Source organism: Urocitellus parryii, chromosome 4 (genome assembly GCF_045843805.1).
Source record: "Urocitellus parryii isolate mUroPar1 chromosome 4, mUroPar1.hap1, whole genome shotgun sequence".
Classification (NCBI taxonomy): domain Eukaryota; kingdom Metazoa; phylum Chordata; class Mammalia; order Rodentia; family Sciuridae; genus Urocitellus; species Urocitellus parryii.
Window position 1 is genome coordinate 204640153 of NC_135534.1, and position 139006 is coordinate 204779158.

At 44.6% G+C, this 139006-nt stretch overlaps 4 protein-coding genes and 1 pseudogene across 16 annotated transcripts in view; 4 read left to right on the top strand and 1 right to left on the bottom strand.

The window, feature by feature from the left end:
* The window catches only part of LOC144254627 (mRNA export factor GLE1), an 18584-nt gene extending 6470 nt beyond the window's left edge, over nucleotides 1-12114 (top strand). The window contains exons 7-13 of the mRNA XM_077798013.1: nucleotides 4196-4338; nucleotides 4427-4617; nucleotides 5122-5251; nucleotides 7122-7226; nucleotides 8631-8713; nucleotides 9858-9921; nucleotides 11190-12114. Of these exons, the coding sequence (XP_077654139.1) occupies nucleotides 4196-4338; nucleotides 4427-4617; nucleotides 5122-5251; nucleotides 7122-7226; nucleotides 8631-8713; nucleotides 9858-9921; nucleotides 11190-11258 (785 nt within the window). The 3' untranslated portion in view covers nucleotides 11259-12114. The remainder of the gene's footprint in view (nucleotides 1-4195; nucleotides 4339-4426; nucleotides 4618-5121; nucleotides 5252-7121; nucleotides 7227-8630; nucleotides 8714-9857; nucleotides 9922-11189) is intronic.
* A 7696-nt stretch (nucleotides 12115-19810) lies between these two features.
* Nucleotides 19811-90165, top strand: LOC144248998 (spectrin alpha chain, non-erythrocytic 1). 12 transcript variants are annotated; one of them, XM_077797143.1, is made up of 58 exons: nucleotides 19811-19894; nucleotides 32705-32944; nucleotides 34277-34402; nucleotides 38882-39022; nucleotides 39287-39433; nucleotides 41787-41920; nucleotides 42091-42235; nucleotides 42311-42465; nucleotides 43153-43288; nucleotides 46264-46365; nucleotides 47082-47219; nucleotides 48300-48410; nucleotides 48975-49052; nucleotides 49180-49335; nucleotides 49517-49721; nucleotides 50186-50367; nucleotides 50711-50954; nucleotides 51142-51264; nucleotides 51805-52022; nucleotides 53712-53804; nucleotides 53977-54111; nucleotides 56524-56672; nucleotides 57725-57784; nucleotides 58903-59101; nucleotides 61017-61121; nucleotides 61533-61556; nucleotides 62105-62140; nucleotides 64982-65029; nucleotides 65529-65620; nucleotides 66241-66385; nucleotides 66474-66655; nucleotides 68554-68653; nucleotides 68769-68966; nucleotides 69047-69193; nucleotides 70224-70327; nucleotides 70459-70621; nucleotides 70975-70989; nucleotides 72948-73079; nucleotides 73282-73419; nucleotides 74358-74462; nucleotides 76698-76906; nucleotides 77664-77784; nucleotides 77969-78090; nucleotides 78396-78528; nucleotides 80526-80624; nucleotides 82588-82747; nucleotides 83147-83223; nucleotides 83754-83963; nucleotides 84386-84682; nucleotides 84856-84968; nucleotides 86320-86337; nucleotides 87405-87467; nucleotides 88521-88575; nucleotides 88954-89150; nucleotides 89282-89335; nucleotides 89413-89559; nucleotides 89659-89806; nucleotides 89989-90165. In XM_077797143.1, exons 2-58 carry the CDS (start codon nucleotides 32708-32710, stop codon nucleotides 90112-90114), a joined length of 7497 nt encoding a protein of 2498 aa, XP_077653269.1. In that variant the 5' UTR covers nucleotides 19811-19894; nucleotides 32705-32707; the 3' UTR covers nucleotides 90115-90165. The 12 variants fall into 12 exon arrangements, with proteins under 12 accessions (XP_077653269.1, XP_077653270.1, XP_077653259.1 ...); XM_077797144.1 differs by lacking the exon at nucleotides 87405-87467; XM_077797133.1 differs by lacking the exon at nucleotides 70975-70989 and having other exon boundaries at nucleotides 19813-19894.
* A 99-nt stretch (nucleotides 90166-90264) lies between these two features.
* Dync2i2 (dynein 2 intermediate chain 2) lies at nucleotides 90265-106072 on the bottom strand. 2 transcript variants are annotated; one of them, XM_077797145.1, is made up of 9 exons: nucleotides 105895-106072; nucleotides 98660-98905; nucleotides 93421-93530; nucleotides 92823-92980; nucleotides 92270-92379; nucleotides 91731-91898; nucleotides 91382-91614; nucleotides 90981-91138; nucleotides 90265-90774 (listed from the first exon to the last, which is right to left on the bottom strand). In XM_077797145.1, exons 2-9 carry the CDS (start codon nucleotides 98795-98797, stop codon nucleotides 90536-90538), a joined length of 1314 nt encoding a protein of 437 aa, XP_077653271.1. In that variant the 5' UTR covers nucleotides 98798-98905; nucleotides 105895-106072; the 3' UTR covers nucleotides 90265-90535. The 2 variants fall into 2 exon arrangements, with proteins under 2 accessions (XP_077653271.1, XP_026242246.2); XM_026386461.2 differs by having other exon boundaries at nucleotides 98660-98908.
* On the top strand, nucleotides 96913-97294 carry LOC113181017 (prefoldin subunit 4 pseudogene; annotated as a pseudogene).
* A 22847-nt stretch (nucleotides 106073-128919) lies between the features above and the next one.
* Set (SET nuclear proto-oncogene) lies at nucleotides 128920-136218 on the top strand. The gene is made up of 8 exons (XM_026386332.2): nucleotides 128920-129335; nucleotides 130832-130889; nucleotides 131561-131703; nucleotides 132301-132404; nucleotides 132495-132608; nucleotides 133135-133305; nucleotides 133400-133546; nucleotides 134394-136218. The coding sequence occupies exons 1-8, from the start codon at nucleotides 129263-129265 to the stop codon at nucleotides 134415-134417; spliced, it is 834 nt and encodes a 277-aa protein (XP_026242117.1). The 5' UTR covers nucleotides 128920-129262; the 3' UTR covers nucleotides 134418-136218.
* Nucleotides 136219-139006: the final 2788 nt, after the last annotated feature.

Sequence of the window (139006 nt, forward strand, 5' to 3'; positions counted from 1 at the left end):
TCAAACCCAGTGCCTCATGCATGCTAGGCGAGCACTCTACCTCTGAGCCACATCCTCAGCCCTCAACACCCTTCTTAAGAACAGAGATTATTTATTTTTCCACAGCTATAAACAAGGACACCTATAAATGAGACTGTGCCATCCCTGGGCAGAGGAGTATGCACAGGTAGAAAGTTGCTCTCACTTGTATTGGGCCCCAGTGCCCCATTAACTTGTCACCTAAAAAATAGGAATCGTGCATTTCCTGCCCTTGAAAGCCTTATGGCAAAACTCATTTAACATGTTGTTGCCTGAAATTCTTTCTGGAACAAGGCAAAGTATAAATAAACACATATCACTTGATAGAATTTAAAGTGTTCTTTCCCTTGATAGAAACAACGAGGGCTGGGGATGTGGCTCAAGCGGTAGCGCGCCCGCCTGGCATGCGTGCGGCCCGGGTTCGATCCTCAGGCCCGGGTTAGCTCGATCCTCAATACCACATACAAACAAAGACGTTGTGTCTGCCGGAAAAAGTAAAAAAAAAAAAAAAAAAAAAAAAAAAAATATATATATATATATATATATATATATATATATATATATATATATATATATATAAAAAGAAACAACGAGTGGGGAGAGGTGTCTGGACAACCACCCCACACCTTCACTGCTCTCCTCAACTTCTCTTGGTTCTTACCCCTCTCGCAGCCCTGACCTCCTAGTTGCCTATTTCAGGCTGAGGGCTACCTTCCTGTCTTAGCTTACCTTTCGCCTTTGCCCTTGTTCCCATTCCCTGCCTTTCTTTCCTGTTTTCTGCAATTATTCTCTTTTACAGGCTGCTTTTCCTCAGCTTTCAAATATATGTGAGTCTCACATTATAAGTTTCCCTTGATCCTCTGCTTTCTAATTTTTTTGCTTTATCACGTTTCCATATGACACTGTTGATTATTCTCTTCTCTAAAAATTTCAACTCTCCTTCAGCCTGCATGACAACATTTCTTTCCAGGTTCTGCTTCTCTCTCCCTCGTAATCCTTTGTGGGGTCCCAGTCTCCTGTCCCCACCTAATTGTAGGTGTTTCCTAGAGATCTGCTCATATCTCTGTTATTTTCCTCCTATGTCCCCCCTCTTGACCAAGACTCTTTCTCAAGTCTGTCCTGGTTTGTTTCTTTCCTCTGAGCTTCAGATTCTCTAGCTCAGCCTCCTGAGGGCCATCTCTGGTGGATTTCTCTTAGCTACCACCAGCTTAGTGTGGTCAAATCTGAATATGACATCTTGCTTATGCCTCTTTCTTCCTATTTCCTGAGTAATCAGTCACCCTGTTATCAGTTGCTATGGCCGAAGCCAAGAGTCATCTTCCTGACTACTTCCTGTTTCTTTCTCCACATCTAATTAGTTTCTAGTTTTGCTCTTTTTCGTTTTTTACATATGGCTTAATTTCTGTTTCTCTTTTAAGTCCTTGAGAATTTCCAGGGCAGCCAGACACAAGGCATACTCTAGAATTCATTTTCAATGAGTATTGAATTAGAGGAAATAAAAAAAAAAAAAAGACCTCCTTTCTATCTCTGAAAAAGAGGCAAATATGCATGAGTCTTTAGATTTGGAGGAAAATTTAAATGAGGACGTGGTTGCTTATGGATCTGGGAGGCCATGTCAGGCATATGGAAAGGCTGGGAGAGAGGGGTGGGTGGGGGACTCAGCCAGTGGGGATTTTTGAAACTGCCCTTAACGTAGCAATAGACTATGATGTAGCTGAGTGTGACCTAGGGAAATTTTTATGGAAATATATATTTTTAACATTTCAGTAAGGTTTGGGTCTCTATTTCTGTTTTTCTGGGATTATTCATTTTAGGGTTTCTGTGGTGTTTCATTATTTGATTCTTGGTTCCCTCCTGAATCTTTTTTTTTTTTTTTTTGAATAGGATTTTTCTGAGACTTGTTACATTTTTTTTTAAAAAAACAGGATGACTTTTATTTTTTTAAAGAGAGAGAGAGAGAGAGAGAGAGAGAATTTTAATATTTATTTTTTAGTTTTCGGCAGACACAACATCTTTATTTTATTTTTATGTGGTGCTGAGGATTGAACCCGGGCCGCACGCATTCCAGGTGAGCGCCCTACCACTTGAGCCACATCCCCAGCCCCGACTTGTTACATTTTTGAAGTGTTTAGAAACTTTGTTGGGTATTCTCAACTGGAGGTGATATGTTAATTAAAACTTTTTTTTTTTTTTTTAATCAGGGATTGAACCCAGGGGCTCACTACTGAGCCACATCCCCAATCCTTTATATTTTTTATTTAGAGACAGGTTCTCACTAAGTTGCTTAGGATCTTGCTAAGTTGCTAAAGCTGGGTTTGAATTTGTAATCCACCTGCCTCAGCCTCCCAAGCCACTGGAATTACAGATGTGTGCCACTGTACCTGGAAAAATTTGATTATAAATAATGGAAACAAATTCAGATCTGCTTAAGAAAAAAGAATAGTGTTTATCCTAAAATCAAGGGATATTTCCAATAGCAGGAATGGATAGGGTCTTAGGAGCTAGAAACTTTAGTTCTCTGTTCCTCTCGTCTCATTTTCTCTTTCTCCATCTCCATTCTTATTTTATGGATTCCTGGTCTTTGGTTCATGGGCAGGTGTCAGACCCCACTACTTCCAGAGTGCATATGTTGCAGGCCAGCACTTTAAGGAATTGACTTTCGTTGCTCAGTTTACTTAGCCTGACTGCCTAGTACCTACTTGTAGGGCTGGGTACTCAGGGTCTTCTATCAAACATAACGATTAGGAACTATCAGCTTTTCTTAACTATGACAAATAACTGAGATAATCAGCTTATAGAGAATAGATTTGTTTTCTCTCACATTTTTAGAGATTGCAGTCTAGATCAGTTGGCCCTGTTGCTCTTTGTATGTGGTAGCACATCATGACCCTAACGGTCAGAAGGTGAAAAAGAGAGAGAAGAAGAGACCATAGTCTCACAGTCTCCTTGAAGGGCATGTCCCCGGTGACCTGAAAACCTCCCAAGAAGCCCCATGTCTTTTTTGTTTTGTTTTGTTTTAATTTGTTACACATGACAGTACAATGATCTTGTCATATCATACATTTGTATCAGATAGGGTATAATTTCTCATTTTTCTGAGTGTACAGGTTGCAGAATCACATTGGTCATGCAGTCACGTATATACATACAACAATAATAATGTCTATTTTATTCTGCTTTCCCCCCAAGAAGCCCCATGTCTTGAAAAGTTCCTCCATCTCCCAGTAGTACTGAGCTGGGAAGTGAGCCTATACCACATGGATCTTTGGACTTAAAGTTCAAGCTCTCACAAGATCCCATTCCTTTGTCTTTGAGGATGTAGGAGGCCCAGAGAAAGGGAAAATCATCTCAAGTTGGGAAGATCCTTTAGCAGGTTCTTCCTAAAGGTGCAACTAATTCCTCTAGGGATAGCCACCACAGTCTGTGAGATCTGTAACACTTATTTTTTTAGTTGTTGATAGACCGTTGTTTGTTTGTTTCAATTTTTTTTTAATTTATATGAGGTTCTGAGATTTGAACCCAGTGCCTCACACATGCCAGGCAAGTGTGCTACCACTGAGCCCCCAGCCCCAGCCCCTGTAACACTATTTAACAACTGTTTTTCTTTTCTCTGTCGTGTGTCAGTTTCAGAATTAGTTCATTCCCATTGGGCACATTAGTACAGCCTGTAATCTCTCAGCTACTTGGGACATTGAGGCAAGAAGATTACAAGTTCAAGGCCAGCATCGGTAACTTAGTGAGATTCTGTCTCAAAAATTAAATAGAAAGGGCTGGGAATGTAGCTGAGTGGCAAAGTACCCCTGGGTTCAATTCCCAGTAACTAACACACACACACACACACACACACACACACACACACACACACACACACACCTGCCCCTGGGTTCAATTCCCAGTAACTAACACACACACACACACACACACACAACACACACACACAAATTCATTCTCAAGTAAGGAACTTCTTTGGAATAGTACCATGACTTGTATATTTTGCAGCCCCCGTAACATGAATTTGATTTTTATATAATTTTTTGCACCAGTGTTTTTGCTTTTGGCTCTGAACTTCTGTAGAGGATCACGGTTGGATTTCTATAGAGGCTTGGTGATCACTTGATGAAAATAGATTGACGCATTTGTTGTGCCTTTTCACTGACTTTTTCCCTGTCATGCACAGGTTCTAAGCTGAAGGAGGTCTTTGACAAGATCCATAGCTTGCTTTCTGGAAAGCCTGTTCAATCTGGTGGGCGCTCTGTATCCGTCACACTTAACCCACAGGGCTTGGACTTCGTTCAGTATAAACTGGCAGAGAAATTTGTGGTAAGAAACTCAGAGGTATGGGAAGAGGAGGCTGGTGTACACCTTTTTGGGTATTAATTAAAATTGTCCCCCATCTCTTTGTTCTCAGAAACAAGGGGAAGAGGAGGTGGCCTCTCATCATGAAGCAGCATTCCCCATCGCAGTTGTGGCGTCTGGGATCTGGGCGCTCCACCCCAGAGTGGGGGACCTCATCCTTGCTCATCTACACAAGAAGTGTCCTTACTCTGTTCCTTTCTATCCAGCTTTCAAGGAGGGGATGGCTTTGGAAGACTATCAGCGGTAAAGTTGTTTTTCTCCTTATTCACTCTCTCTAGGGTGATTAATAGAATATAAATAGAATTGGATTTTTTTTTTCCTCCTTCTCACAGTTCTGTGTACCTTGAAAATTCTGTCAGAAAGGTCTTTGATGTAACTTTTGGGATTTGTGGTGTTAGATATCAATAATAATAGTTTATTAGAAAGAATATTAGACCTAGAATCTAGTGGTCTTAGAAATTATCCCTGCTTTTCATCTTAAGGGCTTTGCAAAAATGGGTAGATTATTTAACGTCTTTGAGTATTAGTTTTCCTATTTGTAAATGGGGTATTGATAGCCATTACCTTCTGATTTTACCTGTGAGTTTACCCTGCAGGGCTTTTGTGAAACAAATTTGTTGGCGAATACCAGTGCTTTGTTATAATGTTAAACATAACAATATTATTACTTTTAGCCATGAAAAGTAATCTCTGGTTTGTTACCCTTATTGTGGCCTTGTCACATTGAGTTTTTCTCTTTCCATGTAGGATGCTCGGCTACCAAGTGAAGGATTCCAAGGTGGAACAGCAGGACAACTTTCTAAAACGCATGTCTGGGATGATTCGTCTCTATGCTGCCATCATCCAGCTCCGGTGGCCGTATGGAAACCAACAAGAAGTGGGTAGAAAAGGCTAACTGCCAGTAATGAGAGGTTGGATGAGGGTCCATGTTGGTGATTCCACCCACAGCAAACATTTCCCTTGGTGTCAGGTTTCTGTTATTGCAGCAAAATTCCTGAGAAACAGCTTACAAGGAGGAAGGGTTCATTTTGGCTCATGGTTTCGTAGGTTTCAGTCTGTTCAGCTGGCTCCATTGTTCTTGGACCTGTGGTGAGGCAATACTTCACAGCAGGAGTATGTGGTAGAGTAAAGCTGCCCATCCACAGCAGCTGGGAAGCAAGAGAGGGACAGGCAGGGGTGGGGTCCCAAAATCTCCCTCAAGGGCACATCCCAGTGGCTGACCTCCTCCAGCTAGGCTCTGTCTCTTTAAGGTTCCATCATCTTGCAATAGTGCCACAGGCTGGTGACCAAGCCTTTAACACATAGGCCTTTGGGAGACACTTCCAAACCATAGCAGCCTTCCTTCCGAATCACTCCAGTGAAACAATGAGGGAAAGTGTCTGGTAGCTTCACAGGTTTTTGTTGTTGTTTTGGTTTTTTTGCTTTACTAAGGATTGAACCCAGGGCCTTACACATACTAGGCAAGCACTGAGCGATATATTTTTCAACCATTTTTACTTTATCTTTTTGAGACAGTGTTCTGCTAAGTTGCTCAGGCTAGCCTAAAATGTGTGATCCTCCAGCATGTTTTCCAAGAGGTGCACCATTGCATCTGGCTTCATAGACCAGAAGAGAGGCTATTATAAGTCAATCATTAGATTTAGAAGGTATTCGGGATTGAACTCAGGGAATCGTGCATGCTAAGCAAGCACTGTACCACTGAGCCCTATGCTTTTTTATTAGAGGGATGAGCAAGAAGTTGTCATCTTATCCCTGGTTGGGGCCTTGGAATCTATCTAGGTCCCATTGCTTACCTCACAGATAGGCAATGGAAGCATACAAAGCTGGAGGGATTCATATCTGTCAGTGACAGAGCCATGGCGGGGTTCTGGGCTTTGACCTCTCAGCTCATTTTTTTCTCAAGGAGTACAGGTAGAGAGGTAGAGAAGTTAATAGACTTCGAAAAAATAGAAGTTGATTGAATCCAAGAAGTTTTTATTGCTGTGTCTAGGTTTTAAGCTAAAGGTACCAAGAAAAATAGAATGTCAATAAGAGCCATACATATTGGTGCATATCTATAATCCCAGTGATACGAAGGCTGAGGTAGGATTATGAGTGTAAAGCCAGCCTGGGCATCATAGCAAGATTCCATCTCAAAAAAAAAAAAAAAAAAGTTTTAAGCTGGGCCTGGTGGAGCATGCCTGTAATCCCAGTGGCTGGGAAGGTTGAGGTAGGAGGATCACGAGTTCAAAGCCAGCCTTAGCAACAGCGAGGCACTAAGCAACTCAGTGAGACCCTGTCTCTAAATAATATACAAAATAGGGCTAGGGATGTGGCTCAATGGTTGAGTGCCCTTGAGTTCAATCCCTGGTTATGCTCCCCGCTGCCCCAAAAAAAAGGTTAATACTGTAAGTATTGGCCTATGGAATCTCTGAAACTGAAGTTGTTGTATGTGTCAAAGGGATCCTGTAAAGAAGGTATGAGAATGTACACGTTGTTTAGAATATTTAAAACCAGAGTTTGAGGCTAGGGAAAAAGCTCAGGTGATAGAGTGCTTGCCTTGCAAGCACAAGGCCCTGAGTTCGATCCCCAGCACCAAAAAAAAAAAACAAGAGTCTGTTTAGCCTGTGTTATTTCCGCCTTGTGGCATTTTCCTGGGCGAAATGATCTTGGTGTTCATGTCTACTTGGTAGTAGCTGAATAACGTGGAGAGTTTAGATCTCTGAATAAAATGAGATCAAATCATGGTAAAACTTCTCTCCTCATAGATTCACCCTCATGGCTTAAATCATGGCTGGCGCTGGTTGGCCCAGATCTTAAACATGGAACCTCTGTCAGATGTGACAGCCACTCTCCTCTTTGACTTCTTGGAGGTATGTAATTTAGATATCACACAAGAGAAAGCCAGTGGTTGAGGTGGACTCAGGAAATTGAGTGACAAGGATGGGTAAGCAGTGTAGAAATGAGCCTGGAGGTGAGCAGTATTTATTACACCAGTGTTGCAGATGTTTTTTCCAAACCACAAGAAAGCTCTGGCTTTCACTTTTTCTAAGCATTGTACTTGCCTTCACTGTGTAGATGTTTTTTTTCCATTACCAAAATAAGAAAATGGTGCATCCTAGCTTAAGTTAAAAAATAGCATTAGTTTTAGTGATATAGAAGTGACTCCCACAACCAAGGTAGGACATGCAATTGAATCTCTTTAGAGCATGGAACCAAGGCACTGGAATATCACCAGGCACCAGGATAGTCTCTCTGTGGCACCATATGACTTTCATAACCACTGTCTCTGCAAGCTGCCTCACTCTTGCTCTGTTGGCTAACATTGCCAGTTTCTCTGCATGTAGTAGGGGAGGCGGCAGTCCTGGCTGTCACTCATCTCAGCATGATCACTCAATGTTTTGGGACCAATATTTCACTGTTCTGAGATTCCTTACTTCCAGGAGAGAAAATACCATACCCAGCTTGGGTCAGGTATCTTCCCTATCTAGAAGGCTATATACAGTTCTGTCTGCCTCTAAGGGACCACCACATTTAAAACTAGTTTGTTTAGCTTGTGTTATTTCTGCCTTGTGGCATGTCACCCCAGTAGGGTGACAGCAAGGGTTTCCACGGAAAGTAGATACTTCTTAAAGAATGCTTAAGGACCGGTCGTAGTGGCGCACGCCTGTAATCTCATGGCTTGGGAGGCTGAAGCAGGAAGATCGCGAGTTCAAAGCCTCAATAGTGGTGAGGCGCTAAGCAACTCAGTGATACCCTGTCTAAATAAAATATAAAATAGGGCTGGGGATGTGGCTTAGTGGTTGAGTGCCCCTGAGTTCAATTTCCAGTAACAACAACAAAAAAAGAATGCTTAGGGAACATGCCATAACAGGTCTGGGGCCATTTCACCAGTAATGCTAGTAGTTCCTAGTTGCCTTTTAGTTCCTGGAGTCATATACACTAACAGTGAGCCTGAATCTTTGAGAACACAAGTTGTATCCCCTATTTGCTTCTTACTAGGGTTGGGAGGGTGCCAGACCTTCAGAACGACTTGGGTTTGGTAGAGTAAAAGAAGAATTGTTCACTAAGACCTGACAGTCTGTGTATTGCTATATACAGAGAAATGCTTGTGGTAGAAGAGTGGTTTCTTTCCATTTATTCCCTCGTTAGCTAGCTCAGTAGTATGGCTGATATTTTTTGACAGGTGTGAAAGGCAAAGGCTGATCCCACTTTGTGGATCTGTCCTGGGAGTGGATTTTCCTCCCTGCCCTCATGGTTCTTGTCTTTTCTGTTAGGTGTGTGGGAATGCCCTCATGAAGCAGTACCAAGTCCAGTTCTGGAAGATGATACTACTCATCAAGGAGGATTATTTCCCAAGGTATCAGGCTTATTGAGCAGGCAACTGGGATTTAGTTAGTAACAGTAGTGAACCAGGTATAGAGACCCTGGAGTGCTATTACATGCTATTTTTCACTGAAATTAAAAATGCTAGGGGTGTAGCCAGTGGTAGAGCACTTGCCTAGCTTGCACAAGGCCCTAGATTCTAACCCAGCACTGAAAAAAATTTTTTTAAAGCCTGTGTTAAGGGCTGGGGTGGTGGTTCAGTGATAGAGCACTTGCTTAGCATGTGTGAGGCACTGGATTCAATTCTCAGCACCATATATAAATAAATAAAATAGGGGCTGGGGTTGTGGCTCAGTGGTAGAGCACTTGCCTTGCTTATGTGAAACACTGGGTTCAATTCTCAGTACCGAGTGTAAATAAATGAATAAAATAAAGGTCTGTCTACAACTGAAAAGTTAAATAAATAAACAAATAAATAAAAGTCCATGGATGACTGACTAAAAAAATATGAGAGGAAAAAAGCCTGTATTAAGGATCACATCTTTTTACTCCTGTACATCTCTGTTATTATTTTTTTTTGCTTAAATTTTTTAGTTATAGATGGATATAATACCTTTATTTTATTTATTTATTTTTATGTGATGCTGAGGATCCAATCCAGTGCCTCATGTGTGCTAGGCAAGTGCTCTGCCACTGAGCCACAACCCCAGTCCCCTATACTTCTCTTTTATATTTGAATAAGTACTTTTGAACTCTAAACGAGAGTCTTTTTAAAATATTGTTGATTAAATGAAACACAATTAGGAAAGTCTTAGAGTAAGATATCTGGCATTTTTAAAAATTGTTCTTTCCCAGGGTCCCCCAGATAATCTAGGATGGTGATTATATGTAGCCATGAGTTAAGCCAAGAGGTTAAGTCCCCTCATTAAATCAGATGAGGTAACTAATGGCAAAGCCCTGATCACAAAGACCCTGGAAAGGAGTGTGCTCTCTTCTCCTTTTTCTCTGGCTTGAAAAGGTTGAGATCATTTGGAAGAGCAGCAGTACCCTTAGCTTATTAGCCAGCCCTGTGAGTCAGTGGGTCACACTGTACTCCAGATCAGTAGTGTGCTGATACACACCCTCCCAAAGAGGTGTGTATCATGGGGGGTTCACAGATCTCCTTTGTCTCCCTGTAGAATTGAAGCCATCACAAGCTCAGGACAGATGGGTTCTTTCATACGCCTCAAGCAGTTCTTGGAGGTAAGATGCCCTCAGCCTAATATATCTCAAACTGTTGACCTGAGACTCACCTGAGCCTGACAAGTCCTGCACCTCCAAACCCTGATGGCAGCCTCCTCCTCTAGATCATCCCAGCCCTGCTGTTTGTTAATGATTCCCACTTGCCTCTCTCTGGACTGGGGCCACCATTTCATCTTCTTCCTGCATGTCATTCTTCACGCTGCCTGTGAAGCAGCCACCCTAAGAGATGATTAAAATATATAATGAATCTTCTCTCACTAATACTTTTTTTTTTTTTTTTTTTTTTTGCTGATACTGTGGATGGAACTCAGGGGTATTGTATCATTTAACTATATCCCCAGCCCTGTATTTTTTGTTTGGTGGAGGTTTTTTTTTGTTTGTTTTGTTTTGTTTTTTTACTTTTGTGGAACTGGGGGTCTAACCCAGGGCTTTGTAAATGCAAGGCAGATGCTTTGCCACTGAGCTTCATCCCAACCCCATATTTTTTTATTTGGAGACAAAGCTGGCCTTGAAAATTGCAATCCTCCTGCCTCATTTCCCAGGTAGCTGAAATTACAGGTGTGGCCACCATGCCTGGCTTCATCAATACAAGTTTTGCTTATTGACCAAATTTCCTTTCTCTATCTTGGGTTTGGGAAACTGGTAAATGTGGTCACTTTTCTCCACAAGAAGAGACTATACTTTCAGTTGGACTCTACCCCTATTTCCAACTGCCAAGAAGTTTTAAGAGGTAAATTTTCACAAATAATTTGAAACTCCATAGTAGGTGTACTAAAATAATCCACTGATTTTGAGCTTCTAGGAGCCCCGTTGGGAAAATAGTGATGGTGACAGATGAAGCCACGCTGTAGGGAAAAGGATGGAACAGGCGTAATAACAGCACTTCATTTATTCTAGTCTTACACAGAACCATCAGTCTTACTTGTGGGCTTTTTCCTTTGTCTACTCTTCCATAGGACTTAAACTTGCTGTTTGTCCCTCCAAATTTCTTCCAACTGTAAAGTATAAGATACAGTGTTATTAGAAACTCATTCTGAGCCAGGTATGGAAGCATACACCTGTAATTCCACTCAGGAGGCTGAGGCAGGAGGATCACAAGTTCAAAGATGGCCTCGGCAACCTGGCGAGACCTTGTCTCAAAGTGAAAATTAAAATATAAAGGGCTGGGGTGTAACTCAATGGTTGAGCACCCCTGGGTTCAATCCCCAGTAATGCACACTCATTCTCTTTTTGTCTTAACTCATTCTCTTTTTTCTTTCCCTGACCAGAAATGTTTGCAACGCAAGGAGATTCCTGTCCCCAAGGGCTTTCTGACTTCCTCCTTCTGGCGTTCCTGATGTTACTCCCATCACCCAACATCTCCACTATATTGTGAAGAGGCAAGAATAAAGCAACTGAAGATAGTTGTTTTTGGAAGAAGTCATGTTAAATTTAGAAATTTGTCAGTGTGTGTTTTTACATATTTGACCATGTGACTAGGAGAGAAGATTTTCACAAAATCTTGGTAATTCCTTTACAGGTTTGGTAACTCATTAAGGCATCCACATGCTGGATTAAATAGAGCTGGCTTTTCTGTTTTTTGTAAAATTTGTGAGCAGAGGTGTTTAGTACTTGGTCTCATCCTTTATTTCCTTTGTCTCTGAGTGTCTTTCAGAAAGTTGGTGATACATTAGCCATTTTACTGTGAACTAGTCTGAGCCCACCATTTCACCCCTTCCCCACCCCTGTTCAGACAAATTCCCAGAAAGAGATTCGTAAGATACCATTCAAAGTATCATTAAATGTTAAAGCCAAATCCTTACATGCATGTCTGGGTTATGATGGTTTTGCCTTTCTCAGCTTGTGAAGCATTTCTAAATGCAGAGGAGATGAGTGATGTGTAGTTAAATAAAGACATTTGGGAGGAATTATAATTTTTTTCATGTTCCAAGTAATGAATGATGATTAATTTGCCGACTGAAGCCACTGCAAAAATCCAGAATTTGAATGTTCAGATAAAAATTGCAAGTTGTTTTATGGAAAGACTCATTCTCTATTATACTGCAGAGGCAGCAGCCAAAGATCTGTCCCTCTACGCTGAGTGCTTTGTGGGCGTATGTATTCACTGGTACCCAAGTAGCTTGAAGTGACCCATTCTATAAATCCTGACTGCAGTGCCAAAAAATAAGTAATAAAGCTTGATTTTTTTTAATATCCATTGCTGATATATAGTTGACTTAATATAATCAATTTCCTGCACTTTGAGTTGTATAAATCATTAGAGGAATTGTGTTCCTGTAGTACACGAATCTACGTATGGAATGATATGTATTTCTTCCTCTTTTGCCTTTTTTTTGTGTGTGTGTGTGGTACTGAGGATTGAACCCAAGGGTGCTTAACCACTGAGGCATGTCCCAGCCCTTTTTATATTTTATTTTGATACAGGGTCTTGCTAAGTTGCTGAGGCTGGCCTTGAAATTTGGATCCTCCTGCCTCAGCCTCCTGAGTCACTAGGATCAGACATGTGCCACTGCTTCCAGCTGTTTCACCTTTTTTTTAAAAGAGATAGAGCTGGGCACGGTTGCACATACTTTTGAAATCCCAGTGATGCAGGAAGCTGAGGTAGGAGGATCACAAGTTTAAAGCCAGTCTCAGCAACTTAGTAAGACCCTGTCTAAAACAATAAGAAGGGCTAGGGATATGGCTCAGAGGTTAAGTTCCCCAGGATCATTCCCCAATACCAATAAATAAATAAGTAAAACATTTTTTAAAAAAGGGGAAAAAATTGAATATGAAAAATCACTGGGGACTGGGGATGTAGCTCAGTAGTAGAGTATATCGTGTGAAGTCCTAGGTTCAGTCCCTAGCACCAAAAAACAAACAGAGGCTGAGGTTGTGGCTCAGCAGTAGAGTGCTCCCCTGGCACATGTGAGGCCCTGGGTTCGAGCCTCACTGCCACATAAAAATAAATTAATTTTTTAAAAAGGTATTGTATCCAATTACAACAAAAAAATAAATGTTTAAAACAAACAAAAAACTCTCAATGGACAAGATGATATTAAGGTATCTCATAGTAACTTTTTTTTGAGGGGGGTACCAAGGATTGATCTCAGGGGCACTGAACCACTGAGCCACTTCCCCCGCCCTAGTTTGTATTTTATTAGAGAGAGGGTCTCATTGAGTTGCTTAGTGCCTTGCTTTTGCTGAGGCTGGCTTTGAACTTGGGATCCTCCTGCCTCAGCCTCCCCTGCTCCTGGGATTAGAGGTATGCACTACTGCACCTGGCTTCTCGTAGTGATTTTTTTTTTTTAATGTGTAGTCGTAGATGGACACAGTAGGTTTATTTTATTTATGTGGTGGCGAGGATCGATCCCAGTGCCCCACACATGTAAGGCAAGCACAACCCCAGCCCTCATAGTGTTTTAATATTCTTCCTCTAGACGTGGTTAGCAGTTTTGCATATGTCAGTCAGTACCAGTATTCCTGATATATTCTCAATGGTAAACCAAGAAAGGAGAGCATTGGGAGGCCAGGGTTTTGATGTCCACTGATAATGTCACCTCAGAGATCATGATCAACAGTGGACTGATACAGCTCCAAATAGGCGGAAGCATCCAGATTCCTTACCATAGAATGCCAGGAGCTGCATTTGCTTTTTAACTCAAGTACTTGTCTGCTGGCTTTTTTCCAACTTGACCTCGTTTCTCAGGCTGAGTGCCCACATTTTTGTCATATCATTGTCCTATATTATCTTTGAGCAAATGTGATGATGCATTAAAAATTCCAGTAAGACAGAAACTCTACACGTCCATTGTAGAGAAGAATGGAGTTGCTCTGAGGGTTTCCCACCCATGCATTTAGAGCTTTTCCCTCCGTCTCAAACTTGCTATGATGGTAGCAGTGATGCGATTAGTGACATCTCAGGCCCAGGATAACCAAAAATAAGAACTGTAGAGCTTCTTTTGGGGTGTGTGTATGTGTGTGTGTGGGGGGGGGGGCACTGGGTATTGAACCCCAGGGCCTTGAGCATGCTAGACAGGCATTCCACCACTGAGCAATATTTTAGCCCCCTTTTAAAAATTTTAAAGGCTGGGGTTGTGGCTCAGGAGTAGAGCACTAGCCTAGCACATGTGAGGCTCTGGGTTTGATCCTCAGCACCACATAAAAATCAATAAATAAAACAAAGGTATTGTGAAAAAAAATATATGTTGAGACAGGGTCCTGCTAAATCACTCAGACTGTCCTCAAATTTGTAATCCTCCTGCCTCAGCCTCCCATGTCACTGGGATTATAGTCCATAGAGCTTCTTACAGGTCCTTATCACACACAGCCATTCCCTTCCCTTTTCTTTGTTCTACCTAATGAATTCCGGATAGTGGATTTCCTGTGGATTTATAGCAAACAGATGAGAGCTGTAGTCTTCCAGCAGTGTGATGCATTTACAAAGACACTCATTATACAGAAGTTTATCTTCTAGCTTACAGCCACGCTCCATTTTTAAAAAATACCAGTTTATACAAGCTTATGTATTCTAGAAACATTTTTTGTTTGTTTTAGCTTTTTCAGGATGTACGCTAAATGCAGAATATGATCCTGTATTAGAACCTGGACCAGAGAAAAGGATTTTTCTGCACATTTGTTTTTTGGCTATAAAGAATATTAGAGCAGAACATGATGGCATACATCTGTTATTCCAGCAACTCGGGAAGCTGAGGCAGGAGAATCACAAGTTACTGCCCAGCCTGAACAAAATAAATAAATAAAAGAATAAAGAAAACCCATTGGGCAGTTTGCAAAACTTGCATAAGGTCTATGTATTAGATAGTAGTATTTTGTCAATATTGATTTCTTGACTTTGATAAACAAATACATATGGAAGTAAATGGGAGTGATGTCTACAACTTATTTGCAAATGATTTGGAGAGGGGATGAACCTATATGTATAGATATGTGTATATGTATTTTTTATTCTATATGTATATGTGCATGTACACATAGAATAATAAAGCAAATATGTTCAAAGGTTAACAACAGAGGAATCTGGATTTAGGGCATACGGGATAATTTCAACTTATAACATTTTGCAAAGTTGAAATTATTTCAAGGTTAAAAGGCGACCTTACCCCCCCCCCAAAAAAAAAAAAAAAAAAAACTTAAGACCCCTTCATGCACCAGGTACAATGGCACATACCTGTCATCCCACCTACTTGGGATGCTGAGGCAGGAAAATCATAAGTTTTAGGTCAATTTGGGCAACTTAGCAAGACCTTGTCTCAAAATTTTAAGGACTGGGGATGTAGTTCATGATAGTTCACATGCCTAATGTATGTGAGGCCCGAGGCTCTATCCTCAGTACTACCAAAAGAAAATCCCACAAAGCCAAAAAAACAAAAACCCTTCATGTTTACAGTTGTTCCAACAAGATGACAAAATCACATTGTAGAAGCTACAACCTTATAACTGGATCCTGGTGACTAAGGTAGTCTTGAAGCCATCAACTTGTAACAGGATGGAGAGCAGGTTTGTTTTTTGGAGAGGTGAGGGGGACAGATACCAGGGATTGAATTCAGGGGCACTTGACCACTGAGTCACACCTCCAGCTCTTTTTTTTTTTTTTTTTTTTTTTTTTTTAATTTAGAGACAGGGGCTGGGGACATAGCTCAGTTGGTAGAATGCTTGCCTTGCATGCACTAGGCCCTAGGTTCAATCCCCAGCACCATAAAAAAAAAAAAAGAAAAAGAAAAATTAGAGACAGGGTCTCTCACTGAATTGCTTAGGGGCTTGCTAAGTTGCTGAGGCTGGCAATCCTCCTGCCTCAGCCTCCCAAGCCACTGGGATTACAGGAATTCACCACTGTGTCCAGCTGTCCAGCTGTAACATGTTTTAGAAATGGCTAAACCCAGGCATGGAGGAAATGGTATAGTGGTGAGGTAAATTGGAACAAGATTGTGGAGGCTCTGGAAAAGTTCATTTAAATCGTTGGGCCATTCTGTAGGCAATGGGAAGTTATTAAAGTTTCCTGAGGGGCTGGGGATGTGGCTCAGGCGGTAGCGCGCTCGCCTGGCATGCGTGCGGCCCGGGTTCAATCCTCAGCATCACATACCAACGAAGATGTTGTGTCCGCCGAGAACTAAAAAATAAATATTAAAAAATTCTCTCTCTCTCTCTCTCTTTAAAAAATAAATAAATAAATAAATAAATTCTAAAAAAAAAAAAGTTTTCTGAGAAGGTTTGACATGGTTTGTGAAACTAATTCTAACAATATGCTTAAGATGAACAGGATGGGGCTGGGGTTGTAGCTCAGTGGTAGAGCACTTGCCTCACACACGTGAGGGCCTGGGTTCGCTCCTCAGCACCACATAAAAATAAATACGTAAAGATATTGTGTCCATCTACAACTAAAAAAAAAAGATGAACAGGAGGAATGGAGACTGTTCCAGCTTAATATGCAGTCTTACCAGGATCCAGAGGTGACAACGGGGACTGGGCTAGGACAGTAGTTAGGCAGGGGGAAGGGGAGCTCACCCTTCTGCTGTCATCTGGAGTCTTTTAAGCAAGTCAGCCTGATGAGGCCAAACTTCCAGCAGTAATCAGGCCTCTTCTTTGAAGTCCTTGATCTCAGAAACAATTACTTGTGTTTGTTTTTTTGTTCTTGTTTTGCAGTCCAGGGATTGATCCCCAGGGGTACTCTACCACTGAACCACATCCTCAGTCCTTTTTATTTTGAGACAGAATCTTGCAAAGTTGCCCAGCTTGGCTTCAAACTTCTAATCCTCCTGCCTCAGCCTCTCGTGTAGCTGAAATTACACCTGTGCATCACTGAACTGAGCAAAAGTTTAACCATTCTTTTTTTTTTTTTTTAAAGAGAGGGTGAGAATTTTTTTAATATTTATTTTTTAGTTCTCAGCGGACACAACATCTTTGTTGGTATGTGGTGCTGAGGATCGAACCCGGGCCGCACGCATACCAGGCGAGCGCGCTACCACTGAGCCACATCTCCAGCCCAACCATTCTTAAGTCTACAGTTCTATGACATTAAGTACGATCACAATGTTATTCAACCATCATTGTCTAGAACTTTCTCATCATCCAGATGGAAATTGTACTCCTCATTCCTTCCTCCCCTCAACCCTTCATAACCACTGTTTTAACCACTTTGTTTTTATGAGTCTGACAATTCAGGGATCTTCTATAAGCAGAAAAATATAATATTTGTATTTTGGTGTCTGGCTTATTTCACTTAGCATAATGTCTTCAAAGTTTATCCAGTCACTGTCTTTAGAAGAAGTGTGCTATTGCTGGCAAGGTCTGACACTGCAGAATGTCATCTGGGAAGAGGTGCAGTCCCCTTGCCAGCATGGCTTTTCCCAATTAGTTCCTTTCTTTACAGGGAGGAAAAATAGCTCAAGTGCTTACTTTTGAACTCTGGGAGATGAGAAGGGGGTGGAGGTGGGGGGTATTTCTCTTAAGAGAAATACGTGGCTGGAGCATGTGAAAACATCATTACAATCAGTGCACTTCCAAACAGTTGACCTCTTGAACAACTTGAGAAGATGTTGGGACTGCTGAGATGTTTAAGCTTAAGCTACTTATCAAGCCTTCAGCAGACTGCTAGAAACAGAAGGAGTATAGAATCCATTCCTACCCTCTGCTTCTCAGGAGGCAGGGAGAGATGTGACTGAGAACATGGAGTGACTGCTTGTAGAGTTGTCACACTGTCCTCTGTGTGTGTGTGTGTGTGTGTGTGTGTTTCCTGAATTTCTTTTAGAAAACAAAGAAGGCCATTATCTGCTTTATCCTGTTCCTGTCCCTACACCTAGCAGAGTGTAAGGCATCTGCTGAAATTAGTGCGAGGGAGGGAGTCAGACAATAGAACACATGAAAAATGACTTTTGAAATATCTCACTTCCAGTGCCAAATGCAGACTGGGGTGGGTGAGTGAGTGGGGATATTGTTTCTTGGCCATGGCTCAGATCTGAAAAAGGGTCGACAAATAAGATTTTAGTTTCTATATCAGAACAGAGCTGTCTCTTGGGTCCCAAATTTGTTTTACATCTGGTAGAGCAGTAAAATCCCCATTTCACTATGGGGCCAGGGTGATTGAAAAGAACAGCCTACACTTCTGAGCCCACCCTTTGCTGGAGCAGAAAGTCTTAGAAATTTTGGAGAGCTGACTGTGTTAGCCATTTTGTAATCAGAGCTGAGCATCTGATTAAAAATTTTGCTGCAGCTGACTGGAGAAGAGGCTATGGACGCCATCAGCTGTTTTCAGAAATGCTCACGCCCGGAAAGAGTTACCCAACCCTTTTTTCTCTGCATTGAAGATTGCAGGAAATGCCTCTCAGTTCCTATGCTTTTCCTCCAGATTCTATAAAACTGCTTCTGGGGTGTGGCCACTCCTTTTCTTTTCTCTGCACTCCAGTGGAGTGGGAATAGGGCAATTTTTCCTATTTTTTATCATGGCCACAGCCAAGGCATTTTAAAAACCAGGTTGCAGATCCCAGGCCCAAGAAAAGCAGCCAAACTGCAGAAGACCAGGAAGCACAGGGCTGGCCTGGTCCCAGATTCTGGTGCAATGCCCAGTGCCTTTATATTTATTTAAAGAGGAGGGCCACTTGGTAACCAGGAGGCTGAGGCCCTCCTGAGCTACAGAGTTCCCTGTCTGCCTGACTGCACAGGAATGAGCTGGGTGTTATTCCCAATGACTGTGGCCTGACCAGCTGTCCCTGAAATGGGGGTAGGGAAAGGACTTTCTAAAGGAGGGCTTCTGATTACAGAGTTTAGAGCCAGGCCTTTAAACTGCTAGTATGATAAAGAATAGAAATTGCAGGAATCTTATTTTTCTCTTCTCACAACCCCAACATTCACCTGCATCACAATGTCTCCCTTTTGTACCTGAAGGCAGTAGTTCCAACGACATATGTTCAATCCCTAGCTTTTCTGCTCACTAGCTGCCTGACCTGGAGCAAGAGACCTAGTCTCAAGGACCTAGTCTCAGACCTAGTCTCAATTGTACAATGGGAAAATAATATCTACCTCGTTAAATTATTGCAAAGTTTTAAAAAATTAAAAGGTAACACATGAAATGTTTAGCTTAGTGCCTGATACACAAGGATAGTTCAATTGTGGGAAAAGGAACCTTAATGTCCTGTTTATGAAACACGACTGATGCACACTATGCCACTGGTGACAGGCGAGAAAGCAAAAGCTTTTTAAATAAATTATTAATTATCCAAATCCTTTAAGGACAGACTATGGCCCGAATTAGTCTATTTTTTTTTTTTTTTCTGATCCAGATTTGACCTTTTTTCTTACATCCTCCTCAAACCCAGAGTCCCAAATCATCGTTTTCTTGACTCCAGCTCCCACCAGAGCAGGCTGACTTGGGTCCCCAGCGCCAGCCTCCTAGGGACAGGGTGTTTTTCCAGCCAGGGCGCAGCATCCCTATCCAGACTGCAGCTATGGCCTCTGCCCCGCCCTTCGCCGCAGTCCTGGAAGGGCTCCCAGGGGCGAAGGGGTGCGGTGCAGATTCTCTGCAGGGCGGGCGGGGAGGGGCAGGATTGGAGGATCCAAGCTGCAGGAAGGGCGGTTGCGCCGCCAGGGCGGAGGCAGTGATTCTACCGCACCATCACCCCCACCCCTTGCGCGCGCCCTATTTCCCCATCCTCCCGCCGCCCTCTCTGCGACGGCCGCTTCGGCCCCTTCCGCGCGTGCTCGGCCCTTTCCGCGGAGCGGTCGAGCAAGTAGCCCGCTGGAGCTCCGCCCTCTTCGCTCCTCCGGCGCGCTCCCCCGCCCTTCTTCTGTGCCAGGCCGCTTCCCCCACACTCGTGCCTGCTCGACGCGGGAACGCGCGTGACTGCTTATAAAAGAGGCGGGGCGCGCGCGTCGCCGCCACTACCCGCTGCGGAGCGAACGGCGCAGAGCGGAGGCCGCGGAAGCGCGTCGGTCCCTCAGCACCCCTCAGCCCGGGCACCCACGGCCCTCACAGGAGCCGGTGAGAGGGGCCGCGGGCCAGCTCGGGGCGGGAGCGGGGTCCTGGTCAGCCGACCCCAGGGCTGGGCCCGCAGCCCTCGGGCGGGGCGGGGCGGTGTCGGCGCGCGGACAGGTGAGCCGGGCAGGCCTCGCCGCCCCTTCGGCGTCCCTGCCGCCGGGCGAGCCGCCGCCACCGCCCTTGTGGCGCGAGGGCTGCGGAGGAGCTGCGGGCCGGGCCGTGGCGCCGGCAAGTCATTGACGGGGGGAGGGGGCGCGAGGCCGCGGGGCTCCACCCTGCAGTCGGCCGCGGCAGGTGGGTGGGGGCTCCGTCTGCTCTCCGCCTTCTCCTCTTCCCTGCCCGGCGCACCCTCGCCACCCCCGGTCCCCTGCCTGGTTGGGAGCGACGGGTGCAGCCCACTTTCCCAAGTCAACGCAGGCAGTGCCGGCCGCCCCTCGAAAGAGCAAGAGCCCTGCGCACAGAGCCAGGGGCTCCTCGACTTCGGTCCCTTCCTGCAGCGAGACTGTCTGCCCTCTCTCTAGCCCGAGAAGGTCGAAGATGGGCCGGCTCCTTTTCTTTCCTTGTAATAAGCGTTTCTTTCATCCCCAATTGTGATCTTCTTGTAAATAGTAGGTAGAAGCTGCGCTTGCTTGGCATGAGACCCAAGTCAGATAACTTAATAGCTTTTGGGGGGGAGGGGGGTCTGGGTCTTTCACGTCGAGGGCAGGGTATTATTTGAGTATATTTTCAAAAAATTCTACAACCGTGCCATTCTTTTTGTTTGGAAGCAGCCCAGCGAATTTGATTAGAAGCTTCCCAAAGAAAAGGGCTTTTAAAAATCTTTCTTAGATATTGGAATAAAATGTTATAAATAAGGGGCTTCTTAAAGTTAAGACTTCAGTATATTTTAAATGAAAGGCATGAATAACTCAGAAAGCTGGATTAGGATGATTCTTGAACAGCTCCACCACCTTGTCAGGTCTCGTTTATATAATAGATCCTAAAATATTTAGGTCCTTTGTTCAGTGTTCATCATGGCTGTCGGGGAAGAATAGGAAGAGAGACCATATGAAGTATTTTCATAATGAGAAATTGCGTCGTCATAGCAATTGGACTTAAGTAAAACAGAATGTATCAAAGATGGAAGGGTGGGGGTGTCTTGCAGGCAAGAAACAAAATCTTAGGAACAGCAGCAGGAACAGTCAGCTGTATGAAGCCATTAAGCCACAGTTCGCATTCCTGAAACTAGTCATTTATTTTTCCTTTTCAATGCAGCTAATGTCTTAGATTTTGAAAGGTCAAGTTGAAGTCAAAGTTTTAAAAATGTGCTGGGAGGACGGTGGTGGTGGCAGTGTGTGCTACAGTAAAAGGCCTCTGCAGGAAATTAACGATAAGCTTTTTTTTAGTAACTGGGCCAATAATTACTCAAAGGACCCCTCAAAGTGTGTTAACTGTTGCCCAGGGACCTAAGTGGAGAGAATGGAAAGGAGAATTTGCCCTGTACTGCAGAGCATGAAAGCAGTTCTTATAGTAAACCATCAGCTTGGTAACTTATTCTCTGATATGATTTTGGTCTTGGCAGTGTGTTTTGTGGTAATCTAATTGGAGAAATCTGATATGTCTCAGGCCCCAGATATAAGCCTGTCAAGCAATCTAATGAACAGGTTTAGATGGGGAGAGTTGTCTTAAGAATATCTCTTGGTCCCCTGAGTAGAATTTTCTCTTCTTTTCCTTCCCTGACATCATGCCAAAGGGTGGGGCCACTGCAGATCCTGAGAAGTGGACCATAGAAATAGTCCTCCACCTCCTGTCATTGCTGAACTTGCACTGAGGACAGAGGGTCGAGGGCAGCCTGCCTTTGTAATCAATCCTCCTTGGGCTATGTGAGAACTCCACTAGTTATGCACCCACATCTGCTTCAGGACATCAGCTGCAGCCTTACTGTAGAAGAATGCAACACTCTGGTGGCAAATGCTGACCCCAGGAATGCAGAGGAGGTCTGCATAGCTGATCACTTAAGGCCAGTTCACTGGAGCTGCTGTTCAGGGAACCATCACCTCCTGTCCAGTTCTTTTACATATTCCTTTTGAACCAGTTTTAAACAGGAAATAGTATTTGTAAAGGAGGTGAATCTGTAAGCTAGGCCCAGTAGATCTTTGTAGCTTGAGTTCTATCTTGTTCTGATAATTTAATGAAATATTACTCTTTTATTGTGAATGGAAGGGGAATTAGAAATCATCTAGTCCAGGAATTCTCAGTTTATCAGAACGTGGATGGGGGATGGCATGTTTAGTTTTAAAAGTATGTTCAGACCAGACTGGGGTTGTAGCTCAGTGGTAGAGCGCTTACCTGGTATTTGTGAGTCCTTGGATATGATCCCAAGTACTGGGGGAAAAACAAGGAATATCCAGTATTATTATTTTGACAATTGGGGAAACTGAGGCCCCAAAGAGGATATGATTTGGCCAAGACAGCACATCTAGATGATAGTAACAGCCAAGACCTGGGAACCTTGGTTCTCTTTCCACTTTTTAAATCCCTAGTGAAATTTAGATGCTGTATGGAACATCAAAGAGAACATGCTGGGAAAATAGCTGAAATTTGACTTTTCACTTGTATGCATATGTTTTAACAGTTCTGTTTTCTTCGTTTTGAAATGAGTCTAGTCTGTTTGCCCTTAGAAGCTTGTTATCTTGCTCTTCCCCCTCCACTTTAGACTCCACATTCCTCCATCATGTTGTCATCGTTTCGTAAACGCAGAGTCCAGGTATTTGACCAGCATGCAGAAAATGTGTTGCCTTTTTGGTTTTGCCTGGCTTGCAGTGAAGACACATCTGTGTCAGAAAGGTTGAATGATCCAAAGAGAGGAGAAAAAACCCTGCCTGCATGACCTTTCTGTTAAACAGACTGGTTAGGGTTGGTTTGGGTTTTTGGTGTTACATGATCAGAAGTCTTAATATACATAAATTTCCAAAGCCTCCCATCTTTTTCACCTTCCTCTCTCTCTCTTTATGGCATGAATCTATTTCTTATTGCCATCCTGATGTTTGCATGCATGTAGTTTTTGCTGATTTTTTTTTTTAATTGATGGCTGCTTGGTTCTTAAGAACCAAGGAACTAAAGAGATTATTCTAGATATTCGGGGAAATTATGATCTGAGAACATGTAGTATAAGTCATATCTTTCAAATTTGACAGATATTAACTTGGGTTTGTTTGTTTCCTTTTCCATTGACTTCTTTCTTCTGCCACAATCCCTATAATGAAATGGAGCTTGCATTTTGCCTTTAAAAAAAAAAAAGCTTTCTGTATATTTGTTTTATTTGTATAGTTTTGAGGTGTTTGGTAAAATTGGATTTTTTCCAAAAGGGGGGGGAACTTGAAATTATTATCTTGATATCTTAAAATGAGAAATAAAACTTCTGAAATTTCTAGTGATTATAGATGATAAATCCAAGGCAGACTTTTTTATAAATCAGACCATCGATTTAAATGAGATTTACAAAATAGGCCACATAATCACCTTTTTCTACTTTGAATCTTAGTAAAAATATGATGCACTTAAATACCTTTCATCTGAATTTTACAGGTTAAAAGGTAAGTAGCAGCAAGATAGTATTTGGGAAGCATTCTGAAGTAAGTTTTCTCATCATTGCTCTGCATTTCTGGATTTTGATGCAATGCAGTATGAATCTTTTGCTTTCTTAAAGCTAAGTCCCTGCTCACCTCTGCAGAATTGCGCTAACAACTTGAATTAATTGATGTGAAGGCTGACATGCAGATCCATGATCGTGACTGGAATGTGGTTTTAAGCAAAAATACTTGCTTTTATTCATGGTGTTAAAAGTCTTATTTTATGTATTTTTTTATTTCTCTGCTTACCATCAGATCTGCCACTAAAATCTGCAGCTAAGCTGGTTTTGAGTTAATTTGTTTAATCCGAGAATCAACTGGTATTTAGTTTTATAGATGCTAACTGATTTTTTGGTGGTTTGTTCTCGGGGGAGCCCTTCCACATCCCGGTATGTAGTTCTCTTGCTTTGCAAATCTACAATTTAGTAATAGGCTGGCTTTGTAAGCCATGGGGAAAAGGTATTGTCAGTTCTGCACATTTGAGCTCTGACTAAGCAACAAAAACTAAACCGATGAATGGCTTCCGTGACCTTTTGTCTTGGGGTGATGTTTATAAGTTTTTTCATAGAGCCAGTTGATCTATTTATGCGGTTAGTCCCTAAAAACCTCTTCCTTACAAAACCGTATTATAATACAGCTCATGTCCCGTCCAAAAATCAGTACTTGTCGTGTTCCAAATGTCTCTTAAAATCCAGCACTTTCAGCCAATGCTTTGTTCCTAATAGAGTCTCTTTTCATCTTCATTTCATATATATATATATATCCCCTTTCTTTTGGGGTTCCACAGAGAAACTGTGATTGCCAAATTTTCCTCATCTGAGATCCATGTGAGGGCGTCCTAAGCCACTCACTGAAGGTTCCAAGTTTACAGAATTCAAAGCATTTGACCTTTGGTTTGAAAATGTTTGCATCTCCAGTCCCTTGTTTTGCTTAACCCGGTGTGAATCCCACCCACTGCCTCTCCTGCTTTGCAAAGAACAAGCTCCTACAGTGGCACATAGCTCCCATAGATTAGGGGAAAGTGCTCTATAGTTCCCTAAGAACCAAGAGCTGCCTCAAACAGTTGTCTGTTGGCATTCATCAGGAAGACAAAGGTATTCATGTTTCAGTCTGTATTGTAGGAATCCATTTCTAGTTCATAATGTGAATAAGTTTGTGTTGGATATGAGGAGTCATTTTGTAGGCACATTATATCTTTAGATTTAATTAGAAATTTCTAGCTAAACTTACACATTTAGAACCCTCTGTTTCATCCCAGAGATCTGGCAGTATTGTAAGAACGCTGACAAGTCCTTTTCATTTATTACAAAAGAGGACATAGTTGTAATTCCTGTTTTATCCACTTGAGATCAAGTCATTTTGCTTGCTGAATGAGGCAGCTAAGATTTTGACTGCTGCATTGCAGCATTTCTAAATAGCCTACATCCTCAATATTCTCTAATAATATTTGCAAACATATAAATTTTTCCACCAATTACCTTAAACTGGACACTGTCTTTAAACATAGAAAACATGTTAGCACTTTGTTTTCCCTCCTTCATTCTCTATGAACATGGATTTGATTGGCAAAATCAGAGTTGACGATTGGCTTTGAGATAAGCACTTAAATGCACTCCTAGGAAGTCCCTCAGCTGTGGTTTTTAGGCAGTTAGTGGAATAGACAGATAGGCTGGTAAGTTTGAAGATTGGTTTTTTTTGACGATGCATTTCCCAGATTCTTCCTTTCTAGTATTTTCAAGGCATTAATCCCATAAAGCTGGGGACCACCCAGAACATTCTCTGAGAGTCTGCCTTATCAGATTGCTGCATATTGCCAGGGCACCGGCAGGGTTCTTGCAGTATGCAGCCTTAGTCATGGAAGCAATGTGACGCACACAGGCAGAGTCCAGTAACACTCTGAGAGTTTTTGTGGGTGAGAGAGATTGTAGCACCTTTGGGTGGCAGTGATTCTTGGTGATATTTATGAAAATTTTCCTGTATTCAGTGTGGTCTTTGGAAATTACTCTTTTAGAAGCCAAAATAAACTGGGATTTTTTTTTTTTTCAGTATCGAACCCAAAAGAATTCCATTACCAAGCTACATCCCCAGTTCCTTTTTTGAGACAGGGTCTTGCTAAGTTGCCACAGCTGGCCTCCGATTTGTAATCCTCTTGCCTCAGCCTCCCCAGTTGCTGGGATTACAGGCAGGTGCCCAGCTAGAACTGGGACTCTGGTAGATAAACTAGAGAGCTCCCTATTGGTTTAAGTGGGGGGAAACTCTTATTAGCCCATTGTCTTTTTTGTTGTCTCCTATAATCACCCAAATGAAAAATCTGAATGCCTATTGCAGTGGGAACACATTGGTGACTTTCAGATGTCCAACTCCCCAGAGACAGCGGGTTGTGGCTTGGCAGAGCTCCCACCTGCTGATATCAGCTGATCTACTGCAGGAAAGAAAAGTCCATTATAGCCTGACCAAAGCACTTGGTATAGAATTGACTTGTTCTACTTCACTGGGGTGACAAAGAGGGCCTTTTAGGTTGGTTAATTTCAGCAGGGCCTTGCTGGACCTACTCCCTGGATTGGGCCCCAGCAGGGAGATGTGCTAAGGTAGAACCTTTACAGTATTATTGTGGAGACCCCTCCCCCCGCTCCAAGAGCTTCTCTCAAATGTTATTTCTTAAGAGATTTCCATAGCAGCTAAAGGAGTTAAGAAATTCAGTGTATCCTGTGATAGAAGAAAGGAAAATGCCACAGTTTAATCCTGGAAATTTAGATGTTTTTCCGGAACTCACGTGCAGTGTGCTTATCATTCCATGAGTAACTATGTATAACTATACCTACCCCAGAAAATGTCTTTATAAGGTTTTGTTTGTTTGTTTGTTTTACTGTGGATTGAACTCAGTATGCTCTACCACTGAGCTACACCCCAGCCCTTTTTATTTTTATATTTATTTATTTTTGGTACTGGAGATTGAAACCAGAGGCACTTAACTACTAAGCCACATCCCCAGTCTATTTTCCTTAGAGACAGAGTCTCACTGAGTTGCTTAGGGCCTTGTTAAGTTCTGAGGCTGCCCTGTATTTGCAATCCTCTGGCCTCAGCTTCCTGAGTTGCTGAGATTGCAGGCATGTGCTACCACAAGAAAGTCTTATAAACAAGCAAATTAAATTAATAATTTCCTGATTTTTTTCTCTCTTGTTTCCCTGGGATAAGAACAATGAAAGTATGTAAATGATTCTAACCTTTATTGTTTACTAACTACGACTGAATCTTTTTTTGGTGGTGGTGGGGCAGGAACAGGGATTGAACTCAGGAGCACTTGCCCACTGAGTCACATCCCCAGCCCTATTTTGTATTTTATTTAGAGACAGGCTCTCACTGAGTTGCTTAGTGCCTCACCATTGCTGAGGCTGGCTTTGAACTCACAATCCTCCTGCCTCAGCCTCCCAAGCCGCTGGTATTATAGGTGTGCACCACTGCACCTAGTTTAAGACTGAATCTTAAAGATGTAATTTTTTTTTTTTTTAGAACTGAGAATTGAACCCAAATATGCTCTTAGCACTGAGCAACATCCCCAGCCCTTTTTGAGATAGGGTCTCACTAAGTTGCCAATGCTGCCCTTGAACTTGAAGTTCTCCTGCCTCTCAAATTACTGGGATTACAAGTGTGTACCACCATGCCAAACTTGATTTTTCTTTTAATGATTAATACCTCACTTTCCCTTTTTTATCCCCCCTCCAAAGTGAGGATGGAAAAGAGAGAGTAAAAGAAATTAATAAACAATTAAACATCAGCTTCAGTACTGTTAAAAATCACCAGTTCTTGCTGGTGTAGTGGCTCATATCTGTAATCCCAGTGACTCAGGAGGCTGAGACAGGAGGATCATGAGTTTCAGGCCTGCCTCAGCAACTTAGCAAGGCCCCAAGCAACTTAGTGAGACCCTGTCTCAAAATAAAAAGGACTGGGGATGTAATTCAGTGGCAAAGTGACCCTTGGTGCAATCCCCAGTACAAAAAAACAAAATCACTGATTCGTATATACTTGTTTAGGAACCAAAGAAAGGATCCTGAAACACCCTGGGCTCTGCGACTTGCTTACCAATCACCTTTGTCTCCTGACTAGTTATAAAGTGACATCTAGGCACGGTAGCTAGGACCTATAATTTGAGGCCAGCCTGGACCACTTAGTGAGACCCTGTCTCAAAATTAAAATAGAGCTAAGGATGAAGCTCAGTGTAGAGCACCCCTGGATTCAATCCCCAGCTCTACAAAAAATAAAAAATTGAAGCTCCAGTAGTTTCTTTATTTTCAAGTTTGCTAAGCACATAGTCTGCCTGTGAATAAGTTCCTGTAGTTCCTGAGGAGCTGCAAGCTCCTTAGAGAACTTAAAAATGTATATTTGTAAGAAAAAAAATAATTGTTTGCAGAAGGAGATAGTACTGTAAGGTGAGTGGTAAGGCAGCTGGAGGAGAGGAGACTTCTGACCCAGAAAAATTCACAGAGGCTGAGGGATCTGCTTTAGACTTTGGAAGACTTGGATGATACTAAATGGTGGAGAGAAAAGTGTGTTTCAGGTAAAGGGAGCATTTCAAGTTGAGAAATGAACCCTGCCCAGGTGAGATACAGCTAGAAGGTGAATGAGCGGTCAGATTGAGCTCAAGGTAAGCATGGCTGGCAATGGTAGTGGTCCTTGTCCAAAACTAGCCTTCTCTAATAAACTATGTTGATGCACTTGGGTGCAGTGTCAACCAGAACTGCCTATAATAAGTAATTAAGTGCTATTAGTGAAACTCTGCTCTCAGCATTTAGCTTCTCAAGGTCACCTTAGTTTTTGGTTTTATGGATTTTCAAAGTCTGTTTTAAGAATAGAAGATATTCACACCTGTAATTCTAGTCACTTGAGGCAAGAGAATGGCAAGTTTGAGGTCAGTCTCAACAACTTAGGGAGACCTGGTCTCAAAATTTAAAAGGTCTGAGGATATAGCTCAGTAGTAAAGCAGCCTTGGGTTCAATCCCTAATAGCCACCCCCTCCCCACCCAAAAAAAGATATTTATGGTTGGTGGGGTGGCTTAGTAGAAGAGTGCTTACCTAGCATGTAAGAGGCCTTGAGTTCTATTCCCAGCATCACAAAAGAAAAAAAAAATCTATTTTTTTCCACTCACAGTTGTCTACTGGGGACCCAAAGGTGTGCCTTCCTGAGCTTTGTTTCCCTGAGGTTCCACCCTGTGCTTCCTTAGAGGACATGCCTGGTGGTCAGTCCAAGATTGGTAACTCAGACTTATTCATTAGGGTGACATCTAGTTGTGTAGCTTTAGTCAGCACAGTCTTTGTTTGCCCTTGTCACAGATCTAGTATTTATCTGGACAGGATTCTAACTTCACAGTATAGCAAGTGGACGCTTCATTATTGTGTCATCTCTGCCCCAGTGAGTGAATTCAGGGCAGCTACACTCTCAGTATGTGCTTGGTAATACATTCTTTTCTTTTTCTTTTTTCTTTTTTTTTTTTCAAATTGTAGTTGGATATAGTACCTTTTATTTATTGATTTATTTTTATGTGGTGCTGAGGATTGAATCCAGGGCCTGGCGTGTGCTAGGCGAGCACTCTATCGCTGAACCACAGCCCCAACCCCCCATCAAGCCTTTCTTAATGTCCTCTGTGTTAGTCACCTTTTCATCCTTAATGTGATAAAATGCCTGAGAAAAACAAAGGAAGAAGGATCTCTTTTGGCTCATGGTTTCAGAGATTTCAGTTCATGGTCGCCTGACTCTGCTATTTCTGAGCCTTGTGTGAAGAACATCCTAGCATAAGGGTGTGGCAGAGCATAACTGCCACCTCACAGCAGCTGGGAAGCAGAATGTCAGGAAGGGGCTGGTAGAGAAGATATGCCCTCCAGGGCATGCCCCACAATGATTCACTTCTTCCAAGGAGGCCCCCTTCATACATTTCCACCACCTTCAAATAATGTCATCAAATTATGAATTCATCAATGGATTAATCCACTGATGGATGAGATTAGAGCCCATGTTCCAATCACCTGCCAAGGGCTGAACTGGGGAGCAAGCCTTCAACACATGAGCATTGGGGAACATTCCAGATCCAAGCCATAACAACCTATATACACCAGAAATCAGGGATTCAAAGATGAGGTTACTCAGACTCATCATACGCTGTAAAGTGAATATGAGTGCTTTACAAATCTATGCAAGAGCAGTTGCATCTGAGGAGGGAAGGGAGGCGTGCTGTGTGCAGTTTTGTAAGGCTGCAGCTTACTTATTTCACCTGGGCATTGAGAATAAAAATAGGAGTTATCCAGGCAGAGAAGAGATGGGGCATTCTAGGCCAAGGAATTGTGGGCATGTGGCTTATAGTTTTACAAGGAATTGTAATTTGGAAAAGATTGAATATTTCTGCACACCAGTGGGGTAGGGGTAGGAAGATTGAGTGAAAAGGAACCAGAGAAATTTGGGGCCAGGTGGTGAAGGTCTTGCTAGTCAAGAGACTTCTTTCTCAGTCAGAAGCGAGCTATAAAGGTTTGGGAGTGATGTGGTAAAGAACATTTCTTTTTATAGTTAAAGAAAAAATTCAAACTGTGGAAAACAATAATTGGACAAAAGTAACTGGTGGCTGTGCAGAGTATAATTTGGAAGGTAGGATGATATAGCTAAAAAAACCTCAAGGACTTTTCAGTGAGGAGAAAGTCTCTTCAGAGAAAGGTATCCCTCAGAGCTGATCATGTGTACAGGCCTTTCCCCAGTCTCACCGTGCTGTCACCTCCCACTGCCATGTGAGCAGCACCCTGCTGACTTTCACCCCACCCTCAGCCTGCTGGTTCTTTCCATTAGCAGGCCATAGAACAATAGGAAGAGCGCCCCCCCCAGGTTTCCTTGGTAACACAGTGTTTACACCTTTTGTACATTGTAGAACAAGAGCTAGAGCTAGAAGGGACTGTAACACCTCTTCTGCTTCTTAACAAATCCAGAATCCACCTACAGACTGTAGTTTAAGAGTTGGGAGGGCCTGGACCATGCCATGTTCACCTGCCATTGTTAACCACTCTAGAGAACTGAAGCGTAGACAGAAAAGCTGGCTTGTGCTGACAAATTTAGAAGATTTCTGTCCTTATATCTGTTTACTTCTGTGATCCTCAATTGAAAGTGCCTTATTCTTGAAAGGAGCAAGTAGAATATTTTGTGTTTATCACATAGGTCGGATTCTCTTTCTCTCCCCCTCTTTTTTTTTTGGGGGGGGTACTGGGACTGAACCCAGGGGTGTTATACCACTGAACCACATCCTCAGCTTTTTTATTTTTTATTTTGAGACAGGGCCTTGCTAAGTTGCTGAGGCTAGGCTTGAACTTGGAATCCTCCCACCTCAGCCTCCCAAATTGCTAGGATTATAGGCATGTGCCACTGCACCCAGCATCGGGTTCTCTGTTTGACATTAAAATTTAGTGACAAATCTGAGGGCTTAAAGTTGGGGTGGGTGAAATTATACAGGGAAGCACCACTGTGCAGTTAGAGTACATTTATAGTTAACTTGAAATGGATGTTGGATCTGTGAAACCTCCTTTTCTTTTTTCCCCAATTTATTTCTTAGTTGTAGGTGGACACAATATCTTTATTTCATTTTTATGTGGTGCTGAGGTTTGAACCCAGTGCCTCATTGAGCCATGACCCCAGCCCTTTTTTATTGTTGGTTTTAAAATTTTTTAATTTTATTTTTTTGGTGGTGCTGGGGATTGAACCCAGGACCTTGTGCATGCAAGGTAAGCACCCTACCAACTGAGCTACAACCCCAGCCCAGTCTCCTGTCTTTCTAAAAACAATAGGTAGAATACATCTTTCACAGTACTCCTCCCCATAAAATCATAAACTGATTTTATTTTATTTCATATACACATATATTTGTAGATGGACACAATACCTTTTTTTTTTTAATTTAGTAGTAGTTGTTTTAATATGGTGCCAGAGATCAAACCTAGTGCCTCACGTGTGCTAGGTGAACACTCAACCACTGAGCCACAACTCCAGCCTATAAACTGTGATTTTATTTGTGCACAGGCAAATGAAACTAAGCTTTTCCATTGCCCGGGCTGATAGTCTGAAGAAGATATGTAGGGTTGACATTTTAGAATAACTGAGAACTCAGCTACTTTGCCTTTTTGTTGATTTTGAGGACTCGGTTATTTTATAATCATTTCTTTCATTGAATAACAGGCTGCGGTCTAGAAAGATAGAAAAACTGAGGGCATAAGTAATTTTATTCTAACCTCCACACCATAAAATTTAGAGACCAGGTGAAGGACTTTTGAATGGACTTATCAATAATTCTCTGAGGATCATCATTGGTGTTTCCTTTGAATCCTTAAAGCCCTTATAGAATTGGCAATATAAATAGTTCTTAGCTAGGTGTGGTGGTGCACACCTGTAATCCCATACTTGGGAGACTGAGGCAGGAGGATTACAAATTTGAGGCCAGTTTGATCAACTTAGCAAGACCCTGTCTCAAACTTAAAACAAAAAACAAAAAATTTTTTTAAGGGCTGGAGATATAATTCAGCGGCAGAACACCTCTGGGTTCAATCCTCAGTAGTAGGAAAAAAAAAAAAAAACTCACCAAACGAAAAACATTTCTTCCACTTGTCTTTTTCCTTTGGTTTCATTGCCATCTTGACTGGGCAATGACTGAGGAGCCCAGGTAGGTAGGTGTTTTAGTAAGGGCCTTGCTTTCTCATTCTTAGAAGAGACTACTTTCTCAGTTCATTTTTCTGCCAAGGGTTTCTGATAATTCATTCCCTCAGAGAGGCTAGTTCCCCTGAGTCTATCTTGGTATCTTTTTTTTTTTTTAATTAAAAATTTTTTTATAGTTGTAGATGGACAGAATGCCTTTTTTTGGTTTACTTATTTTTATTTTTTTATTTATTTTTTGAAGAGAGAGAGTTTTTTAATATTTATTTTTCAGTTTTCGGAGGACACAACATCTTTATTTTATTTTTATGTGGTACTGAGGATCGAACCCAGCGCCCCGCGCATGCCACGCGAATGGGTTACCACTTGAGCCACATCCCCAGCCCTTTTTTGGTTTATTTTTATGTGGTGCTAAGGATCAAACCCAGAACCCCAAACATGCCAGGAAACACGTCCCTGGACACTGATTTACAACTCCAGCCCCTGTCTTGGTATCTTGTAGTACTTATCTCAGGAAATCTGTCTTTTCAGAAAATGGATCCAAGCGGGGTCAAGGTGCTGGAAACAGCTGAAGACATTCAGGAGAGGCGACAGCAGGTCCTGGACCGGTACCATCGCTTCAAGGAGCTCTCAACCCTACGACGTCAGAAGCTAGAAGATTCATATAGATTCCAATTTTTCCAAAGAGATGCTGAGGAGCTGGAGAAGTGGATTCAGGAGAAACTTCAGATTGCTTCTGATGAGAATTATAAAGATCCAACCAACTTGCAGGTGTGTTTGATCTTCCTGAGATTCCTACAAAATTCAAGAGCCCAAAGGTTCTTTTCCAAAAACTGGAAAAAGTTATCGGGTAGCAAGAAGAATATAGATTAGACATAAGGAAGGACTGTCTTGCTATTCTTGAAAAGCCCCTTGTATTTTAGTAAGAGTGAATGTGGGGTTTTGCAGGTATTAATTTTTCTTTTCTGGATGCTTTAGAACTAATGGTTCTCAAACACTGCCTTAAAACACATTGGTATCCCTAAAATTTTTTTTCAGAAAAGGTCTGAATTCTTAGGACTGTGTGTGTTTGAGAAAGGCATGCTAACAATGCTGTTGCTGGCAAAGATTCATAGTTACGAGTCCTTTAAGACTCTTTAGTACTTATCCAAAGCAAAGTGTGAATTTTGTAATATTGAAATTTACCTCAATAAATTTGTTAAAGGGAAACTTCTCATTTGTGTGTGTGTGTGTGCGCGTGTGCACGCGCTAGGGATGAAACCCAGGGCTTCAAATATGCTGGGCAAGCATTCTGCCACTCCAGCCTTCTCATTGATTTTTGGCAAGAAACTTTATATTTATTTATTTATTTTAGTTAAAAAGGTGAACACAATACCTTTATATTTTTATGTAGTGCTGAGGATCGAACCCAGCGCCTCACGCATGCTAGGCAAGCGCTGTACCACTGAGCCACAATCCCAGCCCCAAGAAACTTCTTTAAAAAAAAAAAAAATCTTTATTTTACATTTATGTGGTGCTAAGGATCGAACCCAGTGCATCATGCATGCTTGGTGAGCACTCTACCACTGAGCCACAACCCCAGCCCTGTGGGTTCTTTTACTATATACCAAAGTAGTATAAAAAGAAAGAATGAGGAGCACTAGTTGAGAAAGCAGTCAGTCCCCTTCCCAGTTCAAGTCTTGATGAATCAGAGGTACTGAGAAATGGAATGTAGACAGAATCAGTATGGCTTCTAAAGCAAGCAAAACAAGGTGTCATGTTGTGAGTGTGAGTCTTTTGTTCAAGGGTAAACACTACATGCTAAGAAGACTTTCAATATGGTTCTGTATTTCTAGAAGGGATTGGATGTCCACAGAAAGACTTATTTCCTGGTAAAGAGTAGAATTAGGATATTTTGTAGCTTGCTGTCTGTAAAGTTGGAGGACCTTGTAAGTAAGCTTCAGAAGGGCAGTGGAGATGCAGTTGGAGTATTTCAGTAGGTGAGCCTTAGAGAGTGAGTAAGGCACTAGAGTACCTTCCTAACTAGAGGAATGGGTCAGGAAGGGAGGGAGGGAGGGTGAGTGCAGTGTGGTGACATCTGTCTCACTTCATATCCTCCACTAGGGAAAGCTTCAGAAACATCAAGCCTTTGAAGCTGAAGTGCAGGCCAACTCTGGAGCCATTGTCAAGCTGGATGAAACTGGAAACCTGATGATCTCAGAAGGGCATTTTGCCTCTGAAACCATCCGGGTGAGTATGAGTGGTGCCTGTACTGATGGCCTTGCCTGGGACGAGGAGGAATTGCATTCATGCTTAAGTGTCAGTTTGGGTTCCTAAAGTGACAGCCCTTTCCAGTCTTTTAGAGAATCTGTGTAATCTCCTGAAGGAGTTGCCCAAATCCTGCCTTTGTATTAAGATTCAGCACAGATATAAACCAGTGCTGTATATTCAGTTAGAAATAAGATTCTTTTGGTAGAACAAACTAGAATGTTATGTTATTTTAAAGAAAATTGTATCATTTAGCTCTAACATTTACAGATGGTAATTGGATGGGAGAGTGTATTAGTGAAGTTGGTAAATTTGGGAATTAGGATGCAAAGATAAATAGGAACAATCACAGCCACTCTGTGGAAAGTTCCGTTTTTCCAAGCTTGCTGTCTGAATTGTGGTGGCTTGCCCTTGAAGGGGTTCATCAAGGTTAGGCAGCAAGCCAGTAAAGGTCCAACTTTATGGAGTGACTTGTGGCACCTGTTGTCTCTGACATGATATGACGAACTTTGAGGCAGATATCTTCAAACTCTGGTCTAGTTTGTTTTGGACTCAGGACAATAATTGCTTTTTATCTGTTTTACATTTCTAATGCCAGAGTATTAAGGGGACACAAACCTGTTATGATGAGTCTGAACTTCTAAGTGAGTGCTCTTCCCTATATCAGAGGACATACCTTCTATCTAGTTATGTGTTTTGTTTGGTTCTTTGTGTCCAAAGCTATAGTTGTGTTGAGGGCTCAGCCTTTCCCATGCCTTGACCTGTCAAGTAATCCTGAAGATTTAGAAGAAAGCTATTTTCTTTATCCCCAGCTAGAAATGTTTCATCTCCTATTCTTCCCCAATGTAGTTTCAGAGGTTTCATTTCCTTAGGATCCATGCTAGTGGTTTTCAACAATAAAGACTTGTTGTCTCATGTATACTGTGTTCTGCAGTCTCATTGAAAACTTGCAATTAGCTTTAAGCTTGTGATTAACAATTATTAACTTATTGCTAGTAATGATTGTAAATAGGAAACAAAAGTGGGTTCCAAATGTCATATGACCAACTATCAAATTATGTTGAACCCATTTGGGCTATGTAATACATCTGTGCAATGAAATACAAGTATTTATCTGCCCTTTTCACCTGTATTTTTGTATGTATTCTTAAAGTAAATAAAATTAGCCTGCTTATTATTTCCTTGATGAAGTTGTTTTCCTGTAGTAGACAGGGTTGCTCTGTAGTAGCATAATTGGGTCACAGAAGGGTGATAGGAGAAATAGACCAAGTGTTTAGCTTTAGAAATTAAACTGTGGGGGAGGACCAGGACCCAAATTTGACATCATTCATGTCCATTAGTACCATCTGCCCTGTTTGTTCTTGTTAAAGCAACATTAAAAGTACTGTTAAATACTATTTGTTGAGTAGCTATTAGTGTACAGACACTTTGCTAATCTCTAATCTTCATAATAAATTTCCAAAGTGGCCATTTCCTTCATATCATGGAACAGTAGAAACTGAAACTCAGAGAATATTATTGCTATGTCCTACCTTAATGTTTCTGCCATCTGCATCTCTAAAAGCTCCAGCTGATGGCTCATACCTCTGTTGAGAAATTCACCTGAGTCAGATCCGGACTTTCTTCTCCGCCCTACCCACACTCAGTTTTTCTGAAGTGCACCTGCCTCCCTGCCCACTCATGCTCTCAAACAATAGGAAGCCTGTGAGGCTGGATACTGTTTAACCTACAGGATTTATGAGATCAGACAAACCAGGCATGGGGAAATTGTAGTACCAGGACAGGCCTTGCCCGAGTCTTAAATATGTGAAAATGAAATTTGTGAGACTGACAGTGGACTTGATGGGGGAGGTTTTTCTCTAGTCTCTGCCTCATTCTCAACTTGAGCAGGGAAAGCTGTGGTGCTCACAGTTCCCAAGGCAGTCCTGCCTTGGCAGCTTATTTGTCCTAACTCTGCAGCTTGGCTTGGCAGGCAGCAGTTAACGCTGAGGAAGGTGGGTGGTATGGAGGTTGTGTCTGTGTCCTGCATAACCTGTCTGTCACTGGTTTAGACTTTCACACCGTACCGGACTTCGTGGCGCCCCATAGTCACTGCCACCCACATTGGGTCCCATATCCGAGTAGGTGGAATACTGATTGCTGTTGGTTGCTGTGGATTGCCTTTCACTTCCTTCTCAGTGGTGGCACAGTTTTCACCCACAGGTGGAAGTGAATCGTGTGAGCATTCATTTTTCCCACTCTTCTCTACTTACTGGGGAAACATCCATTCTTATTTCTGAGAGACTCTGCCCATGCTGTCCGCTGGCTTTCAGGATTTTTTTTTTCTTTGCATTGAGTAGCATCTCAATGATGGATGGATTCCAGACTCCAGACTCTGGTTCTTTTCCTGTTTGACCCTTTCTGTTTGGTTGACCTCTGCTTATCAGTGTCACATGGAAATTCCCAGTATCTTGGGTATGCATCAAGGGCCACAGAGGTTGGATTGGAATGCTGGAATGCAGCCCCAAGCTTGAATGATTAGCGATTTCCCCAACTTCTTAAATCACTGCTGGGCCTGTACTGTGAGCACCCAAAGATACTGGGAAGTAGATGTGTTTGGGTGAAGTTTGAATTAGGACTGACTTGAGATATGGTGTTCCATAACTATTTTTTCATAGATCTCCAAACCCTTTTCTGCCAAGAATCCTTTTGATAACTGATGACTATCAGGACCCCATCCTCCCTACTTCTATCCTAAGATTTCCTGTTGTGCCTCATAATCTTCACTTTTTTTTTCACTGGAGATGGAACCCATGGGAGTTGAGCCATGTTCCCAGCCCCTATCTATTTATTTATTTATTGGTACTGGGGATTTAACTCAGGGGCGCTTTACCATGGAGCTTTATCTTGGGCCCTTTTTATTTTTTATTTTGAGACAGGGTCTCATTAAGTCACTGAAGGCCTCACTGAGTTGCTGAGGCTGGTCTCAAACTGGTGATTCTTCTGTCTTAGCCTCCCAAGTCACTGGGATGATAGGTGTGTTCCATTGTGCTTTTTATCTTTTTTTTTTTTAACTTTTTTTTTTTTTTTTTTTTTTTAGTTATAGGCAGACACAGTACCTTTATTTTATTTATTCATTTTTATGTGGTGCTGAGGATTGAACCCAGTGTCTCACATGTGCTAGGCAAGCACTCTACCACTGAGCCACAACCCCAGCCCTTACTTTTTATCTTGAGGTGGGGTTTTGTAAGTTGTTGAGAGTTTTGCTAAATTACTTGGGCTGGCCTCCAACTTTTGATTCTCTTGCCTCAGCCTCTCAAGTTACTGGGATTACAGAGTATGCCACCATGTCAGGCAATCTTTACAGTTACAATGTCTGTAGGACCTCTTTCTTTTTTTCCCCATATCTTCATTAATTCAGAATACAACCTTCAGTAATTTCTGCTCAGTTTCCATATTAATGTCTCATTTCCTTGCCCAATAGTCATTTGGCCTAGGAATCCCACTTTAATAATTATTAATACTATTAATTATACAATTATTAATATCTAATCATAATTTAATAATTTTAATGACATAACTGGAATGAACTTATCTATGAAAGGTCCTGTTGAGAGCCACAGCCAAAGGGGCTTGCTGGGGCCGCTGTGAGCCAATCATCAGCCGGCAGCTGGAAGTTTGCTGGGCCCCTTTGGCTATGGCTCTCAACAGGTCCTTTTCTAACTGTAAGATCAATCAAACCACTATTAAGTGTATACTTTTGCCTGCTTCAGTTATAAATTTATGACTTCTACTTAGTTTAGGGATTATTATTATTATACTGCTATTGAACTCAGGGGCACTCGACCACTGAGCCACATCCCCAACCCTGTTTTGTATTTTATTTAGAGACAGGGTCTCACTGAGTTGCTTAATGCCTCACTGTTGCTGAGGCTGGGTTTGAACTCGAAATCCTCCTGCCTCAGCCTCCCGAGCTGGTAGGATTAAAGATACGCATCACTGTGCCCAGCAGGGGTTATCTTTTTTTTTTTAATATTTATTTTTTAGTTGTAGTTGGTCACAATACCTTTATTTTATTTATTTTTTATGTGGTGCTGAGGATCGAACCCAGGGCCTCACATGTGCTAAGCAAATGCTCTGCCGCTGAGCCATAAATCCCAGCCCTGACAACAGGGATTTACCTTTTTAAAAGATTTTTGTTCAGAGCCTCATGGAGTTGGGTATAACCTGTGAGAACTCTTTGGAAGAGCCCGATCTCTCAGAGCCAGTTGTAATCCAATTAAAAATCTGGTTTTTAGGGGCTGGGGATGTGGCTCAAGCGGTAGTGCACTCGCCTGGCATGTGTGTGGCCCGGGTTCAATCCTCAGCACCACATACCAACAAAGATGTTGTGTCCGCCGGAAACTAAAAAATAAATATTAAAAAATTCTGTCTCTAAAAAAAAAATTTAAAAAAACCCCAAATCTGGTTTTTAATGTCCAGAGCCGTTTGCTGGAGCTGCACAGGCAGTGGGAATTACTTCTGGAAAAGATGCAGGAGAAAGGAATCAAACTGCTACAGGCCCAGAAGTTGGTGCAGTATTTGCGGGAATGTGAGGACGTGATGGACTGGATCAATGACAAGGTACATTTTGGGAGGGAAGGTTTGAAGGTGGGAGTGAGACTACTGTGTCTCCACTGGATCTCTAGATACCTATTGAGTAACTCTGAAACCTGGGGTCTTTGGGACAGAGTTCTGTGAGAGGACCAAAATTAGAAACTGCACAGAAAACTATCCACTCCAACTAACATGGCCCATCTCTAATGTGTCTGGTTTGTGATAAGTTTCTGGGAACCTTTGTTCCCAACTGTGGGCTGTGACTCTGGCTCTATTATGGTCTTTGAATAGGAAGCAATTGTGACTTCTGAGGAGCTGGGCCAGGACCTGGAGCATGTGGAGGTTCTACAGAAGAAATTTGAAGAATTTCAAACAGATCTGGCTGCTCATGAAGAAAGAGTTAATGAAGTGAACCAATTTGCTGCCAAACTCATCCAGGTAACTAGCAGAGTGCTATGTGCTTCTCACAGCAGCAGGGTGTTAATCTTTAAGTATATTCAGAAGAAAATTTTGTTGACCCCTAATTTTTAAGTGAGTGAGTTTTTATAAGCATATCCAGGAGTTTTGTTCAGATATAAGTCAGGCCCTATACTGATTACTCCTAAATGAGAGCAAGCTTTTTAATTTGTGGCCTATGGCAGGAAGGGCAGAGTTCATTTGATCTGTCTCCTCCACCCATTTTGGGGCTGGGTGAAACTTTTATTGGGCTGATGAAGTCTGGTCTCTGGGTTTCTCAGACAAGGGTGTGGTGGCAAATGCTTGCTTGGTATTGGCAGATGTCCACCAGAGCCAATTGTTTCTCCCTTTCTTTTAACTTTTATTTTGTTCTTTTATTATTTATATTTTTGGTCCTAGGGATTGAATTTAGGGGCACTTGATAATTGAGCTAGATCTCCAGTCATTTTTATTTTTGAAACAGGGTCTCACTAAGTTGCCCAGGCTGGCCTCCAACTTGAAGTCATCTTACAGCCTCCCAAGTCACTGAGATTACAGGCATGGGCCATCCCTTACATTTTTTAAACAAATAAGAATATTTTAAATTATATACATCCTTTTAGTTATATACATCCCTTCCTTTTTGTGGATACTTCCCTGGGCTCTCTTGGGAGTCTGTGGGAATCTTTTAGTAAGTGTGAATGAGCTCTATGCTGGTAGCTATGGAGCCCATAAGAGGGTGAGACAATGTTTCCCTAGATTCTGCTGTACAGTTCCATCAGCTTCTTTTTCATTTTCCCCTGCCTATACAGAATCCAACTGCTCCAAAGTCATTAAATAGGAGAAAGTACAGAGTGTTTGCTTTGGGGAAATTTTATTTGAGGGGCAAAGATTTTAAATTTAGAGATGTGCTTCAGGGCTGGTACTTGTCCCCTTTTTCTGGTCAGTGATCAAGAGAATGAATAGATGGCATTCTTCAGAAATACCTTCCGAGATTACAGATACCTTCCAAGGGACAGTATCCCTCCCCAAATCCTGAGCCATCCCAAGGTTGTGCTGGAGAACAGTCAGGTCAACCCCATGATCTCACAAGGGGCTCCCCACCCCCTGAAATATTGATTCACCTTATGTGAAATATTGGTTGATTGATTGATTGATTGATTGATACTGAGGATTGAACTCAGGGGCACTTTACCGCTGAGTCACATTCCCAGTCCTTTTAATTTTTTATTTTGAGACAGGGTCCTGTTAAGTTGCTCAGACTGGCCTCAAACGTGATGTCCTCTTACTTCAGCTTCTTGAGTCATTAGGATTACTGGTGTTTGCCACCATGCCTGGCATGTGTTATCTTTTTTGTGTGTGTGGAGATGGGGATTGAGGGCTAGGGATGTGGCTCAAGCGGTAGCGCGCTCGCCTGGCATGCGTGCGGCCCGGGTTCGATCCTCAGCACCACATACAAACAAAAATGTTGTGTCCGCCGATAACTAAAAAATAAATATTAAAAAAATTCTCTCTCTCTCTCTCTCTCTCTCTCTCTCTTTCTCTCCCCTCTCTCTAAAAAAAAAAAAAAAAAAGAGAGAGAGATGGGGATTGAACCCAAGGCCTTGTGCATGCAGGGCAAGCAGTCTACCAACTGAGCTATATCCCAGCTCACCTGGCACGTGTATCTTTAATTAAAATAAAAGAAAATATGGGCTGGGGTTGTGGCTCAGTGGTAGAGCACTTGCCTAGCATGTGTGAGGCACTGGGTTATATTCTCAAGACAATCAATCAATCAATCAATCAATCAATAAATCCGTTAACAACTAAAAAAAAGATATATAGGAGGCTGAAACATGAGGATTGCAAGCTTGAGGCCAGTTTCAGCAACTTAGATCCTGTCTAAAAATATATAACAATAATAATAATAATAATAATAATAAAAAATTTGATTGCTGGGGAAGGAAACTTTTAAACTAATGCCTGTAGTCTGACACCAGGAACAAACCTGTGAGCCCTGAACAGAACATGTGTGGGCAACTAGTGCTTAACAACCTAGAAACATTTGAGATAACCAGATTTTTGAGGATTTGGGGTAGTTGTGTGCATTGATGGAGCTGCACAGAGTTGGAGCCAAAATTGCACCAACCTCTTTGTAGATTAAGCAGTTGCTTCTAGGGAGGTGTAAGAGGTAACTGACAATTTCTTGAGCCAAACCGCAGCTCTCTTTATTTCCAACAGAAGACCAGTGTTTCTTCTGTTAAGATTTTCTTTATTATGAAGATTTGCCCACATACATAGATGGAGGAGCCAATCCCAGGGTAATTAGTTGGAGGAGCCAGAGATGTCAGGTAAATCCAGCCTCTTCCCTGTTTAGGAACAGCATCCTGAGGAGGAACTGATCAAAACCAAGCAGGATGAAGTGAATGCAGCCTGGCAGAGGCTGAAGGGACTGGCTCTTCAGAGACAGGGGAAGCTGTTTGGGGCTGCTGAGGTTCAGCGCTTTAACAGGTACCAGCCCAGAGTGGGCTTTGGAGCATGGGCATCACCTGGGAAGGGCTTAGGAAAATCCAAGGCATGTACTGATAAGTTGCAAGAGCTGACCAGTCCTGACCTGTGTGGCAGTCCTAGTTCTAGAGAGTTGTCATAACTGTGGGATAACTTGTACCTTTATTCCATAGGGATGTGGATGAGACAATCAGTTGGATTAAGGAAAAGGAGCAGTTAATGGCCTCTGATGATTTTGGCCGAGACCTGGCAAGTGTTCAGGCTCTGCTTCGGAAGCATGAGGGTCTGGAGAGAGATCTTGCTGCTCTAGAGGACAAGGTTGGTTTTGAAAACAGCTGATTCTATAAATGTTACAAGGGTCAGGAGAGTGTTTCTAATAGAGTGTGTTTCTAGGTCAAGGCCCTGTGTGCTGAGGCTGATCGCCTGCAGCAGTCCCACCCACTGAGCGCCACCCAGATCCAAGTGAAGCGAGAGGAGCTTATTACAAACTGGGAACAGATCCGCACCCTGGCAGCAGAGAGACATGCACGGCTCAATGATTCATACAGGTGAAAATAATCTGCCAATGCTTAACAGCCAAGATCATTCAACTCTATTATACAGAGGAGGGGAGGGCAGAGTGAAGGGTGGGTTCTATGTATGAAAGTTTTATATATCCTACCAGGTAACACCTACTAAGAAAATGCACATCATTTTTCTCACTTATATTTATTTGGAGACTAGCAACTGATAAAGTCCAGGATATATTTAGTGTTTATGACTTCCTGAATTCTTCCATCCTCTCTCACTTCATTGTGGCTGATAGAAATGGAAATATCCCCTTAGCCATCTGAGTATCATGTGAAATATCCTGTTATAAAAATTGAGTAAATCAAGTATTGGAAAAGAATAAAAGAATGCTTCTTACTCATCTGGGGGAATAAGACTCCCTGGGAATAAGACAGTTAAAATGTGGGACATTGACCAGCCTGGGCAACATACCTATCTCAAAGACAAATAAGCAAAATGTGAGACAAGATTGAGGCATTATAGTGATAGACGCTGTTTTAAAGGATTGATTTCAGCCTTCTCTTGTTTTCCTTTCAGAATAGATTGAGAGAATATTCTATTTCCCAGGATTAGAGTTTGTATGGTTAGGCATGCGGGAATGTAGAATTCAGAGCATTAGGGAGGCCATCTTCCACTCTAGGGCCTCCATTAGAGAGATTTAATGACATATCTTTGGCTTCCCTAAGGCTTCAGCGCTTCCTTGCTGACTTTCGTGACCTCACCAGCTGGGTGACTGAGATGAAAGCTCTCATCAATGCAGATGAGCTTGCCAATGATGTGGCTGGAGCTGAGGCCCTGCTGGATAGGCACCAAGAGCACAAGGTAACAGCAGGATCTTCCAGAAGTGAAGACATTAACAGATAACATGTCAGTACATCACTGAGAAGCCTATGAGTTGATATTATTGGGACATATTCACTGGTGGCTCTTGTTGTAAGTCTTGTTGGTTTTAGCTCTGGAGACCTGCTCTACCTGCTTTAGTGCAGGGTAAACTATGACCCATAAAAGCAAAGAGGTGAGCTTTGGCATGGTAGAGGTGCCACTATTTTGCATATCCATCTATGCCATCTCAAAAAATGAATTTCATAGTTGATTTGAATAAATCTAAATTTCTTATTCTGGTGTTTTCCCCAAAGTATGTTCCATGGAAAACTACTTACATATTTTTTTTTCCTAAATTTTTTTTTCAGTTGTATATGGATACGGTATCTTTATTTATGTGGTGCTGAGGATTGAATACAGTGCATTACACATGCTCAGCAAGTGCTCTACCATTGAGCTACAATCTGACCCTTTTATACAAGATCTTAATATGCTTTACCTCGAAAAGGGGAGTAGGTTTTCTAAGTAATAATGAGTATAGGTACTTGGAAAAAATCTTATAAAAAGGGTATGCAGGACATTTGCAAAGAAAGCTATGAAACTGTGCTGAAAGACATTAAAAATGAGTAGGTTTTGTGTATGTGTGTAAGAGAGACAAATGCTGGGGATGGAACCTAGGGCCTTGAGCATACCAGGGAAGTGCATTACCACTGAGCTATGTCTCTCCTAGCCCTTTTTTTTTTTTTTTTCAAATTTGCATCAGAAATTTTATTCCTGATGTGGGACAGATTCCTTCCTTCCCCAAAATGTTATGCTGCCCTGGTGAGACCTAGAAAACTCTCCCACTGTCTCCAGGGAAGGAGTGGGAAAGAAAAGGTGCTGGGGACAGGGAAGGCTTTGCAGTTCCCCGGCCCATTTATCTTTCCCTTCTCAACAGAGGAGAGCTACTCCTTGCTATTTCTCTCATCCACTAAATCCCTTCAAGAAAAAAAAATCTATCACTATTTTATATATATATATATATATTTATTTATTTATTTTAATTATAGATGGACACAGTGCCTGTATTTTATTTTTATGTGGTACTGAGGATCAAACCTGGTGCATCATGCATGCTAGGCGAGCACTCTACCACTGAGCCACAACTCTAGCCCCAAATCCATCATTATTAAAAAAAAAACCCAAATCTCAAGTATTGGTTATGGAGTTACCAATAGGAAAGGGAGGGGGAAAGGAGCAGTGGGTATCACTGCTTCGCAGGGCTTCATCCTTACTGCATCCTGTAGCAACTGTACGTCCAACTTGTCTGCTGGCAACTGCACATAATGGACCACTGATCTCTGGATGAAGCAATTTTTCACTGATAATGTGAGGATATCTCCCAGGGTTTGTAACATTGATGTCAGTTTAATGTTGAGATACTGATCCATGGATGCTTAGATCATTCTTGAGCTCCACAATCACATCCTTGACCACAAAGGACTTAAAAAAAGGAGTAAAAGAGCATGGTGCTGGTGCCACACACTGCCCACTGTATCAGGAAGGAAAGGACTGGGTGCCATGGGCTGGAAGCCCTACAGGTCTGCCTGTGGAGTTGGGTGGATTCACACAGGTGCAAGGAAAGTGCTGTGAAAGCTGCAGCACTGACTGGGAGAGGAGCCCAGTCAGAGAGGGAGATAGAGCCCAGAGGACCATGAAGCCAGGAAAAGGCTGTATTTTATTTTGAATTAGGGTCTTACTTAATTGCTCAGACTGGCTAGAACTTTCAGTTTTCCTGCCTCAGCCACCTGAGTAGCAAGGATTATAGGTATGCACCATCACATCCAGCTGTACATAAGGAGGGTAGGTACTTAACTCCTGTCCCACACTGGGGATAGAACCCAGGGCCTCTCACATGCTAGGCAACTGCTGTACTACTAAACTATATCCCCAGCCCCTAAGGAAGAACTGACTAGGTAGAATTACTTGCCCAGGGCATGGATAGAATGATCCTCTTATAAATTCTTCACAGGACATGGGCACTCAATGAAATTACAGTCAAAAGTCCCCAACAGGGGCTGGGGATGTGGCTCAAGCGGTAGCGCGCTTACCTGGCATGCGTGCGGCCCGGGTTCGATCCTCAGCACCACATACCAACAAGAATGTTGTGTCCACCGAGAACTAGAAAATAAATATTGAAATCAATCTCTCTCTCTCTCTCTCTCTCCCCCCCCCTCCCCCCCTCTCTCTTTAAAAAAAAAAAAAAAAAAAAAAGTCCCCAACAGGTGGGGCTGGAGTTGTAGCTTAGCGGTAGAATGTTGCCTCATGTGTGTGAGGCACTGGGTTCAATTCCCAGCACCACATATAAATATGCAAATAAAATAAAGGTCCATCAATAACTAAAAAATATTTTTAAAAAATGTTCAATAGGGGAGTGTATGTGTGTGTATGTGGAATAAATAAGCTATGAAAATAAATAAGCTATGTGGGGGAAAAAAGTTCAAAAATAGCTGAGATAATTATTTTCTTTGTTTTTTTACTGAGGATTGAACACAGAGGCACTCCTCCACCAAGCTACATCCTCAGCCCTTTTTATATTAAGTCTCACTAAGTTGCTGAGGTTTGAACTTGTGATACTCCTGCTCAGCCTCCCCAGTCCCTGGGATTACAGGAATGTGCCATCAGATGGTTCAGCAATTGAGATAATTTTGAAGAACATGGTAGGGGTGGGAAGGGATTCACCCTGTGAGGTACTAGAAAATCATAGTAAACAAATCCACTTGGCACAGGGAAGACAGAGTCCAGTGGAAACCTGATGCATGACAGAGAGGCCTTGCAGAGCCAGTGGAAAGGACTTCTCAGTCAGTGGTGCTTTTATGTTTGGTGATCCAGAATGATATTATATGTGGTAGTCTGATTTGGAATGATTGTTTGAAATGCAGTAACTTATTTTTCTTTTGCAAGTTACTGGGAATAAAATGCCCTTTTCTCTACAGGGTGAAATTGATGCTCACGAAGACAGCTTTAAGTCTGCAGAGGAGTCAGGTCAGGCCCTGCTAGCTGCTGGTCACTACGCCTCAGATGAAGTACGGGAGAAGGTAAGAGAGGGGCAAGGGCAAAGGAGCTCATGAAGAGGAAGCCAGGCTCCCAAGGCCTCAATGTCCAGATGTGACATTCACCATCATGAATAAGAATATGGCCCATGCTTCTGCCTGCAAAGTAGCAGTTTTTCCCTTCAGAGATTTAAAAAAGTATATGTACATATACAGTACGCTGATTGGTCCCAAGGACAGTTTCTCTTTGGGACCTATTTGATGTGTTTCTTACTTATAAGGGACTTTGAGAGAGCTAGTCCTGTTTCTATAGTTAGAGCAAAGAGGAAACAGGTGTTTATAATATGAATCTAGAGCATTCATGAACTAAACAGATTTTAGGAAGCATAAACTCAGTTGACATTTCTCAGCTGAGAGTTCCTCCACCATTTAGAGGGCCTTTCTTTCAGATGGAGCCCTTTCACTTCCACCTACCAGTCTACTTGGCATTTTTACCTAAAATCATTTGTAATAATGTGACAATAAATTAATTCCAGGTTAATCAGAATAGGGCCATCCCTCTTATATTTAATATACATATACATAGCACTCAATATTTATATGTTTCTGAGTCAAGGGTTATACGTACAAGTGCATGTAACTAACTCCTCACCTTCTGCAAATCAGAAAAGAGCCTGAAGGTTTGAATGAGTACTAGAGTCCCCAGACAGTCTATGGCTGACCAGAAACCATAAAGCTGACTTTGCTTCCTGTCCCCACAGCTGACCATCCTCTCAGATGAGAGAGCCACCCTGCTAGAGCTGTGGGAGCTTCGCAGACAGCAGTATGAGCAATGCATGGACCTGCAGCTCTTCTACCGTGACACTGAGCAGGTGGACAACTGGATGAGCAAGCAGGAGGTAACTGGAGCAGAAGCCTTGTAAGCCGGGGAGGAATGAGGGCTATGCTGACCAATTCTCTTGTGGTTTGCTTAGTTTGTTTGAGGAACTCAGTGGCATTTCAGCTCTGATTCAAGCAGAGCTGGCAGAGGCCTGAGTAGGCTTCTGTTGGCTCTGCCAGCATCCCTCCCTGCTGAGATAGAAGGGCACTTGGAAAAGGCCCTCATTTTTTTAAGATTACTGGGATAAAAAACTTTCTACTGCAAAGGAGAGGGTTTGTTTTGTTTTTGCTTTTCTTTCTTTCATTTATTTTTTAGTTGTAGTTGTTAATACCCTTATTTTATTTATTTATTTTTATGTGGTGCTGAAGATCGAACCCAGGGCCTCACACGTGCTGGACAGGTGCTCTACCGCTGAGCCACGACCCTAGCACCTTGTTTTTGCTTTTCTCTTTTTTCTTTGTGGTGCTGGGGATTGAACCCAGGACTTTGTGATGCAAGGCAAGCACTCTACCAACTGAGCTATATCTCCAGCCCGTTTTTTGCTTTTCTTTTGTTACCCTTTTATTTGGTCTCACTAAGTTACCTAGGAACTTGTGATCCTCCTGCCTCAGCCTCCTGAGTTGCTGGAATTAGAGGCGTGTGCCACTGCACGTAATTAGTATTAGTAATTAGTAATACAGTAATTAGTAATTAGTATTAATTCTTGTTCTTACAATTAGTATTTTGTGTAATCCAAATCTAAGAGCAGCAGCAACATTGTTTGAAAAAATTTCAATAGAATATGGAACAAGAATGTCAGTGTTGCTGACTTGAGTTTTATTTTTATTTTATTTTTTTGCTTTTGGTGCTGGGGATTGAACTGAGCCTTGCATGTCTGTGCTAGGCAAGCGCTCTAGCACTGAGCTACACCCTGAGCCTCACTGGATTGATTTTAGGTGAATCTGAAAGGGCTTTAGACTTTCCAGAAGAGACACCAGAGGTTTCATAGGCATAGGATCACTCTTTTTCTTTTTGCATTTTGGCCAAAATATCCTTCACTTTCGAGTCATAGAAGATCAAAGAATGGGACATGATTCTAACTCTCATTTCTTTCTGCAAGGCATTCCTGTTGAATGAGGACTTGGGAGACTCCTTGGATAGTGTCGAGGCGCTTCTCAAGAAGCATGAGGACTTTGAGAAGTCCCTTAGTGCCCAGGAGGAAAAGATCACAGTAAGACTTCTTATTGTCAACATAACCCATAGAGTAAGCAGGAGTCCCCTCTTTTCCTAAAAGGATTCTGAGCCAATTTAATGAAGGAGCTATGTACAAGGGATTCTTGAGGTGCTTAAAATCTGAAAAATGCCATCTTGTTCAGGACTTTATAGAAAGAAATCACTTACTTGAAAAATCTTGTTCAGGCTTTATAGAAGGAAATTACTTACTTGATGTGTGTCTCCAAATTGAGATTTGCCTTTCACTAAAACTAATGTAATGCATACTTTTTCTGTTGAAAACACATTATAGAAGCAAGAATTGGAAAGCTGTTAACCTCTATGTGCTACCTGTTGGGTGCTCACACTGTAGCTGATGTCAATGGACTTGAATGAGCAGTTTTATTCTCTCTAGCTAAAAACATCAAGCAGAACCTTACAAGTTATGGGAAAATTTTGTCGTTACCAACTGTAGCTGTGAACCTTGGTTCACATTAAGGTTGAGGGTGTTTCATGACCTCTCTAGAGACCAGCCAGGTGGAGGAACAGTGCACATAGTGACAACTCTCATCTTCCTTCCTAGGCACTGGATGAATTTGCAACCAAGCTAATCCAGAACAACCACTATGCAATGGAGGATGTGGCCACTCGCCGAGATGCTGTAAGTTCCGGATTTTTTTGCTTCTTGCTTGCTGTATGCAGTTGTATTTTCAATGATAGTCACTGTAGTCTAGCCCAATCTTTTTGGGAATCTGAATTGAAGATTCACAGGAGTACCTGTCTTTCAGCTGCTGAGCCGCCGTAATGCCCTCCATGAGCGAGCCATGCGCCGCAGGGCCCAGCTGGCTGATTCCTTCCACTTGCAGCAGTTTTTCCGTGATTCCGATGAACTTAAGAGTTGGGTCAACGAGAAGATGAAAACTGCCACCGATGAAGCCTATAAAGTAACCATTAGTACTTGGGTAAAACAGTGTGGCTATAAAAAGAATGGGATTCCACAAACTGAACTATTTAACACAAGCTGTTTTATGCAAACCTCCCCCTGCTTAAAGACAAGTACAATAGCAGCTCAGGGTAAGTTGGCATATTCGGATCTCAGAAAGGACTCTTCTCTTCCATTGGCAGGACCCATCCAACCTGCAAGGAAAGGTACAGAAGCATCAGGCTTTTGAGGCTGAGCTCTCAGCAAACCAGAGTCGCATTGATGCCCTGGAGAAGGCTGGGCAAAAGCTGATAGATGTCAACCACTATGCCAAAGATGAAGTTGCAGCTCGTATGAATGAAGTCATTAGTTTGTGGAAGAAGCTGCTAGAGGCCACAGAACTGAAAGGTAGAAGAATCTCATACCTGAGGGTGACAGGAACATTTAGAGTACCAGTCTTTCCTAGTTAAGTGTTCTAGGGATATAAACCACCCAGGGAAGGAGGGGAGATGACTTTGGGCATAGAGAGTATGTCATGTGCATGAGTTACTTGGGTCCTTGATGCTTTGGTGATTTGGTAAGTGTGGGTGAATTACTGGTTGCTGGGGAAGCCAGAAAGGAATGAATTGGGCCTTATCACTGAAAATCATGGTTGATCTGTGAGCCAAGGGCATTTAATAATTCTCAAGCGCCCTTACTTTGTAGTATTAGACTGCATTCCAGGCAGCCTCCCCTTCAGCCTCTAGGAGGTGGAAGTGAAGCAGTAACTAAAATTCTGACTCATACTCCATCACCAGCATAATGGTTCATGAGCAGTATTAGAGGAAGGACCATGTAAACCAATAGACAGTTAAACTTGCCTCCTTGGACAGGAATAAAGCTTCGTGAAGCTAACCAGCAACAGCAATTTAATCGCAATGTGGAGGACATTGAATTGTGGCTGTATGAAGTAGAAGGTCACTTGGCTTCAGATGATTATGGCAAAGACCTTACCAATGTCCAGAACCTCCAGAAGAAGCACGCCCTGCTAGAGGCAGATGTGGCTGCTCACCAGGTGGAGTATGAATTGGGCCTTTAGATGGGGGAGTGACAAGAGGGAAGGATAGCAAGAATCTCAAGATGAGACTAGCACTGGAAGGGAGGGACATGTTTTGGTATTTTAGGGAATGCATGTGCTGCCGTTCAAGTGAAGTTACTTCCTCAAAGCTTTCAGGAAGCCTAATGTGAGAGGAGGATTGGCAGAAAAAATTCTCTTGATATGGGAGAAATACCATGTTGATTTTTCTTCATATGTGACAAAACCATACCCAAAGTAATAAAGTCAACCTAGAAGCGTTCTATGTGTAGTCATGCAGTACTAGTTCAAGCTTCAAGGCTTTGTGCTCTCCTCTTCCCAGGATCGAATTGATGGCATCACCATTCAGGCCCGTCAGTTCCAGGATGCTGGCCATTTTGATGCTGAAAATATCAAAAAGAAGCAGGAAGCCCTTGTAGCTCGCTACGAGGCTCTTAAGGAACCTATGATTGCCCGAAAGCAGAAGTTGGCAGATTCTCTGCGTTTGCAGCAGCTTTTCCGCGATGTGGAAGATGAGGAGACCTGGATTCGAGAGAAGGAACCCATTGCCGCCTCTACCAACAGAGGTCAGTGTTCCTCCAGCAGGTGGGATTTAAGCTACAGTAGGGCTGTGCCATTGTTGCATAAAGGAGACACATGCCAGAGGGAGCAAGACCACTTTTATTGCACTGGAACCCTGGTAGGAGCTGTAACAGTTTAGTGGTGATTTTTTCTCTTTGTGGTGGATGACAAGGGAGTGGTTTCTGCTTTCAGGCAAGGATTTGATTGGAGTCCAGAATCTGTTAAAGAAACATCAAGCCTTACAAGCAGAAATTGCCGGACATGAACCCCGCATCAAAGCTGTGACCCAGAAGGGAAATGCCATGGTGGAGGAAGGTAAGTGGTTGTGGGCAGTGAGTGTGGCCTGGCTCTGCTCTCCCCTTTCAAGCGTTGGTTAAGTGCATGGACTGCACACAGCAGATTGGACAGCGGGGTGAATCTGACATCTCCATTCCTTCCTAACCATGTGACATTGACTGGGCCTTGCCGAACCTCAATTTCGTGTCTGTAAGACAGAGATGCAGTGGGGATGATAGCATCTCCCGATATAGCAGTTAACTAAATGAGCTCAACTGTGTATAGGGCCTGGGAAAGCTCTTGCAGGAAGAAGTCTCATAACTGAGAACTGTGGAGCGCTGCTGTTTTTATTAGTTTTGCTAATGTCACTTATGCCTCCTTGGGATATCTGCTTCTTGTGATGTAGATAGAGTCTTGGTTTGAGGAGGCAGTCAAGGGCTAGAAGCTGAGCCCCTCATTAGAAATAAAATTATGACAGGGCACACCTCCCTAGAACGTTGTGAGAAAGTAGTGTTCACAGCATACCAGAAGCCTTCTTGTCATTCTGTGTCAGCACACTTTCTGTTGTCTGCTCTGCAGGCCATTTTGCTGCAGAAGACGTGAAGGCCAAGCTCAACGAGCTGAACCAGAAGTGGGAGGCACTGAAAGCCAAAGCCTCCCAGCGGAGGCAGGACCTGGAGGACTCGCTACAGGCCCAGCAGTACTTTGCTGATGCCAACGAGGCTGAGTCCTGGATGCGGGAGAAGGAGCCCATTGTGGGCAGTACTGACTACGGAAAGGATGAGGACTCTGCTGAGGTAAGCCCGAGCTCAGGGGTGTCACACCTGCCAGAGAAAGAAGGCAGATTAGGAAAATGACTGGGTAGGGGAGGTGTAGCATCATGGCAGTTATTTTTTAAGGTGTTTTGGAATCTGGCTTTTACTTTTTATTATTGAAATTTAGTCATAACTAAAGGAAGAAGACATTTCCTATAACCTGTCTTCAACCATTAATATTTGCCGTTTTTGGATCTGTTCTTCTGACCACCATATGCAGACATGCCTGTTTTCATACCAATACACACAACAACATACTAACACACATGTGCACATAAACCAACACACATACATCAGCACGCACCGATGTATATGTGCAAACACCAACACATGCAAACACTAACATGCACACCAGCACACATGTGCATACAAACCAACACAGCAAACACACCAACATACACACAAACATACCAACACATGCAAACACCAGCACACAAATACACCAACATACACACCAACATGTATACACGTTGTTTGGCAAAATATATATGTATTTTTTACTATAGCTTTTAATTTATAAAGGTCTAGATATAGTCTCCATACCTACCTCTTTTCTCACTGGCCTCTGGAAAACTAGAATGAGTTTTATTGTTGAAATAAAAACCTTAGTACTAGTGGAGAATAAGAAAGCACCAAATGTGGAGAGGGAAGGGCAGTATACATAGCCACTTTGTGGTGATTTCTTTTTCCTTTTGTTTGGTTCTGGTGATTGAACCCAGGGGTGCTTAACCCCTGAGCCACATCCCCAGCCCCATTTTGTATTTTATTTAGAGACAGTCTCAGTGAATTGCTTAGCACCTTGCTTTTGCGGAGGCTGGCTTTGAACTCGCCATCTTCCTGCCTTAGTTTTTTGAGCCGCAGGGATTACAGGCATGCACCACTGCGCCTGGCTCCCAGCCTTTTTATATTTTATTTAGAGACAGGATCTCACTAAGTACTGAGATTGGCCTTGAACTTGTGATCCTCCTACCTCAGCCTCCTGAGCTGCTGGATTTACAGGGGTGCATCACCTCACCTGGCTGGTGACCTCTTTCTTAGAATGAGATGTGGAATCACAAATTTGTTTGCATATTGTTCTTTATGCCTTTGTGTATTTCAAATACTACAAAATTAAGTGGGTAAAACCAGAGTAGAAAGGGCTGGGGATATAGCTCAGTTGGTAGAACGCTTGCCTTAAATGAAAGTCACAGTTAATATTTCCCCAAATTAAATGTTTACCTTTAAAATGGAGAAGCTGGGCATCCCAGTTACTCGAGCATCTGAGGTAGGAGGATTACAAATCTGAGGCCAACCTTAGTGAGACCTTATTCAAAATAAAAAGGTCTGGGGCTGGGGCTGGGGTTGTGGCTTAGTGGTAAAGCACTTGCCTGGCATGTGTGAGTCACTGGATTCAATTCTCAGCACTGCATATAAATAAAATAAAGGGTCTATTAATAACTAAAAAAAAATTTTTTTTTAAATGATCTGGGAATGTAGCTCAGGGGTAGAGTGCCTCTGGGTTCAATTCCCAGTACTACAAAAATAAATGAGTAAAGAGGGGAGAGAGTGCAGGGCAAGAGGGACTCACATCTTTGTGTGACTAAAATCTGCTTCAGGAGGGTGGCATGTTGTGAGACACTGAGGAGGGGTTGGGCTGTGTGTCCGGTGCTCCATGTGAAATTCTGGTTTCAGGCTCTACTAAAGAAACACGAAGCACTGCTTTCAGATCTCAGCGCCTATGGCAGCAGCATCCAGGCTCTTCGAGAGCAGGCTCAGTCATGCCGGGTAAGTGTGTCTCAGTTCCAGGTCCCTGGGGGTTAGGGTGGGGCCAGGAAAAGCTTTGGGGCCAATTACTGCCAGCAGATATTATGGCTGTCAGCGTACAAGGTAAATTTTGGGTAAAGCTGGATTCTGTGGTTTGCTTAGAGGATACAATGTTCTTCCTTTGTATTTTCAGCAACAAGTGGCCCCCATGGATGATGAGACAGGCAAAGAGCTGGTCTTGGCTCTCTATGACTATCAGGAGAAGAGTCCTCGCGAAGTCACCATGAAAAAAGGGGACATTCTTACCCTGCTCAATAGCACCAACAAGGCAAGGCACAGAGACTAGCTGGCACACGTGCACACCATCATGTTGTCAGGGATCTGTGGGTGGGTAGAGTATGGAGAGAGAGAGACAAGGGTCTCCTGTCTGTCTCCCACTTAGTATACAGTATACATTTGTCCAGTGTATGAGTCATTAGGAAGGTCACTGAACATGTCTCCTGCAGGTAGTATAGAGAGTCACAGTCTCCTGGTGGCTTTTTCACATTGAACCTCTCCAGGTGGGATTCTTTCCCTTTTGAGCCACGGTCTGCTGCTTTGTAACTTGAATCTGTTGTTGTTTTCCATATTGTATTGCAATACTAGGTATGGAATCTGCATGCTAGGCAAATACCTACCACTGAGCCACACCCACAGCACCTACCTGCTGTTTTTTGCAATACTGGGTATGGAACCCATAGTTGCTGTACAACTGAGTTACATCTCCATAGCTTTTTATTTTTTATTTGGAGATGGGGTTCTACTAAGTTGTTGAGACTGGTTTCAAACTCCTGCCTCAGCCTTCTGAGTTCTGGGATCTCAGGCATCCGCCTTTATGCCTGTCTTTGTTGGTTGTTAATCTAGACCTACAGCTGTCTCAGTTTGGCAGGTAGTTGAAGACAGCCAAGATGTCACCCTGTAGGTTTTGTCTTCTTCAGGTTAAATACTGCCTAGTTCGTCAGCTTTTTTCCTTGACACAAGCTGATTGACAGTGACAGAAACATTTGGAGGCATTGTTGAGAACCTCTTTATTCGCTCATCTAGTTTACTGTCAGTGTTTTGGTGGTTGTTTGCAGTATTGGGGATTGTGCATGCCAGACAAGCGCCCTACCACCAAGCCCTTTTTGTATTTCAAAGCAGAGTTTATTTTTTATTTCAAAGCAGGGCTTCACAAATGGCTGCGCAAGCACTCTACCACTGAGCTGCATCTCCAGCCTGTTTTAATTTTTTTTTTTCTTTCTATTTTGGGAGGGGAACTAGGGATTTAACTCAGGGGTACTTAACCACTGAGCCACATCCCTCAGCCCTTTTTTGTATTTTATTTAAAGACAGAGTCTCACTGAGTTTGCTTAGCGCCTTTTGCTAAGTTGCAGAGGCTGGCTTTGAACTCATGATTCTCCTGCCTTCCAAGCTCCTGGGATTTCAGGTGTGTACCACTGCACACAGCTTCCCCAGACTTTTTTTGTTGTTGTTTTATTTTTAAACAGGGCCTCACTAAGCTGCCCGGGCCAGCTTCAAATTTGCAATCCTGCTTTAGGCTCCCATGTTACTCGGATTACAGGCATACCTCACCACTCCCAGCTATGGCCCTTTTAAAATTTTAATTTAGTCGAGTGAGAGGGGTGCAAGCCTATAATCTCCAACTCAGGAGGATGAAACAGGAGGATCAAAAGATCAAGGCCAGCCTCAGCAATATAGCAAAGCCCTAAGCAACTTACCAAGACCCTGTCTCAAAATAAAAAGTAAAAAGGAGTCAGGCATAGTGTTGTACACCTGTAATCTTGGCATTTTGGGAGGCTGAGGCAGGAGGATTAGGAGTTCAAAGCCAGTCTCAGCAATTTAATGAGGCCCTTAGCAACTCCTTGAACCCTGTCTCTAAATAAAATACAGAACAAAAAGGGCTGGGGATGTGGCTCAGTAGTAAAGCTCCCCTTTATTCAATCCCCAATACCAAAAATAAATAAGTAATGCCAGGCACCATAGTACATTTCTATAATTTTAGCTGTTCAGGAGACTGAGGCAGGAGGATTGCAAGTTCAAAGCCAGCCTCGGCAACTTAGCAAGACCTTCCATCCCCATCTCAACATTAAAAAATTTTTAAAAAGGGATAGGGATATGGCTCAGTGGTTAAGTGCCCCTGGGTTCAATCCCAGGTACCAACCTCCAACTCCCACCCACCCCCCCAAAAAAAATCAATTAAATAAAACTTTGTCTTACATAGTTTTACTAAATTGTTTAGATTGGCTTTGGACTTGCCGTCTTCCTGCCTTAGCCTCCTGAGTAGCTGAGATGATAGGTATGCACTGACATGACACCTGTCTACATATCTTGGGACCAGGTCTTGCTATGTTTCCTAGGCCTGCCTGGAATTTATAATCCTCTAGCCTCAGCCTCCTAGCTACAACTGAGGTGTTTATTGAATTTAATTTTGACTTACTGAAAGTTAAATAGTATTGGCTGAAGTATTGCACAGCACAGTTCTGGAGTCTCTAAACAAAGGGAAGACAGTCCTATGTGGTTTCTGGCATTTCTGCTTCACCTGTGACTCTGTGCATGACAGTTCACAGTGACTGATTCTGTCACAGCTTCTTAAAATGCTCAGAGCTCTCTTAGGTGTATATGTGCACGCAGATACACAGGCCTACATGGGTTCTTTCTCAGGAAAGGAATTGTTCTCACTTCTCTTCCTTTTTTCTCTTAGGACTGGTGGAAAGTGGAAGTGAACGATCGTCAGGGTTTTGTGCCGGCTGCATATGTGAAGAAGCTGGACCCTGCCCAGTCAGCCTCCCGGGAGAACCTCTTAGAGGAGCAGGGCAGCATAGCGCTGCGGCAGGAGCAGATCGACAACCAGTAAGGGGCACACAGTTGACACCAAGGGTCAGGCATCACTAGGGGCTTGGTCTGTGCCCTGCAGGTGTAGGTGGAGTTTTGAGGCCTCGGCAGCTAGTCTGCCTTCCTCTTGCTTTCCCCAAGTCACTTTTAATCCACCTACCTCCCTGTTTGAGCCTCAAATCCCTGATACACCTTAATCTCCTGTGTTTCATTTTTCTCCCATTTCTTTTTCTAAATGGCATTTTCCTAAACATTGCCGTGCCGTCTTAATCTTTCCCTTGTGGTTCAAGATGCTTTTTTGAAATGGATTTTCAGATTTTTTCACCCTCGGATGTGCCTCCCTCTTTGGATGGCTGCTTAGAGAACTTTTCTCTGTACCATAGCTTTGTATTCTAAGGATGGCATTTATTTTTTTGTGAAATGTCTCTATCCTCATTACTATAGTTAAGCCACCTTGTTGACTTGTGCCCTCCCTTAGGGCATATCTTACTCCTAATGAGATCAATGGCTTTGGATGCTTGGGAAGCATCCAGAACATGCATTCCCATTAGAGTTTATAACAATGGAACTCTTCTGACTCATAATGGTTCTTGAAAATGCTAGAAATTATTTGTGTATGTCCAGACTCTCTTAGTGTTGAGATAAGGAGAGATTTGGATTCATGTTCTTATCAGCAGCCTTGGTCATTAATACAAGAGCAGAAACGTTGTCATATATATACGGTTAAATTGGCTATTATCAATCAGCAAAATTTCTTTCCAAGTGCATTTTGTCCTGGGCTTTGTTCTGTGAAGTTAATAGTGCTTGCAGTACAGGGAAGTCTGCCTCAAGCATGGCAGATGTGTCAGGAAGATGAAGGTGAACTAACACTCTGATTTAAATTTTCCTGCTTCTTCCCTACTATGATTTCATTCATGGCCTGGACTGCTTCTAAGAGCTTTTGAGTGACTCCTTAATTTTCCCCACTCTAAGCATCCATCATCATGGCACCAGTCGGAGCTGCTGCTTTTCATCCCTGTGGATTAATCCCACTAATTTGTGCATGCTTTTGCTGTACCCCCTCTGTGCAGGACACGCATAACTAAGGAAGCCGGCAGTGTATCTCTGCGTATGAAACAGGTGGAAGAACTGTGAGTAGGCCAAGAGCCTCGCTGGGCTCCCTGTGTCCACTGCTAGCCTGTCCATCCTCCCTCTGCTACTTCTCTCCAAGGCACTATTCATCTAGGAAGATGAGGTGGTGGGAGGGGCAGGCATCTGTGCAGCAGCTTTGCTGGCAGGAGAGAGGATTCGGTGAGCTGTGCTGTGGGTGACTGCTGCTCTCATCAGTTGCTTTATGTGCAGCTGTGCATTCAGAGTGGTGTTGGTCCCCTGCTCTTGGTCTCCTGGTGTACTCCACTGTCACCAGCCAATGTGAAGGCGAGCCTGTGGAATCCTTAGGAGGAAGGAAGTTGAATGACTCTCTTAGAGTGCCTGCATTCCTTGTAACTCATTGCTTTTTTGTTTGGAAAGCTTAGATTTAATGGTGATTTTAGAATTTTTTTTTTTTAAACTTTTAGTTTTTTTATCATTTGTCATTCTCATGTCTCTAAGGAGAGTGGGAGTTGAACTTTTTGTACTTCAGTTCCCAAGGGTTAGAATAGTCTTTGATTCTTCTTAGGACTTCCTGGTAATGAAACTGTACAGGTACTCTGTACTCTGATTGCCCTTCTGAAGTTGCCATGACTTTCTGAAAAACAAGTCTATAATTTTAGAAATGTCCTACTGATCCAAAGATACAGACGTCCTTATGAGTTTGTTTTAAAGTCTGGTGTACCTTCTACTTGGAGGCTGCTTGGAGAATTATTTAAAAAAAAAAATGCGAAAACCCTCTGTATATATTATGCAACGTCATCTCACTCTCTGCTGTAGTCGCATGAACCCTGTGTTTCCATGCTAAATGCTTGGGTTTTGGTCATCTGGTCGTGATGTTGTAAGTGCAGGATTGGCTTGGGATGTGTGTGTGTGCCTAGCTGTCGTGGCCACCTAGTTGTGAACGCTACAGGGTATGCTCATCCCCGAGGCTGTGGTGTGGGTGCTTGGAATCCTCATCAATGCATTCTGATCCTTTGTCACTAGGGCACCATCTTTACAAACTCATGCCTTGAATCGCATCTTGGAGACACCTAGTGGTTTGAGTTTGTGTTCTCATCTCTAGTACTTACCATCTAACCACTTCTGCCCTTCTTGTCACCCTCTTGACTTACATCAGATATCACTCTCTGCTGGAACTGGGGGAGAAGCGGAAAGGCATGTTGGAGAAGAGTTGCAAGAAGTTTATGTTGTTCCGTGAGGCAAACGAGCTGCAGCAGTGGATCAATGAAAAGGAAGCTGCTCTCACGAACGAAGAGGTCGGTGCAGATTTAGAACAGGTCGAGGTGCTGCAGAAGAAATTTGATGACTTCCAGAAGGTATGGGATGTCTTCACAGATGAGCTTGGAAATCACTGATTCGTTTTCTTGTTTTTTGTTTGTTTGTTTGTTTGTTTTTTAATTTTATACCTTTATTTTTATGTTGTGCTGAGGATTGAACCCAGTGCCTTGCATGTACTAGGCAAGCGCTTACTACTGAGCTACAGCCCCAGCCCCTGGTTTTCTTGATTTTTTTGACCACAGATTACTGAGCCTCTACCCCTCTACTTCTCCAACCCTTTTTATATTTTATTTTGAGTCAAGGTCTCACTAAGTTGCTTGGGGCCTTGCTAAATTGCTGCCTCTGGCCTTGAACTTGAAGTCCTCTTATCTCAGGCTTCCAAGTTACTGGGATTATAAGCATGCATCATGGTGCCCAGCTCTTTTTTTTTTTTTTAATGAAGTAAAATTTATGTAACAAAGTTAACCATATTAAAGCATAGGATTTGGTGGTATTTAGTACCTTCATGATGTTATGTAGCTACCACCTTTATCTAGTGCCAAGACAGTATTACCTGAAAAGAAAACCATATATCCATAAAGCAGTCACTGTGCATTTTTCCCAATACTCACAAGCCTTAGCAACTAATCTACTTTTTTTGTTTTGTTTTGGTGCTACAAATTAAGCCCAGGGCCTGTTGCATGCTAAGCAAACATTCTACCATTGTTCTTTGCATCTGAATTTTTTGTCGTTGTTCCTAAGCTACAGATGGACATAATACCTTTATTTTATTTATTTATTTTTATGTGGTGCTGAGGATTGAACCTAGTGCCTCACACATGCTAGGCAAGGGCTTTACCACTAAGCTACAATCCCAGTCCCTATGTGTAGATTTCTTATTCTGCACATTTCATATAAATGGAATTGTGATTTTTTTTTTAAGTGATTGGTTTCTTTTATTTAATGTATTTTCAGAATTCATCCTTATAGCATGTATTGGTGTTCCATTTCCTGTTACTGGTGAATAATAGTCCATTGTATGATTTAGCACATATTTTTCTTATATTCAGAGTAAGAGTACTCTTTTTTGGGAGGGGTACCAGGGTTTGAACTCAGTGACATTCGGGCACTGAGCCACATATCAGCCCTGTTTCGTATTTTAGTAGAGACGAACTCACGATCCTCCTGCCTTAGCCTCCCAAGCCGCTGGGATTGCAGGCATGCACCACTGTGCCCGACTAAGAGTATCTTTTTTTGTTGTTTTAGATGGATACAATATCTTTATTTCATTTATTTTTATGTGGTGCTGAGGATTGAACCCCGTGCCTCAAGTATGCAAGGCAAGCACTTTACCTCTAAGCTACAACCCCAGCCCCAAGAGTATCCTTATAACTAATTAAAATGTGGGAGGATGAGCTGGGTGCTATGGCACATTCCTATAATCTCAGCGGTTTGTGAGGCTGAGGCAGGAGGATCGCAAATTCAAAGCCAGACTCAACAATTTAGCAAGACCCAGTTTCATACAATAGAAGACTGGGGATATGTGGTTCAGTGGTTACGCACCCCTGGGTTCAATGCCCAATATAAAAAAAAAAAGTGGGAGAAGGATTTCTCTCCCTGCCTCACCTCTGTCTACCTCTTTTTTCTTTCTCTCCCTCCTTCCTCTGTTCTTTAGTCATGTTTCTTCCCTTAAAAATATTTACTTAAATCTACATTTGAAGTGAGTAATTATTTTTTATCCATAATTAATCAAGTAAATTTGAGACAGACTGCTTCTAGAACCCTATTTTTTTTTCCCTTGATAGCTGCAGTCAGGATTTCCTGACCCAGACCCCTTGAAGAGTAGAGAAAACAATTCATAGGATGCCATAGAGCAGATCTTTCTAGGCTCAAGCCGTTTTTGTGGATATCCTTGGCCCTCTTCTCCCTTGATTGGCCGTTGTGGGTTTAGTTATGATGGCGTTTGCTTTAAAGGATCTGAAGGCCAATGAGTCCCGGCTGAAGGACATTAACAAGGTGGCTGAAGACCTGGAGTCTGAAGGTCTGATGGCAGAGGAGGTCCAGGCTGTGCAGCAGCAGGTGGGTATCTCCATCTTGGAGCCAGGCATTGTTGCCATTAGGGAGCAACTTGGCTTCTTACTGTGCTCTTCAGTGCTCCCGGAGTGATATTTCAGAGTACAGAATGGTGGCTTGAATGGAGATGCAGTCCTCTGTGTGCCCTCAACTTCCTTGGGCCATTATCTCTCACTCTTCATCCAGTCGGGGGCTTTTGTGTTCTCCTAAGTTTTTATGTACTAAGTTGTGGAATATTTACGTGGCCTTAATTAATGGCAGTTTCACAAGTTTCTTAAATAAATAAAAGGTTTTGCATATGAATAATGACTTGAAGTCATTGGCCAGCATTCTAGTCTTTCTTTTGTTACAGTATTGAATGTTCTGGGAGGTTTTATTTCCTGTGAAGATAAAATTGGTTTCTCTCTCTCCTTATAGGAGGTGTATGGCATGATGCCCAGGGTAAGTTGCAGGAGTCTGTGTGGAACTTGGACATGAGAAGGAGGTAGATCGTGGGAACAATGTAAAGTCAAGAGCTGCTTCTTGAGGATTTCTGTTCCTGAACATCAGAGATCCTTTCGTGTGTAAAATTCTGTGGAAAAGAAACTCTAGATACTAATTTCTATTTGCCTTCTCCAAAAGACCAAAAATTTTATATCCCTTCAGTTTTCTAAAACTTTATGCACAGCTACCACTTTAGGTTTGGTTTTAACTTCTTTCAAAGAATCCTTTCATATGACCTAAAGAAAAGTTGGTCGTTTTCTTATTAAGCTGACTCATTTTCTCCAATTCTATTGGAGATTTGAAAAATTTGTAATTTTTCTATTTGTTTGTATAATTTCTTCCAAAAGTCTTGGGTTTTTTTGCTAGCTGGTGGTAAACTTTTTAAGTTATAGAGAGTGATTCAGTTTTGTTCACTGACCTGTGAACTCCCTTGGGGAAAGCTAGAGTCTTTGGTGGGAGTGCTGAGCCCACCTGCACGATGCCTAAACTGCTGCTTCTTTAACTAGGATGAAACAGATTCCAAGACGGCCTCCCCGTGGAAGGTAAGAACTCCTTTGCAAGTTATTGTCTCTAAGAGTTTTGCAGGAACATGCAGCATTTCATGTCTTTCTGATGTGCCTTTTTCTAAGTATTCTGCTATTCTGGGACCTTTGGTAATCTCTGGACTCATTTGGGCTGGCTTTTTTCTAACCTTGATATTGTGTTCTATCAGTCTCTGGAAATGTGATGTGTAATACATAGAAACAAAGTGCTTGTGTTTGGATGCTCAGAGTGGGCAGATCCTGTCTATGCCAAAGACACCTCAAATGCAGCACAGCATCAGACTGGTAGGATGGCAGTCCAAGACAAGTGATAAAAACACATAAATGACTGAGAACAGAAAGAGAATAAACCTCCCTACCACCTCATTTAATCATCTGTCTAACCTTTGATTCCTGTAGCCTAAGAAAGGTTTCCTGCTATTGGGCCTAGGGACCTAGGCCTATAATTCTAGCTACTATGGAGTTGAGGCAGGAGGACCTCAAGTTTAGTATCAGCAACTTACTAAGACTTTGTCAAAAAAAAAAAAAAAGAAGAAGAAAAGTCTGGGAGTATAGCTCCTGAATAATCCTCAGTACCACACACATATACACACCATATCATACAGAAAAGCATCTTCCCTCCTAACCTAGCTTGTATGACTGTCTCACTTGATTGCTGATCTCTCCTTTTTTTTTTTTTTTTTTTTTTTGATACTAGGTGTTGAACGCAGAGACCCAGGGGTACTTAACCACTGAGCCACATCCCCAGCCCTTTTTTTTATATTTTATTTAGAGACAGGGTTTTTACTAAGTTACTTAGGGCCTCACTAAGTTGGTGAGGCTAGTCTCAAACTTGCGATCCTCCTACCTAAGCCTCCCAAGTCACTGGGATTATAGGCATGTGTCTACTAAATTTCTGCTTTTTTTTTTTTTAATAACTTTTTTTTAAAAATATTTATTTATTTATTTATTTATTTATTTTAAAGAGAGAGTGAGAGAGAATTTTTTAATATTTATTTTTTAGTTTTTGGCGGGCACAACACCTTTGTTTGTATGTAGTGCTGAGGATCGAACTTGGGCTGCAGGCATGCCACGCGAGTGTGCTACCGCTTGAGCCACATCCCCAGCCCCTAAAAATATTTATTTTTTAGTTATAGGTGGACACAATATCTTATCTTTTTTTTTTTAGAGAGAATTTTTTTTAATATTTATTTTTTAGTTTTTTCAGTGGACACAATATCTTTATTTTATTTTTATGTGGTGCTGAGGATTGAACCCGGTGCCTCACGCATGGTAGGCAAGAGCTCTACCTCTGAGCCACAACCCCAGCCCTGAGATTTCTGCTTTTAAAAGTATATCTACTGGTGGGCTGGGGTTGTGGCTCAGCGGTAGAGCACTCGCCTAGCACGTGTGAGGCCCTGGGTTCAATCCTCATCACCACATATAAATAAATAAAATAAATGTATTGTGTCCAACTACAACTAAAAAATAAATATTTTTAAAAAAAGAAAGTATATCTACTGGGCTGGGACTGGGGCTTACTGGTAGAGCACTCGCCCAGCATGTGCGAGGCCCTGGTTCCATCCTTAGCACCATATAAAAATAAATAAATAAAGGTATTGTGTCCAATTACAACTAAAAAAAAAATTTTTGTTTTTAAAGTTAAAACACACACACACATACACACACATACACACACACACACAGAGTCTGTCTACCTGGTATAGGAAGAAAGCATGCAAACCTAAACCCAAAAGCCTCTCACCGTCTGTCTTCTGCTCCTGCACTGACCTGTCTGCCCTGTCCTGGGGACTCAGGCCGCCAACAGTGGGGTTCATTCACTGGCTCTGACTACTCTCTCTCATTACATAGGGTCAGTTGAGGGGCTGGGACATTTTTCCTTTGATTCAACTTTCCTCTTTTCAATCTTAATTTTTCTCATATAACAAAAATTGATGGTGATTTGAATAGGCGACAGCTACTTATCTGACCATTTGCCGTTTCCTGGCACCATTAGTGGTCCTCCCCCCAAACTGTGTTTAGAGATCTTTGTGGACACCAATGCCTCCTCTTTCTGAGAGGGTTAGGGACAGGGGCCCTGCACACACCTGCATGTCACCTGGGGCAAGTCATGTGACCATGGTGAGCTTACTCCCCTGGTCGTCTTCTCTGGGGGGCTTGAAGGAGTATGTGCCAAGTGGTTTCTTTCACATAAATTGGGTGGGCTCTATAGTCTGGGCATACTTAAGATTTTTAGAAGTGAAAAGAGAACTAACTTGATGACTTATTCCTTTTTCCTTTGGTGAAGCTGTTGACCTTCCTTCAGGAAGATCCCGTTAGAGGGAACAGCAGCCTCATAGCTGTTTCAGGCAATTTGAGTTTTTAGTACACCTCACTATCTGAGCTGCCGGCAAATGTTAAATTGAGTGTTTCCTAGAATGTTCTGTAACATGGACAAGTTTTAAGGCACTTATTAATCTTTGAGCTGTTTTTTCTGCCCAACCGCCTGTTACAATGTGGTTTTTGAAGGCTGGGATATAGCTCAATTGCAAAGTGCTTACCTCACATACGAAAAGCCCTGAGTTCGATCCCTAGTTCCAAAAAAGACAACATGGTTTTGGTGAAAACTCTTCTCCCGTGTATCTAGTCATGGAGCTGGGTCTGACTGTGCACTGTGGCTTTTCTCATGTCTTTCTCAGGTTGATAGCTTTTATTAATATTTCTGTTTTCAATGTTGCTGCTATCCCCTTCATGGTTTTTGGTTAACCATTGGACCTACTTGGTGGCACTTGAAGCTCAGATCTCTGTCTCTTAGCTGGCATAAGCTTGATTGGGTTTTCCTCTTCTCTCTCCCTTATGTAGTCTGCTCGCCTGATGGTTCACACCGTGGCTACCTTCAATTCCATCAAGGTAAGAATCAGTGAGCAGCTCTACTGACCCTCCTGCTTTCCTTCACTACATTCCTTTCCTGTCTGCAGTCCCTGGATCTCCTAAAGATGCCCCTGAGCATCTGGGGCAGATGCCAACTCTTCCCAGGTCTGCTCTAGCCTGAGGATACAGTTGGGCAAGTGTTGGAGCTGGAGGCTCTGGCATTTCTCCACTCAACAGTTGTTCAGGAGGCAGGTGCCACATGCCAGGCCCAAGGCCAGAATAGAGTGAGGATGAGTTAGCTGTGCGTATGCCTGTTCCAAAGGGGATTCCTAGGTCAGGCAATTGGGTGAATGCCAGTCATTGGATATGGCTGATTTTGATTTCCTGAAATTTTGTTGTTGTATACTCATTTATTCCACCAGGAAGGTTGGACACAGGAAGTTATATGTACTGTCAATTTAAGTCATTTTCCAAAGACCTGGTTGTGGGTATAATGGAGGAGGATGGAAGCAGGGCTGACACTGCCACTTTCCCGCAGGAACTGAATGAGCGCTGGCGGTCCCTGCAGCAGCTGGCTGAGGAGCGGAGCCAGCTCTTAGGCAGTGCCCATGAAGTACAGAGATTCCACAGGTGAGGGGGCCCAGACGAGGGAGAAAGGGGACTGTCTGCCTGACGTGGATGGCCAGACTTAGTGACTGGGGTCTCGGAGTATCGGCTGGGCCTTGCTAATATGTGAACTCTCTGGCACGTGGGGCCATATCTGTCACAGGCTGATGCTTGTAAGTACTGAGAGTGCAGACGTGGTGTTCCTCCTCTTCCTAGAACTATAGGTGCTTACCTCTGACAAAGGATTTTTTTCTGTTCATCCTGGAACCAAGACAAACAATTCTGATAATTTATTTATATTTATTTGTTTATTGAGTTTTTCTTTGCTGTACTGGGGATTGAACCCAGGGTGCCCAACTACTTCCACAGCCCTTTTTATGTGTTTATTTATTTATTTTATTATTTATTTATTTATTTATTTATTTTTGGTGCCAGGGATTGAACCCAAGAGCACTTTATCATTGAACCACATCCCCAGCCCCTTTTATTTTTTGAGACAGGGTCTCGCTGAATTGCTTAGGGCCTTACTGAGTACCTTACTATCCTCCCACCTCAGCCTCCTAAGCTGCTGGGATTATGGGCATGCACTATTGCACCTGGCTAATCTCAGTGATTGTTAATCTGAACGTGTGTTTGATCTACAGAGATGCTGATGAGACCAAAGAATGGATTGAAGAGAAGAATCAGGCTCTAAACACAGACAACTATGGTCATGATTTGGCCAGTGTCCAGGCCCTGCAGCGCAAGCATGAGGGCTTTGAGAGGGACCTTGCAGCTCTCGGTGACAAGGTGAGAGGTGCATGGAGCAGAGCCAAGTCTTATTCTCTGTAGAGCTCAGCTCCTTTATTTGTGTTTTCTCACTGTTTTCTTCCCATAGGTAAATTCTCTCGGGGAGACAGCCCAGCGCCTGATCCAGTCTCACCCGGAGTCTGCAGAGGACCTTAAAGAAAAGTGCACTGAATTAAATCAGGCCTGGACCAGCCTTGGGAAACGTGCAGACCAACGCAAGGCGAAGTTGGGTGACTCCCATGACCTGCAGCGCTTTCTTAGCGATTTCCGGTAAAAATTAAATATTGCTCAGAGATCTAGAACATAGAATCATCTTTTTAAGTCTATTTTCCTGTGCACACACATGTAGACATTCTCACATCCTCATCCTTTTGCTAAGTGTTTTGGGTTTTTTTTAGTTGATAGACCTTTATTTTATTTATTTGAATATGATGCCGAGAATCAAACCCAGTGCCTCACACATGCCAGGCAAATGCACTACCACTGAGCCCCAGCCCCAGCCACATGCTAAATGGTTTTATATTTTTCACTTAATATTGATATACCTTAGTCTTATTCATCAAAATTTTTTTTAGAAGCATTTCAAGGCCACAGAGTATCTGAAAGAATGACAAAAGGAGCAACTGTGATGCTATCACCAGTAGTCACCAGTTAATTTTGTTTATTATCTGTGGACACTTTTTGTTTAAGCACCTGTAAGCAGGTTGAATATCTCTGACACTTTGCCTCTGAACACATGAGCATACATCTCCCAACATTGACAGTAAACTACCTAGCTACATTTCCATTATCACTCCCAAAAAACCAAGTGTGTCCATATTTGATTTGTTTTTCAGTCTTTATATATACATTTATATTTATACACACACACACACTCTCTCTTTTTTTGTTGTTGGTTTTTTGTTTGTTTGTTTTTCCCCTTTTTTAGAAGGGAAGAGATACTGAGAAGTGAACTCAGTGGCACTCTACCACTGAGCTGCATCCCTAGCCCTTCTTTTTTTAATTATTATTATTATTTTGGGACAGGGTTTTGCCAGATTGCTGGGGCTGGCCTAAAATTTGCAATCCTCCTGCCCTGGCCTCCTGAGTCACTAGGATTATAGGCCATGTGCTGCCATACCTGCATTCCATTATATATTTTATTACTAAGGCTTATTCTTGATCCAAGGTCCAGACAAGGATTCCTAGTGCGTTTGGTAGTCTTGTCTTAGTTTCCTTTAACCTAGAACAATATCCCTCTGCCCTTTCATGACATTAGCTTTTTTTTTTTTTTTTTTTAGTGCAGGACAGTTGTCTTGTAGACTGTCCTTTGGTCTGGTGCCTCAGTCTTTTAATGGTTACATAGTGTTCTGTGGGGTGGGCGATGTGTAACTTGTTCAGTAGTACTGTCGGGGTGTGTTGTGGTCTATAGCAGTGTTCTTGCCCACATACATATGTGTGCAGTGTCAGGTGATTCCTATTTGGATGGGAGTAGGTGGATGAGGCCACTTTCCTTTCTAGGTCTCAGGTAGGGTGTCTCGGTTACTAATTTGGGATTTTTTCCCTCTTTTTTGAGGCAAAGATCAAGTAACAAGTATGCCATATCCTGGTTCTTAATGTAGTTGCTGTTATGTAGCCATCATATCTGCCAAGTTTGGAAACCTTTTTCTTACCGTAGAGTAACACTCCATCCCTTAGCTAACCACTCCCAGGACTTAGGATCCTCTGATCTGCTTTGTATCACTGTGTATTTTCCTTTGGAAAAAAAATCATATGCTATGTTGCTCTATATACTTGTTACCTCCCTGCTTGTACTGGTATTTCCATGAAAAATGGATTAAATGTGCCTAGGCCTAGGGCTCCAAGACTTTGTCCTAAAGAAAGACTTTTTATTTGAAGCCATCAAAATGGGTATTACTTCTGTTAGAACTTGGATTCCATACGGTAAAAGGTCTTAGTTGTAAGCTATTCATTTTCCCTTTGAGAAATGATAGGCTTCCCCGCCCCCGCAATATCTCATCGAGAAGAACAAGAGGCTATGAAACCCTTTGCCTAGAGACCCAGCACATGCAGTAGCTGACTAGATTAACCCCAGTTGACCTTCTGAGGCAAGAATGATGTGGGTCTGTTTTCCTGGGCGGGAGGTCTGCTTGCCAGGTAGTGTAATAGTCCCTGGATCTGGTTTCCAGGGACCTCATGTCTTGGATCAATGGAATACGAGGGCTGGTGTCTTCAGATGAGCTAGCCAAGGATGTCACTGGAGCGGAAGCTCTGCTGGAGCGACACCAGGTGGGTACACCTGCCTGCTGAGTAGCCTTGCCCCTGCCCATGGTTGTGAGCCACTCGTTGACACTTGAATGGGCATCTTCTGCCAGTTGTCTAATCCTTTCCCTCCACTTGGCAGGAACACCGGACAGAAATTGATGCCAGAGCTGGCACTTTCCAGGCATTTGAGCAGTTTGGGCAACAGCTGTTGGCTCATGGGCACTATGCCAGCCCAGAGATCAAGGAGAAACTCGATATTCTTGATCAGGAGCGTGCAGATCTGGAGAAGGCCTGGGTTCAACGCAGAATGATGCTGGATCAGTGCCTTGAATTGCAGGTGCGTGTGGCCTGGGTTTCTGACCAGGGGTTTCCTTGCAAAAGGCCCCATCTTCTCACTTGGCCTATCTGCCTCTTCAGCTATTTCATCGGGATTGTGAGCAAGCTGAGAACTGGATGGCTGCCCGGGAGGCCTTCCTGAACACTGAAGACAAAGGAGACTCACTGGACAGCGTGGAGGCTCTGATCAAAAAACATGAAGACTTTGACAAAGCTATCAATGTCCAGGTAAGGCCCTCAACAATGGAGTCTGAATCTAGATTTTTTTCCTGATTGGCATTTTCTCTTTTTAACAGTTAGAATGAAAAACAGTCACTGACTTGGTTTTCTCAGCTAGAGAGATTCAACAGTTTCCTTAAATTAAAATATTTTATTTTGGGGGCTGGAGTTGTGGCTCAGTGGTAGAGCACTCACCTAGTGCGTGTGAGGCCCTGGGTTCCATCCTCAGCACCACCATAAAAAATAAATAAATAAAGGTATTGTGTCCAACTATATCTAAAAAAATAAATATTAAAAAAAATTCTTGTTTTAGGGCTCAAGGTTTAGCTAGGTGATAGAGCCCTAGCTAGCATTCCAGAGGCCCCAAGTTCAATCCCCAGTACTGTAAACAAAACAAAACAAAAATACTGGTGTTAACTACAAAAATAAGCAATGTAGATACCATTAAATCTCCAAAGAATACCTCTGTGGTCAGAAAAATACTTTCATAAATAACTTTTTAAAAAACTTTTGGGGCTGGGGGTGTGTCTTAATGGTAGACTGTGCTTAGTACGCACCAGGTTTTGGGTTCAATCCCAGTACAAAAAAATAGACTTACAAATTTTTAAATAAATTCCAGTAATGTTTAGGATTTAGTATTAGTTTTGTCACAGAAAAAATCATTTTATTTTTAAAGGAAGGAAATGTGGGTAGGTGAGTATGTGAATATAAAGAACAAAACACTATTCTATTTTTGATAGAAAAGTCTGATAACATTTTCCTATTATGCAGCCTTATTGTTTGACATTTACTAGTGTTCCAGCATTTGCCCTACCCCAATGTGACCCGGAATCTTCCTAAATTAAAACTCTACTCTAGTCATGATTAAAATCAAGCTTTCTTTTGGCTTTTTACACTCCTGCTTCTAAAGTGTCAGTGTATTCTGATCCTGTCACTAGCTAGTTCCCAGTCACCCAAAATAACTGTTCTCTTCTGCAGACCAGCAGTGTAGAAAAGCCTAGCCCTGGCTAACTTCACCTTACCCTTTGTTTGCCCCCAGGAGGAGAAGATCGCCGCCCTTCAGGCCTTTGCCGACCAACTCATCGCTGCCAGCCACTATGCTAAAGGAGACATTGCCAGCCGGCGCAATGAGGTCTTGGACAGGTGGGTGTCCTGTGGCACAACAGTCCCAGCTCTGGCAGGATTCGAGCCCTCATGCTTGGCCTGCCTGTCTTCCAGCTTCCGTCTCCATTGAAAGGGCTGTTCACATTTGCTCTTCTGGTTCACTTTCTCAGGTGGCGACGCCTGAAAGCCCAGATGATTGAGAAAAGGTCAAAGCTGGGAGAATCTCAGACTCTCCAGCAGTTCAGCCGGGATGTGGATGAGATTGAAGCTTGGATCAGTGAAAAACTACAGACAGCAAGCGATGAGTCGTATAAGGATCCCACCAACATCCAGGTGAGCAGGGCTGATGGGATGAAATAGCCCCATGTTACTAAGTAGGTTCTGTTAAACAAGGTGTCTTTGAAGGGGATATACCTGTAAAACACTTTGCGGCCATGGTGAAGCCAGTGACAACAATTTTAATAAGCTGACAGTGGAAAGCCTCACTAAATGGTTAGAGCCGTTTGAAAGCTGCCTCCCTAAGTTGTCTCTATCAAAGCCTGCTACAAAACATCTATGTAACCCCTCCTATTAACTGCGCTGAGCTTCCCAGGGGAAGTATAACAGCAGGGTGAGTCTGTTTAATAGCTGATACTTGTGTTCACATCAGTGTACTGAACTCTTGTTCTTTTAATCTGTTTTTGTAGCTTTCCAAGCTGCTGGTAAGTTGTCCATGTTTTTAAGAGTTAATAGATTCATGAGCTGTGGTATTTGTGTTGTTCTCTGTGGAGTACTGTTCCTGTGCTCACATGTGGTCTGCTGGTGTCTCCTCATCCAGGCTTTTCATTTCTAATCCTCCATCACCCTCCATCCAAGTGTCCCTGTGGGATGTGGCTTTCTCTGTTGTAATTAGCCTGCAACCCTACCCTCTCTGCTCCCCCAAGTCAAGTTCTGTACAGTGTTTGATTTGTGGGGCAGTAGTTGACCACTTTCTTTCAAGAGATGCTTCTGTTGAAAGTGGAATAAGTAGCTTTTCTGTACAGACTTTTGTCTCAGTCTTGCTGTGGCCCAGGCAGGGCAGTCTAGCCTGGGGTGGGGGGTGAGAGTTGGATGCATACCCTTTCTGGCATCCAAAGGTGCTGTCCATAGAGAGGTACAGGTAGAGAGCTGTGGAGAGACATGGTTTGCTTCCAGATTTGAGAGGAGCAGGAGCAGAGCTTAAGAAAGGAGCAGGCAGATGTTGCACAGTGAAAGGAGACACGTCCATCAGCAGGTAGCTCAGAAGTAACACATCCGCACTTGTAACCCCAGCAACTCAGGGGTGAAGAATTTAGCAAAACCCTGTCTCAAAAAGAATAACTATAAAGCTCTCCTAAAAAAGAAACAAAAAAATAAAAAGGGCTAGGGCTGTAGTTCAAGTGGTAAAGCTTGTCCCTGGGTTCAGAGTTTCCCACAAAAAAAAAAAAAAAAGTTTTTAATGAATTTTTTTTTTAAAGTTGCATGTCAGTGGAAGGAATGAATTTGTAGAAAGAAAGTAAGGGGTTTGAACCAGAGTGGTTGGAGCAATACACGAAAGAGGGACTTAGAGGGCTGAGGCTATAGCTCGGGATAAAATCTTACCTCTCATGTGTGAGGCACTAGGTTCAATCCTTAGCACCACATAAAAATAAATATACTGTGTGTCCATCTACAACTAAATAAATATATTTATATTTAAAAAAAAAAAAAAGAGGGAGTGACTTTTGTCCTTGTGTTTTCCATCAGGGTGGGGTATGACCACACCAACATGTGATGTTGGTGCCGAATTGAGCCACTGCAGGTCGGGTGGGGAGGCACCCTCTGACAATTGCTGCCTCTGAAATGAAACATTTGATGCAGAATTCTTCCCCAAATCTAGTGCTTTTTTTCTTTTAGTTTTTTCCCCCCATTAACGCTTTCCCCTAAGACGCTGCATTTCTCATCCAAGTGTTTTTGCAGAATCATGCTGCAGCTATGTCCCTGCAATTGCTTCTTGTAGTGCTTCAGCGCCTTTTGTTTCTTCATGAATTCTTAAAAACCATTGTAGTTCTCCAGCCCTCTCTTCCTAGCAAGAGTAAATTCCAACCTGTCATCAGGCCTATGTTTTGACAGTAGCCCGATGTTTTGATTAATGACAGCTACCAAATTATACACCAACAAAGCCAAGTTGTATAGGAGCTATAGATTTTTTCTTCAATGAAGGACAGAACCAGCCATCAAATCTATTGCTATGTGGTGATGGCTGCCTTAGATGATGAGATATCCCCACACATAGAGCTTTTGTTCAATAAGGAAAAAGCCATGGATGGAAGTTGACATACAAGTATGCTCAAAATTGAACGTGGCCATTGCTATCTGCTGTGGAATGTTAGAAAGCGTGTGCTTCTCGGACTTGCTCCCAGTGAGCTATTGCAGACGCTTTCAGAACTGACTTTCATTCCCTGCTCCTGAGCTTCCTTTCTTTTCCAGCCTGAACCCTCACTGAACTCCTCACAGATCAAACCCTACATTTCACACGCCTTCTGGTTGCCTTCTATAAAGTACATTTACTCTTGACCCATTTCTAAGTTCCTTCACTCCCTCCCTCCCTTTGAGCCTCTATCCTGCCTTAAAGATGTGCCTCGCAGGCGCTGTCTTTGAAAGGTGGTTTTGGCATTTTCAGAGCAAGCACCAAAAGCACCAGGCCTTTGAAGCAGAACTACATGCCAATGCTGACCGGATCCGTGGGGTCATCGATATGGGCAACTCCCTCATCGATCGTGGGGCCTGTGCTGGAAGTGAGGACGCTGTCAAGGTATGGCCCGGGGTTTCCTGACCATCCACAGCATGTTGCCTCTTAAGCAGGGATCTAAAAACATAAAGTGATTAGGGACTTTGCGAAGGCTGCATTGCAGATGGAATGTTGGTATTAGTGGCTCTTCTGTTGATTTTCTCAAACTGGGCTTCAGGAGAGGGCATAGATTCCACCAGCCCAGCAACTCCATTCTCCTCCACAGGCCCGCCTGGCTGCCTTAGCTGACCAATGGCAATTCCTGGTGCAGAAGTCAGCTGAGAAGAGCCAGAAACTGAAAGAGGCTAACAAACAGCAGAACTTCAACACTGGAATCAAGGACTTTGACTTCTGGCTCTCTGAGGTAATGCAAAGTGGTTCTCCCTTCCTTGGAGCAGGGAATTTCTTGTCATTTGGAATAATAAGGCAGCAAGCAAGCCCAAAACCACAAGTAGAGAGGGCTCACCAGGTACACAGTAACCAAAGTCCTTGTTAGCAAATATATGAGTTATCTGCTGTGAGGGTTTAGAGAAAAGAGCTGATATGGATGGGGTAGGACCTGAACCTTACATCACTCCTCTCCCAGAGAATACAGCAAGGAAAAGACATGGGGTCTAGCTGGTGGTCAGTTCTGACAAATCTATGTCAAGATAGAGCCAGAAGAGCAGGGAGTCAGGGAGCCAGAGTGAGGAAATTGGAAAGTAGAGAGATTAGGAATAGAAAGTTTGGAGACCACCATTAACATTTTAGAGTGTATCTTTCCAGTTTATGTGTATGTCCTTGAGTATTTGAAGAGGTGTTTGTATTTCATGTAGTTGAGGTGTAACTTTTCATTAGTATATATGGGGAGTGTTAGCCCAACTCAATAAAAATTCTTCCCTACCATTTGAGTGACTGGGTAAGTCCCTTGCAGAACCCCGGTGTATTTGATCATTTCCATATTGTTGGACATTCTTGTTTCCCTGTTTCAAGGGCATACATTCTTACTGCTATGAACATCCCTGTGTGATATTCTCTGCTCACACTCCTGCTTCTTTGCCTACGGTGTTTCAGCACAGTGGGGTGCTGCACTCTTTGCCCTTACCCCACCAGGCAGGCCTGGGCTTTGGCCACACTGTTGAAATTAATGGGCTCTTGAGTTGCATTGAATTGGCAGAGGGGGAGAGTGTCACACTGGCCCAGCTAAGTAGGTGACACACCTCATGGCGGAGAAGAACTTGGAATACCAGCTGGGCACCCTGGAGTTTTCAGAGCACCATGTGGACACTGCACTACAGCCTTTCCCTTTTGTTTTCATTGCAGGTGGAGGCCCTTCTGGCATCAGAAGATTACGGCAAAGACCTGGCTTCTGTGAATAACTTACTGAAAAAGCATCAGCTATTGGAGGCAGACATCTCTGCCCATGAGGTAAGGTGGGCACAGCCACATGGTGAGTGGGAAAGCATCAGGCCCCAGGTATCTGCACCTCAGGAAGAGAGCTAAACATTTGGGGAAGGAGAGTGCTGTCTGGCACCAACATATTGGCTCTCGAGGTGGCAAGGTCAGGGATTGCCAATTATCAAGGCCCGTAAGAAAGGTTGTTTATTTAGGTTTTATCTGTCACTACTCACCATCATTAAAAATTAATTTTAAAGATACCCAAAGGTTTGGGCTGCAGTTGTGGCTCAGTGGCAGAGCACTTGCCTAGCATGTGTGAGGCACTGGGTTTGATTCGCAGCACTGCATATAAATAAATAAATGAATAAATAAAATAAAACAAAGGACCAATGACAACTAAAAAAGATTTTTTTAAAAAATACCCAAAGATTTACAATACCATATGACTCTGCTTCTGTATTCTTTTATTACTTTTTTATGAATTTTTTTATTTATTCGTATTTGGTGCTGAGAATGGAACCCAGGGCGTCACACATGCTAGACAAGTGCTCTACCATTGAGCCACAACCCAGCCCCTGCTTCTGCATTCTTGAAATAACAAAAGTAAAGATACAGAGAACATATCTGTAGATGCCATGAGGTAGGGTGGGAAAGGGCTGTACCTGTAAAGGGGCCACTCAGGAGAGCTCCCTGTGGGAACAGAAGAGTTCTGTATCTTGCTTATATGCACCTACACATGTAATAAAACTGCCTGGGACTTTGCAGTTGAACGTAATCTCACATATACATGAATGAGTGCATATAAAAATTGGGTGGCATATAATATATAAGCATAACCCTCTGGATTACACCAGTGTCAGTTTCCTGTTTTTGTTTTTGTTTTTTTTTGATAATTTTTTAAATTTGTTTTGGGCTGGGGATGTGGCTCAAGCGGTAGCGCGCTCGCCTGGCGTGCGGCCCGGGTTCGATCCTCAGCACCACATACAAACAAAGATGTTATGTCCACCGAAAACTAAAAAATAAATATTAAAATTCTCTCTCTCTCTCTCTCTCTCTCTCTCTCTCAAAAAAAAAGTATGAAAACAGCTATATTATATAAAAAATAATAATTTTTAATTTGTTTTAATTAGTTACACATGACAGTACAATGATCTTGACATATCATACATTTGAATCAGATGGGTTATAATTTCTCATTTTTCTGAGTGTACAGATTGCAGAATCACATTGGTCATGCAGTCACATAATACATACAGCAATAATAAAATCTTGTTTTATTGTGCTGTCCTTCCTTTCCCCCCTTCCCCCTCCCCTCCTCTCCTATCACTTCTCTCTACCCAATCTAATGTGACACACTTTTTTTTTTTTCTTTTTCCTCACTTCGTCATACATATATTCTGTATAACAACGAAGGGGGTCTCCTTCCATCTTCCGTGCAGTACCCCTTCTCCCTCCTTTTCCCTCCCACCTCTCTTCCCTATCTAGAGGTAATCTTCTTCTCATGCTCTTCATCCCTAACAGTGGTGATGAAGGGGACACACCCCTATCAGTTAGTTTTTCACCCTAAATTAATTTTATTAATTTATTGTTTAATTTTATTAAAATACACTGGTGCATCCTGGACTGTGGATGGGTCTTTTTCACGCATGTGATTTTATAGCAGCATGTATGTTTCATTTGGTAGATCTTGTTCTAAGTGTTGACACATTCTATTAGGTGACACTAAAATATCAAATTCACTAATATCACCACCAGCCTCTTCAGAAAAATCTTTGTTAGGGGAGGTTGTCAAGCTCATGGTGGCAGATATAATTTTTTCAAAATTTTGATTTTCTCCTGAAAGTTGGATTTTATGAATAGTAGTAAACTCAGTTTTTTTAAAAGTAACAGACTTGGGGATATTTAACAAAATGAATTTTCGCTACTTTTTAAAAGAATGTTGAAGTGTAGCTTGTTGCTAGAGCATGTGTATAGCATGTGCAAAGACCCTGGGTTTGATCCCTAGCACCAAAAAAAAACAAAACTAAAAGTGAAAGTTTAAAGGATATTCTTAGGGGAAACTGCATTTCTTACTGGAGGCAGATGACAATGAAGAACCCTCTGTTTCTGCTGCCATGCTGCAGCTGAAGCACTGGTGCTCCCCACCACAGTGCAGAGAGGACAGTTTGGGTCCACAAGGCTCCATACCTCAGTAAGGAATCCTGAGAGTAGCTGTTCATGGGAGATCCGGGTTCTTGATCCCTCCTGTCTGCCCCTTCCCCTCAGGATCGCCTGAAGGACCTGAACAGCCAGGCAGATAGCCTGATGACCAGCAGTGCCTTTGACACCTCCCAAGTGAAGGACAAGAGGGACACCATCAATGGGCGCTTCCAGAAGATCAAGAGCATGGCAGCTTCCCGACGAGCCAAGCTGAGCGAGTCTCACCGCCTGCACCAGTTCTTCCGGGATATGGATGACGAGGAGTCCTGGATCAAGTACGTGCTCATACAGATGCATGCTTGTGTTTCTAGGAAACCCCTAGAGCCTTCAACAGCAGGCAGGAATACAGGCTGCCTGCAGAGGCAGGTTGTTTCAGGCTTCTCTGGACCATGAGGAAGGAAAGTGTCTTAAAAAAAAGGGCACAGCTCAGAGACTCCACTGGGCTGGACCGTAGCTCCACACACGCTTGCCTGAGTTGCCTCATTTCTTTGGTTGTCGAGGTATGTAGTGGATGACCAGTGATGGCCCCAAGCTGATGGCAGTCCTTGATGTTCCATTCAACCTTGCCCTTTGGTCCCTTAGGTGTTAGTGGGTTTGTTCTGTTCTGGGGAAGATCACTTTTTCAAGGAATGAGAGTGTTTTTGTTTGTGTTTCCCCAATTTCCCCATCCCCCAAAATGTCAGTCTGTCTTTTGAAAATGATACAGCATTTTGTCGGACCACTTATGAGGCTCTCTTTTAGTTATTAATTTTCTTAAAACCTTTAAAAAATTATGCACCTAAATATCAAATGCATTTACAGATCTATGATGGATACATGGTTAAATGGGGCTCATAATGCAGTGCCCCATCCCAAACATAGCACCAGCCTCTGCAGAACCGGGGTACTGTTGAGTTAGTGCACATGGACAGAGGCAGTGTGTCTTCCAAGAAAGAACAAGGCTTTCCTAGAGAGATTGCTAGGTGTGGTGAGGACACCACAGGTCAGCAGCTGAGCCCACATGAAAATGAGCATTCTTCTTCTGTTCCCCAGGGAGAAGAAGCTACTAGTAAGCTCCGAGGACTATGGCCGAGACCTCACAGGTGTTCAGAATCTGAGGAAGAAACACAAGCGGCTAGAGGCAGAATTGGCTGCACATGAGCCAGCCATTCAGGTGAGGAGGCGTCTTGTTTTTATTCCACTGAGGTCTTATGTTCATGGTGCCTCAGCCCAAACCATGAAGGAGAAGTTTTGAATTTGCTATTGAGGCCTTTTTCTGGAAGCTTCAAGATAGAAGCACCCAGAAGCAGGTACCAAGAGTGTTACCAGCCATTGACCTGACTTTTCTTGCCTACCAGGGTGTCCTGGACACTGGGAAGAAGCTCTCTGATGATAACACCATCGGGCAGGAGGAGATCCAGCAGCGTCTGACCCAGTTTGTGGAGCACTGGAAAGAGCTGAAGCAATTGGCAGCTGCTCGGTGAGCACTCAGATGAGGGAGCTCTTGGGTGCAGAGTGCCAGGCCTGGGCCTCCTGCTAGCTCCTAGCCCTTTTTCTTAGGCATGTGCTCCAGGCCACCTCTGGCCAGCATGCTGGAGCTTGTCCTATACCCGAATCTGGACCCAGTGTGTTTCCTTCTGAACAATTCACTGCCTACTTTGTATCCCATGGAAGGCTGGAGCAAACCACTCATACATCTTCCTTCCTGAGTGTTTTTAAGCTGGTGTTAACTCAGAATGTAAGTCAGAGGAGATTGATGGCTTTTCCTATCTTCTGTAATTTTAGGGGTCAGCGGCTAGAGGAGTCCTTGGAGTATCAGCAGTTTGTAGCCAATGTGGAAGAGGAAGAAGCCTGGATCAACGAGAAAATGACGCTGGTGGCCAGTGAAGATTACGGAGACACGCTTGCTGCTATCCAGGTTAGGGAGTGCCAGACAGGGAACCATAGACTCCATGGCTCAGCGTACAGGAACGCACTGTCTCACAGTTCTGGAGACTGAAGTCTGGACCATGATGCCAGCAGGGCCATTCACTCCCCAGCTTATAGAAAGCCCTTCCTCGTCTTCCAGTATCCTATAGTCCCAGGTGTCCTTAGAGTACGGTAGCATCCTCCAGTCTCTGCTTTTTCACACAGCTGTCTTCTCTCTGTCTCTTCTTCCCTTGCATTCTCTTCTGTGTGCTGGTCTCTGTCGAGTTCACTGCCTTGTAAGGGCACCAGTCCAGTTGGATTAGGATCTGCCCTAGTGACCTCTTCTTAACTAGGCACACCCCAGCAGCACAAACCCTATTTCCACCTTTACAGGCACCACAGTGCGGGCAGAACACCATACATTGGTTAACAGGTGCTGCATAACAACCCTAAAACTCAATGGTTCAGAGCTACAGCTATTTCTCTTACCTGAGATTCTGTGAGTCGGTGGGCATTTCCTCTGGACTTTCGCTTGAAATCCCTTGTGCATCTGCATCCTGGCAGAAGGCAGTAGGTGGAAAGATCCTAGGCCTCAGTTGTACTGCTGACAGCCAGGCCTAGATTTTGGCTGGGACAGCTCAATCCCCTTCCACGTGACTTCTTATCCTTCAGGAAGCTGAACCAGCTTCTTTTGGCAGCATTCAGAGAGATAAAAGGAGATGCTGCAGGGTCTCTCAGGACATCGCTCATTATTATTCTCCCTGCGTTCTATTGTTGGAGTCAGTCCCAAGGCCAATTATAGGTGGTGCACACCTATGATCCTAGTCACTCTGGAGGCTGACACAGGAGGATTACAAGTTCCAGGCCAACCTCAGCAACTTAGCAAGACCCTGTGTCAAAATAAAATTAAGTTTTAAAAAAGAATTTGGGATATAGTTCATGGTAAAAGAGCTCATAAGTTCAATCCCAGTACTGTAAAGAGAAAAAAAAATCAGTGCCAAGTCAGGCACAGTGGCCTATGCCTGTGAGCCCAACAACTCGGGAGGCTGAAGCAGGAAGAGCACAAGTTTAAGTCAAACCTGGGCAACTTACCAAGACTTGGTCTCAAAACAAAAAATAAAAAGGGCTGAGGGTATAGCTCAGTGGTAGAGGGTTACCTAGCATGCACAAAGCTCTAGGTTAAGTCCTCAACAGGACACACACACACAAAAAAAGCCAGTCCTAAAGCAGACAAGGGTCACAAAGGAGATGGAGACTCCCCTCTTGGTAAGAGATGCTAAAAAATGACATGTTCTGATGTTTCTGAGGTCTAGCCAGCAGATTGTGGAAGCTAAGTTTCCAGTCCCAAGAATCAAGGTGGTGGGCTGGGGTTGCAGCTCAGGGGTAGAGCGCTTGCCTGGCATGTGTGAGGCACTGGATTCGATTCTCAGCATCACATAAAAATAAATAAATGAAATAAAGGTATTTGTCCATCTACAACTAAAAATTTTTTAAAAAAGAATCAAGGTGGCCTCTGAGCCATCTACCTCACAGTGGGGACCGGTAGGACCACTTAGAAATCTGGTTGGAGTCAGCGATTTCCCCTCTGGTGCATGGCTGAGTTCCCTCAAAACAACAAGAGCATGTCATCTCCAGTGCCAAGGGTACTGGGGAGGAGGAAAAAGACTTAGGTGGTCCCTGGGAGGTCCTTCAGGCTAAACAGGTGTGCATGTTTGTTGGATGTTTACCTGATGGTGTGATGAGGAACAGAGAGACCTGCAGCTCCGTCAGCAGGTTCTTAACCTCTTCAGAAAGGCTTTCTCTGACCAGAGCTTCCCAGCCCCGTCCATGGCTGGTTCTTACTGCATCCTGTTTCCACTCTCTTTATAAAACGTACTTGCCAGTGTCCTCTCATTCCCACTTGGACCATGGAGCTGAGGGCTGGCCCCATCAGTGCAGCTGCCCTCTGTCCCTGTGCAGCAGGTCACCTGCCAGCGCTCAGTACCCAGCCTTTCTCCTCTTCTCCAGGGCTTACTGAAGAAACATGAAGCTTTCGAGACCGACTTCACTGTCCACAAGGATCGTGTGAATGACGTGTGCACCAATGGGCAAGACCTCATCAGGAAGGTGAGCCCACTCAGGGACAGCTACGTTCAGGTGATGCGGTAGCCCACAGAGCTCACCTGCTGGAATGTTGCCCAGACTGAGGTTTGTGTGGAGACAAAGGTTCCATGTTTCATAAGGATGAGGAGGATTACACGATCAGTTGGCTGATTCCCCCTTTCTGAAGACAATTAGTGAAGTTAATGAAGTGTTTACTTTTTCTGCCTGATTAAACAGAGAGGTATCCCTCTTGGTTCTTTTGTGACAATAGCACTTCCAAAATGCTGTTTTTAGTTTATTTCTCAATAGTACAAGCTATTTAAAGATATAGTAGAAAATAAAAATAAGTAAAACAAAGTACTCATAGCTGGGCATGGTGGCATATGCCTGCAAAGCCACTCAGGAGGCTGAGGTGGGGAAAACACCTGAGACCAGGAGAGGAGTTTTAGACCAGTTTAGTCAGCATAGCAAGACCCCCCATCTCAAAAAAAAAGAAAGAAAGAAAGAAAGAAAAACTAGAAATCACCCATAAAGGCACCAGAGACAGCCATATCACAGTCTTCACGTCTGACCTTCTAAATTTTTTGTCTGTACATGATGTAGACATACCTACTATAAAATAGCTGCCTTAGATCTGTTTTATAGGATCACGTTGCTTTACAAATTTTGTAAATATAAATTATCCAGAACCCGTCTATAGTACAGGACAATTTAGAAATGAATCAATCTTTCATTCAAACAGCTCTTCCCAGAGAAAGCAAGTTAAAGGGTCCTGACAGCAGAGGGGCCAAAGCTGCCCCATGCTTCAGTTCCAGACAAGCCATGTAGCCATCAGTCCAGAGCCCACTACCTCTAATCACCTGGGAGCTTGGACAGGTGTCTAGTGCCATAGGACAGATGTTTTGGTAACCCCCATTTCCTAGGAATAGCACACACACATTGAGCATCTGAGACTGAATGCTACAAAATTTGCGTTTGGTAACTGCCCTTGTGGCTAAGGTTTTGATCTATGGGAAGCTGGACATCTCATCACCGGAAAGCTCTCTTTCTGGCTGCATCAGCATAAATTTTTTTTTTAATATTTATTTTTTTAGTTCTCAGCAGACACAACATCTTTGTTTGTATGTGGTGCTAAGGATCGAACCCGGGCCGCACGCACGCCAGGCGACCGCGCTACCGCTTGAGCCATATCCCCAGCCCCGGCATAAATTAAAAAAAAAAAAAAAAACTAGTTTCAGAGACTCTGTGATTTGCTCACACCTGTGACAGCTCAGCTCTGTGAGCTGTGTGATAACTGGGCTTGGAAGCTCTTGGGCTTCTGGAAGGAGCTGGGGCTTTGTCCCCAGCAGTGCTTTCTCCTGCAGAGCTGCTCTTTTCAGTTCTGTGCTGGCTGCTGTGTCCTTTCAAATAAGATTTTAACGAAGACTGAGTCCCAGTGTTTAGGGCTTAGCAATTTTCAGTGTCCTCAGTATCAAAACATTTTTCTGAGCCACTGTTTTTAATGCATATTATAGTAGTCATTCCTTGGCTATATAGTTTTTTATTTGAATAATAATTCCTTAGGCTTTTTCCCTCCCCCGCTCCCAATAAAAAAAATAAATAACACTAGTGGCCAGGTGTGGTAGCACCCACCTATATAACCCTAGTGATTTAGGAGGCTGAGGCAGGAGGATCGCAAGTTCAGGCCATCCTGGGCAACCCTGGGAGACCTGTGTCTCGAAACAATGAAAAGGGCTGGGGATGTGGCTCAGTTGTGGAGTGCATGAGGCTCAGTTCCTAGGCATTGTAGCATAAATGTCAGTCCCTTCCCAAAAGGAGCAGGGCTGCCTCTGAGTCTTCATCCTGAGGCTTTCACTCCATTTGCTCTTTGGAAACCTCATCAATAGCCCCTAAGCCAGCAGTGGTCAAGGGGGTGAACCATCTGACAGAAATTGAGCACCTTCTGGGGAAGCGAGGATGACAGGGTGTGCTCTCCTTCATGGCCTAGAACAATCACCACGAGGAGAATATCTCTTCAAAGATGAAAGGCCTGAACGGGAAAGTGTCTGACCTAGAGAAAGCTGCGGCCCAGAGGAAGGCAAAGCTAGACGAGAACTCGGCCTTCCTCCAGTTCAACTGGAAGGCGGACGTGGTGGAGTCCTGGATTGGTGAGCAGCTTCAGCAAGACCCTGAGTTTCTTATTCCCCAGGGCAGGAAGGTTGTTCCCAGAGCCACGACTTGTGTGTTCCCATGCAGTTGATTTTCTTCTCTAACAAACTAATCAAGTGTGGGTCAGAGAACCTGCCTCCAGAGGCTGGGGTGTCATCCAACTCCCTTGCGCTGATATCAAGCAGGGCCCATGTGACCTTGGTAATTCTTATGCCTCAGAGGGAGGTTCAGCCTGGGTGCAGGGGAAGCCAACTGATGTAAGGTCAAGAAAGGTGTTAGTAACTTCAAAATTTAAATGTAAACAGAATAACAGTTGGCATCAATCCTCTCATTTTCTATTTTAATACATCTTGCTGCGCTGCAAAAGGGTGGTATAGCTTCCACGCTTGGTTTTCTAGGTGAAAAGGAAAACAGCTTGAAGACAGATGATTATGGCCGAGATCTGTCTTCTGTCCAAACTCTCCTCACCAAGCAGGTCAGTGTGGCCAGTGTTAGTGAAATTTATTAGGTTAGCATTTCTGGTAGACAGCAGGAGGTCCGTGTCATCCTGCTGTTGAGAAGATCTCCTGAAAGGTTCTCAGCAGTGAGTGGCTCCAGACTTGAGACTTGGAGCTTCCAGACTTATTGGCAAAGTGAGTGTGTTGCCAGGGGTCATGGACCTGGGCTCAGTCACGAAAGTAAAACGATTGTGGTCACATGGGGAGGCAAGTGTTCCAGGCCCTCCCAGGTCGTGGGAAGGGCCTGGCAAGTCATAGTCCAGGGCCAGTGCCCAGAGCCTGGGTGGAGTGCTGGTTGGGGGCAGGAGGCTGCGAGGAGGCTGCTGCCTTAATCTGAGGTCTGGGGCAAGGAGGAAAGCAGAGGGGAGCCCCAAGTTCCAAGAGGAAGCCGGGCTCAGGCTGCCTACCTGGGAGGACAGATGTTGAAGCTGTGAGCTATGCACCAGGAAAGGCAAGTTCTAGTCTTACTGCCATCACTGTAAGTGGCTCTGTCACTTCCTCATTCCAGGAAACCTTTGATGCTGGCCTACAGGCCTTCCAGCAGGAGGGCATTGCCAACATCACTGCCCTCAAAGATCAACTGCTGGCTGCTAAGCACATCCAATCCAAGGCCATCGAAGCCCGACATGCCTCCCTCATGAAGAGATGGAGCCAGCTTCTGGCTAACTCAGCCACCCGGAAGAAGAAGCTGCTGGAGGCTCAGAGTCATTTCCGCAAGGTGAGGTTGGGAGCAGGTAAGGCTCAAGTGGCTCAGTGACAGGGTCAGCACTCTACAGTATTATGCCACCACCCTGTAAGGACACCAAAGCTTCAGCCCATGGAAGCTGAGACCAGGCTTTGGGTGGTCAACTGAAATCAAGGCAGATGGGACCTTTGCCTTTGGGAAGTTGCCCTTTAGAGCCATAGGAGAGAGACAGGTGTGTGAGTGCAGGGGCAAGAAGAGAGGAACGGAAGGCAGTGAAGGCTGAGAAGCAGGTGTGGGAGACGGGAGGCAGAGTGTGGCACTGCCTTCCCAACAGTCCATACTCTCCTGGATTCCTGAGAGCTGCCCCACCTCCTGCCCACACACCTACCCTGTCTTCCTGCCTGCGGATGGTGTGTCCCGCCCCGGCGACTCCTGATCAGCTTCTCTGCTTCTAGGTGGAGGACCTCTTCCTGACATTTGCCAAAAAGGCCTCTGCCTTCAACAGCTGGTTTGAGAATGCAGAGGAAGACCTGACGGACCCGGTGCGCTGCAACTCCCTGGAGGAGATCAGGGCTCTTCGTGAGGCCCATGATGCCTTCCGCTCCTCCCTCAGCTCCGCACAGGCCGACTTCAACCAGCTGGCCGAGCTGGACCGCCAGATCAAGAGCTTCCGCGTGGCCTCCAACCCCTATACCTGGTTCACCATGGAGGCCTTGGAGGAGACCTGGAGGAACCTGCAGAAAATAATCAAGGTGCGCCTACCCATGTACGGCCCTGCCCAAGCCAACTAACATTCCACCCTTCCTGCCCCTCAGATGTAAGGCTTGCTGAACAGCTCCCCAGGGTGTAGCCATGTCCTTGCTGAACCCCTCCGAGAGGGAGGGTCAGGGCCAGCCAAAGTGGCATCTGCCTCCCTTTGGCTCAGGAGCGGGAGCTGGAGCTGCAGAAGGAGCAGCGGCGGCAGGAGGAAAATGACAAGCTGCGCCAGGAGTTTGCCCAGCATGCCAATGCGTTCCACCAGTGGATCCAGGAGACCAGGTACCTGCCTTTGCGGGACTGACCCAGGCGCATTACAGTCCTGAAGCTGGTCCCCGGAACTCCAGCTCCTGGGCATGGGGAGCACGTTTAAAACCAGGGGCCTGAATCTGGTGTGGTAGTATACGCCCATAATCCCAGCAATTTGGGCAACTGAGGCAGGAGAATCACAATTTCAAGGCCAGCCTGGGAGACTTAATGAGACCCTGTCTCAAAAAATAAAAAGGGCTGGGGCTGGGGCTGGGCACAGTGGTGCATGCCTGTAATCCCAGCAGCTTGGGAGACTGAGGTAGGAGAATTGAGAGTTCAAAGCCAGCCTGAGGATTGGGTTTGTGGCTCAGGGGTAGAGCACTTGCATAGTATGTGTGAGGCCCAGGGTTCAATTCTCAGCACTGCATGTAAATAAATAAAATAAAGGTCCATTGTCAACTTGAAAAAAATTTTTTTAATTTAAAAAAAAAAAAGCCAGCCTGAGCAATTTAGCATGGCTCTAAGCAACTTAGCAAGACCCTGTCCCAAAATAAAATATAAAAAGGACTGGGGATGTGGCTCAGTGGTTGAGTGCCCCTGGGTTCAATCCTAATATCAGAAGAATAAATTTAAAATTTTTTAAAGGGCTGGGGATGTAGCTCAGCAGAAAAATACTCAGGTTCTAACCCCAATACCATTAAAACATAAACAAACAAAAAAATTGAGGCCTACCTGGTGCTGTTTCCTGTCATTCCAGAGACTTAGGAGCCTAAGGCAGGGAGGAGTATCATGGATTTGAAGCCAGCCTGGGCAATATAGCAAAACTCATGGCAAAATGTTTTTTTGAAAAATTAGAAGGGCAGAGCTGGGGTTGTGGGTCAGTGGTAAAGTGCTCACCTAGCATGCATAAGGCACTGGGTTCGCTCCTCAGCACCACATAAAAATAAAGAGATTGTGTTCACCTAAAACTAAAAAATAAATATTAAAAAAAAAATAGAAGGGCTGGGTGGGGTGGGTTGCATCACTCAGCAATGAAGCACCCCTGGGTTCACTTCCCAGTGCTTGGAGGGGGAAAAAAAAAAGGTGGCCTGCTTGGACTAACAGAAAAGGTTGACACAGCCCGTGGGCTCCAGCGCTCACCATACGTTCCCCTGAGGCTGCGCCCCCAGGTGTTCTGCGGGGGGGGGGGGGTGCATGCTTGGGCCATGGTCAACCCCCAGCAACAGCTAGGCATCGGCCAGGGCAAGGGCAAAGGCAGACTGGTACTGACAATATTGGTTTTTTTTCTTTCTTTCTTTATCGTGTCCTCCTTGTCCCTTCCCCTGATTGCTGCTGCGTCTGGACACCACCTTGTCTCGTGGCTGCTTGGATCTCCACTCCACAGAACGTACCTCCTCGATGGGTTAATATTGTCTTCTTTTTCCGGGCTCGTGATGTCTTGGTGTCTTGTGTGCTTGTCCCTGAGCCTCATCCCCCTGTGGCCTGGCTTGTAGAAGATCCCTGGCCAGGCCTTCCTGCCCACCCACCCTGTCACCTGACAAGGAGGGTGTGCCTTCTCCCCATACCCCTCCTTCCTGACAGGGCCTGCAGTCTGGGGGCCGGCCCAGTGCTTCCACCTTCCCACCCAAATTCACAGGTTCTCTTGAGGTGGGAAATGTGACCGAGCAGGAGGCCAGAACAAAAGCCCCAACTGCTGCTTAGCCCCTGGGATCATATTGGACTTCTTTTGCCTGTTTCCCCAGTCTGTCCAAAGAGGCCATATTTCACCCCTAGATGTCCATGGTGCATGAAGCTAGATAACAGTTTGGGGGTGCAGACAAGGTGTGGTCAGAGTATGCCTCCCCCCAGGACTAAGGTGACCCTAGCATCCTCTAAGGGGAGGGTAACCTAGTAGAAAGAAGGCAGTGCCCAGTGTTAACTATGTGATGTGGAGACAGGGCTTGGAGGAGCCCAGAGAGGAGCAGGGCGCTCCCCCACTCCCAGCAGGGCCTCTGCAGAGTTGGGGACCTTCATCCAGGATGCTCATCCTTGCATTCTTGACCAGTTCCACCAAGACCACAGTGGCTTAACTGATGCCCCTGAGGTTCTACAGACAGGACAGCCAGGCGGGTGGAGATGGTAATGGGAAAGATCTGCCCAAACCAGTCAGGCTACAGGAGTCCACACTCAGTGCAGGGCTGACGGTGGCAGCTCGCAGCCTGAGCCCTGCGGCTCCCTGGCTCTCCCCACACCCCGCCCTGTCTGCTGCGCTTGGTCTTGTCTCTGTGATGCTGTGCCCGCTCTCCTGTGGCTCCTCCCAAGCCTTGTCCCACCTTGCCCAGAACCACTGCTGCCCCAAGGTGGCCGCTGGGCCCACCACCTCCAGGTCCCTGCTGGTGCCAGGTTGCCCTTGCCTGTGGCGCGTGTCTGTCAGGGAGGCCCTTGCTGCCGCCCTGTGGTGTATTCACTTGGTTTCTTTTCTTTGACTAGCATAGCATATCGTCGGGTCATTCGTGTCTATCAGTATGAAGTTGGGGATGATCTGTCTGGAAGGTTTTTCTCCTCTTATTTCTCTTCTTCCCTCACTGTGGTTTTACCAATGCACTCTGGACTCCCTAGGCGGCTCCGCTTTCTGACTAACCCACGCCCTCAGCCGCTTGGGCAGGAGGGTCTGTCCTCCCCTCTGCTGCACTGGCCCCACCTCCTGCCCCAAGTCCTGGGGCGCCTTTCCCCTTGGACGGGGCGTGCCTGTGAGTTTCGCCGGCTGGGGTAGGAGGAAGCCTGGTGCCTTGCCTTGCTAGTGCACTTTGAACCTGGGGAGATTTTGGAGCTCACTCTGGTCCTCCAGGTCTCCAGGGGTAGATCGGGGCAAACATTGGGTACTGTGGAAACGGGGTTAAAATCCCACTGAGATCTTGCACACTGTGTGAACGCGTCCCTGCACGTGACCCCAACTCATTTGTTGTCTTTGTTCACTGGTAGCCTTTTATGACCTCCTACTGTGTTCTTCTGGGGAGAAGTAGGCTCCCCCAAGAACTTAGCCCTGTAAGGAGGCCTAGCTCTACAGTGGGACCTGAGTCCCAGGGCTTAGTCACAGCCAACCCTTTTAGGCAGCATAAACCACTTGCCAGACGCCCACCTGGGCCTCTTCATTTGTTCCTCTGAGGGGCTGCAGTGTCACTTGAATGTGGCTCGCTCCTTAGGCACCTGCAAGGAGACTCCAGGGGGCCTGGGACTGCTGGCAGGTCCTCAGCCCTTAGGCCTCCTGTCTTGGGTCTCTTGTCCTCCCCACAGCTGCAGAGAAAAGGGGCTCTGTTGTCCCCTCAAGGAACAAAACTTAATTCCCAAGTGACCTCTTGGAGGCCTCACTTGGCTGGGGCTGAGAATCACCTGAGAAAGGGTCCTCAGCCTGCGTGGCTGTGAAACAGGAGAGGTGATTCCTGCTCTCATGCTCCCAGGGCCAGTCAGGAAGCACAGCCCATAGCAGACAGGCTTTGTTTCCTTAACAAAGGACCTGCAGGCTACTGGTGTTTAGCCAAGAGGGAGTTGGTCCTGAGCTGCCGTCTTTGGGATTGGTCCCCTCCCTCACTATGCTTCTATGTTTAGGTCTTGCATGGTGGAAGAATCTGGAACCCTCGAATCCCAGCTTGAAGCTACCAAAGTGAGTGCCTGAAGGCTCAGACCTGGCTCGGTCCTCACCCCCATCCCTGGGCAGACCTGTTCTTCCTTCTTGGCCCATCAGGCCCCTCATGGGCTGGCTTTTCCCAAGTCTGAAAGCAGCCTGGGACTTGTCATTGTATAGACTGTGGCAACTGCTACCTGGATCCCTACTTGAAAAGGGAGGGGCCTTTTTGTCCACAGTGTATGGTTTCCCTGGCGGGTTGACCAGCTGGCTTGAAAAAGTCTCTCTGCAGTGTCACCACTGCTCTCATCCTAAAAGGCCTCAGGCTAAGCACCTGAGGCCAGGAGAGAGCTTGTGGGCTCCTGGGCCAGGCCTGAGGGAGCGTCCCATCCCCGTGTCTTTGCCCCCACCCTGCAGCGCAAGCACCAGGAAATACGAGCCATGAGAAGTCAGCTCAAGAAGATTGAGGACCTGGGGGCTGCCATGGAGGAAGCCCTCATCCTGGACAACAAGTACACAGAGCACAGCACTGTGGGCCTGGCCCAGCAGTGGGACCAGCTTGACCAGCTGGGCATGCGCATGCAGCACAACCTGGAGCAGCAGATCCAGGCCAGGTACTGCACCTGGAGGGTGGTGGGCCCAGCGGGGTCAGCAGAGTCCAACAGTCGGCGACAAAAGCTGGCACAGGGTAGAACATGCCACCTGCCGTGTGGCTGGCTGGCCCCTGATTCTGTTTTTCTTCCAGGAACACAACAGGTGTGACTGAGGAGGCCCTTAAGGAGTTCAGCATGATGTTTAAGTAAGTATAGCCCCATCTGGCTGGGGACGGCTGGGCGGCGGGGCCCCTGTGCTGAGTAGCCCTCGGCTCTGCTGCAGACACTTCGACAAGGACAAGTCTGGCAGGCTGAACCACCAGGAGTTCAAGTCCTGCCTGCGCTCCCTGGGCTACGACCTGCCCATGGTGGAGGAGGGGGAACCTGACCCAGAGTTCGAGGCGATCCTGGACACCGTGGATCCCAACAGGTGAGCTTTAGGGACAGTGGTGGATGTGGCCCTGGCCCCAGGCTCCCACCCCTCCTGCCTACTCACTGCACCTGCTCCCTCCCTCCCTCCCTCCCCCAGGGATGGCCATGTCTCCCTGCAAGAATACATGGCTTTTATGATCAGCCGTGAAACTGAGAATGTTAAGTCCAGCGAGGAGATCGAGAGTGCCTTCCGGGCCCTGAGCTCCGAGGGGAAGCCCTATGTGACCAAGGAGGAGCTCTACCAGGTGCGGCCGCGGGAGGGGCAGGGAGTGGGCTGCAGACAACTGGAGCTACAGGCCCGATGGTGGGCCTGCCCTGTGCCGGATGTGGGGGGCTCACAGCTCGGTGTGAACCAGAACTGGCCCCAGCCTAGACCAGCCCAGCTTCGGCTGGCAGGTAGGCTGAGCCGATGTGTCTCTCCCTCTAGAACCTGACCCGGGAACAGGCCGACTACTGCGTCTCCCACATGAAGCCCTATGTGGACGGCAAGGGCCGAGAGCTCCCCACCGCCTTCGACTACGTGGAGTTCACCCGCTCACTCTTTGTGAACTGACCCCCCCTGCTCCCCACTGGCCCGGCCCCCACCGCTTGCCCTGCCGGGCCCCGCTGCATGTCAACTCCTCTGTGCTCTTGAGGACAGTGTTCCTTCCCAGTGTGACCACAGCCTGTGCTTAGCTTGGGTGAGACTTAGTTGAAAATGGTGCTTTAATAAATAAACCGCTTCTGGTCCAGCCACCATCACCGGGCTTCTATGGGACCAGCCCCATGTCTGAGCAGCTGCCCGCATTCCGACATAGAAGGTCCAGGCAGCCGGCTCACTCCCTTCATGTGCTCTCTCCCTCCCCCAGATGATTTCGTTTTCATGTAAAAGACAAATAAAGACTTGACTTCTCCCCCTGAACGCTTTGCTCCTCTTCATTCAGCTCACACCAGAAACAGCTCAACCGCCTCATCCCACTGTGACCCTTGTGCCCTCAGGTGGCCACCTCCGCTGCCAGCTGGTCCAGGTCTTCTGTTTCTTGGGGCCCCTGTTCAGTGAAGGCAGTGCTTAGCTGCCACACCTTCACCGTGCCCTTGGCATCACCAGCAGCCAAGAGCTGGGTCTGCTGACTGTTGAATTCCAGACAGTAGACGGGGCTTCCGTCCTGGGTCTGCACAATGGACACTGTGGGTTTCTGGGAGCTTTTCTGGAGATCAAACAGCTGAACGTCACCTGCAGGGAGAAGTTTGGACATTAGAAGCCACAGCCCAGAGCAAGGCTGCTGCAGATGCTCAGTGTTCCATCCCTGCCCCGTGGTGGGCTACAGTTGGGGTTTAGGGAGGATAATTGTCCTCACTCTACTCCCAATGTCCCCAACACAATTCCAGGTCCCAGTTATGTCCATAACACCACTTAGAGGTTTGGTCGACTTCTCCTACCTTCCCCAGAAGCAGCTGCAAAAACCAGGGGCCGCACAGGGGACCAGCGCACTGCAAAAAGATACTTGTGGGACAGCTGCAGTGAGGTCAGGGGCTGGGCCTGCAGCACAGAGTACAGGTGGATGTGGCCGTCTGTCCCTGCGCTCAGGAAGAGGTTCCTAGATGGAATGGAGGGCAGAGGGGATAAGGGAATTGGCCTGGGTGTTTTGTATGGGGCTGGCACCTGCCACCAGACTCTTCCTGAGCCATGGGCTCAAGAAGACCCCCGGGTTCCCTGAACAGGTGATTTAGCAGAGAGGACAGTTCCTGGGACTCAAATGGGGAACCAGCAGAACGCAGTTGCTTGAAGCAGTTGTCGCATGGCCTGGTGGGCTGGAGGGCAGTGGCCTGGCCTCCCGTACCTGTGGAAGGGGGAGTAGCTCACGGAGTAGACAGGGCCCCCGTGCGGGGAGAAGGTGAACTGCGCGGGCGCCCGCAGGGGCACCGAGCTCGGCAGCCGCGTGAGGGCCGCCTCTTCTGCCGCCAGGGAACACTTGAGTGGGAAGCCGCCTTCCGTGCCCACAATGAAAAGGCTGGAGTCAAAGCTGGAGAAAGCCACCGCCGTGGCACCCACCTCGGTCTCACCCCGGGAAGGCTGTGGAGAGGTGGCAACAGCGGGGTCAGAGCCGAGGGCCTCGAGCCCACTGACCCAACAGCAGTGGGCCAAGAGGAGGGCACACGGGCCCTCAGGGACGTCCCCAGGCTGCCTACCTTCTTCAACTTGGTGCTTCGCGGCAGCTGCTGGGCCACCAGGGCAAAGCCCTCGGTGAGCTGCAGCTGGCCTGCCCCCGCCCCCTGCCACAGCAGCACCTTCCCGTCCCCTGCCGCACTCAGCAGCCGGAAGCGGTGGCTGTGCCGAGGCTCCTGCAGCCAGAGGACCTGAGATGACAGGGTGGGGAAAGACAAACTTGCCCAGTGGCCCACTTCCAGGAGGAAAAAGGGACAGGACGGGGGAGGAGTTCTTGGTGGCCCCGGGGCGGGACGCGGGGGGGGGGGGGGGGGGGGGCAGACACGCGGGGGAGGACAGACGCGCGTGGGGGCAGCCGTGGAGGGTTCCGAGCTCCTCCCAGGCCTAACGCCTGGGCCACTCAGGTGTAGCACCTGCCTAGAAGGCCGGGAACAGCACGAGGCCCTAGGGGACTCCCACTGGTGGACAAGTGCTTCTGGGACCGCCCAGGGCAGCTGTCCAACTGCCAACTCCCTGTGACCTCCCTTCTCTGCTGAAGGTCCACTGCCTCCCGCACCCTGACCTGGCACACCGGGTCCATGTGGGAGTCATCTGTCAGGCCTGTGCGCCACAGCAGTGGGTCCTCAGAACGGCTCATGTCCCACACCAACACCTCGCCACTATACAGCCCTCCTGTGAGGACCACGGTTGCGTGTCAGCTTGGCACTCCCCAGAGCCCAGCTTACCGGCCTGAAAATCCTCAAAGGAGACATCCTCAGTCCCCCCTCACTGTACCCCAGGGAGCCTGCCCCACAGCAAGCTGAGGCCCTGGCCTGGCCGTCCACCCCCCAGCATCACCCACCATCCGCAGCACACACTGGCCCCTGTCACAGCTGAGAGCTGCCCAGGGTGCCAACCTCTTTAGGCCTCCGATCCTGCCTCTGCACAGCTGCCCTGTCTCCTGTCCCAGGGATGCCCCTTCCGACAGGTTCCATACCACACGTCTCCCCAGAGGGCCCAGCGGACTACAGACTACACCCAGGTCAGGCAACCCAGGTGGCCCAGCCAGGCCCCAGCCAGGCCCAAGGCGGAGCTGGCAGGGGGAGGCGGTTGGCCATGGGGGGGGGGGGGCTCACCTGCAATATGGGAGGGCTGGGTGGGGTGGAAGGCCAGGCTCAGGATGGCACTGGGCACCTCCACCACTGCCGATGGCTGCCGGGGGTTCAGGCCTCGCCGGTCCAGGTTCCAGGCACACACATAGGACTTGAGAGTGCTCCAGTCCCCATCATCCAGCCTGCAGAGGGACGTGCCTCAGTGGCTCCCAGGGCTCCTGTCACCGCCGTCACCTCTCCACACTCTAACCCCAAACAGATTCGCCTGTGTCCCTCCACACCCAGGCAGCCTACTCTGGGTACCGAGTGACACAGGTTCCTCCCAGACACCCTGAGATTACGGTGTTCTCCAGGGAAGGGTCCCCAGGCACTGAAGAGAGGCCTGTGCAGCGGCAGGATGGGGCCCTGGACAGCGGACACCGGGCCAGAGAAACAGCTGGTGAGAACAGACGACCACTGCCCAGGGCACAGGTGGCCTGAGGCATGGGCTCTCCATTGCTCCCCACCTCCCGCTTTTTCCTCCAACCCAATGCCAGCCCTGGGTGGGCAGTCTCAAGGAGACCCCAAAATGGCTGAGCTTGGGGCCTCTCATGGCCTCCTGCCTGCCTCAGCTGCCACTCACCGACCATAGGCACAGGCCAGCACTGACCCAGTGGCATTCCAGGAAACACTGGTCACATGCAGACCCTGCCCTTGTGCTGGGGGGTAGCCCAGGGTGTGCAGACAGGATACCTGCAGAGAAAAGCCAACCCTAAGTCCCAAGCCTTCCAGCACGTGGTCTCATGGCCACCAGTGAAAATCACAGCTGGGTTTGGGTAGCCCAAAGCCCTAAAAGTTATTCAAGTCCACTTCCCAGGCCTGAAGAAACACAGAAAGCCTCCCCCTGGGACCTCTCCTAACAGGGTCCTTCAGAACCTGGAAGGCAAGCCTGAGAACCCAGGCCGACGCTGGCTCTAGGACAGAGCTGTGGCCACACTCACAGGGCCCTGCACTCCAGCCCTGGAGCCGGTAGGTGTGGACGGCTGCACACCACGTGAGCATGCTCCGCGTCACTGAGTGAGACACCTAAACTGGGCTCAAATGGTCAGTTCCGTTTTGTGTATTGGGTTTTGTTGGGTTTTTTTTTTTTTTTTTTTTTTTTTTTGGTACTGGGGATTAAACTTACAGACACTTTACCACTGAGTTACATCCCCAATCCTATTTAGTTTTCATTCCAAGACAGATGTTTGCCAAGCTTTTTTAGCGCCTTATTAAATTGCTGAGGCGCTCTCTCTCTCTCTCTCTCTCTCTCTCTCTCTCTCTCTCTCTCTCTCTCTCTAGCCCATCATGCTGGAGCAGCAAAGGAGATTGTCACAAAGGTATTGCCAACAAATACCACTGAAAAGCTTCCCATCTCTCACCCTCCTGGTCCCAGGTATGGACACTACCCTGTGTAAAAATACAAAGTCTATAAGAAACCCTACAGTGAGCACCCCATGCACTGCTAGAGCCATGGTGTGGCTGCTACAGAAAACAGCAGAGGCACCCAAAGACCATGCATCCTAGGGGGACAAAAGATGCCAACTGCAAAAAATGTGTACACAAGTCCGGCACAGTGGTGCACACCTATAACCCCAGTGACTTGGGAGGCTGAGGCAGGAGGATCACAAGTTCCAGGCCAGCCTCAGTAACTTAGCAAGGCCCTAAGCAATTGAATGAGACCCTGTCTCAAAAAATAAAAAGGGGGCTGGGGTTGTGGCTCAGCGGCAGAGCACTCGCCTAGAGCAGGTGAGGCACTGGGTTCAATCCTCAGCACCACATAAAAATAAATAAATAAAAATAAAGACAGTGTGTCCACCTACAGCTAAAAATTAATTAATTAATTAGAAGGGCTGGGAATGTGGCTCAGTGGTTAAGCACCCCTGGGCAAGAGAGAGAAAGAGAGAGGGGAAGGAGAAAGGGAGGAAAAAGAAGGGCAGGGTGAGGCTCAGGGCTGCAGGCTTGCCCAGCATGCACAAAGGCCCTGGTTCCAGCCCCATAGCAATCATAATACCAACCCACTTTGGGAATAAACAAGAACTGGCTCAAGAACAGAAAAAGTCAGAAGAGGAAGAGACTCACTGTAGTTTTGCCAGATCATGGCCAGGTTTAAAGGCATTCCTCTGCCCCACGTTAGGGAATGCTAGGACACTGGGGGGCCATCAGGAAACTGGCACACCCCATAGTTGTTCAAATGGTGCAGCCCAACCTCCCACCTGGTCACAAGTCACTGGAACACAAATTTTTAAAAATCTTACTTATTTTAGTGTTGATGAATCTTTATTTTTTCTTCATTTGCGGTGCTGAGAATCGAACCCAACATCTCATGTATTCGAGGCAAGTGCTCTACCACTGAGCCACAGCCTAGCCCTGGAACACAAATTTCTAGATGTGGAGCTGCTGCCTAGACAGTGCACCAACAGAAGACCCAGATAGAGGATGGTGTGTCTGACAGAGGGACAGAAAGTCAAAAGTCCCCAACAAGAACCGCTCTAGTGGGCTGGAGCTGGGCTCAGTGGTGGAGTGCCTGCCTCACACGTATGAGCCCCTGGGTCTGATCCTTAGCACCACATAAAAGTAAACAAATACAAATCAAGGGGGCTGGGGATGTGGCTCAAGCAGTAGCGCGCTCGCCTGGCATGCGTGCGGCCCAGGTTCGATCCTCAGCACCACATACCAACAAAGATGTTGTGTCCGCCGATAACTAAAAAATAAATAAATATTTTTTAAAAATACAAATCAAGATATTATGTCCAGGGGGCTGGAGATGTGGCTCAGCGGTAGCGCGCTCGCCTGGCATGCGTGCAGCCCGGGTTCGATCCTCAGCACCACATACCAACAAAGATGTTGTGTCTGCCGAGAACTAAAAAATAAATATTAAAAAAAAAAAAAAAAAAAAAAAAGATATTATGTCCATCTACAACTAAAAAAATTTTTAAAAAAAAGGACTGCGCTGGTGAACGGGAAGGGTGTGTACGCTTCGTCAATGTGACCAAAATAACTGACAACAGCAACTTAGAGAGGAAAAGCTTATTTTGGAATCACAGTTTCAGAGGTTCAGTCCATGGGTGGCCAACTTCAATGCTCTGGACCTGACATGAGGCGGGAGGTCATGGCGGAAGGCAGGAGGACACAGTCTGCAAAGACGTGCCCCGCCTGCCTGCAGTTACCACCAGTGACCCATTCACCTTATCAGTCCATCGAAGGACTAATCTACTGACCAGGCTGCAGCCCTCCTCCTCCAGACTGTCCTACCCAATCACATCTCATACTCAACCACAACAAAGGGTCACACACAAAACGGAAAGTGCTCTCACATTTCAAAGGTACTTGATGACAAGGGAAAAGCTACATGACTGTAGCACAGAAGAAACTCCAGGGGTCTGTGAACCAGTGCCACCCTGCACTGTCTACACCCAGCGCGTTCCGCATTTCTGCAACGACTGAGTTGGCCATGATGACAAGCATTGCTTTCAACGTCAGAAAAGAATTATAATTAAAAATTAGGGGCTGGGGACACAGCTTAGGTGGCAGAGTGCTTGCCTCAGATGCATAGGCCCTGGGTTCAATCCCCATCACCATAAAAAAAGAATAAACAAAAAATTAGATATCAGGCTGGAGATATAAGTAGTAGAGATTTGCCTACCATGTGTGAGACCCTGGGTTTGGTTCCCAGCACAACAAAAAACAATGTAAATAAAAATTAGATAACTAGGGTGCAGCTCAGTGATAGCTCAGATTTAGCATACTTGAGACTCTGCCTCCTTCCTCACACACACAGAAATATCTAAATAAGGTGTTTAGACTTAACAAATTAGATAAACTTTTAGTTGGGCATGGTGATGCACACCTATAATCCCAGTGGCTCCGGAGGCTGAGGCAGGAGGATTGAGAGTTCAAAGCCAGCCTCAGCAATGGCAAGACACTAAGCAACTCAGTGAGACCCTGTCTCTAAATAAAATACAAAATAGGGCTCGGGATGGGGCTCAGTGGTCGAGTGCCCCTGAGTTCAATCCCTGGCACACACAAAAAAAAAGAAAAATAGATTAGATAGTTTTGAGAAAGGGAAGAAGGGGCTGGATGGTGTGGTTTCAAGATGGCGGCCACAATGAAGAAGGCAGCTACAAATGCCAATATTATTTTTGAAGATCAGCAAAAGATAAACAGATTACACAGAATATGAGCAGAATCACAGAACTAACAGAAGAAATAACTGGAAAATTTAGAAGATTCCTGTGATGACATTATGCGTGCAGAGAATGACCACTTAATGATACCTTATCAAATTGGGGATGTTTTCATTAGCAATTCTCAAAAGGAATCACAGGAAATTAGAGGAAGCAAAGAAAAATTTGCAAGAAGAAACTGATGCCTTGGAATCCAGATTGGATTCAATTCGATGGGTGTTAGCAGATTTGAAAGTTCGGTTATATTCAAAATTTGGCAGCAACATAAACCTTGAAGCTGATGAAAGTTAATCATTTTATAATACTTTTTTGTTTAATGAACTTGAATATTGTTTAAAATGATAATTTTCCTTCTTCAAATGACATGGAAAGAAAATTTTTCTCTCTTTATTTTTTAAATATTATTTTAATTGTTGATAGACCTCTATTTAATTTATTTATTTATTTTTATGTGGTACTGAGAATCGAACCCAGTGCCTCACACATGCCAGGCAAGTGCGCTACCGCTGAGCCACAGCTCCAGCTCAAAAATTTTCTCTTTTAAAGTTTCATTTATTTAATGGAAACTTGCCTGTTTTCACATGTCTTGCTTATTTTATATTTAAAACAGAGAGTATTTGGGCTGGGGTTGTGGCTCAATGGTAAGTGCTAGCCTAGCATGTGTGAGGCACTGGGTTCGATCCTCAGCACCACATAAAAATAAAACAAATAAAATAAAGGTATTGTATCCAACTACAACAACAACAAAAAAATATATTTTTAAAAATCCAAACAGTTTAAAATAAATAAACAAAATAGTATTCAAGTTGGGCACAGCGGCACACAGCTGTAATCCCAACAGCTCAGAAGGGGAAGGCAGGCCCAGTCATGTAGTTAGTAGTTCCCAACTTTTGCTACACATTCTAGCCTGTCCCAGAATAAAATATAGGGCTGAGGTGGTGGCTGAGTGGTGGAGTATCCCTGGGTTCAGCCCTCAGCACAAAAAAAATATATATTAATCTACATATTTTGCATAACAATATCAAGTTTAGGGGTTTTATGTCATGTGATTAAAATCAGCTAAGCAACCATCCAAAAAAACAAAAAGAAAGGGAAGAAGGGAGGCCAGCAGAGAACAGGAAGGGGGTCAGGAAGGATGCAGGGGAGGGAAGGAGGAGGTCCTAGGGAATGAAATGACAGGTCCAGTTCATCCTGGAAAAGTGGCTGCCCTCTGGTGTCCATTTCCCCAGCCAGAAAGTGGAAAGAGGCTGATGGCACCTATTCCAAGGGTATCAGCAAAGGCTCAATGATTTAGTCTTAAAAAAAAAAACTTGGTTCAGGCTGGATATGGTGGCACACGCCTAATCCCAGCAATTTGGGAGACTGAGGCAGGAGGATCACAAGTTCCAGGTCAGCCCCAGCAATTTAGCTACGCCCTCAGTAATTTAGCGAGACCCTATCTCAAAATAAAACCTAAAAAAGCTGGGATTGTAGCACTTGGCAGAGCACCCTGGGCTCAATCCCCAGTAGCAAAAAACAAAATTGTAGCACCTGGAGAAAGCGCTTGATGAACACGGGCTGCTACCAGTACTATTGCTACTGGGTGCCACTACTCAAGACCTAAAACCCGCTGAGGGGACTACATGCAGGGGCGCAGCCCAGGCCCACCAGCCCTACCGTCTGCTGTGGTTCAGTCCAGTTCACCTCGAAGCCATCAAAGGCATGGCTCTGCCAGTTCTTGTTTAGTTCTCGGATGACCATGGCCTCCACCCTCCGGAGAAACGCTGCCAGCCGTGAGGTGTCATGCTGGGACATAGGCAGCACAGTCACTGGCACGGGGGCCTCCGTCTGCACCTGGGCATCTGCCTGCTTCCGGGCCTGGACGGATGCGTCGGCAGTGGCAATGCTGGCCGTCTGGCAACCCTTCTAAGGCAGAGAGCAAATGAGCATCACTACCCAGCACCCTCGCCTCTCCAGTTCCCGGGCCTCTAATCACTTTTGTGCCCAGTGTATCCCCCTCCTCTTGTAACTAGCCTCCCCCTTTCTTAGGGGGAGCCCACTGTGTGGCTAGCGTTGGAGATGACCCCCACCCTATGTTCCCTGAAATACATGACCTTCAGGCAGCTAATCAGAGCACTTCCCTGGCCAGTGATTGGCCAGGGGTGGCCAGTGACCCAAACTGGCCAGTGGGAGCCTGCCCCAGGACTTTCATTCAGAGGCAGGAGTGCCCTTTCTGAAGATGCCAAAAGCTTCAAGAACCACATCATTTCAGCGCCAGCAGCAGCTGTGGCAAGCACCTCAGGTCACCCCACTGACACAGGCTCGCTCTCTCCACTGGCAAGGGCCCTCCTGAAGGATGCCTTACACCCGAGTGACCAAGGAAAGCAGGTGTATCTGAGGTGAGCTAGTTGATGAAAGGCAGACAGGACCCCCTGTGGCCATGCTCTCCATCCTGCCACCTGTCTCCTCTTCCTTGTCCCCACTTGGCTGGGAACAGATAGCACATCAGAGCAGAGGGCAGCCTCCCTCTCCTACACACACATGGAGTCTGGGGGAAGTAACTGCTGCAATCACGTCATCTACTGAGGCTCTGCTCACAGGGCCCCACACAGGCTCAGTGGGCTCAGAGGCAGGCCAGGCCCATCTTGCTGAAGGAAGGGGGCTGGCCAAGCAGGCAGCTCTCCTTAGAATCAGCAAACTCAGCAGGGATGCCGTCCTCTCCCTCCACACTGCTCCGTGTCTCCTGGTCAGCTGGGCCTACCACCAGAAGACCAGTCTGATCAGTTTCAGTATCCTCAGCCCTTAGAATGAATCAGCACACAGAACACGGGCTGGGGTTGTGACTGGGTGGTAAAACACTTGCTGAGCATGTGTGAGGTGCTAAGGTTCAATCCTTAGCACCAGATACAAATAAAATAAAGGTATGCAGCCAGGCGCAGTGGTGCATGCCAGTAATCCCAACGGCTGGGGAGGCTGAGGAGGAGGATCTCAAGTTCAAAGCCAGCCTTAGCAACAGTGAGGCAACTCACTGAGACCCTGTTTCTAAATAAAAATTACAAAATAGGGCTGGGGATGTGGCTCAGTGGTCAAAGGCCCGAGTTCAATCCCCCATATAAAACAAATAAAAATAAAAATAAAAAAAGCTATGCTGTCCATTTCTAACTACAAAAAAAAGAATTTAAAAAAAAAAAAAAAAAAAACCACTCACTGCGCATCTAGAGCCTGGCCCCATCTGGGTACTCAGCACAGAGCAGGAGACAATGTGCAAGACCCTGTGTCCCAGGCACTTTCACTGGAGTGGGAAGGACAAGTAACAACATGGAAACGTCCCCAAAAGCAAATAGAGCTCAGTGCACACAGAGGTACTGAGATCTGGGGGATAGTGGGGGAAGCTGTCTGAACAGGTTGGTGGGAGCAGGAGGCTTTGGGCGCTGTGCTTGCACTGAGATGTGAAGGAGCGGGAGCTGCCAAGTGGAGCTACCAGGAGGAGCTGCGGGGAAGAGTTCTGGGCTGGGGCAAAGGGAACAGAGCAAAGCCTTAGGTAGAAAAGGGATGCATGTGGCTCAGCCTCAGAGCGCCTTCCTGAGGCGGAGTGCCTGCCTGATTCCAGCACCAGCAAACAAAAACCTCAGGTAGATAAGGACTGAGCTCAGAGGAGGCTGGGAGAAGGATCACAAGTCCGGCCTTAGCAACTGGGAGGCTCTAACCACCTCAGTGAGACCCTGTCTCTAAATAAAATACAAAATAGGGCTGGGGATGTGGCTCAGTGGTTGAGTGCCCCAGGAAAAAAAAAACAAAAACAGTCTAGCCAAGCACAGCAGCTCTGGTATACACACTTGTAATCCCAGATCCTCAAAAGACTGAGGCAGAAGGATTACAAATTCAAGGCCAGCCTCAGCAACTCAGCAAGATCCTGTCTCAAAATACAATAAAATCTGTAGACACTCAAAAATGTTGAGAACGGGGGCTGGGGTTGTAGCTCAGTGGTAGAGTGCTCACCTAGCATGTGCAGGACCCTGGGTTCGATCCTCAGCACCACATAAAAATAAAATAAAGGTATTGTGTCCAACTACAACTAAAAAACAATTTTTTTTTTTTTAAATGTTGAGAACCGAGGATTTAATTCTCCCTGAAGCCACAAATCCCAGCTTAAAAATAGACTCCAGCAGGGGGTGCCAGACACTGCAGAACCCAAACAGGCCAAAGCTACAGGAAGCCAGGATGAGGGAGGGCCTCCTTAACCAAGCCCCGGAGCCATTCGTGAGCAGCACAGGCCTGCCCCCAGGAGGAAGTGTTTCAGTTCACCACTTTCTGGGAGCCTCTGGGTAACGGAAGAGACTCACTGCCCCCTGCAGGGAGTTGAGTTAGCCCTGGGAGACCACCTGACAGTCCAAGATACACCCCAATGAGGAAGAAAAGCCCTGGAGGGACAAAGTGGGAATAGCTGCATCCTGAAGGCCCTTTGACCCCTTAAGAGAATACTTAAAACTGATGAAGACGGTCGGGCTCAGTGGCACACACCTGTAATCCCAGTGGCTCAGGAGACTAAGGCAGGAGGACCACAAGTTCAAAGCCAGCCTCAACAACTTAGCAAGGACCTAAGCAACATGGTGAGACCCTATTTCAAAATTAAAAAGGGCTGGAGATGTGACTCAGTGGTAAAGCAGCCCTGGGTTCAATCCCTAGTGCCAAGAAAATCAACAATAAACTTAAATGATTAAAATAGCCAGGGGCTGGGGATGTGGCTCAAGTGGTAGCGCACTCTCCTGGCATGCGTGAGGCACTGGGTTCGATTCTCAGCACCACATAAAAATAAAATAAAGATATTGTGACCACCAAAAAAAAAGAAGAACAACTAAAAAAAAATATTTAAAAATAAATAAATAAATTAATTAATTAATTAAAATAGCCAGGCTTAAGGGCTACGGTTGCAGTTCGACGGTAGAGCACTCGCCTAGCACATGCGAGGCCCTGGGTTCGATCCTCAGCACCACATAAAATAAATAAGTAAAATAAAGGTATTGTGTCAACTACAACTAAAAAATACTTTTATTAAAAAAAAAAGAGGGGGCTGGGGATGTGGCTCAAGCGGTAGCGCGCTCGCCTGGCATGCGTGCGGCCCGGGTTCGATCCTCAGCACCACATACCAACAAAGATGCTGTGTCCGCCGAGAACTAAAAAATAAATATTTAAAAAAAAAAAAAAAAGGCCAGGCTTAGCAGCACCTGTAGTCCAGATTACTCAGGAAGCTGAGGTGGGAGGATCATTTGAGTCCAGGAGTATGGAGCCAGCCTACACAACATAGCTAGAACCCCATCTCAAAAAAATAAATAAGAATAAAAAATTTGGCATGGGCATGGTGGCGCACACCCAGCAGTTTGGGAAGCTGAGGCAGGAAGATCTCAAGTTCAAAGTTAGTCTCAGCAAAGGTGAGGCGCTAAGCAACTCACTAAGACCCTGTCTGTAAATAAAACACAAGAGTTCAATTCCCAGTAGCAAAAAAAAAAAAAAAAAAAAGGAATAGAAAATTTTAGGGCTGGGGTTGTGGCTCAGTGGTAGAGCACTTACCTAGCATGTGTGAGGCACTGGGTTCAATCCTCCACACCACATAAAAATAAATAAATAATGGTATTGTGTCCATTTACAACCAAAAATATTAAAAATAAAAATAAAAGGAGCTGGGGATGTGGCTCAAGCGGTAGCGCGCTCGCCTGGCATGCGTGCGGCCCGGGTTCGATCCTCAGCACCACATACCAACAAAGATGTTGTGTCCGCCGAGAACTAAGAAAAAATAAATGTTAAAATTCTCTCTCTCTCTCTGTCCCCCCCTCTCTCTCACTCTCTCTTTAAAAAAATAAATAAATAGATAGATAAAAATAAAAATAAAGGGACTGGGGATGTGGCTCAAGCGGTAGCGCGCTCGCCTGGCATGCGTGCAGCCTGGGTTCGATCCCCAGCACCACATACCAACAAAGATGTTGTGTCTGCCAATAACTAAAAATAAAAATATAAAAAAAAAATTCTCTCTTAAAAAAAAATAATAATAATGAAGTGCATGCCTAGCATGCATGAGACCCCAGGGTCAATGCCCAGTTTCAAAAAAAAAAAAAAAAAGGAAAAGAGCAGTATAATTCCATCAAAAAAGGGGAGGTAGCCCGGGAGATGGGCCAAAAATAGGACAAATAAAATGGATGGAGTGATTTTTATTTATTTATTTTTTTGCCTATCCAGATTTTTTCTAAATTTTGGACATAATTCACGGTTATAGACAAAAAAAAAAAACTTAATTTGGGAAAAAAGCAACTAACAACTTTTTCTGACGTTTGCAGCATTTGTAAAACATGATAATCTTCAATAGGACAGGAAAGGACAGCTGTGACTCAAGGGAATCACCCTCATAAATGCAAACCTTTCTTTTTCTTTGCTACTAGGGATGGAACCCAGGGTGCCCATGCCCCAAGCCCTTTGGGGTTTTCTTGGTCGAGGAAACTGACCTCAAACTTGTGACCCTCCTGCCCAGCTTCCTTCTAGGCTACAGGTGGTAGAGAGGCAAGTCTTTACACCCAAAGTGTCAGGGTCACTTAAAACTTTTTGGCCATACCAGGGATTGAACCCAAGACCTCATGCATCCTAGACAAGAGCTGTGCCACTAAGCCACACTTGCAGGCTTTTTTATTATGAAACAAAAGTTTTGCTAAGTTGCCCAGACTGGCCTCAAAATTGCACTCCTCCTGCCTCAGTCATCCCAATAGCTTGAATTATAAGTGTGTACCACACACTCTATCTACAAGAAAATTAACAAGGGGGCTGGGGATGTGGCTCAAGCGGTAGCATGCGGCCCGGGTTCGATCCTCAGCACCACATACCAACAAAGATGTTGTGTCCGCAGAGAACTAAAAAATATTAAAAATTCTCTCCTCTCTCACTCTCTCTTTAAAAAAAAAAAGAAAAGAAAAGAAAAGAAAATTAACAAGCCTCAATCTCATTATCTGGAAAAAAAAAAAAAAAAGGTGTTAGACTGAATAAATGATTCCCAACCTGGAATCTTCTAAAAAATGAATCATCAGCAAGCAAGAGCTATTTTGAGTATTTTGAAAAGGTCAGTACATGAATCATACATTTACCTATGAATTGGATGGGCAGATTGAACTAAAATGACCATGGCCTTTGCTTTTAACTAGAACCTTTCCTACCCAGCATGGCACAGTAGAAAGGTTGGAAGCCAGAGCAGAGTCTGACTTGACACCTGCAGATCTTTAGGCATCAGTCAAGAAGACAAGTTCATGGAAACACTACTGGTATTGGTAAGGATCTACATTATCTGCAGATTCAACAATCTAAGTTTTTTCTTCTGGGAAACATGCAGCACCCTACAAACTAGCTCATTTTCATTCAAATGAAAAATCTACATCCTGGGCTGGGGTTGTGGCTCAGTGGTAGAGTGATCACCTAGTGTGTGCAAGCCCTAGGTTCAGTCCTTAGCACCACATACAAAATAATAATAATAATAATAATAAAGAAAGAAGCCAGACATGGTGACACAGGCCTGTAATCCTGGCAGCTTGGGAGGCTGAGACAGGATAATCAAAGGATGAGTTCAAAGCCAGCCTCAGATATTTAGTGAGGTGCTAAGCAGCTCAGTGAGACACTGTCTGTAAATAAATACAAAAATACATCTGGGAATGTGACTCAATGGTTGAGAGCCCCTGAGTTCAATCCCTGGTACCAAAAATAAATAAATAAATAAAGGTATTGTGTCCAACTACAACTAAAAAAATAGATTTTAAAAAAGAAAATAGGGGCTGGGATTGTGGCTTGGCAGTAGAGCGCTCGCCTAGCACGTGCAAGACACTGGGTTGGCTCCTCAGCACCATATAAGAATAAATAAGTGAAATAAAGGTATTGTTTCCAACTACAACTAAAAAAGTAATAATTTAAAAAAAAGAAAATATACAGGGCTGGGGTTTTGGCTCAGCAGTAGAGCGCTTGCCTAGCACATGCAAGGCCCTGGGTTCAATCCTCAGCATCACATAAAAATAAATAAAATAAAATCGAGGTATTGTGTCCAACTAAAAAATAAATATTAAGAAAAAAGAAAATATATAACTTTAGAATGATCTCCATGGCCCTACCTACCCTCTCTGACCTCACCTAGGACCACTCTCCCCTTCCCTCAGTACTCCCAGCCCCATTTTTTCCTAAAACAGATCAACCAACACCTCAGGCCTTTTGCTTTTGTCATTTGTTCTGCTTGCTCTGCTTCATCCCAGTACATACACTGGCTGACTTTCCTGTGAGTCTTTGCTCAATGTCACTCATTCTGCAACCCACCCTCCCGCTCCCCAGCAGTCCCTTAGTCGCTGTTTTTTGTCCATGGCACTGTTCACCTTCTAACATAACTTATTTATTACATAAATGGTTTATGTTCTATCCTCTGCAACCGCCCCACGAAAAATCCAAGAGAGATCTGTCTCCTTCGCTGAGGATCCCAGGTGCAAGAACAGCTCCTGCTCCGTCAAGCAGTCCAAGTCTGCGCCCAGCCCTCAGCTCAACAGAGAGCCCTTTTTGTGTGCTTTTGATTAAACAACTAGAAGACCAATTTATCTAGACATTAACATGCAGTTTGGTATTTTTAAAAAAGAAGAAGAAGAAAGAAAAAAAAGAAAGAGAAAATAAAAAGTTTGAAATGCTTCAACATCGTCATTTGCGCAAAACCCTTCAAAACGCAGGATCCTTGGAGTTTTGTTAAGTTCTTGTTTTCAATGAAAGACTGGTCCAGGAGCATCCCCCGGTCAGTTTTTGAGGATTAAAATACAAAAACAAAACGGTGGGACGTCAGAAACTCGTCTGGGGGTCGCATTCCGCCCCGGCCTTCCCGCCCGCGTCGCCCGGCGTGGGGTCGGCGCCCTCACCGTCTCCCCGCGGATGCCCTGGACGCCCCTCCATTGCGAGGGCACCGACGCCACGCCCAGGGTCTCGTCCTGCAGCGGCCCCGGGCGCCCGGGCCCCTCGGCGCTCGCAGCCCCGCCTGTCGCCAGCACCGCGGCTCCCCGCTTCCCGCCCGGTGCAGCGGCCCGAACTATTCGCGCGTTGCCGTGGTAACGATCCCTCCCTCTCGCGCCGGCGCAGTCGGAATGACCTTCGATCCCCGCGCTTCCAGGAGCGGAAAACAGGGGAGGTGAAACTGATGGCGCCATTTTTGGACTGGTCACTGCGACTTCCCTGCGGCTAGCAGAAAAAAAAAAGGGTAATTCTTCTCAGCTGGCGCGACAAGTGTGGTTGGTTTGGGATATCCTGTTCCCAAAAGGGACATCTTGGGGCAGGCGCAGCCACTCTTGAACAAAGTGAAGTACGGAAGTGAGCACGGATGCCAGGCTCAAAGATGGCGCTGAGCGGCCTGGCGCAGAAGAGAGAGCGAGGTCTGCGGGAGCCTGCGGGAGCCTGCCGCCGGGACTGGGCGCGCGGCACGGGGGCGGCAGTCTCGAAGCCCCCTCAGCTGCCAGCAGAGCCAAGAACCAAGCCGCTCGAATTGGCGGCCATTCTGAATCCAGTTACTCATCCTCTTGTCCTCAGTTTCTTCCTGAATAGAATGATGATGAAAAATTGGCATATGCGAATTCCAAGTGGGGTTGGAAACTTGGGAGACCCAAATGAGGAAGTACACCAAAAATAAATGTTAAACCGAATTTAAGGACATATCTACTGGAGTTGGGGGTGTTCACTTACTGGGTACCTACTAGGTATCAGGCAAAGAGCCTGCCGCATTATGTATATTTATCTTAAGTCCTCACCCTGAGCAAGCAACTGTTCTTTTTGCTTGTGCAGTGCTGGGGTAGAATCCAAGGCTTCCTGCATGCTAAGCAAGCACTGTATCACAGAACTACACCAATCTCCCCAACTCAACTTCTATTTATACATCTGTCTCATGAGGGAGCTAATGGTCAGAGATGAAACTGTCCCAAGATTCCACTCTGGCTGGCCTGATCCCAAAGCTACATTCTGAGCCTCTGGGCAGAAATTCTGTAGCAAGGGCTCTGGGACTCTTTCCTCCCAATCTCAGATGAAAACCAGTCAGTTATAGTTCCTTGTTGTCACCCAGTGACAGGTTGTCCTCATTAGGACCCTGTTCCAGCCAAAAACCTCAAGACAAATTAGATTATCAACACTGGAAAAACTGAAATAAAAACATTTTCTTAGAAAATAAAACAAGGGGGGCTGGGGATGTGGCTCAAGCGGTAGCGCGCTCGCCTGGCATGCGTGCGGCCCGGGTTCGATCCTCAGCACCACATACCAACAAAGATGTTGTGTCCGCCGAAAACTAAAAAGTAAATATTAAAAATTCTCTCTCTCTCTCTCTCTCTCTCTCTCTCTCTCTCTCTCTCTCTCTCTCTCTCTCCTCTCTCACTCTCTCTTTAAAAAAAAAAAAAAAAGAAAAGAAAACAAAAGCCGGTTCCGTGGCAAACGCCTGTGATCCCAGCGGCTTGGGAGGCTGAGACAGGAGAATTGCGAGTTCAAAGCCAACCTCAGTAGGGTCGGGACACTAAGCAACTCAGTGAGACCCTGTCTCTAAATAAACTACAAAATAGGGTTGGGAATGTGGCTCAGTGGTCTAGTGCCCCTGAGTTCAATCCCTGGTACCAAAAAAAAAAGAAAGAAGAACAAGACAAAATTCTCATTGTGAGGCCCTCTTAAGCCTAAGAAGAGTTTGCAAACAACAAGAATTCCAAAACATCACGCTCAAAAAGAAGCTCAATGCTATGAGAGTAGGGAAACCTGTGACTGCCTCTGCCCTTCAAGAAGCCTAGGGAGAAATTTGTCCTCTTTTGGCACCTCTTTAGTAGCTCTCTATCCTTAGTTTTTTAGCTGGAAAATGAGTCTAGGAAGAGACCTGCTATACCTAACCAAGAGGAGGAACATTTCAGTAAGAGAAGAGTAGTCCAAGGTATTCAGTGTCGCAAACAACCCATTGAAGATTTGGCCAGGGCTAGGGATGTGGCTCAGTGGTGGAGTTTGTGCCTAGCTTGTGTGGGGCCCTAAATGTGATCCCCAGTACAGGGTGAGCGGGAAAGCCAGAAAATAGCTCAATCACTGAAATTGGCATTTTAGGTGATATCTGGTAGATATTAAATTTCAGTAGAGTAGTAACAGACAAAAGCCAGACTGCACAAGGTCAAAGAATGAAAGTAGAGAAAGTAATAGGACTTCATTTGGAAGTTAAAGACAGCAAGTGTGGATTCCATCTCTTGGGTCCCCTTCTTCCTCCGGGAGAAGTGTTTTCTGCTGTCCTTTAATAAACTTGTGCTTTCCACTCTGACCTTGCCTCGGCGTGCTTCTCTGTATTATACTTCAACATTGGGGAAGCAAGGACTCCTCACCAGTACACAGCGGTAACACTGTTATCCAATGAAGTGAGGATTTCTGCCCTTTATTGTCTTCTAGGCTTCCTTTGTCCTCCTGCCTTTCTTCTTATTTTTCTACTTTCTGAATCCTTGACTAGACCCAGAACTAGGCCAAGAAATTCTTGGTGTGGTGGCCCAAAGGTAGGGAACAGGTGGGCTGTAGGGGAAAGGGCAGGACAGAGAGCCAAGACAAATGAACAACCTTAAAGCTTCCTGTAAAGAGGGCCAATTCTTGGGACAGGTTATCTTGGTTACAGATGAAGGGGTGAGGTTCTTGACAAGGGTCAAAGAAGCATTCTGAGAGAGTTAAAAGTTCTTCTCTTATAGGACAGTCTCCAACTGGTTGGAATCACTCAAAATTGGTCTTCTTGATCTTGCCTGACTCAAGTTATCTATCTGTACTGACTGCCTGTCTAATTCTGGCTTCGTGAATACATTTGCTTTTCAATTTTCAGTGTTTTTTCTACAATTTAACACTGCAAAAAACAAAGAAAAAAGAACCATTAAATCCTCAAGAAAAAAAAATCATCAAGGAAAACAATTAATGGAATGCATTTGGGCCCCATCCCCTCAGTCTCAGGACCCTCCCTCAGCATTCCTGCTTTTTCTCTGCCAGGGTCACAGAAAGCACCTGGGATCACTGTGTTAAGATGATGAGAATCACAGCCTCAAGAAAGGGTGCTTTTGTACAGTGATCCTGAATAAATAGTGAAGGAGAGAGCAGGACTCAAAAAAAAGAAAAAAGAAAAAAGACAGCAAGTGTGAGGGTAAACTGATAAAATCTGATTTGAGAATGATTTAGTCTCCTCTTCAATTAAGACATCCCACTTCTTAGCTGGGGTCCTTGGCGAACACCTGTAATCCCAGTGGCAGGGGAGGCTGAGGCAGGAAGATCACAAGTTCAAAGCCAGCCTCAGCAAAAAAACAAGGCACTAAAGCAACTCAGCGAGACCCTGTCTCTAATAAAAATACAAAATAGGGCTGGGGATGCAGCTCTGTGGTCGAGTGCCCCTGAGTTCAATCCCCAGTACCAAAAAAGAAAGAAAGAAAGAAAAGAAAAAGAAGAAGAAAAGAAATCCCACTTCTGCAAATTTTCCGGAGTCAACAATTGCACATTTGTGCCAGGCATAATACCACATATTTATAACCCCAGCTGCTTAGGAGGCTGAGGCAGAAGGATGGCAAGTTCAAGACCTTTCAATACCCTGTCTCAAAATATAACATAAAGGGCTCAGTGGTAGAGCACCCTTGGGTACTGGAGAAAAAAAAAATTGCAGATGCAGACGTTGAGCCCCAAGGACACTCAACACTCAACAACCATTTATGATGGTATTATGTTTATGATAGTAAAATACTGCATGCAGGATGGGAGGTATAGCTGAGTGGTAGAGCCCTTGCCTAGCATGCCCTAGCCCTTTGTTCAATTCCTAACACTGCCAAAAAAGAAATAAAGTACTTCAGACAGCATAAATGTCCAAGCAGACTACTGGTGTACAACAGATATTTATTAAATACGTGTGAATTATTTGAACGGTAGGTATTTGATTATCACTGACATGTACAGAATCTCAGATGGCCATTGAAAGGGTTAGTGTATGGATGATGAAATGTGGCAAAATATTTGCCAAAGATTAAAATTTTGTTAAATAGAATCTGCATATAGGAGTATCCTCTTTTTCTTTTTTCTTTCTTTCTTTTTTTTTTTTTTTTTTTTGTACCAGGGATTGAGGCCTGGCGTTCTCTCTTCTGTGCCAGGCTGCTCAGAGGCACTTGACTACTTGACTACTGAGCCACATCCCCAGCCCTATTTTGTATTTTATTTAGAGACAGGGTCTCACTGAGTTGCTTAGCACCTCACTTTTTGCTGAAGCTGACTTTGAACTTGGCAATCCTTCTGTCTCAGCCTCTAGAGCCTCTGGGACCAACATGCCTGGCCTTTTTCTTCTTTTCTTGAGGTGCTGGGAATTTAACCCAGGCCTTACACACACTAAGCAAGCCCTCTATCACTGAGCTACTTGAGTAGCTAGGATTAGAAGAGTACTCCATTGCACCCTGCTATGCTACTTTATCCAAGGGACATGAGTGTCTACTGATTTTTGAGTCTCCAGAGGTCTTGGAACTAATCCCCTATGGATACTGAGGGTACAACTGTATGTACATACACATACATACATAATAAATACACATACACCTACATGATTGGCCATCCAAATAAATTTAGTCAGTCTTCCCCCAAGGTGCCTCCAATTTTGTATCAGAGGCTGTGACTGCCTCTGCCCTTCAAGAACTTAAGGGTGACCTACAATAAGATAGTTTGGAGGGATGGGGATATGGCTCAGTTGGTAGAGTGCTTGCCTCACATGCACAAGGCCCTTGGATTCAATCCCCTGTACTCATCCCTGGGTTCAACCCCCAGCACCACAGGGGGAAAAAAAAAGTTTGTAGCCTGATATAGTAGCACATGGCACATGCTTGCAGTTCCAGCTACTCAGAAGACTGAGTAAGAGGCACACGTTCAAGGTCAGTCTCTGCAACTTAGCAAGGCCCTATCACACACACATACACACACACAAAAAAAAAAAAAAAAAAAAAAAACCAGTGGTGATATAGCTCAGTAGCAGAGCACTCCTGAGGTTCAATTCTCAGTACCAGAGAGAGAGAGAGAGAAATAGATCAGTAGATCAGTACAGGGCACAGGCTGTAGGTAAGAGCCCCTCGTTCAATTGGGAGATCAGGAGAGAGCTTCTGGGTTGAGATCTGCAAAAAGAGAAATCCACTGGGCACAGTGGCGCACACCTGTAATCCCAGCAGCTCAGGAGACTGAGGCAGAAGTGTAACAAACTCAGTGTCCTAAGTAACCCAGTGAAACCTTGTGTAAAAATAAAAAATAAACTGCACATATGATAGTGGTCCCGTGGGATTATAACGGAGCTGAAAATTTATGGGCTGGTGACATCAGAGCTGTTTTAACATATTTATTTATCTATTATATTTTGTGAGCAGAGTCTTGCTACGTGACCCAGGCTCATCTAGAATCTCTGGGCTCAGGCAACCCTCCCAACTCAGCCTCCTGAGTAGCTGGGACTTAAGGCACATGCCACTGAACCCACCTTCCATTTTAACATCTTAGTGCAACTTACACACTGTTGGTGGTAATTCTGGTGTAAAGAAACCAACTGTAGGGGGCTGGGGATGTCTGGCATGCGTGTGGCCCGGGTTCGATCCTCAGCACCACATACAAAGAAAGATGTTGTGTCCGCCGAAAACTAAAAAATAAATATTAAAAAATTCTCTCTCGGGCTGGGGATGTGGCTCAAGTGGTAGCGCACTCGCCTGGCATGCGTGCAGCCCGGTTCGATCCTCAGCACCACATACCAACAAAGATGTTGTATCTGCTGAAAACTAAAAAATAAATATTAAAAAAAAAATCTCTCTCAAAAAAAAATTCTCTCTCTCTCCCTCTCTCTCTCTTTTAAAAAGAAAAGAAAAAGAAACCAACTGTACTGCTAGTCCTATAAAATGTAGAACAGCTGGGCTCTGTGGCACTCACTTAAATCCCAGCAACATGGGAGGATGAGTCAAGAAGTTTCGAAGTCTGGGCCCCCCAGTATCAGCAAAAGCCAGTCTCAAAATTTAAAAGGGTGAGGGAGCTGGGTTGCAGCTTACTGATAAAGTGCCCCTGAATTCAATCCCCAATATCCTACCCAAAAAGTATAGCCCATGCAATTATATTATGTACAGAAAATAATACCATGCCTTTTATCATTATTTTAATTGGTTTAGCTGATATCTAGTGATGACTATCTCTATGCTCAGGAACAAACCCAGAACTAAGCACTTGCTGTACCACTGAACTACACCCTGAGCTGACTGTATTTTCAAAGACCTCAAGCTGCAGAGTGGAGAATGAGTTGTGAGCAACATAGATTCCCTCAGCTCAGGCAGTCCTACAAGTTCATTACCTCGAAGGTGGGCTCTGGAACTTCCCTGGTGATATCTTTTATGCTCTGAAGTTTAAGACCCCACCCGCCCTGGCTTTAATTTTATTTATATATTTTGGTACTTGGTTGGAACTGGGGTGTCATACAGGAGGCAACTGATCTACCACTGAGCTACAATCCTGGCCCATATTTATTTTATTGTATTTTTTAATTGACACATAATATTTGTACACTTATGGAACAACATCTTTTTTGTTGATGTTGTTATTACTAGAGAATGATTCCAGGGGTGCTTAACCACTGAGCCACATCGTCAGCCCCTTTTTTGTATTTTATTTATCTGAGTTACTTAGGGGCTTGCTAAATTGCTGAGGCTGGCTTTCAACACTTGATCAGCAAGTGCCTCAGCCCCAGCACCCCTCCACACTCACACCCCCATTACAGGTTTATAGACATGCACCACTATGCCCAGCTTTGGAATCACATCTTTTAAAGAGAAAAACTCCTCACAAATACTCTCTATAAACTAAAACCTATGTCTAACAATGTATATCCACACTACTTGGAATTCCAATTCATTCTTTTTTCTTTTTTTAACTCTATTTTTTTTTTTTTTTTAGAGAGAGAATTTTTGGGGGCTGGAGATGTGGCTCAGCGGTAGCACGCTCGCCTGGCATGCGTGCGGCCCGGGTTCGATCCTCAGCACCACATACCAACAAAGATGTTGTGTCCGCCGAAAACTAAAAAATAAATATTGAAAATTCTCTCTCTCTCTCTCTCTCTCTCTCCTCTCTCACTCTCTCTTTAAAAAAAAAAAAAAAGAGAGAGAATTTTAATATTTATTTTTTAGTTCTCGGTGGACACAACATCTTTATTTGTATGTGGTGCTGAGGATCGAACCCGGGCCGCACACATGCTAGGCCAGCGCGCTACCGCTTGAGCCACATCCCCAGCCCCCTTTTCTTTTTAACTCTAACAGCTTTATTGAGACATGCTTCATGTACTGTGCAGTTCATCCATTGAAAGTGTGCAGTTCTAGGATTTTTCAGTATACTCACAGAATAACACGACCATCACCACAATCAGTTTTAAAACATTTTCATCACCCCAGTAAGAAATCCTGTTCCATCAATTCACTCTTAATGACCTGCATTAAACTTGATTTCTGCCCATAGATTTATTTGCACCATTTCCTCAAGTCTTATAGAATTTTATTTATATCTAGTAAAGTTTTGTTTGTTTGTTTGTTTTGTACCAGGGATTGAACCCAGGAGTGCTTGTTTAACCACTGAGCCATACCTCACATCCCCAGCCCTTTATATATATATATTTTTTTGGGGGGGGGGTTGGAGGTGCCAGGGATTGAACTCCAGAGCACTCAACCACATCCTCAGCCCTATTTTGTATTTTATTTAGAGACAGCATCTCACTGAGTTGATTAGTGCCTCGCCCTTGCCAAGGCTGGCTTTGAACTAGTTATCCTCCTGCCTCAGCCTCCGGAGCTGCTGGGATTATAGGTGTGTGCCACTGAGCCTGACAGTAGGGACATTTTAAATGGTCACTGTTGAGGCTTAGTAAAATAAATAATAGCACATGTACCTAACAAAAAGATAACACAGCAAAGAAAAATGTCATTTATATATAACATTGTAAAAATTTGTTGAAGACAGCTGGGTCCAATGGTGTAATCCCAGCAACTCAGATGGCTGAAGCAGCAGGATCACAAATTCAAGGCCATCCTGAGCAATTTAGCAAGAACCTGTCTCAAACTTTAAAATAAAGGGTGGGGAGCATTAGAGAAGAATAGAGATATTTTAAATTTGATTGAGGGGAAGTGGGGTGGGGATAGGAAAGATAGTAGAATGAAACAGACATTATTACCTTATGTACATATACAACTGCACTACTAATGTGCTTATACAACATGTACAATCAGAAAAATGAAAAATTATACTCCATTTATGTATGATATATTAAACTGCAAAATTTCTACTGTCATGTATAACTAATTAGAACAAATTTAAAAAATTTTTCAATAATAAAAACAGCTGGGGATATAGTTCAGTGGCAGATCACTCCTGGGTTCCATTCCTACTACCAAGAAAAAAAAAAAGTTGTTAAAAAATGTTAGTGGGGGTGCTGGGTTGTGGCTCAGCGGTAGAGTGCTTGCCTAGCACGTGCGAGGCCCTAGGTTCAATCCTCAGTACCATATAAAAAAAATAAAGATATTGTGTCTGACTACAACTAAAAAGTAAATATTAAAAAAAAAAATGTCAGTGGGGCCACTGGGGATATAGCTCAGTTGGTAGCGTGCTTGCCTTGCATACACAAGGCCCTGGATTCAATCCCCAGCACTTCAAAAATAAAATAAAATAAATATGTTAGTGGGAAATATTATACTAACAAAGAGTTTTATACTATAATCCCTATTTATTTATTATTTATTTAAACTGAGGATTTAACCCAGGGAAACTTTGCCACTGAGCTACATCCCCCAATCCATTTGCTTTTTATTTTGAGACAGGGTCTTGCTAAATTGCTGATGCTGACCTCAAACTTGTGATCCTTCTGCCCCAGCCTCCAGAGTCACTTGGATTACAGGCGCATGCTACCACACACAGCCATTTTTCTTTTTTTTTACAGTACTAGGTATTGAACGCAGGGCCTCATTGGTGGACAAGCTGTACCACTAAGCTACACCCCCCGGCTTTTATAATCTTCATTTTTAAAAATGTCCATTAGGGTCTGGAAATATAGTTCTGTGGTAGAGCACTTGGTTAACATGACAAAGGCGCTGGGTTTCATGCCCAGCATCATGGGCGCACACACACACACACACACCAACACACACACACACACACACACACACACACACACACGTACAGGAGCCAGTTGCAGTGCCACTTGTTTGTAGTCTCAACAATTCAGGAAGCTGAGACAGGAGGTTTGCATGAGCCCAGAAGTCTGAGGCTACCCTGGCAACATTGCAAGATCCTGTCTCTTGAGGAAAAATAAATAAATAAATGAAAATTTACATGGATATAGCCGCTATACAGGTTCAGCATCCCTAATCCAAAAATCTGAAATTTGAAATGTTTCAAAATTTGGATTTTTTTTCTTTTTTTTAAATATATTTTTTATAGTTGTAGATGAACACATACCTTTATTTTGTTTATTTATTTTTACGTGGTGCTAAGGATTGAACCCGGTGCCTCACACCTGTGAGGCAAGTACTCTATGGCTGAACCACAACCCCAGATCGCAAATTTGGAGTTTTTTGAGAACCAACATAACAGCACAACTAGAAAATTCCATACCTGTGAATATGGGTTAGGTTGTGATAGGTTGCAGTTAAAGTGGAGAGCATGTGCTAGGTCCTGGGTTTAATCCCCATCACCAAAAAGAACCCCCCAAAATCCCATGCAGATACACTAAACATTTTGTGTAAATTTACTTCCAGGCTATGTATACAAAGAAGATATGAAACATGGGGCTTGGGCTGTAGTTGAGTGTTTGCCTAGCACATGTGAGGCACTGGGTTCAATACTCAGCACCGCATGAAAATAAAATAAAGGCATTCTGTCCATCTACAACTACAACAAACAAACAAACAAAAACTAGGGGAAAAAAAGGATGTAAGAAATATAATAGGATTTTGTGTTGTCTTGGGTCCCATGCTCAAGATATCTCCTTATATATACATAAGCAAATATTTAAAAATATGAAAAATATCCCAACTCCTTTTATTTTCATTTATAAAGAAAGTTTATTTTCATCACAAGAAGCACACAGACTATATATAATACACACCAAAGGAAGTATATCCCAACTCCTTAACACTTCTTTTGCATGAGCAAGCATTGCAGATAAGGGATATTCATAAAAAGTATGCAGGTTATATAGGTAGGTTATATTAGTAGTTGCTACCTCTGGGTGGTGGGATGCCTATAGTGATTTGTTTGCATTATTTTAATTTTCTAAAAAAATGAAAAAACATATCTATATTCTTTTATTTATTTTTTAAGAGAGAGAGAGAGAATTTTTTTTTTTTTTAAAAAGAGAGAGACAGAGAGAATTTTAATATTTATTTTTCAGTTCTCGGCGGACACATCTTTGTTTTTGTATGTGGTACTGAGGATCAAACCCGGGCCGCACGCATGCCAGGCGAGCACGCTACCGCTTGAGCCACATCCCCAGCCCGAGAGAGAATTTTTAATATTTATTTTTTAGTTTTTGGCAGACACAACATCTCTGTTTGTATGTGGTGCTGAGGATCGAACCCGAGCCGCACGCATGCCAGGCGAGCGCACTACCACTTGAGCCACATCCCCAGCCTCTCTATATTCTTTTAAATTGAGGAGTTTTTAAAAATATTTTTTAGTTGTAGATAAACATGATACCTTTATTTATTTATTTATTTTTATGTGGTGCTGAAGATTGAACCCAGTGCCTCACACTGCTAGGTAAGTGTTCTACCACTGAGCCAGGACCCCAGCCCTTTAAATTGACTTTTGCTACATTTCCCAGGCTAAACTTAAACTCCTGAGCTCAAGCAATCCTCCCGTCTCAGCCTCCTGAGTAGCTGAGACTACAGGCACCTGGAACTAAACTGTGCCCAGCTTAAATTTTAATAAAAATACTATTATAGCCAGGCATGATGGCACACCCCTGTTATCCCAGCAACTCGGGAGGCTGAGGGAGGAAGAATACAAGTTTGAGGCCAGACTCAGTGGCTTAATGAGGCCCTAATCAACTTAGCAAGACCTTGTCTCAAAATAAAAAAATAAAAAGGACTGGGGTATACTGGTAAAGCATCTCTGGTATCCTACCCACAAAATAAAAAGCTATTATGACATTTTAATGAACACTGAGGAGTCAGAGCAGTGTGGGGACCTCAAAAGAGGAAGCTCTTTTTTGATGGAGGGAACTTTACCAGGAAATTACCAGAGCCCAGACCGTTGTAAGGCCCTGTTATAGAGGAATCTCCAGGAGTTCAACAGGGTCTCAGAGATCTTGGCAGGCTCAGGCTTGCTTAACTGCCAACCTCTATGAGCAACCTGTTTGCTATGACATTAAGGCTAAGTTGGTACCGGGGAGTCAGAGAGACATGAGTTCAAATCCAGACTCTTTTTTTTTTTTTTTTTTTTAGTTGTAGATGGACACAATGCCTCTATTTATTTATATTTAAAATATCTTGGGGCTGGGGATGTGGCTCAAGCGGTAGCGCGCTCGCCTGGCATGCGTGTGGCCCGGGTTCGATCCTCAGCACCACATACCAACAAAGATGTTGTGTCCGCCAATAACTAAAATAAATAAATAAATATTTAAAAAAATAAAAATAAAATAAAATATCTTTATTTGGGGCTGAGGATGTGGCTCAAGCAGTAGCGCGCTCGCCTGGCATGCGTGCCGCCCGGGTTCAATCCTCAGTACCACATACCAACAAAGATGTTGCGTCCACCGAGAACTAAAAAATAAATATTAAAAATTCTCTCTCTCTCTCTCTCTCCCTCTCTCTCTCACTCTCTCTCTCTCCTCTCTCACTCTCTCTCTTAAAAAAAAAAATATCTTTATTTTATTTAATTTTCTATGGTGCTGAGGATCAAACCCAGTGCCTCATACTTGCTAGGCAAGCACTCTACCACTGAGCCATAACCCCAGCCTGAACCCAGATTCTTCTAGACTTAGTCTTTTAATATTAGAGTAGGTTGCCTCTTTGAGCATTGCTGCTTTGGTGAATTCTCCCACCTGTAAAGTAAGGACGTAATACTACCCTGGAAAGGTTGATGAGAGGGTTGTAAAGGATAATGCTTTGTAAGAGCTATGCTCAATAAATGGTAGCTATCTGCACCTTCTACTGTGCATGCAAACAGATAACCAGACAATACTGTTTTGGAAACTTCCGGTTTCCAGGGGGAGGCTGGCCTCAGGGTTATGGAACATCTGGCCCTCTTAGAGCCCACCGACTTTTGGTTGGGGGGAAGGAAGGCCATTTGCTTTGCCCCCAGCTCCCCTGCAGTCTTTCTGAAGTGGAGTTTATGGAGTGGCCACAGTTGCCTAGTTACACGCCTGGGGATCCAGGAAGCTAAAATTTTGAAAGCTGGACAGGAAAGGAAAGATGGGTCTTGCCTGCTTGAATTTAAGCTGATGTGCTGGGTGGGTGCTCTCTGAAGTGATTAAGTGATTCTAAGCACCAGAGCTCAGATAAATTTTCTTTTTTCTTTTCTTGCAGTACTGCATGGAACCCAAGGCCTCATGCATGCTGGGTAAGTACTCTATCCCCAAACCCTCATCTTATTTATTTTTACTTTTTGCTGTTGTTTTCACAATGTTGGGGAGGGAACCTATGGCCTTGAGCATGCTAGGCAAGTACTCTACCACTGGACTACATCCCCAGCCTGTTTTTTTTTTTTTCCTGTGGTGGGGGGTTGGGTACCAGGGATTGAACTCAGGGGCACTGGACCACTGAGCCACATCTCCAGTCATATTTTGAATTTTATTTAGAGACAGGGTCTCACTGAATTGCTTAGCGTCTCACCATTGCTGAGGCTGGCTTTGAACTCATGATCCTCCTACCTCAGCCTCTAGAGTCACTGGGATTACAGGCATGTGCCACTGCGCCCAGCCCCAGCCTGTTTTGTTTCTAATGTAATACGTTGATAAGGCTCAAAAAATCAAATTGTACAACAGTATAAAGAGTGAAATGCGGGTTGGGATTATAGCTCAGTGGTAGAGCACTTGCCTACCATGTGTAAGGCACTGGGTTCGATTCTCAGCACTGCATACAAATAAAATAAAGGTCCATCAACAACTAAAAAAACTTTTTTTTCCTAAAGATTTTATTTATTTATTTATTTATTTATTTTTTTAGTTCTCAGCAGACACAACATCTTTGTTTGTATGTGGTGCTGAGGATCGAACCCGGGCCGCACGCTTGCCAGGCGAGTGCGCTACCGCTTGAGCCACATCCCCAGCCCCTAAAAAAACTTAAAAAAAATAAAGTGAACCACTCCTGCTCCCTTCTGTATCTGTTTTTTCACCACCCAGCTTCCCCCTCAGGACAGCAACTTGGGAGTCCTTCAAGGTCTGTGTTAAGCATCAACCATATCAGTGAACATGCTTTTTTTCCCTTCTTTTTTTCCCTAGTACTAGGGATTAAACCCAAGGGGACTATATCACTGAACTATATCCACATTTTATTTTGAGACTGGACCTTGCTGAGTTGCTGAGGCTAGCCTTGAATTTGTCATCCTCCTGCCTCAGCCTCCCAAGATTATAGGTGTGTGCCACCATGCCTGGTGGTTGTTTCCAATCTTGCTTTTCTGGACCATGTTGCCATGAGTTGCCTTGTTCAGGTGACACCTCATAGCTGTGCAGTGAATATGTTGGTTGAATTGCTAGAAGAGGAATTTCTGGGTCAAAGCTATGGGTTTTTGCACTTTTGATAGATGACCTGATGTCTATATTGCCCTCCCAGGGAGGGTGTCTCTGTTTAAATTGCCCTTAGTAAAGATGAGACTCAGCTCCTGCCCTCTCCCAGGCAGGATGCTTTCAGGCTTCTGGATATTTAATGAAGCTGGTGGATTTAAAAAAAAAAAAAGAAAGAAAGAAAGAAAAGAATGTGGAATTGGGCTGGGGTAAAGCTCAGTGAGAGAATAGGCGTTCATTGCCCAGCATCGGCAAGGACCTAGGTTCGAGCCTCAGTACCACATAAAAATAAATAAAATAAAGGTATTGTGTCCAATTACAACTAAAAAAATTAATTTAAAAATTTTAATTTTTTATTTTATTTAAAATTTTTTTATTATTATTTATTTTTTAGTTTTTTCAGCGGAAACAACAACTTTGTTTGTATGTGGTGCTGAGGATTGAACCCGGGACGCACACACGCCGGGCAAGCGCACTACCGCTTGAGCCACATCCCCAGCCCCTAAAAAATTTGATTTTTTAAAAAAAGAATTAGGGATGTAGCTCAGTGGTAAAGTGCACCTGAGTACCGGGGGAGATAAAAGGTGGAATATCAGTGTAGTTGTCATTTGCATTTATCTTATACAGCTCCTTTGAGCTACTCCTCATGAGCAACCCTTCTTTATAGGAACTGTTAGAATTTTCTGTTCTGGCTGCTATAAGCAAGGGGTTTGGTGTCCTTCACCTTATAGAAGTAGTCTTTGATGATACTCCCTGAAATCTGTGGCTAGGGATCTGTCATCAATTCTTGCACACATCCTATTCCTGCTTTGGTCATCTGGTCACCCATTCTTTATTTTGGGGGCAGTGCTGCGGGTTGAACCCAGGGCCTTGTACATGGTACTCAAGTGCTCTACCACAGAGCTACACCCCAGTCCCTGGTCACCTCTTTTGTTAGCTGACTCCCAGTGCCATCCACAAGATTTGTCACTTTGTTTCCCACACTGCTTATAGATGATTTCTGGGGGGAAAGAGGAAACAGATAACCCTTGACCTCACATTGAAAATCCTCCAGGTAATCTTACCTGAAACAAGGTAAGGTATCATTATCCATTTTACAGATGCAAACACTGAGGGTTTCACTTGTTAGGAAGCACATCCCTGCCATATGGTGGCTCCAGAATCTGTGTTCTTATTAGTTATTCCCCTCCTGGCCTATCACATCTCCCATGCCTTAGCCTACTCAGCTGTAAAGTCAAGAGACCTGTGACTATAAAAGTGTTAGGAGCAGCTGGGCGTGGTGGCACAGGCCTGTAATTGCGGCAGCTCAGAAGGCTTAGGCAGGGGGATTGGGAAAAGAAAAAAAAAAATGTTAGGAGCACAGAGTCCCTTGGAAGCTCATAAATAGGGAATGGTGGCAGGAGAGGGTCTTCTACATTTTCTTCCACTAGAGAGAGCTCAGATTTCCATTGGCATTGACATCGTGAACTTTTGTCTAAGGTTTATTTTGTGAAAAGCATAATGAATGGTGTACAACACAAAGAAGGGGAAAAAAAAAGAGAGAAATTATCATACTATCTCAGAGGTTGCGAAGTCATGGCTCATGGGCTGAAAGTGGCCTGATAACACATTTTGTTTGATATTCAAAATTCATTTTATTTATTTATTTATTTATTTATTGGTACTGGGGATGGAGCAACTCAGTGAGACCCTGTCTCTAAATAAAATACAAAATAGTGCTGGGGATGAGGCTTAGTGGGTGAGTGCTCCTGAGTTCAATCCCTGGTACCCACATCCCCCGCAAAAAAAATGAATAGAAGTGTGCACCTCTGGTATCTCATTGACAAAATCAAAGATCTGGTGAACACAGGGTTCACATCTCAAACACAGGGCTGTGGTGTATAGCTCAGTGGTAGAGCACTTGCCTAGCATGCACAAAGCCTCTGGGTTTCATCCCTAGCACCACAAATGAATTCAGTAGATATACTGGTATAGCAAGCCTTTGATTCAGAAACTACCAGGACCCCCAGAGGTACCTAATCATAATGTCCTATCCCCCAAAGTTTTTAAAATATATATCTTTTTGGTACTGGGGAATGAGGTGCTTTACCATTGAACCACATCCCCAGCCCTTTTTATTTTGGGATATGGTCTTGCTAAGTTGCTTAGCACCTAAGTTGTTGAGGCTGGCCTCAAACTAGTGATCCCCCTGCTTGAGCCTCTCAAATTGCTGTGATTGCAGTCCTGAGCCACCCTAATACCCCCCTTTTTTGGGGGGGGATAATGGGGATTGAACTCAGGGGCATGCAACCACTGAGCAACATCCCTAGCCCTATTTTGTATTTTATTTAAAGTCTCACTGAGTTGCTTAGCGCCTCATTTTTGCTGAGGCTGGCTTTGAACTCTCAATACTCCTGCCTCAACCTCCAGAGCCACTGGGATTGCAAGGCAGCATCACTCTGCCTACTGTCCCCTTTCTTTTTCTTTTCTTTTCTTTTTTTTGGTGCTGGGGATGGAACCCAGGTCCTTGTGCATGCAAGCCAAGCACTCTGAGCTATATCCCCAGCCCCCACTGTCTATCCCCTTTCTTTCTTTCTTTTTCTTTTCTTTTTTTTTTTTGAGAGAGAGAGAGAGAGAGAGAGAGAGAGAGAGAGAGAGAGAGAGAGAATTTTTTTAATATTTATTTCTCAGGTTTTTTTTGGCTGACACAACATTTTTATTTTATTTTATGTAGTGCTGAGGATCGAACCCAGCGCCCCGCGCATGCCAGGTGAGCGCGTTACCGCTTCAGCCACATCCCCAGCCCTGTCTGTCCCCTTTCAATGACATGCTTTCCCCAGTCTCCCAAGGCAAGGCTACCCTCACTCTGGACTTTTTTCTCTTTGCAGTATGAGGATTGAACCCAGAGATGCTCTACCACTGATCTACATGCCCAGCCCTTTTTTACTTTGAAATAAATGTTTGTTGCTTTGTGTCTCATGTCCTTCACTCAACATTCCTTGGCTGGGCAAGGTGGAGCCTCACGCCTATAATCCCAGGAACTAGGGAAGATGAGGTGGGAGGATTGTAAATTCAAGGCAATTTAGCAATTTAGCAAGACCCTGTCTTAAAAAAAAAAAAAAAAAAAAGGCCTCGGGATGCAGCTCAATGGTAAAGCACCCTTGATTTCAATACGAGGACAAAACAATGTTGTCGGTTTTGTTCACATCTTTCTTCATAAGCCATAGTTCATTTATTCTCACTGCTTTATAATGTTCCTTTGCGGTGACTATCCTATGATGCATTCTACTGGTGACAGATATTTACATAGTTTCCAGGTTTGGGCCATTATGAATCACTCTTGTACACATTTACCACACATATTTGTGCACGCGTGTATACATTTTCACTGGAAACACAGCCAGGAGTAGAATTGCTGTGTCATAGAGTATGCACACACACAGCTTCGGTAGACCTGGCACCCAGATCTTCAGAGTGTACCAATCAACCTCCTGTTTGCACTGGGGATTGCAGGCAGGGCCTCCCGCATGTGCTCTACCACTGAGCTACACCCCCACCCCTACTGTTACATTCTTGATTGGGAATCCAGTTTTTCTTCTATCCCTCAAGGGAAGCCTTGAAAGTTGGGAAGGAATCAGCCAGAAAAGGGAGTGGGGGTGAGGTGAATGAAGAACATTCCAGGCAGAGGTGAGCCAACAGCATGTATTTAAATCTGGAGGCCAAAGGGATAAGAGGAGGAGGATGTGTTCTCAGTGGGGCAGGACTGCCTACTGAGGGGACTTGGGAACGGATGGACAAGGGACACGCTGCTGCTTCCCAGGAAGACCCGAGGAGATTACAAAGCCTGGGGATCACTCTTCACAAGAAGTGGCCCCCTCCTCCGAGGCCAGGAGTGCCCCGCTGAGAAACGCAGGAGTGCAACTAAAAGAAGTTTATCCTGATTGGAGGGAGGGTGAGGAGGTTGGGGGAAGGGGCGTGGGGTCTTGATGTCCCACTGTCATGTAAATGACAGGCGGGGCGGCTGCAGGGCTGGTTTAAAGCCCCTGCAGCTGGGGCAACCGGTTCTCTGCACTTCTCCCTGGTGAGCTGTGAGACCTGTGGGTCTGCTCCTTGACTTCCCTCACAGAATGGCCCCCAAACGCCAATCTTCGCTCCAGTCTCAAACAAAAAAACCCAAACTGCCTGCCGCCCCTGAGAAGGCGAATTCATCGGCCTCTCTGGGTTTGCCGAAGGGAGGTAAGTCCCTAAACTACATTTTATTGGAGATTTAAGGGATTTGCAAGAATTGACTGTGAATTTTTTTCCCTCTTCAATTCTCCTTGAGGTGTGACCCCAAACTCCCCTGAAGGGTTTTAATAAGGGGTGGGTAGATTAGGTTGATGTGAAGCAGAAGGCACAGAACTGGGACACAGGAGCACCAGGGAGCTCATCTCTTCCCTGAGCTCAGCACAAATGCTGAATTAGTCTCTCCAGCTTCTCAACTCTCTCCTCTAGGGCTCCACCACCAGCCAGGCTGAGGCCTCTCCTCCACCACTGCACACCCAGCCAGATTCCCCAGCACTGGTGGTCAAACATCTTCCATCCTTTTTGAATCCGTCCACCTCTGTTTCTTGCTGCTGACGCTGGCCCACAACTCTCGCCTGAATTACTGCCACCTCCTCTTTTTATTTTTGGTACTGGGGATTGAACTCAGGGAGACTCTGGACGACTGAGCCACATCCTCAGCCCTATTTTGTATATTTTCTAGAGACAGGGTCTCATTGAGTTGCTTAGTGCCTCACTTTTGCTGAGGCTGGCTTTGAACTCTCAATCCTCCTGCCTCAGCCTCCTCTTTTGCTCCCAGCTTCCTCTTCTCCCATCCTGCCCTAGCAAGGCCAGTCATGTGACCAACTCCTGGCTTAACTCCCAGTTGCCCTTCAGGTATGGACTAAGACTTCCGGTGCACTACCCGCCAAGTCCCGGCCCATCGCTCCAGGTTTATGCTCCTGACACCACCTGGAGGCCTCACTCCAGCACCCTTAGCTTTTCCTCACTTCCAGGGGCTCCATTTCCTCACCTTTGGGCCTGGGTGTCTATGGTCCCCCTGCCAGGATCACTTTCTTACCTTTGCAAACCCCCACGAGGGGCCAGCTCTCAGCTCTGGGAAACCCAAAGTCACTTCTTCCAGGCAGTGTCCTCTCAGTCTTAGCCTCTTTGCATCAGGAGTCTCTTTGCCATGGCAGCACCTAGAATCACCCCATCCTGGCCCTGCATCATTACGTTGTTTTATGCCCTCTCCCCACTCACTAGCTGGTTTAACTCTGTGGTGAAAGTTGCATTTCTCAGACACAGAACTTGAACACAGAGTTGACTCTTCTACTCCTTAGTTTTTCTTATATAACAATGGATATGTAGCAGGCTTTCTGTGGTTGGGTCTGGACAGGTCCATGGCAGGAAAGCAGACATCAACTTGGCTGAGGGTTAACTCTACTTGTGGAAGGAGCACTGGATGTGGAGTCCTCATCTTAGTACTCCCATGGGCTTGTTGATTGACTTTACTGAGTCTCAGTCCCTGGCCTTTCAAATGGGTGATGCAGAGGCCTCCTGTCAGCTGATGCCCTGGTGTGGTACTGATAGGGTGTGAAACCTATCTTGTTAGGTGGGTGACCTAATCTGTGCTTACTCCCTTTTTGGGAAAATGGATTCAGTGGTTCTTACTTCTCATGCTTGCTGAGACATATACCTAAGTAAATCATTTAAGACCGAGGCTGGTGCTCAACCTATCCTCTTGAGATGGGAGGAAATTCCTTCCCACTGTGAGCAGAAAAATGTAGGTGAGTTTTCCTGGTTTCCTTCCATTAGTTTCTGGGATTAAAAACAAGAACAGAGGGATGGAGGGTGCAACCACAGTCCCTCCGAGGTTGTACCACTCAATGTGCACTGGTGACCTGCCAGGCACTGTGCAGAGCACTCCTCCACCTGCTCAGTCCTTATGACAGCAGCATGTGCTGATATCCTTATTATACAGATCAGAAAAAGAGCACAGAAATGTGGGGGGTGGCGTTCAAGGCCATCCTAGCTAAGATTTCCCAGTCAGCATCTCTGTGTTCCAGTCATACTGGCTGTGCTGTCCACTCCTCTTCAAAGGAGCTGGGAAGGGAGGTGGAGGGAGGAATACTGAGAGTGAGGTGAGAGGCCAAGGAGAGAATGCAGAGCTGCTGGTGTTGGAGAAGGGGTGCTGGGAGTGCTGAGTTATCTCTGGCTGTGCCTTGCTCCTCCCTTGTTTACTGAAACTCTTTGCCCTTTTGCTTTCTCTTTCTCTTCCACTTCCTAGTGTGCTCCTTGCATTCAGTTTGAGAAGTGTTGTGGGAAAGGTCAGGAAGAGGATGGCTCCAGGCCCTATTGGGAGGGTGGGAAAGCCCGTTTCCCAGTCTGAAAGCACTGCAAGGTTCCTTGGGCCCCCTGAGGATGCTTGGGAAACAGGTGAATCAGGAGCTTGGAGATGCTGTGGGTCACTGGTACTAACCCCTAGAGAGGCTTTGTAGATGAAAATAACAGCAGTGTTTTCCAGACCAATTTCAGCTCAAAACTGGCCCATGAGTAAGACTTGCAGTCTTGCATCTGGAAAAAAAAAATTAGAGTCATATCACCTTTTGTGTAGGTGTGTACCAGGTCATGATGTCAAATGTACATCTTATTGTAGGTCACATTAAAAAAAAAACTGAGGGGGGCTGGGGTTGTAGCTCAGTACTAGAGCACTTGCCTATCTAGCATGTGTGAGGCACTGGGTTCAGTTCTCAGTATCATATAAAAAATAAATAAGATGAAGTTATAAAGAAAACAAATGACAAAACAAAACTGAGGGGCTGGGTTTGTGGCTCAGTGGTAAGAGTACTCACCTTGCAGCACCACATAAAAATAAAGGTATTATGTCCATCTACAACTTAAAAAAATATTAAAATAAACAAACTGAAGGCCAGGCCTGATGGTGCATGTCTGTAATCCCAGTGACTTGGAAAGCTGAGGTAGTATGATTGCATGTTCAAGGCCAGCCTGGGCACTTGGGAACACCCTGTCTCAAAATAAAAAGGGCGGGATGTAGCTCAGTGGTAAGAGTCCCTCTGGGTTCAATCCTCAGTACTGGAAAAAAGAGAGAGGGAGAGAGAAAGGAAGGCAGGTAGACAAACAGTTTTAGAGCAAGGGCTTTGTAGTCTGTAAACTTGGTTTAAAAATTTTGGTTTTGCCACTTGTGTCAAAGTTCATTTGGGACTAGAGAAATAGCTTAGTGATAGAGTGATTGCCCCACATGCATGGGGCCCTGGGTTCCTTCCAGCACCACAAAAAAGGGGGGAAAACGTTTATCTGTGAAATGTGAACATTAAAATGTATCTTGTATTTTCTGAGGATTAAGTGAAAAGTGCATGTAATTATCACAGTCTGTGGTCCTTGGTATATACCCAAGTGATGTGGCAGAGCAGGACCTGCCCACAAGTCGTAGAATTTTTTTGAAACTCAGTGACATTGATGTCACTGGCTGAAATTGGCCATGGTGAAGCCATTTACATCACTGAAATGAACAAGTGCTATAAATTGGGGGGGGGGTTACTGTTTGTTTTATCTTTTTCCTTGGGAGCTCCTTGTTAGACATTTACCAATTTGTCCTTGGTGCTAATAATTCTTCCTTTAGTTTGTGATACCAGGGATTGAACCCAGGGATGCTTTGCCACCGAGCTACATCCCTATCCTTTTTTTTTTTTTAAATTGAGGGTCTCCCTAAATTGCTGAGGTTGGCCTCAAATTTGTGATCCTCTGCCTCAATCAGGAATGGCTGGGTAATCCCAGGCTTGTGCCAACCTACCTGGCTCAGAAAACCCTCGAACTTCAAAGAGAGTTGTCAATTTGTAATAGAGTGGAGCCGGACTCAATTGAAAACAAGGTTTAGAGGGAGAGATACCATGAATTTCTAGGTTTGGATGAGAGTTTCAGGAAGACCTTTGTATTCTCTAACCACATGGACTGTATGCCACTCTAAATATTTATTGATCACCCACCATGGACTAACTTGAACATTAAATTCAGTGCTTGAGCTTTAAGAGCCCATAATAAAAGTGCTGGAAGGCAAACAACCTAGTCCCAAATTCTGGTTACAAACACCCAGGGAGAGATTTCAGGCATTTCCAGGTCCATGTGTTGAGGCCCTGAAGTGAGAGCAGTGCTGGGGCATCTGTCACTGTGGGAAAGCACTGTTTTAACAGGAATGCCTCTGCTCTACTTGGTAGTTCAAGGCTCTGCTTTAAAAGCAGGTCTTGTAGGACCATCACATCCTCAATGTGCAAGGGAACTAACACAACCCTTAGAGCGGATAATGCACTCCACGAGAAAGGAACAGGTACTTGGGTATGGTTTCTTGGTAGAACTAGACCCCCAGTTGGGTCCAAAGGACCTGTTGGTGTGGTACCTCTTTGCCTTAAGAGGGCTTCCACAATAGTGTGGTCCTGCTTAAGTATGACAGCAGACAACATTTATAATTTCATAACAGAAACGGGTCCTAACAGAAAAGGTGACTTTACTTGCCCAAGGCCATACAGCCTCCGGGGCAATCGTGGACTGAAACCCAGAAATGACCCTGGGAGTGGACTGGACAGCTTCAGGCTTTGCAAAATGAGTCTGGACTGCAGCTTCCCTATCTGGAAAACCGGATGCAGGTGTCGCCTTCTCCCACGAAGAGGCGCCCAGATGCCCCAGCTATGTACCAGAGTGCATAACCCAGGGCGGGTGATTTCCAGGCCCGGATGTGAAGCCAGGCTACTACGAGGCCTGCACTTTCGGGGGTCTGCGAACACCCGCTTCAGCCGCCCGCGCCACCCCGCGGGTAGGGAAGCCGCTCCGCCACCACGTGACGCGCGGGCCGTGAGGGGACGCGCAGAACGGCGAGGCCCCGCCCCTCGGGCCGCCGCGCGCCCGTCGCGCGCAAATGTCCCGGGTCGGGCTGGAGAAGGGGAAAGAGGGGGAGGGGAACGCGGCGCGGGGGGCCGGCCCATACGTCGCGGCGTTCCTTCCTCCCGCCTCTTCGCCAGGCCCAGTGTCTCCTCGACGCGGCCCCGCCCCCTCGCCCCGGCGCCCCAGCCAATGGCGCGGCGGCGCGAGCCTCTCCGGTCGGGGGCGGGGCGTGCGCGCGAGCCTGGCGCGCCTGCGCTCTGCCACCCGCCCCTCGCCGTGAGGAGGAGGTGGAGGAGGAGGCGGCTCGGGGAGAGCGAGCAGCGAGCCGGAGCGCGGAGCGTCAGTAAGGGAGCCTAGCCATCCGCTGCCGCCTCCCCTCCGCAAGCAGGAGCCCCGGCCGGGGCCCGGCACGCCGCCCCCGCCCCTCCCTCGTCGTCAGGCCGCGAGGGCAGCGCGAGCGAGCGAGGGGGAGGGCGAGCGAGCGAGCGCCGGGAGGAGGCGGCCGGACCGAGCGGGCGCCCGCGCGTGTGGCGTGAGGGGAAGCCGCCTGCCCGCCCCCTTCGCCTTCCCTTCTCTCCCCCTCCCCGCTCCCCCCCCGACCGCGGAGCAGCACCATGTCGGCGCCGGCGGCCAAAGTCAGTAAAAAGGAGCTCAACTCCAACCACGACGGGGCCGACGAGACCTCAGGTGAGGAGCGAGCGAGGCGGGGGCCGTCCGCGCCGCCATCTTCGCCGCCTGCCCGGGCCGCGGGCGCTGGCGGGGCGCGGGGGGCGCGCGGCCGGGCGGGGGCCGTGGGTTCGGCGCCCTTTTTTGTGCGCGGCGGGGCCGGGGGCCTGGGTGGCGCCGCGGCGGCGGGCGGCGCTGCGAGGCGGGGGCGCTGCGGCCTGCTCGGCGCGGGCGGAGGAGACCCCCCCTTCTCCCCCCTCCCTCGCTCTCCTCCCCCTCCCTCCCTCCCGAGAAGCCTCTCTTTATTGTGCTCCGCCATGATGCCTCGCTCCCATCAGCCGCCGCCGCCGCCACATGGTGCGGCCGGACGCGGCCCCGCGCTCGGCCTTCCGCGCCGCTGCCCTTCCCGAGCGGCCCACGGCGGCGCCCCCGGCGCCCCCACCCGGGGCCGGTCCCGGCGGCCCGGAGCCGCGAGCCGGGGCGGGGTGGGGGCTCGGGAGCACGCGGCGGGCCGCGCGCCGGGCCTGGGCCGGCGGGAGGATGCTCTAACCCTCCCGGGCTCTCTCCCCACGTGGGGAGGCCACCCTGTGGCGCCGGCGTGCGCAGAAGCCTGGCGCGGCGGCCAGCGCGGGCAGGGTCTTCAGTGGGTCTGCGGGACGCCCAGCCTCCTTGGGGAAGGCTCTCCCGGCAGGGGTCCGCCGTTCCTGGGATGGTTACCGGAAATGAGCCGCGCGATCAGGCCCCTTCACGCCCACTTAGCTTTGCAGGGTTCGCAGTGTTTCCCGGACAAAAGGGCACCTACTAGGAGCATACCCCCTTTTCGTCCCCTCCCTCCTGCACCTCATAGTTCTCTGATCTCATACTTAGTCCCAGTGAGTGTACTCACAATCGTGCGACACCGTGTGTGACACCGGTCCAACCTGAATTGGGTTGGAGGCGTGAGGAAGGTCAGATTCGAATCCTGTGGTTCATGTTCTAAGAAGGCTGTGTCGAGTGTTTTAAGACTGTGGGGTAGTTCTGAGTTCTTGCCTTTATCGGTGTGTCTTGATGTTTTGGTTGTAATGGGTACCGAGCAGAATCTGTAAAAAGTATTGGTTCGATTGATACATTGTAGTGTCCAATTTATATTGACAGGGATTAGTTTCATATACTAGTTAGCAGCTGTGCTCAGTAATAAACAACAGAAATTTCTGAGAAGACTGTTCTTCAGCATTCATAACTTGAAAGAGTTGGATTCTGGTCTTGTGAGGGAACTCTTAAAGCACTACAGCAAAACATTTATATATTTATATATTATTTACTTATTTATTTGAGTAGCCTAGCAGAGACCATGATTTGTGAATGGTCTCTTAATGTAAAAGTGACTTTGTCAACTACATGCATGAACACGTGGAGAGCATGCCTTGTAGGCACTTTTTAAAAAAACAGCTTTTCTGTCAGAGTTTGCCTATCATCATAGGCTTTCTTAATGTCAGGAAAACTAGTTTGTCTTATGCTCCTTTTTTTTTTTTTTTCAGAAAAAGAACAACAAGAAGCAATTGAACATATTGATGAAGTACAAAATGAAATAGACAGGTAAAGTTTTTCATAAGTTTTCTGAAGCACCTTTAATTTCCTGGTAATCATTGAAACTCTGGTCAGCTAAATCTATATTCTCCAGTGAAAGGGAGCTCATTATGTCTTGGTTGGAAATACTATGTAGATTCATGTTATTTTTCCATGAAATATTTGTACAAATCACAAAAAGGTTTTGATGAAAATACTTTGACCCTGTAATGATTAGTTTTGCTTTTAAAGGCTACAAATTGTCCAAATGGTAGTGTAGTGATTTGTCGGGAACATGCATGAATAGTAGTGTAGTGATTTGTCTTCAGATAGTTTAGCATTATGGCATCAGTGTTGCTCTAACTTGCCTTGCAACTTTGTTACTCAATTAGTAGTTTTATTTAGAAATTCTGCTTTAGGGGGAAGTAAACTTGGAGTTTGCCTGGAAATAGTAAATGAATTAAGTATACAACCTTACCAGAATGTGGAGTTTGAGAATTGTAAGAACTGTTCCTTATTGTTGATAAAATTGCTATCTCAGTTTTAGTCTAGAGTAAAAAATTATTGTGATTTGATTATTGAAAGTGGGTATTTTGTGCAGTCCTAAGGCAAATAAGAATAAACATACATTCTGTAGTCTTCCACATTTTTGTATTTGTTAAATAACCATCATTGACAATATGTCTTTTCATTTACTTCAGACTTAATGAACAAGCCAGTGAGGAGATATTGAAAGTAGAACAGAAATATAACAAACTCCGCCAACCATTTTTTCAGAAGAGGTCAGAATTGATCGCCAAAATCCCAAATTTTTGGGTAACAACATTTGTCAACCACCCACAAGGTATGTTTTGGGTAGAGCACTATTAAAGATAATATAGGATGTTAGTTTATTAGAATAGAAGATGCTTACTGCATGAGCAGGGTGAAATCCAGTGAATGGAGATGTCTATTTAAAATAGACTATACTCTTAGAACTCAGTTTATTACTTGATTAAAGGTAGGGACCTCACTGGCACTGAACATTTTGGCTTTCTCTTAATAGGTTTAGGAAATAAAAAAATGCTCATTAGGGGATGGGGCTGTAGCTCAATGGTAGACCTCTTGCCTAGCACCTGTGAGGCTCGGGGTTGGATCTTCAACACCATATAAAAGTAAATAAATAAAATAAAGGTATTGTGTCCATCTACAACAATGAATGTTTTTAAATGCTCATTAAGGGGCTGAAGTTGTGGCTTAGTGGTACAATGCTCATCTAGCATGCATGAGGCACTGGGCTTAATCCTCAGCACCACATACAAATAAAATAAAGATGCCCACCTAAAACTAAAAAATAAGTTTAAAAATGCTCATTAAGGTGGGAAAGCTTAAAAGGGATCAATTAGATATTATTAATGTTAGCCTCTTTAAACTTTAACTGGCCTATAATTTGCTGGTCTAGTGTCCGCACTGCTTGGGGAGGAAGATGAAGAGGCGCTGCATTATTTGACCAGAGTTGAAGTGACAGAATTTGAAGATATCAAATCAGGTTACAGAATAGATTTTGTAAGTATGCACAACCTTGTTTGCCATCATGGAAATTAATTTGAGCTTTATTGAACACCTGTTTATTGATTTCTCAATCCTTCATTGCAGTATTTTGATGAAAATCCTTACTTCGAAAATAAAGTTCTCTCCAAAGAATTTCATCTGAACGAGAGTGGTGATCCATCTTCAAAGTCCACTGAAATCAAATGGAAATCTGGAAAGGTATGCTTTAAGGAGTTAATGGACAAAAATAACATTTGTTTATTTTGTTTTGTAAATCCACTTAACCTAGTGCTTTTCTTAAAATATAAAAAATTTCAATGTGTTGAAGCCGAATACAATAGCTTATATGTCTCTTTAGAGCTTGTAAGTTGAAACTTTTTTGCCTTGTGTTGGTGATTGAGCTTTTCAAATGGCATGACATTTCTCAAAATCCATTTGAAAGTTACCTATAATTTGTAATTTGAAAGATTTTCTACTGTATTATTGAGGGTAGTTAAAGTGGGACTGATTTTTATGAAAAAGCTAAGTGTAGTTGATATTTCATCTGAGAAAGCAATCTTGTGCAACTTCGTCTCTGCCCACTGTATGTTTTATATAGTTAATTGCTTTTAGACAATAGTAGTATTTATACTGAACTCTGATATTTGTGGTGTTCTGTTTTGGGGGAGACTTTTTTTTTCCCCAATTGTATGGAGTTTAGGTGTGGTAGAGAAGTAGCACCAAAAGTTTTCTGGTTTCATTTTAGGATTTGACAAAACGTTCAAGTCAAACACAGAATAAAGCCAGCAGGAAGAGGCAGCATGAAGAACCAGAGAGCTTCTTTACCTGGTTTACTGACCATTCTGATGCAGGTGCAGATGAGTTAGGAGAGGTCATCAAAGATGATATTTGGCCAAATCCATTGCAGTACTATTTGGTGAGTTGACAAGTACTGTTGGGTAAATTAACACAAAGAGTACTTGTCTCGATTGTGGAAAAAAATGAGTTCTCGACTCTTTGTTTTTTTTAAGGTTCCTGATATGGATGATGAAGAAGGGGAAGGAGAAGAAGATGATGATGATGATGAAGAAGAAGAAGGATTGGAAGATATTGATGAAGAAGGGGATGAGGATGAAGGTGAAGAAGATGAAGATGATGATGAAGGGGAGGAAGGAGAGGTAAAATAAAGTTTGGCCAAACCCCAAAAGATAATGTACAAAGGTTTCACCATATGGGGTGGGGTTTTATATAGAGTATAATAGAACTGACCTGACATTAAGTGGGAGGATTTGGGGGGAAGATAAACTATTGCATTGTCTAAGAACTAGAAATGTGGTGAAAGTGGTGGTGGGGATTGAACCCAGAGGTGCTTAATTAACTACTAAGCCACATATTTGCTCTTCATATTTTTTACTTTGAGACAGGGACTTGCTTTGACTTGGTGATCCTCCTACCACAGCCTACCAAGTCACTGGGATTACAGGCGTGTGCCACTGTACCCGGCAAACTGGAAATGTTTGCTAAGCTCATATTAATGATTTAACTAGGTCTGGTTTTCTGACCACAAAAGTCTCTTTTCCTCTTAGCCAGTACTTAATGAAGCAATATGGGTTTGGTTTTTTTTGTGTGTGTGTGTGTGTGTGTATGTGTTTTAGACAAAGTATAGAATCCCCCATTCCTTGTTTAATTGGTGCTAGAGATAGAATTTGCATGCTAGACAAGGGTTCTACAAAGGTACATCATGAGGGTAACTAAAGAGTTTTTAAATGGTTAAATTGGGGTAGACGGGTTGTGTTTAGATTGTTTGCTCTGAACTGTACCTAGTGATTTAGTTTTTACTGGGAAGTTATTTTTCTGGAATAATGTCTCTGGATCTTTCAACCTTGATTTAATGCAGATTAATAATACAGTGTCAGAAAATTAGGTGGTACCCAGAGCATATTGCCCTCTTGTTCCATGTGATCCAGTGGAAAGTTAGTGCACTTAGAATTAGCCCTTAAGTTAACTGCCCACTTTTTCTTTCAGGAGGATGAAGGAGAAGACGACTAATTGAACACTGATGGATTCCAACCTTTTTCTTTCTTTCTTTTGTTTTTTGTTTTTTTTCTTTCTTTCTTTCTTTTTTTTTTTTAATTCAGTCCCTGGGAGCAAGTTGCAGTCTTTTTTTCCCCCCTCCCCCCCACCCCCTTGTGCTCAGTCGCCCTGTTCTTGAGGTCTCTTTTCTCAAACCATGCTTCTCAACTTATTTTGGGGGGAAATACCTTGAGCAGAGTACAATGGGAAAAGAATCTCTACACCCTTCTGTTCTAAATTCATTTTTATCCCTTCCTGTCTCAAAACAAAAAACTGTATGGAATCAACACCACCGTGCTCTGTGGGAAAAAAGAAAAACCTTCTGCTCCCTTCACTCTGCTGGAAGCTGGAGGGTGCTAGGCCCCTGTGTAGTAGTGCATAGAATTCTAGCTTTTTTCCTCCTTTCTCTGTATATTGGGCTCAGAGATTACACTGTGTCTCTATGTGAATATGGACAGTTAGCATTTACCAACATGTATCTGTCTACTTTTTCTTGTTTAAAAAAAGAAAAAAAAACTTAAAAAAATGGGGTTATAGAAGGTCAGCAAAGGGTGGGTTTGAGATGTTTGGGTGGGTTAAGTGGGCATTTTGACAACATGGCTTCTCCTTTGGCATGTTTAATTGTGATGTTTAACGGACATCCTTGCAGTTTAAGATGACACTTTTAAAATAAAATTCTCTCCTAATGATGACTTGAGCCCTGCCACTCAATGGGAGAATCAGCAGAACCTGTAGGATTTTATTTGGAATTGACATTCTCTATTGTAATTTTGTTTGTTTATTTTTAAATTTTCTTTTTTGTTTTCACTGGAAAGGAAAGATGATGCTCAGTTTTAAACGTTAAAAGTGTACAAGTTGCTTTGTTACAATAAAACTAAATGTGTACACAAAGGATTTGATGCTTTTCTCTCAGAATAGATATACTTTTAATATGACCTTCCAAGTTTGACTTGTATAATAACATCATCGTCAAACTTTGTCACCCTAACTTCGTATATTTTGATACGCACTTTGCAGGATGACCTCAGGGCAATGTGGATTGACTAAAGGGATTTGAATCAATGTCTTAATGTCTCCGTAGCTGGGAAACATGGGTACAATTTGTTATTGGTTTCTGAACATGTCATTTGGGATAGTAGAAACTCAAAACTGAGATATGAGTGATACCCTTGATTTTTATCTCAAATTGGCAGTTTTTAAAGTAGGTCTTCAATTACCTGGATATAGTAGTGCTTTGCTGCCACCATCAAACAGACCTGGTGCTCTAATGTCAAGTTGTTCGTGGGACAGTTGCTGGCATGTCTTCATTGGCTCTATAAAGTGTGGCCAAGAAGATGGGCTCTCAGAGTAAGAAGTCCGTGCTGGTGGTCAGGAAGAACTTTTTGTCTCTCTTAAGTCCCTGCTATCTGGCATAAATCTCTCCAACGCCAATGTGTGGATCTGGGTGGGATGGTCGACTCTGCTCTGTCTGCTCAATGCTGCTGTGCAGAGAGTAGCATTTTGAAAAGCTACCTAATGCATAAGCTTTTTAATGCTGTAAAATATAGCTGAAATTAAATGCCACTTTTTCAAAGGTGAATTAATGGACAGCCTGGTCAAATTCAAAGCTTTTTGTTGTATAAAACTTTATATATGGAACTATTCCATCAATAGGCAAAGTGTAACCAAAACCTGTCTAGATGGATAGTATGTAATTTCTGCACAGGTCTCTGTTTAGTAAATACATCACTGTATACCGGTCAGGAAATCTTGCTCCAATAAAGGAACATAAAGATTTTTTTTGGACTGGGATCATTCTCCTTGTTTTGTAGAAAAATGTTACTTTCTTTGGATTGGATAATGTATTAGTGACTGGGGAAGGAGGGGGGGCTGCTCAAATAGTTTAGTAGGAATTATTCCATAGGTAACAAAAGGATTGAGCTGGTTGGCACAGAATTCATATAATATATATATATTTTTTTTGGTAAATTGGGTTTTACCTGGGCTGGTCTTGAACTGGTCTTCCTGCCTCAGCTTCCTAAGTAGCTGAATTGTAAAATTTGTACCTGGCTCATAAAAATGTATTAACATCATAATTGGGTTATTTTTTATAGTTGTAGACAGACACACTCCCTTTATTTGTTTTTATGTGGTGCTGAGGATTGAACCCAGTGCCTCACATGCAAGGCAAGTGCTCTACAGTTGAGCCACAACCCTCGCCCCAATAATTGGGTATTTTTTTATGTTGTAGTCTTAGCATTGACTCATAGAAATTTAGTAATTAATATTTCAGCCTCTGATAGTGTTTCATGAAAGTTATCACTTGCCACACAACTGGTTTTATGTACATGTGAGATTCTAGTTTTGTTTAATACATATGTATATTTGCTGTCCCTCACCTCCACTCCCAATAGTGGAGATTGAACCCAGGGGTATTTTACCATTGAGTTTTGAGTTGGGCTCTTGCCAGGTTACAGAGGCTAGCCTTATGCTTGTGATCCTCCTGGTTCAGTCTCCTGGAGTTGCTGGGATTGCAGGTGTGACTACCACACGCAGCCAATTTATTTCTGAGGAATCTTCTGTTCCCAGGACAGCCTTATTACTGGGTTCAAGCAGTTCTGCCTCAGCCTCCTGAATAACTGGTACTGGGGGCATTGTGTCATTGTGCCCAGCTATAACAATGTTCCTTTATTTTGGGGGGTATATATCAAAAGTTTGGGTCCCTTTAAAGTAATAGTTCCCCCCCACACCCCCTGCCATTATTAATTCTCTAGATACTCCCTCTGTATGTACAAATCTTGCAAGAGTACTAAGCTGTGGGGAAGCAAAATGGTAATCTTTGGTTCCTGAACACTCCTGGAATATCCATTGTACCTGTGTTCTGTTATAAGAGGGATGCTAGTGTGTATGGGAAAGGATTAGATACATCTCAAAGTACTCTCTTGCTCAAGGAGAAAGAACAAGTGGCCTGATTTAGTAGTTTCCACCTTTGGAGGGTATTGTATATTTTCAAACCTGTGCCATACTTTGCTTAGGAGGGGGATTTAACTGCATGAATTGGGGACGCTAGCTTGCAAGGTATAAACAGTTTCAAAACCTTAAGGAATGTGTTTAAGACCATTCCTGAAGTTAAAGATGACTTTCTCTGATGATTTAAAAAATAAGATAACTGTTCCCTGACCTCTCTCCATAACAAGCTTTCTTACCCTTCAGTACTAGGGATTTAATCCAGAGGCACTCTCCCCTACTGTTTTTTGTTTGTTTGAGACAGGGTCTTGCAAATTCCTCCAGGGTGATATCAAATTGAGATTCTTCTGCCTCAGCTTCCTGATTTGCTGGGATTACAAGTGTGCACCACCATGTTCAGCTGACATGCAGAGTTTAAATGATCCACAAAATACCTGGATGCTATGTTTGGGTGACAATGTTACTTTGCATTCAATCCACCTATGGGTTTCTAAAAGAAATTTGTATTATGGATATTGGGGGTCTTGTAGGTATCAGGACTCCTAACAATTGTGCATATGGATTCATTTTAGTAACAATTAGCTTCATGGTTTCACTTAGTTCCCCCCCAAAGTATTTACCCCCTTAGGTTTTTGCAATGAACCCTTTAAAATTGTCACCATAATGCAGTTCTGTAACAAAATGAAGACTCAATTTATTTAATAAGTTTTTTTGTGGGCCTCAAACATGGAAGTATTCTACCTAGGAGCCACATTCTCAGCCCTGAGTTGAGTGAATACTATGTCTTTTCTAGAGTCTGCACCACCCCAGCAATGACCATTCCCATTAGAATGTGATTGCTGTTTACTTTTTAACAGGTCTGAGGAAAGGACTAGTTGTGATTAGAATAAGAATAGTGGCAAGGACTTTTAAAGTGGAGCCTGTGTATGTCAACTTGAATAGTTGGTGACATTGTGTACTGAGAATCTACCCAGAGACTAAATGTAGATGGGCTGCAGTGCTGAGAGCCTTAAAGAATTAAGCAGCCCTGGACTTGGTTTCTCGTTGGTTTTCCCATCCTGTACACATTAGATGGATTCTGCTACCTCTGGACTCCTTCCCCTTCTTGTGAGGCAGTGAAGGAAACACTTAACAGCAAACTGTCTAATTCAGCTTCCTGGGTGCACAATGGATAAATGGTCCTGGAGCTGAGAAGTGAACACCTTCCTGAGGAGAGTTATGTGGCATTTGGCTTCCAGAAGTAGTGACATTCACCCATCAAGTCTAATAAATATTTTTAGTGTTAACTGAACTGATTGTACCTTTGGGCAACTCAAAAAGAGAATAGCCTTGCTAGTTTGGTTTGTGTTTTTCTTTTTTGATGAGACACAGTCAACTGGGGCTTTTTACTTATAAATGATGAATGATAATAGCTCAGGATAACTCTCAGTTTAAGGAGCCTACTATGCTACTATGGTTCTAGAACTTGGAAGTCTGAGGTGAGAGGATCCCTTGAATCCAGGAGGGATTAGCCCATTTGACACCAACGCTAGAGGAGTAGGGGGCAGGAGCCAGGTCGCGGGGGTGGGCATGGGGACGCGTGCGGGAGAGCCTGGGGAGTAGGAAGAGGCTACCCCAGC

What these genes read in the sequence shown, in the direction of transcription:
- LOC144248998 (XM_077797143.1), top strand. Translation starts at nt 32,708, where the DNA reads ATGGATCCAAGCGGGGTCAAGGTGCTGGAAACAGCTGAAGACATTCAG. An exon ending in AAGATCCAACCAACTTGCAG is followed by an intron (nt 32,945 to 34,276) that starts GTGTGTTTGATC and finishes ATCCTCCACTAG; the next exon opens with GGAAAGCTTCAGAAACATCA. An exon ending in TTGCTGCTCTAGAGGACAAG is followed by an intron (nt 42,236 to 42,310) that starts GTTGGTTTTGAA and finishes GTGTGTTTCTAG; the next exon opens with GTCAAGGCCCTGTGTGCTGA.
- Dync2i2 (XM_077797145.1), bottom strand. Translation starts at nt 98,797, where the DNA reads ATGTCCCAGCATGACACCTCACGGCTGGCAGCGTTTCTCCGGAGGGTG. An exon ending in GAAGCACCAAGTTGAAGAAG is followed by an intron (nt 91,615 to 91,730) that starts GTAGGCAGCCTG and finishes ACCTCTCCACAG; the next exon opens with CCTTCCCGGGGTGAGACCGA. An exon ending in TGCAGCTGCTTCTGGGGAAG is followed by an intron (nt 90,775 to 90,980) that starts GTAGGAGAAGTC and finishes TTCTCCCTGCAG; the next exon opens with GTGACGTTCAGCTGTTTGAT.
- Set (XM_026386332.2), top strand. Translation starts at nt 129,263, where the DNA reads ATGTCGGCGCCGGCGGCCAAAGTCAGTAAAAAGGAGCTCAACTCCAAC. An exon ending in ATTTGTCAACCACCCACAAG is followed by an intron (nt 131,704 to 132,300) that starts GTATGTTTTGGG and finishes TTGCTGGTCTAG; the next exon opens with TGTCCGCACTGCTTGGGGAG. An exon ending in CAGGTTACAGAATAGATTTT is followed by an intron (nt 132,405 to 132,494) that starts GTAAGTATGCAC and finishes CCTTCATTGCAG; the next exon opens with TATTTTGATGAAAATCCTTA.